Below are 144,179 nucleotides of genomic sequence, written 5' to 3'. Positions count from 1 at the left end.
CCTCTGATTGAGAACCACACCCTGCCAAACACACAGAAATAGAAAACATAGAACAAAACATAGAATGCCCACTCCAACTCACGCCCTGACCAAACCAAAATAGAGACATAAAAAGGATCTCTCAAGTCAGGACGTGACAGACAGGGAACCTAAAGTTGTTTCCAGGTCAGGATCTGGGTCAAACCAGTGATACATCTAACTAAGATCATATCTTATGTGCCAGCTAACAGCCATGAACTATCTTTATTTATTCAAACTTATTCATTTGAATAACCTCTTTTTCTTATTATGTGACTTCACAATTTAGAAAGGGATTATTTTATAACTGATTTACACTTTATCGCTTCTGACAACAATTCAACTCAAGCAGGATAAAAACCTCCACCACCCCCTCCTTGCATGCAGGGAGAACCCCATATCCCCCATACATCTATACGCCAAGCTCAAAGCAACACTTTTGTGGGAATGAACAGTGTGCACCAACCTTAAAGTGGGTGGATGTGGAAGGAAAGGAGGGAAGGAGCGTGTGGCGTCGCTGTGAATGGCAGTAGTACAGGGTTCAGGGGGTTCATGTGTGTCTGTGTGTGAGGGGGTGGGAAGGGGTTAGGGGGTTTAGTCATTGAGACTGTCATCAAGATCAGAATGTGGACAGAGCAATAGGAGAAAGAGCAGAGAAGCGGTCATAACACAGGCACCTTGGCTACAGAGTGAGAGAAAGAGGGAAGCCAAAAGAGAGGATAAATGGACAGAGAAAACGGGGGAAATTATGGAGAAAAGGTGGAGAGGGAAGAAACTGGTAGAGAAGCAGAAAAAAAGAGCCACATTTTAATTGATCAGAAATTGAGTCTAGACACAGATGCACAGAGAGAATTTCATAGACTGAGACAGCGTGTGTATTGGTTTCTCCAGATGAAAGTGATCGTCTCCAGAAGAGACCACACACACAAACACAGACAACATCAGTCAGTCAGTTCTGTACCTGAGGGCTGGAATGTGTTTGTCAGAGTGCGTGAAAGAGGAGGATTGGGGCTTTGTAGAGGGTTAATTGGTGCACAAGCCCCCCTTAGTCATTAGCAGAGGAAAAACAATACTCATATGGTCATTGTTGATTATGTGTGTGTGTGTGTGTGTGTGTGTGTGTGTGTGTGTGTGTGTGTGTGTGTGTGTGTGTGTGTGTGTGTGTGTGTGTGTGTGTGTGTGTGTGCGTGCTTGCGTGCATGCGTGTGTGCGTGTGTATATGGGAGACGAGTTTGTGAGTAGTGTCTCAATAACAGAACACAATATCTTGTTGCTCATTTAGGCACCAAAGATATGTTTTCGAGGACCAAAAAAAATGGTTGTTCTCAGAAGACATGATAGTGATTTATATGTCGAATGAAGACAAAGATGGCATTATGTCTGCACCAGCACTGGGAAATCACTCTAAACACAACCAACCAGTCTTGACTGGGACCACCAGTCTTCCACAAGCAGTGTTTCACAGCTTTAAGAATGCTTTGTGTATGGTGTGGAAGGAACTACAGTTGAAGTCAGAAGTTTACATGCACTTAGGATGGAGTCATTAAAACTTGTTTTTCAACCACTCCACAAATTTCTTGTTAACGAACTATAGTTTTGGCAAGTTGGTTAGGACATCTACTTAGTGCATGGCACAAGTCATTTTTCCAACAATTGTTTGCAGACTGATTATTTCACTTATAATTCACTGTATCACAATTACAGTGGGTCAGAAGATTACATACACTAAGTTGACTGTGCCTTTAAACAGCTTGAAAAATTCCAGAAAATTAAGTAATGTCTTTAGAAACTTCTGATAGGCTAATTGACATAATTTGAGTCAATTGGAGGGGTACCTGTGGATGTATTTCAAGGCCTACTTTCAAACTCAGTGCCTCTTTGCTTGACATCATGGGAAAATCAAAAGAAATCAGCCAAGACCTCAGAAGAAAACTGTAGACCTCCACAAGTCTGGTTCATCCTTGGGAGCAATTTTCAAATGCCTGAAGGTACCACGTGCATCTGTACAAACTATAGTACGCAAGTATAAGCACCATGGGACAACGAGGTCGTCATACTGCTCAGGAAGGAGACGCATTCTGTCTCCTAGTGTCACCCGTCCTACTAGCCACCACCGATCCCTTTTTCGTTTGTCTGTTGGTTTTGTCTTATTAGTTTCACCTGTGTGTATTTTAGTTTAATTAACGTCCTTATATGTAGTAGGTTGTCCCGCCCTTGTTTTGTGCGGGATTGTTTGTATTCATGTATTTGGTGTAATACGTGTGTGTTATTTCTCCGGTCTATTTTTGATACTGTGTTGGATTATTTCACCCTGTCTGTTGGGTTGACCGTGTTTTTGTGCGCCGGAGAATAAACTGTCGAATCACTGAAACCTGCTCTCTGCGCCTGATTCCACCCACCTTGATGATACGTGACACCTAGAGATGACTGTACTTTGGTGCGAAAAGTGCAAATCAATCCAAGAGCAACAGCAAAGGACCTTGTGAAGATGCTGGAAGAAACAGGTACAAAAGTATCTGTATCCACAGTAAAACGAGTCCTATATCGAGATAACCTGAAAGGCTGCTCAGCAAGGAAGAAGCCACTGCTCCAAGAACGGCATAAAAAAGCCAGACTACGGTTTGCATCTGCACAAGGGGACAAAGATTGTACTTTTTGGAGAAATGTCCTCTGGTCTGATGAAACAAAAATAGAACTGTTTGGCCATAATGACCATCGTTATGTTTGGTGGAAAAAGGGGGAGGCTTGCAAGCCGAAGAACACCATCCCAACCGTGAAGCACGGGGGTGGTAGCATCATGTTGTGGGGGTGCTTTGCTGCAGGAGGGACTGGTGCACTTCACAAAATAGATGGCATTGTGAAGCAGAAAAGTTATGTGGATATATTGAAGCAACATCTCAAGACATCAGTCAGGAAGTTAAAGCTTGGCGCAAATGGGACTTCCAAATGAACAATGACCCCAAGCATACTTCAAAAGTTATGGCAAAATGGCTTAAGGACAACAAAGTCAAGCTATTGGAATGGCCATCACAAAGCCCTGACCTCAATCCCATAGAAAAGTTGTGGGCAGAACTGAAAAAGTGTGCCTTTAAACAATTTAAAGGCAATACTACCAAATACTAATTGAGTGTACGTAAACTTCTGACCCACTGTGAATGTGATGAAAGAAAAACATCTGAAATAAGTCATTCTCTCTGTCACGCCCTGGCCATAGAGAGGCTTTTTTATTCTCTATTTTGGTTAGGCCAAGGTGTGACTAGGGTGGGCATTCTATGTTCTTTTTTCTATGTTTTTGTATTTCTTTGTTTTTGGCCGGGTATGGTCCTCAATCAGGGACAGCTGTCTGTCGTTGTCTCTGATTGAGAACCATACTTAGGTAGCTCTTGCCCACATGGGTTTTCTGGGTAGTTGCTTTCTGTTTTTGTGTCTGCACCAGACAGAACTGTTTCGGTTGTTCCCTTTGTTGTTTTGTCATTCAGAGTTCTGTTCTATTAAATAATGATGAACACGTACTACGCGGCACCTTGGTCCTCAACTTCTTCCACCAACAGCCATTACACTCTCTACTATTATTCTGACATTTCACATTCTTAAAATAATGTTGTGATCCTAAATGACCTAAAACAGGGCATTCCTACTAGTATTAAATGTCAGGAATTGTGAAAAACTGAGTTTAAATGTGTTTGGCTAAGGTGTATGTAAACGTCCGACTTCAACTGTATTTGCCCTGTAGCTGTTCATTCAAATGTTTCATTTTAATGTGTTGTAAATGCACACTCCATGTATTATATTATCATAATGAAAATGTAAGAGAGGAACATAAGCAAATAGTGAGAGTGTTACATCAATAACTTGCCTTTTGCACCATGGTAACCTTCTCTCCTCTGGATACCCCCTTCCATTGGCTGAATTAAAAATGCACCCTATCTTTAGAGGCAACAGTTGTATAAAGCCCGTCCTGTCATTTAGGTAGGTACAGCCAACCACACCTCTTTATGTATGCTCAGTGGGAATGTTGTTGTTTTCATCTGAGCAGGTGTGTTTGTTTTTGAAATGGCTAGTCACAACATTCACATACTATATTTCAGTCCAATTTAAATTAACATATAATTTATAAAGGGTTTATAAAAGGTTTGTAAGTAGTTAATAAACAGTTAATTACTGGTTCATAGACTATTACTAGTTTGTGGAATAATGTAGACATCCATATTACTTTTTTCTGAAGAGATTTTCTGTGTTGAAATGGGTGTGACGATAGACTTGTTGTGGTCCCATAATGTTAATCATCACTGTCTAGAATGCACCTGCTGTCAAATGAACACCCTGTTTACGTTTTTGGTAATACTTTCTTGAAACAACTTCTTATGAAGTAAAGTGAGAGAGGCGAGAGATGCCATGAAATATTGTGAATGTATTACATTACAGCTGACAATATCACAGCTTTCATGCCTTAATGTCCTGTTATACAGTTTGTTGATGCATTATGACTGTCTGTAAGGTGTTGTACATGTTGTTAAGGCAATGCAACGCTTCATAAAAAGCCACATTAAGTAAAGTGTTACCCAAGTAGGTTGTTTGTTGTTCCTTCAATTAAGTAATTAGATAAGTCATTATGTGACAATTACAGTGCCTTCAGAAAATATTAATACCACTTGATTTATTCCACATTTTGTTGTTCTACGGCCTGAATTCAAAAGGAATAAAATAAAAAAATATATCACACAATACCCCATAATTGGTGAAAACAGATTTTTATAGATTTTAGCAAATTCACAAAAATGAAATACACAAATATCTCATTTACATAAGTAGTCACACCCCTAAGAGAATACATTTTAGAATCACCTTTGGCAGTGATTACAGCTGTGAATATTTCTTGGTAAGTCTCTAAGAGCTTTGCAGACCTGAATTGTAGAATATTTGCACTTTATTATTAAAAAAATTCTTCAAGTACTGTCGAGTTGGTTGTTTATCATTATTAGACAGCCATTTTCAAGTCTTGCCATAGATTTTAAGAGTCCAGCCTAGTGAGAGTCAAGCCTAGTGATCTTGGGGACCAGTATCTTCAGACTGTCTACTCTCCTTCTCTTCACACAAGTTCCCAGACTGCAGAAGATTTTCCTGAAGAGTCCGGTGGGTTAAAATCACCCAGCATTTGGGAGCGCTTAACTGTACACGCAGTGTTCTAGACTTACGACACTCTGTTTTCTTTCTCCTTTTTCTTTACTGGAGTCCAGAATCACCAAAGCTAAGTATTTACTCCACTCTCCAGATGGAAGTCATTTGAGAAACAGATTTCTGAGACTGAAGAGAGGGAGAAAGAGAAAGCGAGGGAAAGGGAGAGGAGGGCTGGGGGAAGGAAGGAGAAGGGAGGATAGGGAAGGGCGGGAAGGAGGGATATGGAGTAGAGCATATGGGGGAAGGGCTGTTTGTGCATGCTTGGCATTCCTTATGTGTTATCAGCATAGCCAGCTCTGTAAAACACACAGAAACTCTGCTACATGCTAATGCTCTTGCCAACTCGAGTATAGTAGAGCGAGAGTTTGTTGGTTAAGTCCTTAAGAGTCTATTGACGCACTAATAAACATAATAAAAACATTCCCATCAAAATCTGTCAGTTTAAGCTAGAGATAGCAGTTTCTTTACATGGGCTGCATCTCAAGCCACAGCATCCGCCTGAGGAAGAACTACAGCTGTTTGTTAGACCAGGAGACATCCCTAAAATCGGTATTATCACAAAAACGTCTGTAGCATCTGAACGGTTTGGCCTACTAACTAATATGTCTGAAGGTAGCCCGGTACCTGTTAAAAAACATATGGAGGTAGTTTTGTGCCAACAAAAAAGGCTATGTTAGTAAAGCCCAAATTCAATATTTTATCAAATACACTACCGGTCAAAAGTTTTAGAACATTTACTCATTCAAGGGTTTTTGTGTCGGCATCGAGTAATTGTCTCTGGCCCCCTCCCAGTTAGGGGGAGTGATGAGCTCTACAGCAGTCTCACAACTCAATCCCTGGTTGAAAACTGTTTTCTGCCCCTCCCAAAAGATAGAATTTGTAGATAATTGAACTCTTTCTGGGACTCACCCACAAACAGGACCAAGCCTGACCTGCTGAGGAGTGACGGACTACATCCTAGCTGGAGGGGTGCTCTCATCTTATCTACCAACATAGACAGGGCTCTAACTCCTCTAGCTCCACAATGAAATAGGGTGCAGGCCAGGCAGCAGGCTGTTAGCCAGCCTGCCAGCATAGTGGAGTCTGCCACTAGCACAGTCAGTGTAGTCCGCTCAGCTATCCCCATTGAGACCGTGTCTGTGCCTCGACCTAGGTTGGGCAAAACTAAACATGGCGGTGTTCGCCTTAGCAATCTCACTAGGATAAAGACCTCCTCCATTCCTGTCATTATTGAAAGAGATCATGATATCTCACATCTCAAAACAGGGCTACTTAATGTTAGATCCCTTACTTCAAAGGCAATTATAGTCAATGAACTAATCACTGATCATAATCTTGATGTGATTGGCCTGACTGAAACATGGCTTAAGCCTGATGAATTTACTGTGTTAAATGAGGCCTCACCTCCTGGCTACACTAGTGACCATATCCCCCGTGCATCCCGCAAAGGAGGTGTTGCCAACATTTACGATAGCAAATTTCAATTTACAAAAAAAAAATATATGTTTTCGTCTTTTGAGCTTCTAGTCATGAAATCTATGCAGCCTACTCAATCACTTTTTATAGCTACTGTTTACAGGCCTCCTGGGCCATATACAGCGTTCCTCATTGAGTTCCCTGAATTCCTATCAGACCTTGTAGTCATAGCAGATAATATTCAAATCTTTGGTGACTTTAATATTCACATGGAAAAGTCCACAGACCCACTCCAAAAGGCTTTCGGAGCCATCATCGACTCAGTGGGTTTTGTCCAACATGTCTCTGGACCCACTCACTGTCACAGTCATACTCTGGACCTAGTTTTGTCCCATGGAATGAATGTTGTGGTTCTTAATGTTTTTCCTCATAATCCTGGACTATCGGACCACCATTTTATTACGTTTGCAATTGCAACAAATAATCTGCTCAGACCCCAACCAAGGAACATCAAAAGTCGTGCTATAAATTCACAGACAACACAAAGATTCCTTGATGTCCTTCCAGATTCCCTCTGTCTACCCAAGGACGCCAGAGGACAAAAATCAGTTAACCACCTAACTGAGGAACTCAATTTAACCTTGTGCAATACCCTAGATGCAGTTGCACCCCTAAAAACTAAAAACATTTCTCATAAGAAACTAGCTCCCTGGTACACAGAAAATACCCGAGCTCTGAAGCAAGCTTCCAGAAAATTGGAACGGAAATGGCTCCACACCAAACTGGAAGTCTTCCGACTAGCTTGGAAAGACAGTACCGTGCAGTACCGAAGAGCCCTTACTGCTGCTCGATCATCCTATTTTTCTAACTTAATTGAGGAAAATAAGAACAATCCGAAATTCCTTTTTGATACTGTCGCAAAGCTAACTAAAAAGCAGCATTCCCCAAGAGAGGATGGCTTTCACTTCAGCAGTGATAAATTCATGAACTTCTTTGAGGAAAAGATCATGATTATTAGAAAGCAAATTACGGACTCCTCTTTAAATCTGGGGATTCCTTCAAAGCTCAGTTGTCCTGAGTCTGCACAACTCTGCCAGGACGTAGGATCAAGAGAGACGCTCAAGTGTTTTAGTACTATGTCTCTTGACACAATGATGAAAATAATCATGGCCTCTAAACCTTCAAGCTGCATACTGGACCCTATTCCAACTAAACTACTGAAAGAGCTGCTTCCTGTGCTTGGCCCTCCTATGTTGAACATAATAAACGGCTCTCTATCCACCAGATGTGTACCAAACTCACTAAAAGTGGCAGTAATAAAGCCTCTCTTGAAAAAGCCAAACCTTGACCCAGAAAATATAAAAAAACTATCGGCCTATATCGAATCTTCAATTCCTCTCAAACATTTTAGAAAAGGCTGTTGCACAGCAACTCACTGCCTTCCTGAAGACAAACAATGTATACAAAATGCTTCAGTCTGGTTTTAGACCCCATCATAGCACTGAGACTGCACTTGTGAAGTTTCGGTGTTCCTCAAGGTTCCATTTTAGAACCACTATTGTTTTCACTATATATTTTACCTCTTGGGGATGTCATTCGAAAACATAATGTTAACTTTCACTGCTATGCGGATGACACACAGCTGTACATTTCAATGAAACATGGTGAAGCCCCAAAATTGCCCTCGCTAGAAGCATGTATTTCAGACATAAGGAAGTGGATGGCTGCAAACTTTTCCTGTCCTATTCGGTGTCCTGTGTGAATTTAAGTGTGCTCTCTGTAATTCTCTCTTTCTCTCTTTCTTTCTCTCTCTCGGAGGACCTGAGCCCTAGGATCATGTCTCAGGACTACCTGACATGATGACTCCTTGCTGTCCCCAGTCCACCTGGCCGTGCTGCTGCTCCAGTTTCAACTGTTCTGCCTTATTATTATTGGACCATGCTGGTCATTTATGAACATTTGAACATCTTGGCCATGTTCTGTTGTAATCTCCACCCGGCACAGCCAGAAGAGGACTGGCCACCCCACATAGCCTGGTTCCTCTCTAGGTTTCTTCCTAGGTTTTGGCCTTTCTAGGGAGTTTTTCCTAGCCACCGTGCTTCTACACCTGCATTGCTTGCTGTTTGGGGTTTTAGGCTGGGTTTCTGTACAGCACTTTGAGATATCAGCTGATGTACGAAGGGCTATATAAATACATTTGATTTGATTTGATTTTCTTCATTTTTACTATTTTCTACATTGTAGATTAATAGTGAAGACATCAAAACTATGAAATAACACATATGGAATCATGTAGTAACCAAAGAAGTATTTTATATTTGAGATTCTTCAAATAGCCAACCTTTGCCTTGATGACAGCTTTGCACACTCTTGGCATTCTCTCAACCAGCTTTATGAGGTAGACACCTGGAATGCATTTCAATTAACAGGTGTGCCTTCTTAAAAGTTTGATTTGTGGATTATTTTTCCTTCTTAATGCGTTTGAGCCAATCAGTTGTGTTGTGACAAAGTAGGGGTAAAATACCAAGTCCATATTATGGCAAGAACAGCTCAAATTAACAAAGAGAAATGACAGTCCATCATTACTTTAAGATATGAAGGTCAGTCAATATGGAACATTTCAAGAACTTTGAAAGTTTCTTCAAGTGCAGTCGCAAAAACCATCAAGCGCTATGATGAGACTGGCTCTCATGACGACTGCCACAGGAATGTAAGATCCAGAGTTACCTCTGCTGCAGAGAAAAAGTTAATTAGAGTTACCAGCCTCAGAAAATGCAGCCCAAATAAATGCTTCACAGAGCTCATGTAACAGACACATCTCAACATCAACTGTTCATAGGAGACTCTGTGTGTCAGGCCTTCATGGTCGAATTGCTGCAAAGAAACCACTACTAAAAGACACCAATAATAAGAAGAGACTTGGTTGGGCCAAGAACATTAGACCGGTGGAAATCTGTCCTTTGGTCTGATGAGTCCAAATTGGAGATTTTTGGTTCACAACGCTGTGTCTTTCTGTTTATGTGTACTCCCCACCGTAAAGCAAGCAGGAGAAGGTGTTATGGTGTGGGGGTGGTTTGCTGGTGACACTGTCTGTGATCTATTTAGATTTAAAGGCACACTGAACCAGCATGGCTACCACAGCATTCTGCAGCGACACACCATCCCATCTGGTTTGGGCTTAGTGGGACTATCATTTGTTTTTCAACAGGACAATGACCCAACACACCTCCAGGCTGTGTAAGGGCTATTTGACCAAGAAGGAGAGTGATAGAGTGCTGCATCAGATGATCTGGCCTCCACAATCCCCCGACCTCAACCAAATTGAGATGGTTTGGGATGATTCGGACCGCAGAGTGAAGGAAAAGCAGCCAACAAGTGCTCAGTATATGTGGGAACTCCATCAAGACTGTTGGAAAAGCATTCCAGGTGAAGCTGGTTGAGAGAATGCCAAGAGTGTGCAAAGCTGTCATTAAGGTAAAGGGTAGCTATTTGAAGAATCTCAAATATAAAATGTATTTTGATTTGTTTTTAACACTTTTTTTGGTTACTACATGATTCCATATGTGTTATTTCATAGTGTTGATGTCTTCACTATTATTCTACAATGTAGAAAATAGTAAAAAAAATAAGGAAAAACCCTTTAATGAGTCAGTGTCCTAAAACTTTTGATAGATAGTATATATAGAGAGATTTTTTTCCTACGGAGGTCCTAAAATTAAAAATCAATCTGAAAACAATTCCATACAGTGCCTTCTCTCACACCCTGATCTGTTTCACCTGTCTTTATGCCTGTCTCCACCCCCCTCCAGGTGTCGCACATCTTCCTCATTATCCCCTGTGTATTTATACCTGTGTTCTCTGTTTGTCTGTTGCCAGTTCATTTTGTTTAGTGAAACCTACCAGTGTTTGTTCCCTGCTCCTGTTTTCTAGTCCTTCCCAGTTCTGACCGTTCTGCCTGCCCTGACCCTGAGTCTCTTTACCTTGCCCCACTTCACTGGATTATTGACGCCTGCGCTGACCCTGAGACTGCCTGCCGTTCTGGACCTTTTGCACCCTGTTTGGATTACTGACCTCTACCTGCTTTTGACCTGTCTTTTGCCTGCCCCTGTACTAGAAATAAACTTTTGTTTCTTTGATACTGTCTTCATCTGGGTCATACCTGACACCTTCGTGAAGTATACCGAACCCTTGACTTTTTCCACATTTTGTTACGTTAAATCCTCAGCAATCTACACACAATACCCCATAATGAAGAAGCGAAAACAGGTTTAGACATTTTTGTTGATTTATTAAAAATAAAAAACAGAAATAGTTTAGATTAAGATTAATACAAAGGCAGTGTCACGATCGTTTGAAGCATACTCGGACCAACGTGCAGCATGATCTGGGTTCCACATCTTTATTTAGTGAAACGCACAAACAATAAAGCAAGAACGAAACATGACGACAACGGAGGGCTGACATATAACTACCCATAAACAATATCCCACAAAACACAGGTGGAAAATATGCTACTTAAATACGATCCTCAATTAGAGACAACAATTACCAGCTGCCTCTTATTGGGAATCATACAAAATCACCAACATAGAAAAACAAAACTAGAACCCCACAGATAAATAATAAACTAGACTAAACCCCCAGTCACGCCCTGACCTACTCCACCATAGAAAATAACGTCTCTCTATGGTCAATACGTGACAGGCAGATTATGTTTCTGCTGTTCTTGGTTAAAATCAGATTAGTGGGCATCACCCTTGAATTGAGGTAATCTTGATTCTGAAAATTATATTTCCCTAGGGACTGCCTCTCCCAGACTTGATCTCAACTCAGTCTTCCTGTGAATGAATTCATCTCAGGTTTGTGACAGTATCCAGCAACCCCATAGTGTCTTTTGAATGTTGTTCCCTTGGTAACCCAGGTTGATTATGCTGTCCATATTACTGCTAAATTCTGACAGGGAAGCCCTGACCTCCCAAGATCAACCAATCACATAACAGTTTGCAAATCAAGGTTGGTGGCACCATAATTCACAACACACACTACTATGGAGGGTGGAACACTTAAATTGATAAGCCCTTTGCAGTATTGCATCTTTCTATCTGCCATGTCCTATCTGCCATGACAACTTATCTTCTATCATTTCAATAATGGTCATTGCATAATCCATTGCCAGCATAGTTTACATGAACGAACACACAGGAAGAACACACAGGAGAATCACACAGGAAGAACACAGAGGAGGATCACACAGGAAGAACATACAGGAGAAACACACAGGAGGAACACATGCAACCCTCTGAGATATCCCCTGAGATAAAGTGAATAGTGTCCCACCCTACTAAAGGGGGAGATCAACCATGTCCATGCCCAGGGACATGTACTAATCTGTGGCGACCTAAATGCCAGAACTGGACAAGAACCTGACACTGTCAGCACACAGGGGGCAAACACCTACACGGAGGTGACAGCATTCCCTCCCCAATATCCACCCCTAGATACAACTGCGTCAAAACAACCAAAATGGCGGGTCACAACTCCTGCAGCTCTGTCGCAAGCTGGATCTGTACATAGTCAATAGCAGGCTGTAACGTAACAATATATGGAAAAGGTCAAGGGGTCTGAAAACATCAGTTTCAACGTCAACAGTGAAGAGGCGATTCCGGGATGCTGGCCTTCTAGACAGTTCCTCTGTCCAGTGTCTGTGTTCTTTTGCCCATCTTAATCTTTTTAATCTTGGCCAGTCTGAGATATTGCCTTTTCTTTGCAACTCTGCCTAGAAGGACAGCATCATGGAGTTGCCGCTTCACTGTTGACATTGAGACTGGTGGTTTTGCCGGATTTATTTAATGAAGCTGCCAGTTGAGGACTTGTGAGGTATCTGTTTCTCAAACTAGACACTCTAATGTAGTTGTCTTCTTTCTCAGCTGTGCACCGGGGCCTCCCACTCCTCTTTCTATTCTGGTTAGAAACAGTTTGAGCTGTTCTGTGGAGTAGTACACAGCGTTGTACGAGATCTTCAGTTTCTTGGCAATTTCTCGCATGGAATAGTCTTCATTTCTCAGAACAAGAATAGACTGACGAGTTTCAGAAGAACGTTATTTGTTTCTAGCCATTTGAGCCTGTAATCAAACCCACAAATGCTGATGTTCCAGATACTCAACTAGTCTAAAGAAGGCCAGTTTTATTGCTACTTTAATCAGCACAACAGTTTTCAGCTGTGCTAACATAATTGCAAAAGGGTTTTCTAATGATCTTTTAGCTTTTAAAATGATAAACTTGGATTGGCTAACCCAATGTGCCATTGGAACACAGGAGTGTTGCTGATTATGGGCCTCTGTATACCTATGTAGATATTCCATTCAAAATCAGTTGTTACCAGCTACAATAGTCATTTACAACATTAACAATGTCTACACTGTATTTCTGATCAATTTGATGCTTTTCTTTCAAAAACAAGGACATTTCTAAGTGACCCCAAACTTTTGAATGGTAGTGTATATCAATGAATTGGTGAGGGTACTAGAACAGTCTGCAGCTCTTTCTGTCCCCAACCAAGGAGGGCCTATAGCAGCACCTAGATCTTCTGCATGAATTCTGTCAGACTTGGGGCCTGACAGTGAAAATAATGATGTTCCAAAAAAGGTCCAGTTGCCAGGAAAACAAATACAAATTCTACCTAGACACTGCTGCCCTAGAGCACACAAAGAATAATACCTACCTCGGCCTAAACATCAACACCACAAGTAACTTCCACAAGGCTGTAAACGATCTAAGAGACAAGGCAAGAAGGGCCTTTTATGCCATCAAAAGGAACATAAAACTCAACATCCCAATTAGGATCTGGCTAAAAAAGACTTCAATCCATTATAGAACCCATTGCCCTCGATGTTTGTGAGGTCTGGGGTTCACTCACCACCAAGAATTCACAAAATGGGACAAACAAATTGAGATTGCATGCAGAAATCTGTAAAAATATACTTTGTGTACAACACAAATATCCAAACAATGCATGCAGTGCAGAATTATGACTATACCCGTTAGTTATCAAAATCCAGAAAATAGCTATTAATTTCTACAAGCACCTAAAAGTAAGCGATGCCCACACATTCCACTACAACAGCCAGCTGGTTCTGGGACTCAAAGACTCCACGGAGCCCCAGGCCCCAGACACAATTAGACCCAAGAAAATTATGAGAAAGCAAAAAGATAACTATTCGACACACTGGAAAAAAATCTACCAAGAAACAGAGCAAATTGGAACGCTATCTGGTCCTCAACAGAGAGTACACAGTGGCAGAATACCTGACCACTGTGACTGATCCAAAATTAAGAAAATGTACAGACTCGGTGAGAATAGCCTTGCTATTGAGAGAGGTCACCACAGGCAGACCTGGCTCTCAAGGAAAGACAGGATATGTGCCCACTGTCCACAAAATGAGGTGGAAACTGAGTTGCACTTCCTAACCTCAAGCAAAATGTCTGACCACATTCAAGACACATATTTCCCACAGATCACACAGACCCACAACGAATTTGAAAACAAATCCAACATTGATAAACTCACATATCTGTAAGGCAAAATACCACAACGTGCAATTGCAGCAGCAAGATGTGTGGCCCGTTGCCATGAGAAAAGGGCAACTAGTGGAGCAGAAACACTGTAAATACCGCCAACACTTATCTGTTTATTTATCTTCCCTACTATTCCTACTACAACTATTTGTACATTGCTAAAACACTGAACATAGTTGATAATATTACACTTAAAATGTCTTTATCATTTTGAAACCTTTGTGAGTGCAATGTTTGCTGTTAATTTCTAATATTTTTTTGTTTATGTTGTTAAATTAGTTTCTTTTCACTTTTGTTTATTGTTTAATTCACTAGCTTTGGCAATGTAAACATAATTCAAATCAAATTTATTTATATAGCCCTTCGTACATCAGCTGATTGTAACGGCTTTCATATAGTGAAGGAGAGTCGGACCAAACTGCAGCGTGTCGATTGCGATCCATGTTTATTTAAACAAACGTAAACACGACTAAACACGAACACTACAAAACAATAAACGAAACGAAAACAGCCTATACTTGTGTCAACTAACATCAACCAAGGACATCAAGACACTCAGGACAATCACCCACGACAAACTCAAAGAATATGGCTGCCTAAATATGGTTCCCAATCAGAGACAACGATAAACACCTGCCTCTGATTGAGAACCACTCCAGACAGCCATAGACTTCGCTAGATAACCCCACTAGCTACAATCCCAATAAATACACACCAAAACCCCAGGACAAAACACACCACAATACAAAAAACCCGATGCCACACCCTGGCCTGACCCAATACATGAAGAAAAACACAAAATACTTAGACCAGGGCGTGACACTGATATCTCAAAGTGCTGTACAGAAACCCGGCCTAAAACCCTAAACAGCAAGCAATGCAGGTGTAGATGCACGGTGGCTAGGAAAAACTCCCTAGAAAGGCCAAAACCTAGGAAGAAACCTAGAGAGGAACCAGGCTATGTGGGGTGGCCAGTCCTCTTCTGGCTGTGCCGGGTGGAGATTATAACAGAACATGGCCAAGATGTTCAAATGTTCATAAATGACCAGCATGGTCGAATAATAATAAGGCAGAACAGTTGAAACTGGAGCAGCAGCACAGTCAGGTGGACTGGGGACAGCAAGGAGTCATCATGTCAGGTATTCCTGGGGCATGGTCCTAGGGCTCAGGTCCTCCGAGAGAGAGAAAGAAAGAGAGAATTAGAGAGAGCATATGTGGGATGGCCAGTCCTCTTCTGGCTGTGCCGGGTGGAGATTATAACAGAACATGGCCAAGATGTTCAAATGTTCATAAATGACCAGCATGGTCGAATTATAATAAGGCAGAACAGTTGAAACTGGAGCAGCAGCACGGTCAGGTGGACTGGGGACAGCAAGGAGTCATCATGTCAGGTATTCCTGGGGCATGGTCCTAGGGCTCAGGTCCCCCGAGAGAGAGAAAGAAAGAGAGAATTAGAGAGAGCATATGTGGGATGGCCAGTCCTCTTCTGGCTGTGCCGGGTGGAGATTATAACAGAACATGGCCAAGATGTTCAAATGTTCATAAATGACCAGCATGGTCGAATAATAATAAGGCAGAACAGTTTAAACTGGAGCAGCAGCACGGTCAGGTGGACTGGGGGCAGCAAGGAGTCATCATGTCAGGTAGTCCTAGGGCATGGTCCTAGGGCTCAGGTCCTCCGAGAGAGAGAAAGAAAGAGAGAAGGAGAGAATTAGAGAACGCACACTTAGATTCACACAGGACACCGAATAGGACAGGAGAAGTACTCCAGATGTAACAAACTGACCCCAGCCCCCCGACACATAAACTACTGCAGCATAAATACCGGAGGCTGAGACAGGAGGGGTCAGGAGACACTGTGGCCCCATCCGAGGACACCCAAACAGGAAGGATATAACCCCACCCACTTTGCCAAAGCACAGCCCCCACACCACAAGAGGGATATCTTCAACCACCAACTCACCATCCTGAGACAAGGCTGAGTATAGCCCACAAAGACCTCCGCCACGGAGTGAATTGAGAATGTGAGAGAAAGAGAGGGAGGGAGAGATAGATAGAGAGGGTTCTCTATGTTTTGCTGGGCTTGAAAAGGGATGCTCTCCTCTCTATATAGAAAACTCAGCTGGACTGTGTTGGGTTGGGAGAGCTGCTGTCTGATTGCCAGGAATCACTGTGTTCCTCTGTGGATAAGAGGACTGTGACAACCCCGCACTGATAAGAAGATCTTGTTCCTGTCTCTGGATTCTCTCTCAATTCAATTTAAGGACTTCTCTCTCTCTCTCTCCCCATAGTTTCTCTCCCCCTAGTCTCCCCCTGTCACACACCTCTCTCTCTCCGTCGCCCCTGTCGTGCCTTTACTATCATTAAATTGAAGACTTAGTTTTTATCAAAGATTCTCTGTAATAAGTATTACGCAATCAAACTGATTAATCATGTAACTGTAATTAACTAGGAAGTCGGGGCACCAAGGAAAATATTCAGATTACAAAGTTATAATTTCCTAAAATAACTTTTCAGATATTTTCATATATGATCCATAGTCTTCTGATCAATGAATTATTTACTTTACCTCACGTTAGTCTCATTCCAAAAGTCGTAAATTGTTGGTTATCTGCACGAACCCAGTCTTCACTATGAGTCATCCATACATCAATTGTCTTAAATCATTTATTTATTACTAACTAAGAAATTCACAGAAATGCATAAACAAACAGTAAATATGGTTACAAGAAATGATAGGAGAATGTGCCCTAGTGGGCTAAACCGGCATCGCTAAACCGGTGGACAAAATGGGGAGTGGGGGTCAGCTAAGAAGTCACTACAGAGTTGACAATTATAACAATTGAAATGCTAATCCTTTATACATGAATGCTCACTCATTCGGGAACAATTGCAATCAATATATATATTTACGCTCAGTGTGTCGTCTTGATCACTGTTGAAAAGTGTGTTTCTTTTGTAGAATTGTCCTTCTCTCTCTCTCTCAGTCGTGGTTATAGTGGATAGTTCAGTGACAGTTATTCATGTTGTTGTAGAATGGATGTTTCGGTGGTTGTCGTTCTTCGCGTTCAATGATACCGAATTCCTAGCTGCAGTCTAGTAATTAATATCAAAGACTTGTTCTTATTCTGTTGGGTATCGATAGTCTAAGAGTTTAACCATTTGGTATGGTTAAAAGATTCAGCAATGGTCTGCAACCTTTGTCCCCTCCTAATGAAGAAAAACATGGTCTCGTGATCATTTCTCAAAGTTGGGTTTTATTCGGAATTGCAGAAAAGGGGCTGTCCCAGGATGCCTGACCCTAACTGGGCTCAGGGGCGGTCCTCTGATTTATTTCAACTCAAAAGGGAATTGGAGTTTCCTTCATTAAACAGTCCAAATTCACATTGTAAAATTGTGTTAACAGTGTCATACTCACTCATTCATCTTATACAACAATTACATGTAAACCTCATATCTGAGGCTATTATATAAACAGCGTTATGGTAATGTGGCCACACCGTCTCCCATGAGCTTCCCCAAGTTGTAACAAATGGACTAGTTCGTAGCTGGATTCTTCACCGATCTTTCATACCTTATCCGGAAAATGAAATTTGTTCGGACCTCAAGTTCTGTGAGGTGGAAGAAATTCCTTTGTTCTCTATGAAAATGTACTCTGTCTCTTATACTGTGTGGCCATGAGGCAGGGTCTTCTCCTCAGGAATTTACGACCTCTCTCTGACCACAGCAGCCTAGTTGAAGGAGGCAGGGAGAGGGGTATGGGGCTTGCTGTACCCAAAGAGGACAACGTCATGACACCCCCACTCCGTCTCGATCTCCGTCGCACCCTCTCCATCTCTCTCTCCGTCGTCCCCTCTCCATCTCTCGATCTCCGTCGCACCCTCTCCATCTCTCTCTCCGTCGTCCCCTCTCCATCTCTCGATCTCCGTCGCACCCTCTCCGTCTCTCTATCTATCTCTATTGTTATGGATTACATTCCCAAACTCCTGCCAAACCCTTATGCAATGTATTTCTTTGAAGCACTGTTTTAAGAGGTTTTTGTGCCTGGGCTAGATTTGCTGTTTCCTGTTTGAGTCCTTTGCAAAGTGTAGATAAATAGAGAGTGGGGCTGATGAGGTCATTAACTTTTTTTCAGTGAAGAATTCTGACTGCTTTCGCATTGGCTGGGGATAAAGTATTGGTGGGATACACAGAGCAGGCATAGAGCTCTGGGAGATGTGACTGATGAGATAATCCATCTGGCTCTGAGGCTAGTGGAGGTAGGGAGGGGAGGGAGGGAATGAGGGAGAAATGGGAGGGGGAGCACAAACTAAGGAGGGGCTGATTATAGTTCCAAATAATGATGTAACTCATTATCTTATTTAGGAGTTAGGGAATGTTAGAAATGTACATAATTGTTACTCAGAGGAAAATGGAGGAGGGTCATGCTTTTTAAATTTTGTCAGGGGAAGGGTTTAGTATTTTTAATTTAGTCCAGGGGAGGATCATGCAGTTCATTTGTAATCGATTCAATATCATATTGCTCAGGGTTTGAGAATGAGTTGCTTATTATAGTATCTCGATGTGTGCCCTATGATGCCCCACACTAGGGCAATATCAATTGTGCCTAGTGTGGTCTCAATAATATTATCCATTGCCTATACTATAGGCTATAGGCCTAGGCTATATGAAGAGCATGCTCAGAGAAGCACAGGGCAAAGTTATATTTTTAAGAACATGTACTTCCTTCCCAGGTTTTTGCTCTGCTGGGATGGTGTATATAAAACTAGGCTACACTGCGTTATACACTGCAATGGATAGGTGTTCTCAATCATGAGCCCCGGCCTGCCCTGCTCTTGCTGATGTAACTCCTTTTGTACTGCCTAATCAATGACTGTGCTGTGTACAGTGGCTGATGTAAGTCCTTTTGTACTGCCTAATCAATGACTGTGCTGTGTACAGTGGCTGATGTAAGTCCTTTTGTACTGCCTAATCAATGACTGTGCTGTGTACAGTGGCTGATGTAAGTCCTTTTGTACTGCCTAATCAATGACTGTGCTGTGTACAGTGGCTGATGTAAGTCCTTTTGTACTGCCTAATCAATGACTGTGCTGTGTACAATGGCTGATGTAAGTCCTTTTGTACTGCCTAATCAATGACTGTGCTGTGTACAGTAGCACTTCAGGAGGTGAGTTAAAAGCTTCTTCCGAAATTAGTTTATTTGTTTAAAAAAAATCTATATCTGTGCGCACAGACTAGGCCTAATGATGTCCTGTTCAGTTTGAGAGGGAGAGCGTAAAGATAAGGAGGACCGGAGGTAAGCTTGCTACTTCTATAATTGATTTGAATAAAAACAAAGTTTCGTTGCCCATAATGAAGCTATTTATCAGAGTTATTGACCTCAAAATAAGCCATATTCGAGTCATTTACATAACTTAGATTACCATGAAGCAGCAGCCGCGGAGATGGACAACGCACGGGTGCTGAAAGAAAGCTAATCGAGAAGGCCTAATTCATTTAAACAGTCTTCATTTTAATTTGACTTTAGGCAACTAACAACAAGAGAGCTTTGTGTTGGAGCCTATTTCTTCCTATTCCAGAAATAAGAGGTAGACCTATCTGTTTGACAGAGGGAATTATAGTGTACTATCCATAGGTTTTGTCAGCCAGGTTCTTCAGTCACTGTGCACTCCTTAAATATCTCAGTGTCAGTGAAGAGCTTGGTGTGTTAAGTTAAAACCAGGGCTCGAATTGAGGAGGTATGCTTAGTGCTGCTTAGTGCTAGAAACAAGCTGTAAAAAGTTGTGACTCCGATGCATATGGGTTATCTTTGGTTTGTCTCTATGATATTCTATAGCCGAGGAGATGGGATTCTGTCATTGTCAACTGACGTTGGACATTTCAACTGGCTATTAAACAACATACTAACTCTAAATCAGTCAGGAGTAAGCCAGGTAGCCTAAGAAGAAACGAAAATGAATTATGTAGGCTATGTTATTATTATTTTAAAGGCTCTAACCTGCCATTTCAGAAATCAATTGTAAAGCTTTTGTGACATGCTACAGGCTGGCAGGAGCACTCAGCATTTCAACACATCAACAACAGCACTTCAACAACATTTCACATTTAGGCTGTTTAAAATGAAAAAATAATAATAATAATAATTACTTAGAATTAAATAATAATGAAACAAAAAAAATCCTTATTATTCTATTTAGTCATTCTACAGTGCCTTCGAATAAACTATTAGAAACACGAGTTTGACCAGTCTTTGGTTTGAGGATCATGCGGTGAGCTATGCATGCCTAGTTTGTGAATTTAGCCTAGCAGATGCTAAATTAGAAAATTATAGTTTTTCAAAAGAAAAGAAAGTGCATATAGACCTACCTGATGATATGCGGCTGATATGTTAAACAATAAACGTCATTTTCTCTAATTCATTGATCATATTCTTCTGCTGTAACTGAAACAGTTTTTACAGTCGATAGACAACTTTAGCACTGTTTCAAACCTAGACTATGCTCTTTATTAACAACAGCCTGTGTGGAAATCAAAACAACAACATTCATTGTCATGCTCTATCGAGGTATTAATAAAGATTCTGCTTGTCTCCAGTCATGTAAAATGATGTAGAATTGCATGAAATGTGTTTATAAAATGTAAAAAAGACATAAGATGATAGAATCATGCAGTGCTTTTATTTTAATGGATATCTTTTCACCCCCCTTGTCCACGGTGGTCTGCGAATCCACAGCCTCCTGGCTACTTTGCCATGTAATACTTACAAAACAAATACTTATAAAACTGCATATCTAAGGCTCTGGTCTGTCCTGGGAGTGAGGGTAAATGGTAGACATGTTATCTCTGTTATCCACTTTATGCTTTAATTGTCACGACTCCCACCGAAGGTGTTCGGGCGGTGCTCGGCGGTCGTGAGTTGCACTACTAGCCGCCACCGATCACTTTTTCCTTTTCTGTTAGTTTAGTCTTATTAGTTGCACCTGTTCCTTTTTGTGTTTCTTGATTTTTGGTCTATGTAAGCCTGTTAGCCCCGCTTAGGTTTGTGCGGGATTCATTTTGTTCTCTGTCGGTTGTTGATGTGTTCTCGTTTTCTCCGGACCGTTTGTCATGTGTTTGGGCTGGTCAGTGTTATGTACCCTGTATTTGGCGTGACCGTTTTGTGCCGGAGAATAAATACTACAAATCACCGAACCCTCTACTCTCTGCGCCTGACTCCTACCCACCACTCCCAGTAACCTGTGACTAATTATTATTTTGGGTATGGGGAGGGTCCCTTGTTTTTTTTTTCAAGCATTCAGGGATTCAGGGAAGGTCGGGTTTCCATTTCCATTTCAGAGAGGTCCGATTTTCTCCAGGTATCCCTCGTTATAAATAACGTACAGTCCCTTAATGGTGAGCAAAATCAGCGTAAAGTCAAGTTCACTGTCATCTATGGCTAACTACAAATCTGCACACACAACCAAGAGGTATTGAAATACCAGAAACCTATTTGGGTCTGAACTATTATTAGTAAAAGTTTAACCAGAATATCACTTCAATGCGTACACTGAGAAAGGTCCCCATGGAAATAGCATGTAGATGCTGATGTGTTCCGTCTGGTCTGATTGTCTCTGCTGTGGGGCTCAAATCTGGCTTCCATCAACAGTAGAATGAGCTGGGTGGAGGCTCCTCTCATTGCTGGCCTCAATTAGGTATGAAAGTACAGTATGATGAGGGAAAACAATGCACGCCCCGATTGTGACAAAAATCAGATTAACTATATTGACACTTTTATGCTAACAGTGTCAATGAAGATCAGGCCCAATCGCTACTTTTACACTGCAGAGGACTTTACTGAGTGGAGAGGATATGAAGAGTAAGCATGCCAGAGAGGGTATCTTTATTATTTTGGTGCAGGTCAATTGGCTGGCTAATGCCCACTTGTCACCATTGTTTCCTCATTGTCTTTTCTGGTCTCCCTGCGTCTCTCTAATGGTGGCTACATCAAGCTTGTGACTACATCAAGTTTGACTTAACACATTTGTTGGATACATTTGCAGTTTGTTTTGGTTGTGTTTCAGATGATGTTGTTCCCAATAGAAATGAATGGTAAATAATGTATTGTGTCATTTTGGAGTGACTTTTATTAAGAATATAATATGTTTCTAAACACTTCTACACTACCATGATCACAGATAATCCTGAATGAATCGTGAATAATGAGGGTCACAGAGGGTCAAAGATCATACCCCCAAGACATGCTATCCTCTCTACATCCTAACACCCCCTGTTATTAATAAGGGTGAGAGGTTAGCATACCTTGGGGGTATGATCGTTAATACCAATAGTATTAAATAATATAATTTCCCCATGTTTTTAGCATGCAATATAGCAACACAACCCCCGCACCAATGTGTCGGAGGCTACACCGTGCAACCTTGGTTAGCGCGCACTGCGCCCAGCCCGCCACAGGAGTCGCTGGTGCGCGATGAGACAAGGACATCCAAGGACATCCCTACCGACCAAGCCCTCCCTAACCCGGATGACGCTAGGCCAATTGTGCGTCGCCCGACGGACCTCCCGGTCGCGGCCGGTTACAACAGAGCCTGCGTGCGAACCCAGGGACTCTGATGGCACAGCTGGCGCTGCAGTACAGCGCCCTTAACCACTGCGCCACCCGGGAGGCCTGGTCCAACACTCTTAACCGCTAGTCTACCTGCCACCTTCAACAGGGAACACTCACATTATTGAATTAATGATTTTATATGAATATATTTGCAGTTTAAAATGTGGCATGTCTGTCATTCATTTGCCTGTGTTGCTTGCTTACCAAAGAGGCATTTGAATCGTTTTTGACATCCCCTGATTGTAGTTGCAACACCTTTACTGTAACTCAAAACGCTATGTGTGAGGCATCTAATGTCAGAACTTATCATTTGATACAGCTCTGTAGAGGTGGAAGAGGAAATTAATACAGTTTTGGAGTGAAACTGTGATGACGTACTGTATGTGTCTGGTGTTGTAGCCCCAGAAAAGTCTGTCATTGAATTTAACATTTATCATCACAGTATTATAGCTTCATAATCAGCCTGGTGCCTTGAAATGCCTCCCCTTACAACATTCTCTCAAACTAATTTCTAGTTCACTTTTTTCCCTTGAATGTTCTATTCTATGCTGTTCTATTTTATGCTGTTCTTTTCCCCTCCTCTCTGCTCCTCTTCTCTCCCCTCGTCTCCTCTCTTCTCCTTAGTCTTATCTTCACCTCCCTGCACTCCACAGCTGGTCCTGCTAAGCCTGCTCTGCTCTGAAGTTGGATTGTCTACAGATGTGCCTGCCTCAGTCTTGAGAGTGGCCAGCCTCTCAGCCCCAGCACAAATACAAAATGGTCTGCCTCCCATGTTGCATGGCTGCCTGTCCTTGCACCTGTCACTGACTGCAACAGCTCAGGAACATCACAATACTAAACAATGACACACTCTCTTCCGTTGTGTTTGGTTGAATAACCTCCAATGAATATAGACATGGCATTTTTAACATCATCATGGGACACCATTACTCATTAGCGGCTGCGTCAACTGATGCCATTAGACTAGACCGATGTTAAAAACACACTCACACCCACCAACTCACACACTGTGGGAGAGAATAAGGGGTGGTGTTGCAGAGTACACTCTTAGAAGAAGAAAAAAGGGTTCCAAAACGCTTCTTCGGCTGTCCCATAGGAGAACCCTTTTTGCTTCCAAGTAGAAACCTTTTTAGTTCCAGGTAGAACTCTTTTGGGTTCCATTTATAAAGGACCCTCTGGGGAAAGGGTTCTACCTGGAACCAAAAGGGGTTCTTCCTGGAACCAAAAAGGGTTCTTTAAAGGATTCTCCTATCGGGACAGCCAGATAACCTTTTTAGGTTCTAGATAGCACCTTTTTTCTAAAAGTGTAATGAAGGCCTGCATGTCTTGTCCCGGTTCCACCCATATGGCCCTACGTCGCAGGACTGAGTCTTCGCCACTCACACTGAGCCCTGTACCCATGGAGATGGTGTCAACAAACAACAGAGCAAGCAGCGAGCACTGATCCAACCGTACAACACCAGATCACCCAATGAGCTACATCCCCACCATGGCAGACGGCTACCACTACTACCACTATTACTACAACCACTCCTACTATTATCAAATCAAATCAGATTTATTTATATAGCCCTTCGTACATCAGCTGATATCTCAAAGTGCTGTACAGAAACCCAGCCTAAAACCCTAAACAGCAAGCAATGCAGGTGTAGAAGCACGGTGGCTAGGAAAAGCTCCCTTGAAAGGCCAGAACCTAGGAAGAAACCTAGAGAGGAACCAGGCTATGTGGGGTGGCCAGTCCTCTTCTGGCTGTGCCGGGTGGAGATTATAACAGAACATGGCCAAGATGTTCAAATGTTCATAAATGTTCATAAATGTTCATAAATGATAATCATTTAATAATCACAGGCAGAACAGTTGAAACTGGAGCAGCAGGGAGTCATCATGCCAGGTAGTCCTGAGACATGGTCCTAGGGCTCAGGTCCTCCGTTATCACTACTACCACTACTACTATTACCACCACTACTACTACTACCACTACTATTACCACCACTACCACTACTACCACTCCTACTACTACCATTACTACCCCTACTATTACCACCACTACTACTACTACTACCACTCCTATTACCACTACTACCACTACCATTACTACCCTACTATTACCACCACTACTACTACTGCCATTACTACCACCACTACCACTGCCACTACTACCACTATTACTACTACCACTCCTCCTCCTACTACTACTACCACCACTACTATTACCACTACTACCACTACTACCACTCCTACTACTATCATTACTACCCCTACTATTACCACCACTACTACCATTACTATTACCACCACTACTACTACTACTATCACTCCTACTACTACCATTACTACCCCTACAATTACCACCACTACTACTACTACTGCCATTACTACCACCACTACCACTGCCACTACTACCACCACTGCCACCACTCAAATTAAATTAAGTAACATTTTTTGGTCACATACACATGGATAGCGGATGTTATTGTGAGTGTAGCGAAATTCTTATGCTTCTAGATCCGAAAGTGCAGCAGTATCAAACAGGTAATATCTAACAATTCCACAACAAAACCTAATATTTAACAAATTCCACAACAAAACTAATACACACAATCATTAAAGGAAATGGATGAGAATATATAAGTATAAAATATATGGTTGAGCAGTGACAGAGCGGCTGAGACGCAGTAGATAGTAAAGAATAGATACCACCAATACTACTACCATTACTTCTACTACCACTACTACTACCACTACCACTACGACCACTACGACTACTACCACTACTAACACTACTACCACTACTACCATCACTAATACCACTACTACTACTACCACTACTACTACCACTACCACTACCACTACGACCACTACGACTACTACCACTACTAACACTACTACCACTACCACTACTACTACCACTACGACTACTACCATCACTAATACCACTACTACTACTACCACCACTACTACTCCCACTACGACTACTACCACTACGACTACTACCACTACTAACACTACTACCATCACTAATACCACTACTACTACTACTACTACTACCACCACTACTACTATCACTACCACTTCTACTACCACTACCAATACCACTACTACTACCACTACGACTATTACCACTACTAACACTACTACCACTACCATCACCACTACCATCACTAATACCACTACCACCACTACCACTACTACTACCACTACTATCACTACTACTACTACTACTACTACTACCACTTTTTATTTAGTATTTTTTAAATTTAACTAGGCAAGTCAGTTAAGAACAAATTCGTACTTACAATGACGGCCTACCAAATAGCAAAAGGCCTCCTGCGTGGACGGGGGCTGGAATTAAAAATAAAAATACATTCAATAAAATTATAGGATTTTAGGTAGCACACATCACAACAAGAGAGACAACACAACACTACATAAAGAGAGACCTAAGACAACAACATAGCATGGCAGCAACACATGACAACACAGCATGGTAGCAACACAACATGACAACAACATGGTAGCAACACAACATGGCAGCAGCACAAAACAGGGTACAAACATTATTGGGCACAGACAACAGCACAAAGGGCAAGAAGGTAGAGACAACACTACTTCACACAAAACAACCACAACTTTCAGTAAGAGTGTCCATGATTGAGTCTTTGAATGACGAGATTGAGATAAAACTGTCCAGTTTGAGAGTTTGTTGCAGCTCGTTCCAGTCGCTAGCTGTAGTGAACTGAAAAGACAAGCGACCCAGGGATGTGTGTGCTTTGGGAACCTTTAACAGAATGTGACTGGCAGAACGGGTTTTGTACGTGGAGGATGAGGGCTGCAGTAGATATCTCCTACAGGAGGGAGTGAAGCCTAAGAGGGTTTTATAAATAAGCATCAACCAGTGGGTCTTGCGACGGGTATACAGAGATGGCCAGTTTACCGAAGAGTATAGAGTGCAGTGATGTGTCCTATTGTCACATTCTGACCTTAGTTCTGTGATATTATCTTTGTTTAAGTATGGTCAGGGAATGAGTTGGGTGGGATGTCTATGTTCGTTTTTCTATCATTTGGGATTTCTATGTTCGGCCTAGTATGGTTCTCAATCAGAGGCAGCTGTCAATGGTTGTCCCTGATTGAGAATCATACTTAGGTAGCCTGGTTTCACTTTTGAGTTGTGGGTGTTTATTTTCTGTCTTTGTGTATGTCGCCAGACAGGACTGTTTCGGTTTTCGTTCGTTCACTTTATTGTTTTTGTATTTCAGTGTTCAGTTTTGATTCAATAAATATTACATCATGAACACTTACCACACTGCAAATTGGTCCTCCGATCCTTCTCGCTTCTCCTCCTCAGAAGAGGAGGACGAGATCCGTTACAGAAACACCCACCACAAAAGGACCAAGCAGCATGGGAACGGGCAGCAGCAGCAGCGACAGCGATACTTGGAGAACTGGACTTGGGAGGAGATTCTGGACGGCAAGGGACCATGGGCACAGGCTGGAGAATATCGCCACCCCAAGGCTGAGCTGGAGGCGAAAGCGGAGAGGCGGCGGTATGAGGAGGTAGCACGGCAGCGCGGCTGGAAGCCCGAGAGGCAGCCCCAAAAATGTCTTGGGGGGAGGCACACGGGGAGTGTGGCGAAGTCAGGTTGGAGACCTGCACCAACTTCCCGTGGTTTCCGGAGAGAGAGAGGGACCGGGCAGGCACCGTGTTATGGACAGACTGGCGGCTCTGACGGCTCAGGACAGACTGGCGGCTCAGGACAGACGGGAGACTCTAGCAGCTCAGGACAGACGGGAGACTCTAGCAGCTCAGGACAGACGGGAGACTCTAGCAGCTCAGGACAGACGGGAGACTCTAGCAGCTCAGGACAGACGGGAGACTCTAGCAGCTCAGGACAGACGGGAGACTCTAGCAGCTCAGGACAGACTGGAGACTCTAGCAGCTCAGGACAGACTGGAGACTCTAGCAGCTCAGGACAGACTGGAGACTCTAGCAGCTCAGGACAGACTGGAGACTCTAGCAGCTCAGGACAGACGGGAGACTCTAGCAGCTCAGGACAGACGGGAGACTAGCAACTCAGGACAGACGGGAGACTCTAGCAGCTCAGGACAGACGGGAGACTCTAGCAGCTCAGGACAGACGGGAGACTCTAGCAGCGCTGGGCAGGAGGAAGGCTCTGGCAGCGCTGGACAGGCGGGAGCACCTGTAGGAATGAGACGGAGAGACAGCCTGGTGCGGGGGGCTGCCACCGGAGGGCTGGTGCGTGGAGGTGGCACTGGATAGACCGGACCGTGCAGGCGCACTGGAGCTCTTGAGCACCGAGCCTGCCCAACCTTACCTGGTTGAATGCTCCCGGTAGCCAGGCCAGTGCGGCGAGGTGGAATAGCCTGCACTGGGCTGTGCTGGTGCCATGTACGCCGTCCCGAGGAGACGCACTGGAGACCAGATGCGTAAAGCCGGCTTCACGGCACCTGGCTCGATGCCCACTCTAGCCCGGCTGATAGGAGGAGCTGGAATGTACCGCACCGGGCTATGCACACGCACTGGGGAGACTGTGTGCTACACCGCATAACACGGTGCCTGCCCGATCCCTCTCGCTCTCCGGTAAGCACGGGGAGTTGGCGCAGGTCTCTTACCTGACTTCACCACACTCCCCCCTCTGCTCCCCCCAATATTTTTTTGGGGCTGCCTCTCGTGCCAACAGCGGCGCTGCCGTGCTGCCTCCTCATTACAGCGCTTCTCTGCCTTCGCTGCCACCAGCTCTGCCTTGGGACGGCGATATTCCCCTAGCTGTGCCCAGGGTCCTTTACCGTCCTTAATCTCCTCCCAAGTCCAGGAGTCTTGTGTTCGCTGCTGCTGATGCTGGCCATTACCACGCTGCTTTGTCCATGGTTGGTGGGTTATTCTGTCACGATCGTCGTGAAGGGGAGACCAAAGCACAGCGTGGTGTGAATGCATATTTTAATGGATGACGAAAAACACAAAGTACACTGAACAAACTATACAAAATAAAAAGACTAACGTGACCGATATCAATACTCTGTGCAAACATGCAACATCACATAGACAATAACCCACAAACCACAATACAAAACAGGCTACCTAAATATGGTTCCCAATCAGAGACAACTGACAAACACCTGCCACTGATTGAGAACCATATCAGGCCAAAACACATAGAAACAGACTAACTAGACATGCAACATAGAATGCCCACTCATATCACACCCTGACCAAACAAAACATAGAAACAAACAACTCAAATAATGGTCAGAGTGTGACATGTGTTTTTTCTATCCAATACTAATAATAATATGCATATATTAGCAATTGAGACTAAGGAGCTGGCCATTTACAATGGGCACCTTTTTATCCAAGCTATTCAATACTGCCCCTGCAGCCATAAAAAGTTAACAATATCACTGAAAAAAAAAAAAAAGAAGGTCCAAGCGTCTTTCGACAGAGGGGATCAAGCTGGTTCTATACCAATTTACAGAGACCAGGTCATGAAGGAATGCTTGCTCTATAAAGTTTTTTAGCAAGCATCTATGACAAATCAGTACAGGTCATTTCACTGAGCAGCTATTGCGAACACAGGCTGTACAACAGTGATCACTAAGGTCATTACAGAAAACACCAGACTGATACGTATCAGAATTATTTGTGAGGATAACATCGAGGAGAGTAGCCTTTTCTGGGTGTTTGGAGTCATTCATACCTTGTGGGATTGGTAATAATCTGAGAAAGTTTTTGTCCCATTACTTTAGGACTTGGACAGGTGCTTGTAAAGGAGTGTGTAACTGGCTGCAGGGAAGTCAGGCTCAGGAGAGCAGAAATGGGTAGCAAACGGAGCCCTTTATTGAGGCGAACAAAACACGTTACTCAGAAAACTAAACACACACGGATTAACATAACCTGGCGCAAACCAGCCTGGAGTACACATACATTTACATATAACAATTCCACACAAAGACATGGGGGGAAACAGAGGGTTATACGCAAGATGAGTAATGAGGGGATGCAAACCAGGTGTGCGGGAAAACAAGACAAAACAAATGGAAAATGAAAGGTGGATCGGCGATGGCTAGAAGACCGGTGACGTGACCGGAGGCGAAGAATCCTGGACAAATACGGATTGAGATAGAACGGGAGCCCCATGCAGAAAGGCACGTACCATCCCTTCACTCTCATGGGAGCTGTGAGCTTGACAGTGGTTTAAGTAGGTCCAGTTTAGGTAACCTAGCAGGACAAATTCAGACTTAGTGTAAAGGGCCAGGAGAGAGCTTATGGTACAGGCCGGTGCAAATGGAGGACCATAACACCCAGCAACAGTCATCGAAGAGCTATTTGAAAGTTTAAAGCCTAAAACCAGAAAATAAAATTGTTTGGGGACAAACTTGGTGGAGACAACCGAGCACTGAAGGTGATCCTTGGTAAATCCTTTCCATGCCCCACCTTTTGAAGATCTGTCTTGCCGAAAAAGGTTATAACCAGAAAAGTTTACATCAGTATTCAAAACACTCTTTCTTAACCACGTCTCAGTAATGACCAACACACTACTACCACTATTATCACTACTACTACTACTACTACTACTACTACTACTACCACTACTACCACTACTACCACTTCTACCACTACTACATCCTGCGATGTCCATTGCTTTATATCAGTGCAAACTAGTATGGCTGCAAAAACAACACAAGGTTCTCATTGACATGTGAATTCTAGCAGTATCTGCAGTGCAGGTCAGTATGCTGGTCTGGGATGCAGTTCTACAGGATGTGTTTAAACAAACTTAGCATCCAAAATTCCAACTGTCTGACATCAGAATCAGGTGTTAAGCAGGCAGAAGGATGAAATGGGTTTTTCCACTTCCTTTGATGTTAATAATAGGGGCTCGATGCCCTGTAATACAACATTGTATCCGTAAGTACGGTCCTTTCTGAAACTTAAATAAGACCAACAGTCGCCTGATCTTCCCAAAAATCAACCTGTGTCTTCTTCAGGGGGGAATGTCAGATTATTATTTTTCCTCTAGAGAAAAAAGGATGATTGTAATTGGACATAATGACCAGCTGCAACATGACCCCTGTGTGTGTGTGTGTGTGTGTGTGTGTGTGTGTGTGTGTGTGTGTGTGTGTGTGTGTGTGTGTGTGTGTGTGTGTGTGTGTCTTACACCACATGCCTGCCAGACTTGAGCGTTCAGAGTTTTGAGTAAAGCACCCTTTCAAGATCACAGCGCCCATGAGAGTGAAGGGATGGTGCGTGCCTTTCACTGAGTCCTCTGTAAAAAAAAGTTGGGAAAAGCAACTGTAAGGTGCCTTGTCAGAGGGGAGAAAACAAAATAGCTTGATTTTGTTGATTGTTTTAATCACTTTTCTGTTGACTGTTGGTTTGTGGAGCGAGTGTGACAAATGCCAGGAAGATGGCGCCATCTTGAGGTCAGTAGATGGACTGTGTGTGTGTATGTGTGTGTGTGTGTGTGTGTGTGTGTACGTGAGAGTGTGCCCATTAATACACATAGTGTATCTTCTTGTAACTCCTTACTTTTCCTCATTCTCCCTCAAATGATGTCTCTGTGTCTGTTTTGATTTCATTTTAGGAAGTTGATCCAAAGTTCCTAGTAGGAAGAGCCTGCTTGGACCAGGCTGCTACATTTGATAGGTTAACACGTCCCCGTCGTCAGTTACTGCTGCTATGTGGGCTATCAGACACTCAACTCTTGGAAACCAAGTAACAACAGCAGAATACGCCCTCAAGTTCCTGCTAAAGCACTCCAATATAGCAACTAGCTATGATGCCCAAGGTATCAGGCCCAGAAAAGCAGAAGGAAGAACAGAGTGATATTCTGTGTGGAAGTGACTCTGAACAAAGGCTGTGTTTGAAGTGGTTACAATCTAGGAAGCCTTCACAGACGGAGACAGGAAGAGGAGGAAGTGGTAGTCCAGAGGGGTACAGGGAAGGTCAGGGTGACCTTATTCTGCATGGGGCTCCCGTTCTATCTCAATCCGTATTCGTCCAGGATTCTTCGCCTCCGGTCTCCACGTCTACTCACCTCCCTCTCAACCATATTAGGAGTTTCAAGGTCCTTCCCCTCTGATGTACTTCTTCAATGTCTTTTGAGCAGAAGGCGTGGAGAGAGGATGCTAGGAATCAAGGAAAGATGCATAGAGATAGAGCCAAGAACACAGATGAAATAGGATAAAGCCAGTAACAGACAGCTACAGCAACATTAAGATAGGAAAAGTATCATAACATTAACAAACACAACAATGATGATACAGCTATGGCCCGAGTTACAATCCCCAGGTCACCTTGGCCTCTAGACCTATTGTGCTGAACCTGGACAAAAAAACACCCTGTGTTCCCTCAGAACCGCCAGGAGACTGTGAGCGGGATAAATACGGTGGTGAGGAAAGGGAAAGGGAGGACAGATGACATTCTATTGAGGTTTCGTGGTGACCTTGTGTTCCTCCAGCGATGTCCTCATGGGAGAATAGAATGCTGTGGTAGCCTTCAATGACAAGGATGATTTCGTCTCCCCTCGGTTTAATTGCAGTTGTTCCATGACCTTCCTCTTGTCATTCCTCTCCCTATCACTCTCATTGTTTGGAAAGAGACGAAGAAAAGTGTTTTGAACAAAGCTGAGGCATCACCAAGAAAGTTACCCCATAATGACAAAGTGGAATTATGTTTTCAACATTTTTGCAAATTAATTACAGTGAAAAGAAGAAATGTCTTGAGTCAATAAGTATTCAACCCCTTTGTCATGACAAGCCTAAATTAGTTCAGGAGTAAAGGTGTGACAGCATGATGCTGCCACCACGATACTTCCCTGTGGAGATGGTGTTCTCGGGGTGATGAGAGATGTTGGGTTTACATAGCATTTTCCTTGATGGCCAAAAAGTTACATTTTAGTCTCATCTGACCAGAGTACCTTCTTCTATATGTTTGAAGAGTCTCCCACATGCCTTTTTGTGAACACCAAACATGTTTGCTTATATTTTTTCTGGCCACTCTTCCGTGAAGCCCAGCTCTGTGGAGTGTACGGCTTAAAGTGGTCCTATGGACAGATACTCCAATCTCCACTGTGGAGCTTTGCAGCTCCTTCAGGGTTATCTTTGGTCTCTTTGTTGCCTCTCTGATTAATTCCCTCATTTCCTGGTTCATTTCCTGCTCCGTGGGATGTTCAAAGTTATGGATATTTTTTTATAACACAAACCCTGATCTGTACTTCTCTATAACTTTGTCACTGACCAGTTTGGAGCGCTTATGATTAACGAGACGTGGTGTTATCATAACAACATACAGGAACTCAAGTCCTTCTGTTCACCTGACATAGAATTCCTCACAATCATATGTCGACCGCATCATCTACCAAGGGAATTCTCTTCGATTATAATCACAGCCCTATATATTCCCCCTCAAGCAGACACATTGATGGCCCTGAACTAACTTTATTTGACTCTATGTAAACTGGAAACCACATATCCTGAGGCTGCATTCATTTCAGGCTAATCTGAAAACAAGACTCCCTCAATTCTATCAGCATATCGATTGTGCAACCAGGGTTGGTAAAAACCCTGGATAATTCTTATTCTAACTTCTGCGACGCATATAAGGCCCTCCCCTGCCCTCTTTTCAGAAAAGCTGACCACGACTCCATTTTGTTGCTTCCAGCCTACAGACAGAAACTAAAACAAGAAGCTCCCGCGCTCAGGTCTGTTCAACGCTGATCCGACCAATCTGATTCCACGCTTCAAGACTGCTTTGATCACGTGGATTGGGATATGTTCTGCATTTTGTCCAACAACAACATTGGCGAATACGCTGATTCGGTGAGCGAGTTCGTACCCACAGCAACAATTAAAACATTACCAAACCAGAAACCGTGGATTGATGGCAGCATTCGCACGAAACTGAAAGTGCAAACCACTGCTTTTAACCAGGGCAAGGTGACCGGAAATATGACCGAATACAAACAGTGTAGCTATTCCCTCCGCAAGGCAATCAAACAAGCTAAGCATCAGTATAGAGACAAAGTTGCAATTCAACGGCGGTATGTGGCAGGGTCTACAGTCAATCACGGATTACAAAAAGAAAACCAGCCCCGTCGCGGACCAGGATATCTTGCTCCCAGACAGACTAAATAACTTCTTTGCTCGCTTTGAGGACTATACAGTGTACAGACAATCCAGTGTTCTGTGTGAATTATGCTCTCTCTAATTCTCTCTTTCTCTCAGAGGACCTGAGCCCTAGGACCACGCCTCAGGACTACCTGGCATGATGACTCCTTGCTGTCCCCAGTCCACCTGGCCGTGCTGCTGCTCCAGTTTCAACTGTTCTGCCTGCAGCTATGGAATCCTGACCTGTTCACCGGACGTGCTACTTGTCCCAGACCTGCTGTTTTCAACTCTCTAGAGACAGCAGGAGTGGTAGAGACTCTTAATGATCCACTATGAAAAGCCAACTGACATTTACTCCTGAGGTGCTGACTTGCTGCACCCTCGACAACTACTGACAACAACTATTATTATTATTTGACCATGCTGGTCATTTATGAACATTTGAACATCTTGGCCATGTTCTGTTATAATCTCCACCTGGCACAGCCAGAAGAGGACTGGTCACCCTTCATAGCCTGGTTCCTCTCTAGGTTTCTTCCTAGGTTTTGGCCTTTCTTGTGACAAGGTAATGGTGGTATACAGAAGATAGCCCTATTTGGTAAAATACCAAGTCCATATTATAGCAAGAACAGCTCAAATAAGCAAAGAGAAATGACAGTCCATCATTACCTTAGACAGGAAGGTCAATTAATTCGGAAAATTTCAAGAACTTTGAAAGTTTCGTCAAGTGCAGTCATAAAAACCATCAAGTGCTATGATGAAACTGGCTCTCAGGAGGACCGCCACAGGAAAGGTAGACCCAGTGTTACCTCTGCTGCAGAGGATAAGTTCATAAGTTCACCAGCCTCAGAAATTGCAGCCCAAATAAGTGCTTCAGAGAGTTCAAGTAACAGACAGATCTCAAAATCAAATTTTCAGAGGAGACTGGGTGAATCAGACCTTCATGGTCGAATTGCTGCAAATAAATAACTATAAAGGACACCAATAAGAAGAAGAGATGCTTGGGCCAAGAAACACGAGCAATGGATATTAGACATTAGACTTTGTACCCATTAGACATTAACATGTACACATTACCTCAACTAACCGGTGCCCCCGCACATTGACTCTGTACTGGTAGCCCCCTTTATATAGTCTCCCTATTGTTATTTTACTGCTGCTCTTTAATTACTTGTTCATTTTATTCCCTATTCTTACCCATATTTTTTACAACTGCATTGTCGGTTAGGGGCTCGTAAGTAAGCATTTCACTGTTCTATTCGGCACATGTGACTAATAACATTTGATTTGATTTGATTCGACTGGTGATATCAGTCCAAATGTGAGATTTTGGGTTCCAACCATCGTGTCTTTGTTAGACACAGAATTGGTGAACGGAGGATCTCTGCATGTGTGGTTCCCACCTTGAAGCATGGAGGAGGAGGTGTGATGGTGTGGGGTTGCTTTGCTGGTGACACTGTCATGATTTATTTAGAATTCAAGGCACACTTAATCAGCATGGCTACCATAGCATTCTGCAGCAATATGCCATTTCATCTGGTTTGCGCATAGTGGGACTATCATTTGTTTTTCAACAGGACAATGACCCAACACACCTCCAGGCTGTGTAAGGGCTATTTGCCCAAGAAGGAGAGTGATGGAGGGCTACATCAGATGACCTGGCCAGCACAAGTGCTCAGCATATGTGGGAACTCCTTCAAGACTGTTGCAACAGCATTTCAGGTGAAGCTGGTTCAGAGAATGCCGAGAGTGTGCAATGCTGTCATCATGGCAAAGGGTGGTTACTTTGAAGAATCTAAAATCTAAAATATATTTTGATTTGTTTAACACGGTTTTTGGTTACTACATGATTCCATATGTGTTATTTCATAGTTGTGGATGTCTTCACCATTATTCTACAATGTAAAACATTTGTAAAAAAATATATTTTTTAAATTGAATGAGTAGTTGTGTCCAAACTTTTGACTGGTTTTATACGTAAATTAGATTTCTGAATTTCATTTTCAATAAATGTGCTAATATTTCTGAACATGTTTTCACTTTATCATTATGGGATGTTGTGTGTAGATTGGTGAGAGAAAAAAATCAGTTTAATCCATTTTTAATTCAGGCTGTAACACAACAAAACGTGTAATGAGTCAAGGGGTATGAATACTTTCTGAAGGCCCTGTATCTGTGGGCTACAATAGTGTAGGATATCTTCATCTTTAAATTAATGATCTAAGCTTCATATCCTACCATAGCCAATTCCTGAATCCTAAAATCTCAAAGAAAGTTGTTCATCATTCATGGAAATGTTCTATAAACATCTGGTTGGATATGTTGCTCATTTGAAAATAAATGAAAAAAAACGGTGTATTATGTTTCAAGTTTCACATTTTATTAATTGCATGTATATGATCCACATGTTCCTTCTCAACTATGCAACACCAATAAGAAATAATAAAATAAAATATATATAGGGCGGACATGTGGCTGTTGACCAAGAACATTGGAAGCTTTATAAATAGATATACATGAATACAAACAATTTATCAACAGTGTGCTGACATATTTCCTGTAAATAGCTGTGTTACGTTGTAAAAGTATTTTCTTTCTCAAAAACACAAAGGACCACTGTTCTACCGCTCGTTAGTGTATGCTATTTCATCATAGCCACAAGAGGTCAGACTTGTGCCAGATGTTACTGTTAATGCATGCACTGAAGCTTTGGGCTCAACCTATCAGTCGCGGTCGGTGCTGTTTTAGATGAGGGAGTACGATTATTTTTTTATGAGCATGGCCTTATTTCTATTACAGCATATTGGATGACTGTCATTCATTTTCCATTCACCCAGCTCAATGTAACATCGATAGGTTTAGGCTACTGCATGATACTCAAATTTTCCCTATACCCTTCACGAGGTTGCTGCAAACTCGCATATGAATTAAAGTTTACAACATACATTAGGTGCTCAGGTCGAGAGAAATTTCAGTCATCAAGGTGACAGACATTGACACATTCAATACTGCCTTGCACACTCTTGCCTGGATCTAGCTAATCTAGGGTGTAATCATTTATCCAAAGAGAGATTCTACTGGGCAAATATAGGTATGTTTATCCCCATTTAGATCCGTTTGCTTCCGTTTAAGAACGGACGAAGAGTCGGCGGATTGAATATACCCCTGATCACACGCAAACACAGTTCACTTTCATAGCAGCCACATACAGTACATACAGCATGATCTCTTTGATCATTGGATAATTTCTTCTCGCACCTACATGCTCTCCTCCTCTCACCTTTTCTATTTGCTTATGGACATCAGTGCACAACACATCAGCTGTCTGTGACCAGTCGAAAAAACCTTTCCAAGTTAAACTTTCATATCATAACCGCTACACACAGCCTACATCATTGTCACCAAATCATAACGTCATAGTCAACATTGCTACTAGAACTAACGCCTTAGAAAACCTCCTAAAATCATGCAGTATAGTGTACAGTGTACAGTCAGCAAGGAATTTAGCAGTTACACCGGCGAGCAACGGGGGCAATAAATTAATAAAACCAAAAGCTTACCTTGACTTGGAAGAGTTCCAGTGTTGGATAGCCATAGCCAGCTAGCTAACATAGTATCCCTCTTTGTTTGAGCTGAGTGTTTGATTGGGTTTAACAAGCTAACGTTATCTGCATTCAATAGCTAAGTAAGTGAAAGTGAAAGTTAAAAAAATAGGAAATATAGATAGCTCCCTCTCTCTCCCTCTTGCTCTTTCCCTTTGAGTCAACTATACACCACATGTTATGCACTGCACTGCACTGCACTGCAAGCTGTAGCTTATGCTTTCAGTACTAGATTCATTATCTGATCCTTTGATTGGGTGAACAACATGTCAGTTCATTCTGCAAGAGCTCTGATAGATTGGAGGATGTCCTCCGGAAGTTGTCATAATTACTGTGTAAGTCTATGAAAGGGGGTGAGAACCACGTGCCTCCTAGGTTTTGTATTGAAGTGAATGTACCCAGATGAGGACGGAAACTAGCTGTTCTCCGGCTACACTACAGTGCTACCGTACAGAGTGCTGTTGATGCTCTATAGACCTTCATTGCAAAACAGTGAAAAAACAGTAAAAATCTAGTTGGAGTGGAAATATCTCCTTCCTCTTAAGCTGATCTGGGCAGTCAGTGTATACTAGCTCAAGCCAACAGATGTCAGAAAGTAGAACACAGCTGAACTCTCCTGTTGCGTTCTGGTGATTTATACATCTTGGGGAGGGACCTGGGCCTTGTGTGGATTATAAAACCCTCTCTTAGAGATGGGCAGAGGACTAGGGGGAAGGCTTTTTTCCGAAAATGGGACTGAGCTTTTAAAATATACCTCTGGTGAGTAGCCATCTTAGGCTATTAATCTTCCTCCGTGTACATACATACACATTGTGTTAGGGTATGCAGTTTTTAGCATGTACTGCTCAACACTGTTCACAGTTCATTTTTAATGTATTATGGGATGTTTTAGCCCCCATCCCAGAAACAAAGTTTTCTACTGTTTAGATAGAGTCCTGAAAACAGTGCCAATAAATTATACATCTGGAAATATGACTATGTTAACACTTCTGAAATATGCACTTTTACCCAAACATAAATAGATCAAAATTATGTAATGTTTTCACAAATGTGTTTCTCTGCTATGACACAAACAAATCAAGGTTGCCGTGCCACTGTAGGCCTATCTATACTGAAAATATATATAAATGCAACATGTAAAGTGTTGGTCCCATGTTTCATGAGCTGAAATAAAAAAATCCCAGAAATATTCCATACACTCAAAAAGCTTATTTCTTCAAAATGTTGTGCACACATTTGTTTACTTCCCTGTTAGTGAGCATTTCTCCTTAAACAAAGTATTTAATCCATCTGACAGGTGTGGCATATCAAGAAGCTGATTAAACAGCATGGTCATTACACAGGTGCACCTTGTGCTGGGGGACAAAAAAGCCCCTTTAAACTGCAGTTCTGTCACACAACACAATGCCACAGATGTCTCAAGTATTTATGTCTGTAATGAAGCCCCTTTCTGGGGAGAATGGCTGGGCCTGGCTCCCAAGTGAGTGGGCCTAAGGCCCTCCCATGGCTACACCCCTACCCAGTCATGTGAAATCCTTAGATTAGGGCCTAATTAATGTATTTCAATTGAATGATTTCCCTTATATTTCAGGGGATTCTGTGGAAAAACTTGGCATCGGGAACAGCTTTTGGATGAGGAGTTGATTATGCCACTAGCATTTTAATGAAAACATATTATATTCATTTGAGACATCTAAAACTCGATGCCACTATGATAAACATACACTCATCGCCCTCTAGTTTGATTCGTGGAAATTGTCACCGAAAAGTATTTGGCCAATGTTCGCCTAGCACGCTGAATGCTCGTGGACAGAGATGTGGCCAGCTATTGGTATACCGACGTCACAAACATCAGCCCGTTTAACGGGTTGAGGCTCACTCGCGACTCATTCTGTGTTACCACCAGCAACAAAGGTGGTGGTGTTGGGGAACGACAAATTGCTATTACTGGTTTTTCCTGCAGTTGCTGTCAGAACTGTATCGCCGGCTATCACGGAGAACAAAGAAAATGACACCCCCTTATGGTTTGGGCACATAGACGCTGTCTCTCCCTTGCCTTCATGTGCAGCAAAACTAACAGATAATTCCAACTAGCTAGGTGACATGGTATCCATGTATTACATGAATCCGTAGCATTCCAGGGGCTTGAGAAGCCTTGGCTTTAGCTCTGAGAGAATACGCCGTTTTTATTCTCGTTGCGGGCACAAAGCCCTTGCAGCTCCGTTGCGCATCAGAAAGCGCACATCAGAAGAGCATCGCAAGAGCACGGCAACATTTCGTGGACTGCCTGCGAACTCCCGCTTGATGGGACTTAAAAGCTGTGGTGTACGAGTTTTATTTAGTTTGAAATATTACAAACAAGATCATGTTGCGCGCCGCAGCAAACACCCTGTGGCTTGGGTTGCTTTTTTTTGGATTCTTGCACAGTTTGGAAGTAATCGTTCCAGCCAGAGCCATCGACGGTAAGCAGCACTGGTTTGCAAGTATCACCTTAACTAATTGTCTTTTACGCGCCTGTCCTTACTGCCTCTTCTTGAACCACTTTCAAGAAAAGACCGTTTGAATCGCTTAGGCAGAAATGATCGCAAATAGCCTTATGTTTGCCCGGTACATTGCTACATGGAATACACATTTGCGCTCAAGTGGTTAGGCTGTGGCAATTTAGTTTATCAATCAACACAGACACGCTGTGGAGGTGTGACATGAGCAGCAAGGAAAGTTACTTATTTGTGTAGACTACCAGCCATTGGAATGAACATCTGTTATCAATTGCTACAACTCCGTTGAATAATCCAGTTATTTTGTTGCGAATGTTACATTGTGATATTCCTCACAGAAAACGATGCGATACATTGTCACATCTGCATTCATGTAGCTTGGTCTTTGGTTACAGACAAAATGTAATCCGTCATTAAGTAGCCATTCATTTTGACATATGACATGAAGATGAGGGTTGAGGCTACTATGTTGCAACTGCGTCCACTTTCAGCTCCTTATCAATATCTAATTAGTACTGCATTGGTTATCGTTAAATCGGCTACTTCTCGTGAAATACCTGTAGCCTACCAGTTTTCTTTACTTAATTTCATATAGCCTGTGTTGTGTAATTCTTTAAACGGCAAGGCCTGCTTATTTCATGAGCTTGCTCAGTTTATTTTCATCAGAAACACCAACGCAGCTGCGTTCCTAAAGAAAGCGTTCAGGCTTAAAGCCTCTGTATTCCAAGTGACAACTCCTCACCCTGTCTCTTTTTATTCAATGCAACGTGCTGATGAGGGTGATAAGCATGAGGCCTTCTGGAAGGCTAACCAACTTTAAAACAATATATAAGCCGAAGGAGTTTGCAATTGCCCGACGTCTGAGTGGCTCCAGAGGAGCCTTCTGTGCTGCCCATAACTTTGTTTTATACATTAAAGCAACACCCAACCTTGATTGGACACCCCGAATTACTAGCGTACACTTCATACAGGAAAAGGGCGTGTTCAACGAGGTGTCAGACTTTAAGAATGATTCTTGAGTTAGCCAGTTGCAGTTTTTGTCCCAGCACTGCTAAACATACGTTATTTCTGTTCAGGGTAATGCATTGTTGGTACCATAGAATGTTTGTATGCCCTAAAGCCCTCCTTCATAATTTAGGTACTCATTATCTATTCTAAAGAACTGCTAATCACAGATTTTGGGTATGTCTGGAAAACATTTAGGAATTATCATCTGGGACTCATAATTGCAATGTAAGTAATTTAGTTAGTGATTGGATAATAAATTGACCATACTGGGGATATAGGTCTACATGCCTCTTCAAATCATGCTTTTCTCTTCATGAAGCCTTTGCCCCATCCTTGTTCAGATACTGTATTGAAGACCAAGGTCCTGAACCATCAACATACCCTGTGTTTAATTGGACCCAAATGCACTTTCTTCTCAAGGAAATCTCATCTAATAGTCTGAAATCGTCCATTGAGAGCTGTTAATTTGGGGGCACTACTTCCTGCAGCTATGGACCTTGACACAGAAAAATGTAATGTCATGCTGTTTTTTACCCTGTTTGTAAAACATAATAGGCAGCACTTGGGCTGTGTCTCCTCCTATGTCAGTGATGTACTGTAGTCACCTGCCTTGGCCAATGCGCTGTGTTACAGGGAGCCCTGTTAAGAAAATGGACATTCAATTGAAGCCCCAATTTGGGGCATTTCTTCACTGCAGAGGTGTTAAATTTACATCACAAGCTTGTTGACATCCCAGAGCCAAAAGGGGTTTGAAAGGGAAGGGGACGAGAGACCATATGAAACGGTGGGCCATTCCCCCTCACCCCACCCCTTCCAGGAACATCTGGATAGAGAAAGATCATTCATCTGGGAAGTATGTGGAGTGTTGGGGATGGGATGTGTGGGGTGAGCGGGATGGTTACCACTCACTCACTCCAGATGGAATTCTCAGTTCTTCTTGGTGTTGACAGTCAAGATGAGGAAGGAGGAATGATTTGCATAGACTGATGTGAGGAGCCATGAACGTGAAAAATAGGTGAAAATCTTAATTCTTAATGTTGACTGTACTGGGCAAAGGAGAGTTCTGCATTCTCCCATTCTTGCCTCAACTCTCTTTCTCCACTCCCTAGTCCTGCCTCTCTGCTCCAATACCATGCTCTTGTCCAAGTTGACTCAATGCACTCAACCCTCAGTTAACATGGTGCTCCATTTATACAGCTGCCTGGCTATTTACCTAAGTCAGCCAGGTTAGGCACACTAGCTCAGGACTTGTATTGCAGCATGCCAGCCGCCTAGGTGGACTGGAATAGGGTGGGCCTGGTGCTCGCGGGATGTGGGACATATTCATTTTATTGAATAAACTTTCATACACATGTGGCACCACTTACAAGGGATGGGTGACATCACCCCATAATGGAAATAACTATCAGGATTACGGTATAAAGCATATGAGCACTCCTATTATACTGAACAAAAATAAATGCAACATGCAACAATTTTACTGAGTTAGAGTTCATATGGAAAACAAATACAAATCATTAATGATGCATAATCTGTGAATGTCACATGACTGGGAATACAGATGAGCATCTGTTGGCCATAGATACCATTAAAAAAAGGTAGGGGTGTTAGTCAGAACCAGTCAGTATCTGGTGAGACCATTTGCCTCATGCAGCGCGACACATTTCCTTCACATAAAGTTGATCAGGTTGTTGATTGTGGCCTGTGTAATGTTGTCCCACTCTTCAATAGCTGTGCGAAGTTGCTGGATGTGAAGGTCATGAAAAAAATGGGAAATTTTCAGCTTCCAGGAATTATGTACAGATCATTGCGACATTGGACCGTGCATTATCATGCTGAAACATGAGGTGATGGCAGCAGATGAAGTGCACGACAATGCGCCTCAGGATCTTGTCACGGTATGTCAAATCAAAATCAAATCAAATGTTATTAGTCACGTGCCGAATACAACCGGTGTCGACCTTACAGTGAAATCCTTACTTACGAGCCCCTAACCAACAATGCTTCTTTTTTTTTTTTATACGGAAGAATAAGAAATAAATGTAACAAGTAATTAAAGAGCAGCTGTAAAGTAACCATAGTGAGACTATACACAGGGGGATACCGGACAGAGACGGGGATACCGGACAGTGTCAGTGTTTTCGGGGACACCGGTTAGTTGAGGTATTTTGTACATGTAGGTAGGGTTATTCAAGTGACTATGCATAAATGATAACAGAGTAGCAATGTGATGTACTGGGCCATTCACACTACCCTCTGTATTGCAGTTTCCATACCAGGCAGTGATGCAACCAGTCAGGATGGTGCAGCTGTAGAACCTTTTGAGGATCTGAGGACCCACAAATCTTTTCAGTCTCCTGAGGGGGAATAGATTTTTGTCGTGGTGTGCTTGGACCATGTTGGTGATGTGAACACCAAGGAACTTGAAGCTCTCAACCTGCTCCACTGCAGCCCCGTCGATGAGAATGGGGGCATGCTTGGTCCTACTTTTCCTGTAGTCCACAATTATCTCCTTTATTTTGATCACGTTGAGGGAGAGGCTGCTGCCTTGGCACCACATGGCCAGGTCTCTGACCTCCCTATAGGCTGTCTCGTCGTTATCGGTGATCAGGCCTACCAACGTTGCATCATCGGCAAACTTAATGAAGGTTTTGGAGTCGTGCCTGGCCGTGCAGTCATGAGTGTACAGGGAGTACAAGAGGGGACTGAGCACGCACTGCTGAGGGTCCCCTGTGTTGAGGATCAGTGTGGAGGATGTTGTTACCTACACTTACCACCTGGGGGCGGCCCGTCAGGAAGTCCAGGATCCAGTTGGAGAGGGAGGTGTTTAATCCCAGGGTCCTTAGCTTATTGATGAGGTCTGAGGGAACTATGGTGTTGAACGCTGAGCTGTAGTCAATGAATAGCATTCTCACATAGGTGTTCCTTTTGTCCAGGTGAGAAAGGGCATTGTGGAGTGCAATAGAGATGGCATCATCTGTCGATCTGTTGGGGCGGTGTGCAAATTGGAGTGGGTCTATGGTTTCTGGGATAATGGTGTTGATGTGAGCCATGACCAGCCTTTCAAAGCATTTCATGGCTACAGGCGTGAGCGCTATGGGTCGGTAGTCATTTACCTTAGTGTTCTTGTGCACGGGCACTATGGTGGTCAGCTTAAAACATGTTGGTATTACAGACTCGGAGAGGTTGAAAATGTCAGTGAAGACACTTGCTAGTTGGTCAGCGCATGCTCACATTACACGTCCTGGTAATGCGCCTGGCTCTGCGGCCTTGTGAATGTTGACCTGTTTAAAGGTCTTACTCACATCGGCTGTGGAGAGCATGATCACACAGTCGTCCGGAACAGCTGATGCTCTCATGCATCTTTCATTGTTATTTGCCTCAAAGCAAGCATGAAATAGTTTAGCTCGTCTGGTAGGCTTGTGTCACTGGGCAGCTCTCGGCTGTGCTTCCCTTTGTAGTCTGTAATGGTTTGCAAGCCTTGCCACATCCGACGAGAGTCAGTGCCGGTGTAGTACGATTCGATCTTAGTTCTGTATCGACGCTTGGCCTGTTTGATGGTTCGTCGGAGGGCATAGCAGGATTTCTTATAAGCTTCCAGGTTAGAGTCCTGCTCTTTGAAAGCCGCAGCTCTAGCCTTTAGCTCAGTGCAGATGTTGCCTGTAATCTATGACTTCTGGTTGGGTTATGTACTAGAGGTCGACCGATTTTTTTTTTTTTTTTTTTTTTTATGTAAAATTTTTTTTTTATATATATTTTTTTTTAATGTAAAATATATATTTTTTTATATATATATTTTTTTTAAATGTATTTTTAATGCATTATTAAAAAAAAAATATATATATATATATATATATATACACACACATACACACACACAGAGGCAAAAAAGTATTTAGTCAGCCACCAATTGTGCAAGTTCTCCCACTTAAGATGAGAGAGGCCTGTAATTTTCATCATAGGTACACTTCAACTATGACTGACAGACATGAGAGAAAAAAATCCAGAAAATCACATTGTAAGATTTTTAATGAATTTATTTTCTAATTATGGTGGAAAATAAGTATTTGGTCAATAACAACAGTTTATCTTAATACTTTATATACCCTTTGTTGGCAATGACAGAGGTCAAACGTTTTCTGTAAGTCTTCACAAGGTTTTCACACACTGTTGCTGGTATTTTGGCCCATTCCTCCATGCAGATCTCCTCTAGAGCAGTGATGTTTTGGGGCTGTTGCTGGGCAACACGGACTTTCAACTCCCTCCAAAGATTTTCTATGGGGTTGAGATCTGGAGACGGGCTAGGCCACTCCAGGACCTTGAAATGCTTCTTACGAAGCCACTCCTTCGTTGCCCGGGCGGTGTGTTTTGGATCATTGTAATGCTGAAAGACCCAGCCACGTTTCATCTTCAATGCCCTTGCTGATAGGAGGTTTTCACTCAATCTCACGATACATGGCCCGATTCATTCTTTCCTTTACACGGATCAGTCGTTCCTGGTCCCTTTGCAGAAAAACAGCCCCAAAGCATGATGTTTCCACCCCCATGCTTCACAGTAGGTATGGTGTTCTTTGGATGCAACTCGGCATTCTTTGTCCTCCAAACACAACGAGTTGAGTTTTTACCAAAAAGTTATATTTTGGTTTCATTTGACCATATGGCATTTTCCCAATCTTCTTCTGGATCATCCAAATGCTCTCTAGCAAACTTCAGACGGGCCTGGACATGTACTGGCTTAAGCAGGGGGACACGTCTGGCACTGCAGGATTTGAGTCCCTGGCGGCGTAGTGTGTTACTGATGGTAGGCTTTGTTACTTTGGTCCCAGCTCTCTGCAGGTCATTCACTAGGTCCCCCCGTGTGGTTCTGGGATTTTTGCTCACCGTTCTTGTGATCATTTTGACCCCACTGGATGAGATCTTGCGTGGAGCCTCAGATCGAGGGAGATTATCAGTGGTCTTGTATGTCTTCCATTTCCTAATAATTGCTCCCACAGTTGATTTCTTCAAACCAAGCTGCTTACCTATTGCAGATTCAGTCTTCCCAGCCTAGTGCAGGTCTACAATTTTGTTTCTGGTGTTTTTTGACAGCTCTTTGGTCTTGGCCATAATGGAGTTTGGAGTGTGACTGTTTGAGGTTGTGGACAGGTGTCTTTTATACTGATAACAAGTTCAAACAGGTGCCATTAATACAGGTAACGAGTGGAGGACAGAGGAGCCTCTTAAAGAAGAAGTTACAGGTCTCTGAGAGCCAGAAATCTTGCTTGTTTGTAGGTGACCAAATACTTATTTTCCACCATAATATGCAAATAAATTCATAAATCCTACAATGTGATTTTCTAGATTTTTTTTTTTCTCGTAGTTTTGTCTGTCGTAGTTGAAGTGTACCTATGATGAAAATTACAGGCCTCTCATCTTTTTAAGTGGGAGAACTTGCACAATTGGTGGCTGACTAAATACTTTTTTGCCCCACTGTGTGTGTATTTTTTAAATAAATGTAAAATATTATTTAATTTATTTAGATTTATTATAAAAATATATATATATTTTTTTAAATTATTTAATGTAAATTTGTAATAATTACAAGAATACTGAATGAACACCTATTTTAACTTAATATAATCATCAATCAAGTCAATTTAGCCTCAAATAAATAATGAAACATGTTCAATTTGGTTTAAATAATGCAAAAACAAAGTGTTGGAGAAGAAAGGAAAAGTGCAATATGTGCCATGTAAAAAATGCTAACGTTTAAGTTCCTTGCTCAGAACAAGAGAACATATGAAAGCTGGTGGTTCCTTTTAACATTAGTCTTCAATATTCCCAGGTAATTAGTTTTAGGTTGAGATTATAGGACTATTTCTCTCTCTACCACTTGTATTTCATATACCTTTGACTATTGGATGTTCATATAGGCACTTTAGTATTGCCAGTGTAAGAGTATAGCTTTCGTCCCTCTCCAAGTTCTCTGTCACTGCAACGGATTTCCGTCATATGGATTCTGGAGAGGTTGTTTTCTCATTTTTAGGGGGTAGATCAGTTTTAATATTGCGGATTGTAGCTTCCATCAATGTAATTATTCCCCCCATATATATTTTATTTTTGTATGTATGCTGACAGGGGTATAAATGGAGCACATAGCCATGCAATCCTGATAGACAAATATTGGCAGTAGAACGACCTTACTGAAGAGCTCAGTGACTGTCAACGTGGCACTGTCATAGGATGCAACCTTTCCAACAAATTAGTTTGTAACATTTTTGCCCTGCTACAGCTGCCTCAGTCAATTGTAAGTGCTGTTATTGTAAAGTGGAAACATCTAGGAGCAACAATGTCTCAGCCACAAAGTTGTAGGCCACACAAGCTCACAGAATGGGACTGCTCTTGCTCTCACTAATGCTGTTGTGGTTGAATGGAAGCAAGACTCCGCAGCAATGTTCCAACATCTAATGGAAAGACTTCCCAGAAGAGTGAAGGCTGTTATAGCAGCAAAGGGGTCCAACTCCATATTAAGCCCATGATTTTGGAATTAGATGTTTGACGAGCAGGTGTCAACATATGTTTGGTCATGTAGTGTACTTTAACTGAGCTTCTCAGTCCTTCTTCATAAAACATATCATGGGGAGGACCCTGAGCAAGGGATTGGAATTAGTCAAACTCGCAATTTAATACATGTACAAAATGATATCTCTAAAAGCATGATGAATTCCCTCTTTCCTTAAAAGAATGATGACTTTCTTACATGAAAGGGGAGGTTAACGTAGCCCCAGACAATCCATCTGAGATCCACTTCAGGTTCAGTCATGGGGTTTGTTTTGCTTTAACCCTGAATAAGGAGGATATCCAAGCTATAGTGTACTGCATCAACTTCTAGTCTATTTACATCCGGGTTTCGTGTTCATTTCAAACTATATGTTCTACGCACATTGAAATTAAATGTATAATTATTTAAAATCTATGTTTACAAAGACTTTGAGACTAGGAGAAAAAGCCATGCATCATGTACGGATATTGGTAAGTGACTGTCTCTTCTCTTCTCTCCCCCGTAGCGGATGTGACGTGTGCTCCTAACCAGTTCCAGTGTGCCATCACCAAGCGCTGTATCCCTCGTGTCTGGGTGTGTGACAGGGACAATGACTGTGTGGATGGATCTGATGAGCCTGCCAACTGCAGTAAGGGCCCAGTCTACTGTGACATCTAACATCGCTCTCTTTCTCCCTTCTCCTTGATTCCTCTTCCTTATTTTTTTTTTTATAGCAGGTGAATTTGAGTACTATTTAACAAGGTCCGGTCATGCAAATGTGGCAAAGGTCCGGATGGACTTACTGTTGAGAGTTAGAATAGTACAATTTTGAAATTTGGTTGTGCAGTTTTTCTCTTATATCAGTCACTGACAGTCACTCAATTAGCCCTTGCCAGCTATATATATATTTTTTAGTAGTAAATTAGTCTAGCAAGCTATCTAAACTTGTAGTTTACGGTTGAATCCGATATCTTATTAAAAGATACAATCAGTTCTCTCTACACTATGGAAAAATGTGTACAATTGCAGGAAATTTGTTGTAAATTTGCAACATCTTCTCTACAGTTTTTGACCACTGTCCCTCCCTCTTTCTACCTCCCTGCTTTTATTCTATGATATCTAACACCCCCCGATATCTCTCGCTCCCCCTCCCTCCCCAGCCCAGATGACGTGTGGAGTGGATGAGTTCCGCTGTAAGGACTCTGGTCGCTGCATCCCGGCCCGATGGAAGTGTGACGGAGAGGATGACTGTGGAGACGGATCAGACGAACCCAAGGAGGAGTGTGGTGAGTGATGGAGAGAGGGATGGGGTAGAGACATTAAGACGCAGGAGGGATGGGGGGGCCCGAAATGAATGGAGAGATTCCCAAGCATCTTTTGTGTGCTGTGTTTTACATAATTGTCTATTATTACAATGTCTGATATAATTCCTTCCTACTCTGACGGTATTTGTTGTGTCCTCAGAAGAGAGGACGTGTGAGCCGTACCAGTTCCGCTGTAAGAACAACCGTTGTGTCGCTGGCAGTGTGACTATGACAACGACTGTGGAGACCACTCTGATGAGGACAAATGTGGTAGGTCCCCTCTATCCTGCCTTTAGGCTCCCCTTCATGTATTTGATGCCAGGGCTATCGCTAGTGTTCCTGCCTCATGTCCCTTATCATTATGGGTAGATAAGAGCTACAGAATAGGTGTATAGTACATCTGCCTTCATCTGGAAAGACTTTCTTTCACTGAATGGTTTCAGCCACATAGGTTCCCATTAACAGATAATTTAATAGTTTGTAAAGGATAAATAGTTGATTGTGTATGTGTGTTCTCTCAACTGCACTGCACGGTCAAGATTAGCTTTGCTTTGATTTACTTTGTGACCATTTGCACACCTCATCTCATGTTTATTCTGCATTTCACACTGGCCTGTTGACGTGGGTTAGTGGTAGGTCTCTTCACTATCAGCACGAACACCCCAAAACCCCCAACCTACCTCTGACCTCCCCCCAATCTACCCAAACATCTTCCTACAGTAACTATCCCTCCTATACCCATCAGGAAAAATAGATATACAAAACATTTAAAAGTAACTATCCCTCCTATACCCATCAGGAAAAATAGATATACAAAACATTTAAAAGTAACTATCCCTCCTATACCCATTAGGAAAAATAGATATACAAAACATTTAAAAAGTAACTATCCTCCCTGCCTCGTATCTTAAAAAGTGGACTTACTCTATCCAGATTCCAAGATCCTGCCCAATCCTACTAGCCTTCTAGACCCCTGCTGTACCATGTGACCCATTGTACTCCCATCCCCATTCCCCAATCCTTCATTTGTCCCTTTACCAGTCTTTTCCCCCATCGTTACAGCCATTTACCCTCATGACTTTCTGTGATATGTCTGTGTCTGGAAGTTCTTATTCTTTCCCACAACCCTTCATCTCCCCTCCTCCTTCTCTCCTCACATCTCCTCTCTCCCTCCAGTGCCGAGGCAGTGTTCAGAGAGTGAGTTTTCCTGTACAAACGGTCGCTGCATCGCCGGGAGGTGGACGTGTGATGGAGACCATGACTGTGCTGATGGATCAGACGAGGTACAGTGACACAAACCATTATTGAAAATAGTGGAAAATTACACACATCAAATGAATGGAAGGGGAAAAGTCCCTCACTGCTCCATGCTCTCTTGTTAAAGCTTAGTGATGTGAATAATCACTGCCATCCTACAAGTCCTAGCTCATTGTCACAATGAATACATTAATGGACTATAGAGGTTTGTTCCTTTACACATGAATGGCATTGTCATTAGAGTAACATATTAAGGGAAAGGGGAAAACCTAGTCAGTTGCACAACTGACTGCATTCAACCAAAATTAGTCCTCTGCATTTAACCTAACCCTTCTGAATCAGAGTGATATGATGATGATAATAATAATGATGTCCTGTTGCAGAATGGCTGTGATGTGAAGTGTGACAGTGATCAGTTCCAGTGTAAGAACAGCCACTGTATCCCCATCCGCTGGCGCTGTGACGCAGACCCTGAAGTGTGACATCGGAGGTGAGTTTCAGACACAAACACTTACACTGGAGAATTATCACTGAATTATTGTCCATCCATACAGTCTGGGGTGGCAGGGTAGCCTAGTGGTTAGAGCATTGGACTAGTAATCGAAAGGTTGCAAGTTCAAATCCCCGAGCTGACAAGGTACAAATATGTTGTTCTGCCCCTGAACAAGGCAGTTAACCCACTGTTCCTAGGCTGCCATTGAGAAAAAGAATGTGTTCTTAACCGACCTGCCTAGTAAAATAAAAAATAAAAAATTGTAATGTTTGTTTGTGTCAGTTAATCCTATGGGTTGCTAACTGGAGGTTTTACATGAAAATACAACAATTCATTCATTATACACAAACATTATTGTACTGTACTTATGATGTTCATTAAGTACAAGATGTGGGTATGTATTTCATAGAGAAAAGTAACTCTTTCTCTTCTCTGTCTCAGTGGGTAGACACTGCCCCCTGGATGAGTTCCAGTGTAACAACACTCTGTGTAAACCCCTGGCCTGGAAGTGTGACGGAGAAGACGACTGTGGAGACAACTCTGATGAGAACCCAGATGATTGCAGTGAGCCCACCATTACCCCTGACATCAATAACAGAACACGGTCCCTGAGGATCTTTCAACTCCTACCTAACATCTGTCATCTCTGCTCTCCTCCTCTAACTCGCTTTCTATCCCTCAGCGAAATTCCAGTGCCCTCCCACAAGGCAGTTCCGCTGCCACAACGACCGTGTCTGCCTGCCATTAGCCAGGCGCTGTGACAGTGTTGACAACTGCGGGGACAACAGTGATGAGATCAACTGTCGTGAGTTTGTTTCTAGTGGTAGAGAGTTATGGAGTTGACTTTTACAATAGTTACGGAGTTGACTGGATGGTTATGGACTTAACATAATGTCCCCTGTACCTCCAGAGACTCCTCCTACCACGCCAGTCTGTCAGAAGGATGAGTTCCAGTGCTCCAACGGCCGCTGCATCAGCTCCAACCTGCGCTGTGACTACTTCAACAACTGTGAGGACTACGGCTCTGACGAGATCGGCTGCAACAAGAAAGGTGTGTGTCATCTCGGCACACAAGAGAAGTGTGCGTGTGGTGTCGGTCCTGTTTGTCTCTGTCTCTGTGTGTACATGCAATTGTCTGTAAGTCTAACTCTTTATCCTGTCTCGTCCTATTCAGACTCTGCCCTGAATGACTGCCGCAGTAACAGGACAGTGTGTGGCGATGGTGATGAGGCCCATTGTGTGGTGAACGGCTCTGAAGCCTTCTGCGCCTGCAAACTTGGCTTCCAGACCACAGGCAACAACAGATGTGAAGGTACATTATAGCACCACAGCACTGGTCCAAATACACTCTGTTACTGGACGTCTGGTGTAGTCTAGTGATCTGTAACCTGAATTATTTTGCTGGGTGTTTGTTCTCAGATAAGAATGAGTGTAAGCAGTTTGGAGTGTGTTCCCACACCTGCAACAACACCAAGGGCTCCCACAAGTGCAGCTGCCACAAGTACTTCACCAGGATCAACGACAGCTGCAAGGCTGACAGTGAGTACTGCTCGGATCAGTAAGATCCTCTCAAGCTCTATCAGGTTGGATGGGGAGCATCGCTGCACAGCTATTTTCAGGTCTCTCCAGAGATGTTTGATTGGGTTCAAGTCTGCGCTGTGGCTGGACCACTCAAAGACTTGTCCCTAGCCACTCCTGCGTTGTCTTGGCTGTGTGCTTAGGGTCGTTGTCCTGTTGGAAGGTGAACCTTCGCCCCAGTCTGTAGCAGGTGTTCATTAAGGATCTCTGTACTTTGCTCAGTTAAGGTTTGCCTCCATCCTGACTAGTCTTCCAGTGGTGACAGCATGATGTGAATCAAGTGAATCAACCACAAAGACAAGGGAGATTTTCCAAAAACGCAGACATGGATATCCCTTTGAGCATGGTGAAGTCATTAATTACACTTTGGATGGTGTATCAATACACCAAGTCACTACAAAGGTACAGGCATCCTTCCCAACTCAGTAGCCGGAGAGGAAGGAAACTGCTCAAGGTTTCACCATGAGGCCAATTGTGACTTTAAAACAGTTAGCGTTTAACGGCTGTTATAGGAGAAAACTGAGGATGGATCAACAACATTGTAGTTACTCCACAATACTAACCTAATTGACATTGTGAAAAGAAAGATGCCTGTACAGAATAACAAATATTCCAAAACAAGCATCCTAATTGCAACAAGGCACTAAAGTAATACTGCAAAAATGTGGCAAAGCAATTAACATTTTGTCCAGAATACAAAATGTTTTACAGTATGTTTGGGGCAAATCCAATACAACACATTACTGAGTATCACTCTCCATGTTTTCAAGCATAGCGGTGGCTGCATCATGTTATGTAAAGGCCTGTAATCGTTAAGAACTGGAGTTTCTCAGAATAAAAAAGTAACCGAATGGAAGATGAATTCATCTTTCAGCAAGACAATAACCTAAAACACAAGGTCAAATATACACTGGAGTTGCTTACCAAGATGACATTGAATGTTGCTGAGAGGCCAAGTTAGTTTTGACTAAAATCGCCTTGAAATTCTATGGCAAGACCTGAAAATGGCTGTCTAGCAATTATCAACAACCAACTTGACAGACCTTGAATATATTTAAGAGTAATGTGAAAATATTGTACAATCCAGGTGTACAAAGCTCTTAGACTTACCCAGAGACTCACAGCTGTAATCGCTGCCAAAGGTGATTCTAACATGTATTGACCCAAGGGTGTGAATAATTGTGTAAATTTGATATTTCTGTAATTAATTTAATACACTTGCTAAAATTTCTAAAAACACGTTTTCACTTTGTCATTATGGGGTATTGTTTGTAAATGGGTAAAACAAATCCATTTTGAATTTGGACTTTAACAAAACAAAATGTGGAATAAGTCCAGGGGTATGAATACTTCCTGAATGAACTTCACCGCACAGTCACCTATACTATAGCTAGCTAGCAAGCCAAACTTGTATATAGTTAGTGACCCATAGGCCAACTCTTGCTGCTACTTTAGCGCTGCCGTGCATAACGTCTCCAGAAACTACGATGTATCGCAGCCGTGTTGTCATTTCACGTCTTCATCCACTTTTGATGTCACTAATGTTAGCTAGGTGATGCGCCTATTATACATTGTTCAGTTCACGTGTGCCTTGCCGGGCTGCTTACTATAGCCAAGTGAACAAAATTAGCTCATAATAATATTAGCTATTTCCTTACTCACCATTTCACCGTCAGCTCATTCAACAGCTCCAGATCGAACTAAGTGCATTTGCAGACGGCAGTAAGCGGTAGTAACTACCAGGTTGTAAACAGGAAGTAATGAGCCCGCACATGTACATGTTTTGCAGGTGGTTCCAAATGAACTAAAACCATCCCTCGTCAGATATAAATATAATTAATCTTATAATGAAACACACGGCATGAAACACACGATCCAATATATTACACATAGACTAAAACAATGATTTATTGACCTAAATCGTTGTGCAATATCAGGGGTAAACTATGGGCATCATCTTTCAGCTGAAAAAGTGGATGATTTCAGCTGGTGTGGGTATTTAATCCTACATTAGGATTAGGGGTAGGTGAGCATTTTAATCCTACTTTAGGATTAGGGGTAGGTGAGCATTTTAATCCTACTTTAGGATTAGGGGTAGGTGCGCATTTAATCCTACATTAGGATTAGGGGTAGGTGAGCATTTTAATCCTACTTTAGGATTAGGGGTAGGTGAGCATTTTAATCCTACTTTAGGATTAGGCGTAGGTGAGCATTTTAATCCTACTTCAGGATTAGGGATAGGTGAGCATTTTAATCCAACTTTAGGATTAGGGGTAGGTGAGCATTTTAATCCTACTTTAGGATTAGGGGTAGGTGAGCATTTAATCCTATTTTAGGATTAGGGGTAGGTAGGCATTTAATCCTACTTTAGGATTAGGGGTAGGTGAGCATTTAATCCTACTTTAGGATTAGGGGTAGGTGAGCATTTAAATTCTACTTTAGGATTAGGGGTAGGTGAGCATTTTAATCATACTTTAGGATTAGGGGTAGGTGCGCATTTAATCCTACTTTAGGATTAGGGGTAGGTGAGCATTTAATCCTATTTTAGGATTAGGGGTAGGTGAGCATTTTAATCCTACTTTAGGATTAGGGGTAGGTTAGCATTTTAATCCTACTTTAGGATTAGGGGTAGGTGAGCATTTAAATTCTACTTTAGGATTAGGGGTAGGTGAGCATTTTAATCATACTTTAGGATTAGGGGTAGGTGCGCATTTAATCCTACTTTAGGATTAGGGGTAGGTGAGCATTTAATCCTATTTTAGGATTAGGGGTAGGTGAGCATTTTAATCCTACTTTAGGATTAGGGGTAGGTTAGCATTTTAATCCTACTTTAGGATTAGGGGTAGGTGAGCATTTTAATCCTACTTTAGGATTAGGGGTAGGTGAGCATTTTAATCCTACTTTAGGATTAGGGGTAGGTGAGCATTTAATCCTATTTTAGGATTAGGGGTAGGTGAGCATTTAATCCTACTTTAGGATTAGGGGTAGGTGAGCATTTAATCCTACTTTAGGATTAGGGGTAGGTGAGCATTTAAATTCTACTTTAGGATTAGGGGTAGGTGAGCATTTAATCCTATTTTAGGATTAGGGGTAGGTGAGCATTTAATCCTACTTTAGGATTAGGGGTAGGTGAGCATTTAAATTCTACTTTAGGATTAGGGGTAGGTGAGCATTTTAATCATACTTTAGGATTAGGGGTAGGTTAGCATTTTAATCCTACTTTAGGATTAGGGGTAGGTGAGCATTTTAATCCTACTTTAGGATTAGGGGTAGGTGAGCATTTTAATCCTACTTTAGGATTAGGGGTAGGTGAGCATTTAATCCTATTTTAGGATTAGGGGTAGGTGAGCATTTAATCCTACTTTAGGATTAGGGGTAGGTGAGCATTTAATCCTACTTTAGGATTAGGGGTAGGTGAGCATTTAAATTCTACTTTAGGATTAGGGGTAGGTGAGCATTTTAATCATACTTTAGGATTAGGGGTAGGTGCGCATTTAATCATACTTTAGGATTAGGGGTAGGTGTGCATTTAATCCTATTTTAGGATTAGGGGTAGGTGAGCATTTAATCCTACTTTAGGATTAGGGGTAGGTGAGCATTTAATCCTACTTTAGGATTAGGGGTAGGTGAGCATTTAAATTCTACTTTAGGATTAGGGGTAGGTGAGCATTTTAATCATACTTTAGGATTAGGGGTAGGTGCGCATTTAATCATACTTTAGGATTAGGGGTAGGTGTGCATTTAATCCTACTTTAGGATTAGGGGTAGGTGAGCATTTTAATCCTACTTTAGGATTAGGGTTAGGTGAGCATTTTAATCCTATTTTAGGATTAGGGGTAGGTGAGCATTTTAATCCTACTTTAGGATTAGGGGTAGGTTAGCATTTTAATCCTACTTTAGGATTAGGGGTAGGTGAGCATTTTAATCCTACTTTAGGATTAGGGGTAGGTGAGCATTTAATCCTACTTTAGGATTAGGGGTAGGTGAGCATTTAATCCTACTTTAGGATTAGGGGTAGGTGAGCATTTTAATCCTACTTTAGGATTAGGGGTAGGTGAGCATTTAATCCTACTTTAGGATTAGGGGTAGGTGAGCATTTTTTAGGACTTTTAACCACATATGGAAATGCTCCATTTTCACACATGTAGACACACACAGGTGTGGTGCTGTGGAGGTAAGGAATATGCGGTTGAAAAGTGGCCGAATTGCCCTTTAAGATGAATGCACTAACTGTACTTTGCTCTGGACAAGAGCATCTGCTAAATGACTGAAATGTATTTTAGGTTTTGTATGGACCCCACAAAGAATAGCTGCTGCATGTGCAACAGCTAATTTGGGCTCCTAATAAACAAAACATTTAAAACTCTCTCTACTGCCACCAGCTGGCAGTATAATACTCTAACACTACTGAGTTAGAGAAGTGGAGGACTACAAAATGTTAACTGCCTGGCACTCTTTTGATATCCATCTCAAGACTCCTTGCTCTCACTATACTCAGACGGATAGTTGTCTCTCATGTATGTGTGTGTGTGAGTAGGTAGCTGCGAGGGCCACTGTCTGAACAGAGGCACTTGTCTGCAGAGTGCCAGCGGGGCGCGCCAGTGTCGCTGTCTATCCCAGTACAGCGGCAGCACCTGCGAGGTGGACAAGTGTCACTACTGCCGTGACGGCAAGTGTATCCCCACCAACTCCTTCCAGCCCACAGGAGAGGTCACCTGCATGTAAGTGTCTCACACACACACACACACACACACACACACACACACGTCCTCCTAACCTATTGTTGCCTGTGTGTGTCCTGTAGCTGCACAAATGGCAGAGTCCAGCTCAGCTGCTACACATGTGATGAATACTGTGCTAATGGACAGTGCTCTGTCAACCCACACACACACCTACCAAAGTGCAAGTAAGTTCTCTCTCTTTCTATCTCGCACTCTCTCACATACATATATTATAGTAACCCTGGTTACTGTGCGGTTACATCTGTCTGTGTCTATCTCTCTCCCCCAGGTGTTCTGCAGGCTGGGTGGGGCATCGCTGTGAGGTGGTGGCCTCTAGTGTAGACTCCTCAGAGTCTGGTGGACGTAAGTAAACTGTCCTCAACTTTTCTGAAGGTTTGCAAAAAGAAGATCAGCTGCTCTACATTTTACACATATTATTGTGGCTGCACATCGACTTGACGTTACCTGAAGTCTCCTGCCCAAGTGTGTATGTATACTGTTTCTGTGTATCTATGTGCAGGTGCTGCCTCCATAGTGATCCCACTGTTGATGCTGCTGTTGTTGGTTATGTTGGTGGGAGGAGCTGTGTTCTGGTACAGGAGGAGGATGAGTGGGTGAGGAACGTTACACTAGACAATACAACACCGGGGCACTAGCGGAACACTGGGACAATATCTACCTTAACCCCCTATCAAGCTCTCTCTACTTCTCAGGCTGTTTTTAATGCTGCGTCCTATTGTCTCTGCACTTTCTCTCTCATCCCTCCCTCGCTCTCTCCTAAGGTGACCACATGTCCCGGATTGTGCATCAAACAATCATGTCCCATATTTTATTAACAATTTAAAGCACCACTTTACACAAAAAGTTAGATTTGTCCTGTAAGTCAGACTTCCTATTAATTTCAGAATTGACATTCCAATCTGTATCTTTTGCAGTCACATTGCGCTTATGACAAGATATATATATATATATACAGTGCCTTGCGAAAGTATTCGGCCCCCTTGAACTTTGCGACCTTTTGCCACATTTCAGGCTTCAAACATAAAGATATAAAACTGTATTTTGGCTTTTTTCTTGCCACTCTTCCATAAAGGCCAGATTTGTGCAATATACGACTGATTGTTGTCCTATGGACAGAGTCTCCCACCTCAGCTGTAGATCTCTGCAGTTCATCCAGAGTGATCATGGGCCTCTTGGCTGCATCTCTGATCAGTCTTCTCCTTGTATGAGCTGAAAGTTTAGGGGGACGGCCAGGTCTTGGTAGATTTGCAGTGGTCTGATACTCCTTCCATTTCAATATTATCGCTTGCACAGTGCTCATTGGGATGTTTAAAGCTTGGGAAATCTTTTTGTATCCAGATCCGGCTTTAAACTTCTTCACAACAGTATCTCGGACCTGCCTGGTGTGTTCCTTGTTCTTCATGATGCTCTCTGCGCTTTTGACGGACCTCTGAGACTTCACAGTGCAGGTGCATTTATACGGAGACTTGATTACACACAAGTGGATTGTATTTATCATCATTAGTCATTTAGGTCAACATTGGATCATTCAGAGATCCTCACTGAACTTCTGGAGAGAGTTTGATGCACTGAAAGTAAAGGGGCTGAATAATTTTGCACGCCCAATTTTTCAGTTTTTGATTTGTTAAAAAAGTTTGAAATATCCAATAAATGTCGTTCCACTTCATGATTGTGTCCCACTTGTTGTTGATTCTTCACAAAAAAATACAGTTTTATATCTTTATGTTTGAAGCCTGAAATGTGGCAAAAGGTCGCAAAGTTCAAGGGGGCCGAATACTTTCGCAAGGCACTGTGTATATATATCATAAGTATGTGGTACTGGTGATGTTAAACACTTCTCCAATCGTTGATGAGATTGAATATTCTGACTGCACAGATGTAAATAGCCGTATTAGACTGAAAGATAAGGTCATTTCATCAAACTTGTAAAGCTCATTAGTTGCTCATTCAACATATTTGCTGGTACTTCACTCAATCCCGTTTTTAAAAGTCTCCCTTCCGAACTGTTTTACATTCCCTGAGACCAACCACAAATGTTTACTTGGCCAAATATTCCCAGATTCGTATAAAACAGCCACATGTGGTCTCTCGTTTCTGCATCACCAAATAAGGTGCTCACTCGGCAAAAGAGTAGGCTTTGTGCGCTTCAGTTATCTCGCTTGGAGTGCTGCCAAGAACATGTATTCATGTAGGCTACACTGTACCTCAAACTCATCCCCTTGTCCCGCATTTTAGTATTTTAAATGTGGTTACCCACCCCCCACCCCTCTCTGCTGTGAGTAACTGCATCTCTTCTGTTCCTCAGGTCTGGCAGGCCGGGCAAGTCCTTCTCCAGACCCTCGCGGTAACGGTTGCCACGTTACGCTTTCCATCCTCTCTCACTCAATATGGCATCCCATCTCTCTCTTCATCATTCTCTTTTGCTGTGCAGTGTATAGTCCTGTGGTCAATGTCGTTCTCTGTTGTGCCTAAGGGGTCATGGCCCTCTCGTTCAGCTTGCCCCTCCCTCTCCTGATCTAAATACCTGTTCAGGACTGGTCTACCCTCTCCAAAACACCTACTATACTTCTAGGGGTGTAACAGGAATTATCTATTGAAGAGGAATGGATCAGTTTATGGCCCCAGGATGTCTTAATGGACCCCATGCTGTGTTCCATCATGCTGTACTGTATTGGGTTGTGTAGAATGCTACTGTATTTCTCATAATGAGAGAGAGGACGCTCTGACTGCGTTGTTCCAAGCCACGATTTGGAAAATGCAACATGAAAAATCCAGCATTTACAATGGTTGTTGGTTGATTTGTTACTTCTCTTCATTCTTCAAGTCCATGGTTTGAACCAATATGGTAATGCTCCAAACAGACAACAACGTGGATTTCTGTCCAAGACATCGATAGATTTGACCTTGCTTGTGTCTTTGAAGTAGGCATTCAGTAGTACCACTTACAGGGTGTGTGTAATGTTGGCTTACTTGATACTGTTACATACCCCTCTCCAGGACCAGTGTGTCCTGTAGTATATACTAGCTAGGTGAATGTTGGATTTGCTTCCTGGGTTACCGTGACAGTGATGTGAGCCCTGACCCTCGTGATGTGGCCATGTCGCTGCCCGCGCTGTGTGGACTCAGGACCCGTCCGTGTCTAAGTGATCATGTCCTTTCACCTCTGTATCTGCAGGGCCAAGGGCTTCCAGCACCAGAGGATGATTAACGGGGCCATGAACGTAGAGATAGGAAACCCAGCGTACAAGATCTACGAGGGTGAGCCAGACGAGGATGCCGGGGATCTTCTAGACTCAGACTTCACACTGGACCCAGACAAGGTAAACAAGGTAATACAAGCAAGCACACAGACACTTGCACCATGTCACACATACCTGCACAAGCAAACGGACACAAATGAGGCAACATACAAACACAGACCTACTACCATGTATTTAGTTGATCTAATGGTCCTCCCTGGTCTCTTCCCAGCCCACCAACTTCACCAACCCAGTGTACGCCACCCTGTACATGGGAGCCCACAACAGCCGCAACTCCCTGGCCAGCACAGATGAGAAGAAGGAGCTTCTGTCACGGGGGGGATGAGGAGCCCCTGGTGGACCCGCTAACATAAACTGTCTATTAGCCTGGGGCGTAACATTCCAAACACACCCCTCTTTTTGCCTTTGAAAGAAAAACAGAAAGAAAATAAACAGAAAAGGCGTGCACACTGTATAAATTGTACAAAAATCGACCTTTTTGTATGTGATTGCAGTATTATATTTTGTCCTTTTACGATTCCTCTGGTCAAAAATGAACAAAAACATTTTATAGAATACATTTTTTATTTACTATTTTTGTCCCTTTACCTAAATAGCCACTACCGCTGTGCACAAGAAAATGGAAGAAGAAAAACATAATTGGAGCAATTTGTTTTGTATGAATTGTATAGAGAAAAAAACATTGTTCTATTTAATTTTGTTTGTGTTAATTTTGAGCAGGGGAAGGCGAACTCAGTTTTGTAAGTCAGTACCAATGTTGTCTTGATGACAGTTTTGTCTGCAGGGTGTAAGACAGGAATAATACAGTACGATTTGTGTACAACACGTGTAAAATGTCAATACCGGATGGCAACTTATTTCCATATTATTTTCTCAGAAAACTATGTTCATGAAATGGTTTTCTTTCTTGCACAGACAATGTTTTATGGTGTATATACCGTAAGATGTAACGCAGGTCAATATATGTTTGTTTCTATCCTGAAAGGTGTGTAGGGCTCATGTGATGTTAAAATAGCGTAATCAAAGTGTTGTTGAAGCGACTGAGAATGAGTGACTGACTGATTACTGGTGAGATGTGATGATTATGACGATGTTGAAGATTCCAGGCTTGGGAATGCGTCCATATAGTGGGCTGTGGGTGTGCCCAGTTCCCATGTCACGGCAGGTCAGAGGATGCTAACGATGGGACGGACCAGGTATACTGTGAGAAGATGTGTGACACCTTCGCTGAGAAGGTCACCAATCTGCACCCTTTCAGTGGACTGTGGTGTCAGAGGACAAGTGTCTTAGTTACAGCTGTGTGGATGGACATAGAAAGGAGATGGGATAACTAATGGTCTAAGGTATGTTTGTTTTTCGCAGCATTTCCTCATGTGGTTTATGTAAGGGCTTGACTGTCCTCCTGGCCCTGTCAGACGTCAGTACAGATGAATCCTTCTAACCTGAGAAAATGAGTTTTGTGCTTTAATGGTTTTGTAACAGCTCTCTCTGAAGGGCATTAATTTCTTTCTTTATTTTGGACTGTTACGTAGCGTTTCCCTCCACTGTTCTTCCTTTAGCCGTTTCTGATCATCTGTCTTTTTGTACCCTGCTGCTAACGCTGCCGTTTTGGTTGCCCTGACGTGTCGGTTACCTTGACGTGTCTAAGCTCAGCCAATGTCCCAAAATGCTGCTTCTGTCAGGTGATCAGACATATTTTAATGCATGTGAGAAAAGGCAAACAAATGTTCAAGTAACTAGAATAACAAATCCGAATTTTGCTTACTTGTCAGCAAGTGTTATTTTTGATTTATGCGGCCGCATTTTATTTCATTTTTTAAATTGAAATCTATTTAATTTACCTTTATTTAACTAGGCAAGTCAGTTAAGAACAAATTCTTATTGTCAATGACGGCCTAGGAACAGAAAGTACAATCATTTTACTTTAAAGAACATTTTTGCAAAATCATACATGCATTCTTGGATTTAAGTTGTTTTTGATTAGTCCTTGTTTTATGAGAAATTACACAGCTTTTATAGTACAAAATGCATGGAGGCTCAAACTTTATTCTGGAAAGAGAATGTTTGTTTTTGGTACTTTCAAGCTAAATAACAGATTGTTATAAATACAATTTTAAAAACTGTACAGAAAACAATCAACTGGATTTGTGTTCTTTTAGTGCCTTTTATTTCGAGTTCGTTGTTACATCGTTTGGTCACTTCTGTGGTTGTGTTTTCATATCTAGCTGGACTGGACTAGAGTGTGCATATTGTGGAGGATACAACAATTAATACCAAATTCACCACATCAGTCTTAAATTTACTTTTTATTTTCATTACCAATCATCAAACAAACTTGAGTTAATCACACAAGAACACATTTATTGGGCCTTAAGTGAGCAAGTGGATCTGTTTATCTAATAATGAGATCACCAACTGATAATTATAATATGTTGAGGTTGATTTTAAATCTGAATGTTACCATTCTATTTAAAAGCACTGACATAATAATTAAACAAGATGAATGTTCCATATTTCGTCATAGCTCACACGTTAGCCTAGATCCAAGCATCTAAAATAATACCAGTATACCAATCAAAACTAAATCCCTCGAAAGTTGACATTTAGACAAATGGCTTCATAAAACAAAGATTCTTAACCAAAAAGGTCCCTGACAGCAAAACATTTTCCAAGAGACTCTTGTACTGTAGTATTGTCAGAACCCAGAGAGGGAACAGTGATATGGCAAACAATCAACAAACATCGTGATTCCGTAGTATAGCTTTCCCCTCTCTGTATAATTTTAAAGTATGCAGCTTCGAATCTCAACTGAACTAGTCTTCTGTTCTATTTCCAAAAATGTCTTCATTTGATGCCTTTGGCTTTCAGCTCATCTTTCACTCTGCTCAGGTAGTCATGGTCAGGATAGCCGAAACTGGGCAAACACAAAGCACACACAACTTTGAATTAAACAAATTCTCCAATTATTTCTGAGCTTGCTTCTGGTTTTAATCTCATGAGGGATCAATGTTGTTCCCCCAGACAAGGTAGTAGTAGACACTTGACCTGAATTAAGTCAATGCAAAATATACAAAAAACATTTATACATGACATAAGAAAATGTTAACTATGTTAGTCACTAGAGGCATACAGAAGTGTATTCATATCTATAGTCTTAGATGGTGTACCTTTGTGCCCCTCCTCCGATGTTGGTTTTGTGGTGAATGTCATTCCAGGTCACTACGTTTTCTGCCCCAGTGGTTCTGGAGATCCCAACTGTGAAAATCAGCCTCTGATTAAATGCTTTCTTCAGCAGCTTCAGGACCTCATTCCCCTCTATGTTATTGGGTAGATAAGCCCTTCTTTGGGTCCCATAGAAGTGCTTTCCAGGGTTGGGATGTTTTCTCTGAAAACAGACAATGTAAACAAAAACTAATAGCAAAGGCAACAAATGGCTGTGTAAATATAAAACACTGCAGTGGAAATTGGGAGCGAATGTATTGTCAACTTTTACATTTACAGAATAATGAAGAACCTGAGGCTTTTACCGTCTGTTTTCCATCTGGAATATCATAGTTGATAACTATCGTGTCACATTGAGTGAATCCAGGTAGGTTGGTGTAAGAAATAGTGTGTGTCATTGTTCCATCAGGCTGGTCTCCCTCCACCTTCCCGTACACATCCTTACACACAGGACAGCTGGGGCCCATGGATTCCACTGACCGCCTCAGACACTCTTTACAAAACTCATGGGTGCACGACAACTTCTCCTTGTTGGTAAATATATCCATGCATATGGGGCATGTCGCTTCTCCAGCTGCTCCCACCTCAGCTGCTCCAGTGTTGAAGTCTTCAGGATACACAATCCTCTGCTTGTCTTCCTCTTTAAACACAGGCCCACCCAGCTTCTCTTCAAGCTCTTTGACAGCAGGGCCTAAATGCTCCGGTAGGCCAATCAGCCTCCAGGGACCGTATTTTTCTCCTGCCCCAACACATTGGTGTCGAGAGCGGATCTTCTCCAGCATATCCCCCACGGTCCCTGCCTGGGTAGTGTCTAGCAGATAGCAGCTCATTGTTGACGTGGCAACCTTCTGGTAGAGGTGCATGAGAGCTCTGATGGCGTGGCTTTCCAGAGAGGCAGTGTGTTGGGACTTGATAGGTCTGGTTGTCACTCTGACCTTCCCCTGAGAGGGATTATTCATGAAAACTACTCCAAATTTATTTTGGATTGCTTTTATTTGTTCATCAAATATTTTTTGAATCATCTCCCAGTGGGCTGGGTCCATGGACAGCCCACTTGACACCAGTGGGTCTTTGATGTCAAGTACAATCTTCTGTGGAATCTCTGTAGATCTCCTTCCAGATCCAAAGGCCTCATCTGTGGAGCTGTGATCCATTCCGAAGGTCTTCACTGTGGAGCTGTGGCCCACCCCAAAAGCCTTCCTGACTGCTACCATGCTCTGCTTCGGCCCAAACACATTGCAACTGTTGGCGGACACATTCAGCACCAGCCTGGACTCCTCATTCTGGATGTTCTTCAGCGTATTCTGGAGGTCTTCTAGATTCATGTGTGGCAGATGTGCGGAGTTGCTGTGAAAATCACCTGCACACTTCTGGAAGAGGTCAATTAACTCCTGGTAGGCTTTGGGCAGCAGACAATCTCTGCCTGTTTTCTCTGAATCTTCTTTGATGGACACCTTCACATCTGCATTGATTTTGACTCCATTTCTTTTCTGTATGTCCTCCATCTCCTTCTGGTAGGCCTGGTTAATGTACCCAAAGAGGGTCAGTGGGACTGGAAAGCTCATTTCTGTTTGCCCAGGGGCTTCATGGGTGTTCATTCCCTTGTGAGTCATACTTGGTGTCGCTGCTAAACCATTCCAATCACCTGCTGGCCTAGCCTCAGCTTCCTTGATGACCTTGTTCACCTTTCTTTGGAACTTCTCCACTTCCTCAAAGTTCCCAGTAAAGGTCAGTGAGTGATAAGTGTGGTACTGACTGAACCTGGTCTGAAGGGCAACCTGTGCTTCATGTGGGATGCCACTGAGATCAATGATAGTCCTTACAGTCATTGGGAGTTTGACCTGGTGGGAAAATATAATATTAAAAATATTTACATATCTTACATCTATACTTTTTATATTATAGTTGATTTTGAAAATGCAATCAAATAATCAAACATTTACAAAAGCAAAGCCAATTACATCCTGTGGAGTGTGTGATGTTGGAGGAGAGCCATCCATTGAGCTAGGTTTAAAGTCTGATTGGTTCCAGGATGTAGATGGTGCAGTCTTGTGAAACTGCACAGTAGCGGTTGTCTTGGCCTGGTCTTTGAAAGTCATCTGTGTTGCCCTCTGATTCAGAAGTACTTTTAGATCTTCAATAGGGCAGATTAATATATTAAGATTAACATTAAGAATCAAAAAAGGATTTAAAATAACAGAATAACTGTAACCAAATCAAACATGCTGACATATCTAATAAAATATTAGTTCCCAGATAAAAGCATGCATTTAAAAATTCACTCTGCAACACAATGTACTGTTGATGTTAATATTTTCTTCTTAGCAGCACCACTATGGCTTTATCCTCAACATTTAAAATGGGTACTAGGTATTTTTGTAATGAACTTCACATTTTTGACTCCATCATTCTCACCTGTTGAGGGAGTTATCTTGGCCTCAGCCCATGACCCATTGTAATAAAGACCTTTCAAGGTACAATCTGTAGTCTTATCACCAAAGTCTTTATTGAGCCATGACTGGAGAGTTTTCTCTAGTGTAGATTCCCATTTTGGTGGAAGGTCTTTCCTAGGCCACTTCACAGTGACGTAGACTGTAGCCTCATCTGGAGATGCTGATGGCTGCTTTCTCTCTTCAACCTTAGCTTGATTCAGATCCTGAAAAAAATGTCTGAGGATAAATATGGTTGTTGACGCAACAGTTTATTCAGTCCTAGCTCTGATAGCTACTTCTGTCATCCAGAGCTTTAGAAAAAACATTTCATAAAAAATAATGATTATTCTTTAACATGTACTTTACATACTATATAACGTCCTACATGTCATTCAGATATTTAAAAATATATTGTCAACTTGTGGTGTTAACCTGGGGTGGTGTATCCAGTCCTTCTTCAGATTCATCATCTGTCAAATACAGGTTCTGAAAGAATAACTGAACATCAGTATGATGTTGATCTTACCCTAACTTTAATTGTGATTGGTTTTGGTAACTTCATGAAACAGCATTGGATAGTCTATGCAAACAGGTATGATAAAGATAAAATCGCCTGAGTCAGAGACTAGTTGACATGATCATAATTACACTGTTTACTCCTTACCTTATCAGTCAAAACAGTCCTTTGGGTGTGACTGCTAGGACATGAATGTGGCTGTGTTACTATCACTGGCTCCCCACTTGTTCCTGAAGAATAGGTCTAAAAGAGATAGGAGGGGTTAATATTTTCACTCATCCCAGAATAGCACATTTCATAATTGTGGTATTAAATTATTCCACGTAAGAAAAACAATACCTACCATATCACCTCTCCCATGGGGGCTAGGAGACGTCCATTGTGGATAGTGCGGTGCTCTACTGGCAGCCAAGGCTGGGTCAGACTGCAAGAGAAGAGCGAGATGTGTACGGGTTGTAGATTTTCACATAGTGCAATTTTCATTGTGCAGTTTCTCTTCCTGAAGAAATGTGGTTCTCATATAATCTAATTCGAACACAAGCAAACTACTGTTTGGTTCGTCTAGTTCCACATAAGTTACTTAGCCACCTTTTAGGTAAAACATTAAGTATACCCTCTCATGAATAGCTTTATATTTACATACATTTTTAAAGAATGCGGAGGGCTCCGTATAGACATGATTGGTTGACGGTAGGTGGGAGCGGGAGGTCCTGTATAAACACGAACTCACTTCCTTGACCACGACCTTTACAACAACTCTGCTATGAGCAGCACAAGAAGTATGAATGCCCTGACTTCTGTAGAGGCTGTATTGCGGTAAATGCTGTACGGCCACTGCAGACATCGGATTGACCATGCAGAGCCTTTAATAACAGTTCTTAGACATGGTATACTGAACAAAAATATAAAGACTAAATGTAATGTGTTGTTGGTCCCATGTTTCATGAGCTGAAATAAAACATGAAATGTTCCATATGAAAAAAAGCTTATTTCTCTCAAATGTTTTGCACAAATTTGTTTACATCTCTGTTAGTGTGCATTTCTCCTTTGCCAAGATACTCCATCCACCTGACAGCTGTGGCATATCAAGAAGCTTATTAAATAGCATGATCACAGGTGAACCTTGTGTTGGGGACAAAAGGCCAGTCTAAAATGTGCAGGTTTGTCACAACACAATGCCACAGATGTGTCAAGTTTTGAGGGAGCGTGGAATTGGTATGCTAACTGTGGGTATGCCCACCAGAGCTTTTGCCAGATAATTTAATGTTAATTTCTCTACCATAAGCCGCCTCTGTCGCCATCCCAGGATCTCCACATCTGTCGTCTTCACCTGCGGGATCGTCTGAGACCAGCCACCCAGACAGCTGATGAAACTGAGGAGTATTTCTGTCTCTAATAAAGCCCTTTTGTAGGGCTCCCTAGTGTGTGGACATGGCTCCGAAGTAGATAGGCGTATGCCTACCCATGGCTGCGCCCCTGCCCAGTCATGTGAAATCCATAGATTAGGGCCTAATTAATTTCAATTGACTGATTTCCTTATATGAACTGCAACTCAGTAAAATTATTGAATGCTGTGTTTATATTTTGTTCAGTATATAATGGCAATACACCACACCCCCTCGGGCCTTATTGCTTATTAAGAATATCCCTGGCTATCCCAGCTGCATCGTTTGATACAGTACTTATGCTATAAACCTGCCCTTGGGAATTGTCATGTGGCCATTGCTGTGATTGGTGCTCTCATGCAGATTCACTGCTACCAGTATCAGGAGAATTTACTGTTGAGTGTTGCAAGTGCACAATTATCTGTGAAGAAAGTAAGAGGTAGTTAGTTCCCTTTGTCCTTTAAGATTAAAAGGTGGAAGGTAGCCTAGTGGTTGAGAGCATTGGGACAGTAACAGATGGCTTGAATCCCTGAGCCGACTAGATGTAAAATCTGTCAATGTGCTTTTGAGCAAGGCACTTAATCCTAAATCGCTCTGGATAAGAATGTCTACTAAGATGATACGTTTAATTAAAAACTGTTAGAAATTGAGAATTTATGTCAAACAACTTATCTATTACTGCTGTTCAATATCCAAAATAATATACCCATTATATCAAACAAGCTGCTGTTTGGCTAAAAATAAGTTAATGTATAAATATTGTAGCGAATTCATATTCCAGGAACCCGGGTCCAGTGACTGTCAACCCAACGCAGTTACTCTCCAAGAGATCCAAACCTCTTGACCAGGTTGCTAGGTGTTTTTCTTTACTAAGTCCATCCCGCCCCACCCCACCCCACTCCACTTCTGACACCAATGTAATGAATTTGGAAGTAGCCCCGACCGGGACCATAACCCAATCCAACACATTACATACTGACCACACCGCACGCGTTGCAAAATAAATGTACACATACATGTTATTCAATCATTGCACCCTCACTGCTCGTGTGTGTCAATGAGCATCAGTGTAGCCAGGCGCTACAATAGAACTTGGTTTTACTTGTGAAGCTTGACATGCTGCAAGTTCCACCTCTCCCATCAGTTTTTAGGAGCATATACCTACGTGGGTGATTGATAGGTGAACTGAGGTCCACAGTCCAGTTGGTGGTGGTAATGCACCTTAAAGTTGGTTTCCAAACACCATATAAAGTTCAAAAGAAGAAGCTTGAAGGAGGAGATATTACTATAAACTAACTGTTACCATTTTATCTGTGGATTAATTGTTGGAGTAGAGGACCTTGTGCATTTCAGGTAAAATAACAACCCAATGTTTATATCCCAGGAAAAATTTGCAAGCTAGCTAGCATAAATGTTTAATGCTTTTCGACCTGTCTCCAAATGAATATAGTTGGTTCAGAGTTAGTTTTCATATGTCAACCTGCGTGTCCTGGTCACGTCTAGTAGGCGGACAAAATCAACATGGAGGAGAGATGCGGTCAGCATGTTAACAGTTACGCCATGAAATCTGAACCTCTTAACGAGGTTAGCTGGGTGTTGCTTTCGATCGCTGCAATATTAAAGGTACTCAAGTATTTGTCCTCAAACCAGCCTACTCACATTATCACACACATCCAGCATGTCAACGTCATTTTCTGCCATGTTGATTTAAGTCTTCTTGCTTCACCCGGTCAAATGCAGTGTGTCCTACACAGCAGGAAATAGGCCTTTGTTGGATGAATATCATCAATACGAAAATCTCATGGCCGTTTTGTGCCAACTCGCGACGCCACAGAAAATAGTATCACTTTCGTTTCACAAGTTGCAACACAGCCCAAGGTTGACGATAGCCTATCTCGATTTAGTAGCCTAAAAAACTTGAGGCTACTAAATCCGAATGAATAGTCCAAGTTAGAATATAACGCGCGTAGTTTTAGATTAAAACATAAATACACATCGAGAATAATACATTGTTCAATTTATTTAATTCACCGATTATTCAAATGATAAAAAAAGAACATTATGAACTTGTAATTTTCTATGCATATTTTCTATTTTAACTTTACGGCTATGCTATAGTTTATTAAATTGTTTTTGGTGCCAGGTGGGCCCGAAGTTTTGCTAAAATATTGTCTAAGTTACATACCAGGCGTGTACAACTGTCTCAGTTTCTAATGTCATCTAATTTGTAGACGTGGAAGCGAAAACGAAAGTAACGATGATTCAAGAATGCAACACTATAGCTGCCTAGCTAGACGCACTTTCCGTCAAAAGAGGGGTAGTATCACAGCTATGGCCCATTGTAGGGTTTAATTTGCTAAAATTATTACTCACTGTACTGCATCCGGGGGATGGACCAAATTAACCACAATCCACATAGACGGTACATGAAAATACGGTATAGCCTTTATTCTCACGATCCAACTTCCAAACAAAATACAATTATCGTTTTTTAAAGGTAAATATATTGATTAAATCGTTGACTCTTTCAATTAATGTGTTGTCGGCGGACTAGTCCAAATAGGCTACTCCTGCCAAAGAGATATTGCATCTAGTCGGGTCCGTGTACTTTCTGGCCAATAATATTTCCTAGTAGATGACAAGATAAAATACAAAAAAAACGAGCAAAGGGTCGTTGCTCATTTATTTGATTGAATCTGAACTCAAACAACACACGTTTATTTTGAAGGTTATATTAAATAACGAGAAACGAAATAATGATTTCATGGTTTTAATGATCCGTTCTGGTTCAACCCGTGCACCATAAATTTTGGCCAGTTAATATTCGTGGCATCCTGACAACACAGAAATTATAAATTATTTTTTTCTTAATTTTTTTAATCTTACATATGTCATCGAACAAACTTTTTATTTATTTATTTTTTATTTTAATTTCATTCCAATGATTTGATGATTGACAGTCACTGTAGTGGGTCACGTGTCCAGTCCAAATTGGCTTAGCTCTGTGAGGCAGCCACTTCCACAACTTTTACAACCTTAAGCACTTTAACCTGTAGTCTATATAATTGTGGATAGGCTCAATAACATACAACTGATCAACACAAGCGTGAGTACCTATGAGTTTCGACAACATAACCACTCGATTTTACAGGAAAGCATGAATGTCATTCGGTATTCCATTATTGAGGCATTTAATCATGGGGCAGGCAGCCACAGTCTGTTGAAAATCGCGTCATATGCTAGGATCTACACATGACCCATGGAGAGCAGTTTCTAGTTTGGCCTATTTCAGGATCTGGACGTTTCTGATGAGCCTATAAAATACATCAATAATTATGTATGACATAAAAACTGAGCTCTGTCCGCAGACCTATGAGCAAACACTGGTTTATTCCCAGTGCTGAGCTAGTAGTGTAACTGACATGTAACGTTAGTTAATGTTTCATCCTACTCGACTGATGTGATTGAATTAGCTAGCTAGTAGCAGCTGTTCAGTCCTATACTTACTATGTGGGCTAAGTTAAGATATTATACTGAATTGAATCAACCAGACTCGGGGGTAAAATTCAACATGTTTCTACTACATCACTGTCCATGTAAAAAGCCACACATTCCTTTTATTGACGTGGTGACGTCATATATCCGTACATCACATCAATACACAACATCCCCCTTTACTTGGATATGAACTTCAATGTCAACCTGACATACACAACCACACTCATTCTTTACCTGTATAGCAACCTTTGTTACCGAAATCTGAAATCTGTTTTATGTTGTTATTTCTGTTCTCCTAATTTTAGTTTTTTTATGCAACCTTTATAATAATTAGCCAAGTCAGTTAAGAACACATTCTTATTTACAATGACGGCCTACCCTGGCAAAACCCTAACCCGGACAACGCTGGGCCAATTGTGCGCCGCCCTATGGGATCTACAAATACTAGGTATCTGGTTAGACTGTAAACTCTCCTTCCAGACTCACATTAAACATCTCCAATCCAAAATGACTTACTACATTTGCACACTGTATATAGATTTTTCTATTGTGTTATTGACTGTACCTTTGTTTATCCCATGTGTAACTCTGTTGTTTTTGTCGCACTGCTTTGCTTTATCTTGGCCAGGTCGCAGTTGTAAATGAGAACTTGTTCTCAACTGGCCACCTGGTTAAATAAAGGTGAAATAAATAGAATAAAAAATCTAAACCAGAGTCTGTAGTGACGCCTCAAGCACTGAGATGCAGTGTCTTAGAACGCTGTGCTACTCAGGGGCCCAAATAGACTTTCCTTTTAAGCTTACTTCTAAGCAAAACAAAACAGTATTGTTTTTTTTCTTTCTTACTGCAGCAAACCATTCTGCACCTTTTTCACAACATAATTCAAACATTGAGTCTTTGCATTTGTCCTCCTTTTTCAGTTTATACTGGTTTTCTTTACCCCTTGCAGTGTTATGCAGTGTTAACTTCTGTGGCAGTTTAATTTATCTGTGACTGGCTTGGGAATCTGGTCTTTGTGGTGATCCCTAACAGGTAGTCTCTGGTTTGGATTCAATGTAATATCTCAGAGTAGGACTCTGTTCCACAGTCTCTTTCAGTTGTGAGGTGTACTTTAGTTGTGGATCTGGTTCCTCAATTGTATACCTCTTCCCAAATGCTTTATTCCTTGAGTACCTGGCTCGGGTTGAAGATTTAACAACTGCATTGTTTCCCTCTTTATTGATCACAGTGTGTGGTGTCTTGTTGAAGGTTGTTGTGAACTTGTCTGTTTTGTCCTGTTTTAGGAGAACCTAATTTCCAATGTCCACGTCAGAGTGTTTGGCTCTGCAAAGGTTGTCTGCATAGATCTTGGTTTTCCCTTTCTGCTCAGCATCATAGTCCTGTGTCTCCAGGTCACTCTGTGGTGTAGCTATATCTGGAATTTTCATTTTGAAAAGGAGTTCAGCTGGGCTCTTGCTCGTGGTAGAGTGATCAATGGACCTATAGACTGTCACGTACTTGCCTACCTCCCGCTTCCAGTCCAGCCCCTCAGCTAGTGCAATGCGAATCCATTTCATGAGGGAGACATTTTGCCGCTTCACCATTTGCCTATGCCCATTGTGGCATAATTTTTCCATGCTGAATCCCATTTTCCTGGCAGAAGTTCTGGAACTGGGATAACATGTACTGTGGGCCACAATCCGATCAGATTATTAATGGTAGACCATGACAACTGAAAATAGTCTCCAGACTATCAATCACCTTTTCTGCGGTAATAGATTGCATGAGATCATATTCATATTATCTGCTATAATAGTCTACAACTACTAATATTGAGTGTCCAGTTGGTAGTGGTAACAATAGGTCAGTGGCGTCGTCCTGCCACGGCCCATCAGGTAGCACTGTGGGTCTCTGCGGTTCTGGCACATCTGCTCGTACTACAGTCTGACAACCATGGCATGACTTGACGTGTCTCTCTGCAGCCTTGTCCATGCCCAGCCACCATACTTTACTCCTGAGATGTTGTTTTGTGCCTACAATGCCCAAATGTCCCTCGTGAGCTAAGGATAGAGACCTGGCATAAAGTGCATGTGGCAAAACAATGGGTGTTCCCCTTAGGACTAATTGTCCAATTACACACATTTAATTTGCAATCTGTGCATATGCCTGGCATGTCTCCAGGCATATGCACACCCACTCTGAATAGCATTTCTCACCTCTCTTAGCTCTTCATCTGTAGCTGATGCTTTCTCCACTTCCCTTGTGCTCATTGCATTTGGAGTTGCGTTCACAGCCACAAATCTCACATGCTCCATGTGTGACTTTCACCGTAGTCTTTCCAATTAGACGAGACAGAGGGTCAGCAATGTTGTTTTTCCCTGGTATGTGGACAACACGAAAGTCATACGGTTGTAGTCTCCGCACCCACTGTTCGATGCGAACTCATGGCTTTGAGCGAGGACTGTAAATAGCCTCCAACGCCTTATGATCAGTCACTAGATCAAATTCCCTGCCATATACATACGGGTGAAGCATGTCACAAGCCCAAACCAATGCAAGGGCCTCACGCTCAGTTTGTGAATATCTGTGTTCACTCTCTGACAGACTTGTTACCTGTATTAATGGCACCTGTTTGAACTTGTTATCAGTATAAAAGACACCTGTCCACAACCTCAAACAGTCACACTCCAAACTCCACTATGGCCAAGACCAAAGAGCTGTCAAAGGACACCAGAAACAAAATTGTAGACCTGCACCAGGCTGGGAAGACTGAATCTGCAATAGGTAAGCAGCTTGGTTTGAAGAAATCAACTGTGGGAGCAATTATTAGGAAATGGAAGACATACAAGACCACTGACAATCTCCCTCGATCTGGGGCTCCACGCAAGATCTCACCCCGTGGGGTCAGAATGATCACAAGAACGGTGAGCAAAAGACCCAGAACCACACGGGGGGACGTAGTGAATGACCTGCAGAGAGCTGGGACCAAAGTAACAAAGCATACCATCAGTAACACACTACGCCGCCAGGGACTCAAATCCTGCAGTGCCAGACGTGTCCCCCTGCTTAAGCCAGTACATGTCCAGGCCCGTCTGAAGTTTGCTAGAGAGCATTTGGATGATCCAGAAGAAGATTGGGAGAATGTCATATGGTCAGATGAAACCAAAATGTAACTTTTTGGTAAAAACTCAACTCGTCGTGTTTGGAGGACAAAGAATGCTGAGTTGCATCCAAAGAACACCATACCTACTGTGAAGCAAGGGGTTGAAAAAAATCATGCTCTGGGGCTGTTTTTCTGCAAAGGGACCAGGACGACTGATCCGTGTAAAGGAAAGTGAATGAATGGGGCCATGTATCGTGAGATTTTGGGTGAAAACCTCCTTCCATCAGCAAGGGCATTGAAGATGAAACGTGGCTTGGTCTTTCAGCATGACAATGATCCCAAACACACCGCCCAGGCAATGAAGGAGTGGCTTCGTAAGAAGCATTTCAAGGTCCTGGAGTGGCCTAGCCAGTCTCCAGATCTCAACCCCATAGAAAATCTTTGGAGGGAGTTGAAAGTCCGTGTTGCCCAGCAACAGCCCCAAAACATCACTGCTCTAGAGGAGATCTGCATGGAGGAATGGGCCAAAATACCAGCAACAGTGTGTGAAAACCTTGTGAAGACTTACAGAAAACGTTTGACCTCTGTCATTGCCAGCAAAGGGTATATAACAAAAGTATTGAGAAACTTTTGTTATTGACCAAATACTTATTTTCCACCATAATTTGCAAACAAGTTCATTAAATCCTACAATGTGATTTTCTGGATTTTTGTTTTAGATTCTCTCTCACAGTTGAAGTGTACCTATGATAAAAATGACAGACCTCTACATGCTTTGTAAGTAGAAAACACTGCCGATTTTGCAGGTTATCAAATTCTCCCCACTGAAATTGTATGTGTGGGGTACAGAGATGAGGTAGTCATTCAAAATCATGTTAAACACTTATTGCACACAGAGTGATTCCATACAACTTATTACGTGACTTGTTAACTAAATCTTTACTCTTGAACTTATTTAGGCTTGCCATAACAAAGGGGTTGAATATTTGTTGACTGAAGACATTTCAGCTTTTAATTTTAAATTAATTTGTAAACATTTCTAAAATCATATTCCACTTTGACATAAGGTGTAGGCCAGTGACACAAATTTTACATTCAGGCTGTAACACAACAAAATGTGGACAATGTCAAGATGTGTGTGAATACTTCCTGATGGTACTGTGACAATAATGCCCTTATTTGCTGTATACTTTGGAAGTAGGCCTATAGGAATTAGGTAAAGGCAGATTCTATAGTAAAAAACAATGGCAAACTTGATATAAAGTACTTGGAGGTGTTGGCAGAATGTTTAAAACTTTTTCAGTTTATGTGCTGTATTTGACATTTACTGAACAAAAAAAAATGCAAAATGTTGTGGACCTGTAAACAGATTCAATAATATTTTGTTTACTTTTTCCCTAAACTAAACACTGCCTGCGGATTCTGAAACATTGTCTTGTATGTCTACTCCAAAAATGAAAAAAGATCAGTAGGCATAGGTAGCCTAAACACTTCAAAGCAAAATATTAACTGTCTGTTCATCTGTTAAATTCTACTGAATAGAGCATCTGAAAGGGAGTGACGTTTAGAAGGTGTGCGCATCGCATGGTCTAAAGTGTGCAGGAAGCTAAGCACATTCTAAACTCAAGCAATTTTAAAAAATAAATGCCAACGTTTGCGTGAATACTGGCACTCACACATTTTGGGGTATGTTTTGTACTGACACACGGTTTATAAATTAGGCCCCTGAACAAGTCATCACACTGGAGTTATCATTTATGGTTCTAGCTCAGGGGTGTCAAAAAAATGTTTTCCCCCTGGGTCCACATTTAGTCTGCAACGAGGTCTGGAGGACCATAATGTGTTATTTCGTTTCCTTACAAATTTGCAAATAATTGTCCACTAATTTCCTATGCTCCTTAACTGTCTAGCTTTCATTTTGGGGATTATTAGCGAGCTGGACACAGTCAAACTGTATGCATGTAGGTCCATTATCATTTCTACTGTTTCGATCTGGCTTTCAGCATTTCAAAGTATATCGAGTTTGTCCCCCCCCAAAAATAAAGTATTGTGCTGTCAAACATACCTCATGTTTGACATAGCTAATTAGGGGGGTGGCTTATTCACTGCTATGCTAGCTAGCTAGTTTATATTTTAGTTAGCTAGGTTCCCACGCTTGCCATGCCAGGTGTGCCTAACTGTGGCATGCCTTTTTTTTGTTGCCTAGTGTCATGTGACTAACCCTGCATTTCCAGCTAGCTACTAGGTCAGAGAGGAGGGGGACACCTTGACAAAGGCAATTTTACAGAAAAGGTATTTGTGATACTGCAAGTTGACATCAGGTTGTTGCGGTCCAGGTTTTCACTTCTCAGGGCTACAGATTGGTTCTGTAGTTACCGCTGATCGTTATCATGATAGTAAGACTGCAACAGTTATAAAAAACTCATGTATGATAGATAAGACCACATCATTTTTTGGGTGCAAAAACTTTATTTGACTGCCACGATGCACACTGATTTTAGGATAATCTTTTTCAGATTTGAATTGAATTCAGTGCAATTGAAATACATTCTATTCAGTCATAAAACATACGTTGAAATTGAATTGAATCTGAAAGTCACACTTCAGGATACCAAAGAATATATCCCATTTACTACTTCAATTAAAATTCAGTAATTTTATTGGAATTTGAGGCATTCCTTTCATTCTGAATTGAGCACAACCCTGCTAGAAAGGATGAATATATGCACAATTGTAATGTGTTAAAAAAACAAAGATACACATCAAAACACAAAGCAGCATAGCAACACAAGGGCAAGTAAAAATATATGATGAATTAGTAAAATACAAATGGCAACAGATAAATACTTTTTTTGTATTAGTTAGAAATGAATAACACTCCATGACACTTTTGAACCTCACTGGTCAGTATCTGTAATATCAGAGTGCCTTGATAATTGGCTGAATTTCGCATGGATGGCAGTACTGTTTATATATATATACACCTTTAACTAGGCAAGTCAGTTAAGAACAAATTCTTATTTTCAATGACGGCCTAGGAACTGCCCGTTCAGGGGCAGAATGACAGATTTGTACCTAGTCAGCTTGGGGATTTGAACTTGCAACCTTTCTAGTCCAACGCTCTAACCACTAGGCTACCCTGCCGCCCCATTGGTACAGTATATACTATAGAAGTCTCTGTGATAACATACGGCAAAGTAAAATCAATGCTCTTTTAATAAGGGAGGTTCCTGACTAGACACTGAGTAAAGGATTTGGGTTAAAGTGTACTGTTCACCGGACGTGCTACCTTGTCCCGGACCTGATTTCTCTCTCAATCCGCAAGGACTCATACTATACTTACCATTTTACTTCCTCATTATCCTTCTATTAGTATTAACATACTTACCATTTTACTTCCTCATTATCCTTCTATTAGTATTAACATACTTAACAATTTTCCACAGCAAACATCATTCCATAATATAATGGAATTTGCTGATATCTTCAAATTATTGTTACTTTGCTTACAAGTTATTTGATAATACCAATCTGATACCGTATACTGACAACGCATGCTGGTCCCTATTCACTTCCTGGATCAGGCAAGAGTCTCTTTACCTTGATAATATTAACTCCTTCCTTACTGATATTACTTTAGCAAGATAAATGCATGTAGCTATCGTTCATTAGTACATTAACCTTTAACGTACATAACCTTCATATGATCTTCAAATATCCCTAACAAGTTATTAATGTAAACTTCAAAAGTAACCTTAATAAACGGGTATAACCCTCATCAGTTCTTAAAGTATGCAGGTATAACCTTCAACCTTTTCATAAGTATGTACACATTTTGAGCTTAACTATTAATACTAGGTATAAACTTCAGATGAAACTATATAATACAGACTTTCTCCTGGTTCAATCCAGGATCTGACCTATTGAGCCCTGTCTTTAGTGATAATATTGATATGTAGATATTTAGAGATAGACATTAACAGGTGATAGGACAGGGAAGGCTGCAGCAGTGGTAGGTGGGGGAAGGCATCGGCGTGAGTTAGGCTGTACAGGTGAACTTTAACCCTGTGGTATGACAGATCCATTATTCAGCTTCCTGTTTCAAGTCAAACCTGGGGGAGGGGAGGAGGATTAAATAGTTGATCTCCAATGAGAAGATGCAAACATAATAACAGTACAAATGTACAAATTTCGGCCAACCGACCTTTACACTCACAATCAATAAGGGCTAAATTAAATCCGGAGCGCGGAAGATCTGCGCAATAGCGTGATTGAGATTTAAAGGTATTTTCTGATTGAGCCGACATATGCAGTGTTTACCGTGACTGCAGTCTCCAAAAACGTGGGAACATTGCCTTTCAATTTCAGATCTTCCCCATTCCGGATTGAATCTAGGCACTAGTCACCCACTTTCTGTTTTATGGCTACTACTCACCATTCTGTGACCCCTGAGGCCAGGTCAATCTGAGCCAGCTCTATCTGCACCTGAAAAAGACAGTTTGGTGTTAATATGTATTAGTATACACCATTCTAAACAAGTGGTAATTACATAATACTGTTATGATTTTGCTTGAGTAGAACAGAAGCATGAATCATCATCTACACCAGGTGAGAAAGGTGCGCATTGCTTGTAAAAAAGTACAGACTCCCATGTTCACTCCGAAGTTACCCAGCTGATAGTACAGTATGATGAGTACAGTATAGCCATAATAGCAGAAGCAGTAATCCAAATCCTGGCTGACCTGTCCAATGAGATCGCTGCTCCTGAAGGAGGCTTTGCTGTTCTTCACTGACACACTCAGATGCCTGCGCCTGGCCTCCTCCACAGACAGCTCAAACTCAAACCTACACAGAGAGACAGGAGGAAAATACTGTTACATTCTGCTGCCACAGGTTCAAATGACTCTGTTGACTGGTGCACACACAATCATTGTGGGGACCTAAAATTGATTTGCATTCAAAATCCTGTTTAACCTAAACATGACCCCTAATCTTAAAATAGCCTTTGTCCTCGTGGGGACCTGAGAAATGTCCCCACGAGAGAGAATCTTCCTTGGTTAATATCCTTGTGGGGACTTCGAGTACCCACGAGGATCATAACTAACACACACACCAGGGTTTCTGTTAGCTGGTAATTGACGGCTTTTGGCAGATAAAATAAATGAAATGCCGATTAATAAAATTGTAGCGGGCTGCATTCTGTTGTGTTACAAAGTTAGATTAAAATGGATTCGTCATTTTTTTTGTCAACGATCTACACAAAAAACTAATGTCAAAGTGGATGAATTTTTTTTTTTACAAATGTTAGAATTGATGAAAAATAAAACACTATATCTTGATTAGATAAGTATTCAACCTCCTGAGTCAATACATGTTAGAATCACCATTGGCAGCGATTACAGGGTCATTTTAAAATTTATTTCACCTTTATTTAACCAGGTAGGCAAGTTGAGAACAAGTTCTCATTTACAATTGCGACCTGGCCAAGATAAAGCAAAGCAGTTCGAGACACACAGAGTTATGCTTTGCACATTATTATTTTAAAAATTCTTCAAGCTCTGTCAAGTTGGTTATTGATCATTGCTAGACAGCCATTTTCAAGTCTTGCCATAGAGTTTCAAGAAGATTTAAGTCAAAACTGTAACTAGACCCCTCAGGAACATTCAATGTCATCTTGGTAAGCAACTCCAGGGTATATTTGGCCTTGTTTTAGGTTATTGTCCTGCTGAAAGGTGAATTTGTCTCCCAGTGTCTGTTGGAAAGCAGAGTAAACCAGGTTTTCCTCTAGGATTTTGCCTGTGTTTATCTCTATTCCATGTTGTTTTATCATTAAAAAAATCCCTAGTCCTTGCCAATGGCAAGCGGGGCGGCAGGGTAGCCTAGTGGTTAAATCCCCGAGCTGACAAGGTACAAATCTGTCGTTCTGCACCTGACCAGGCAGTTAACCCACTGTTCCTTCATTGAAAATAATAAATTGTTCTTAACTGACTTTCATAGTTAAATAAAAAAATAAACACCCATAACATGATCCAGCCATGCTTGAAAATATGAAAAGTGGTACTCAGTGATGTTTTGTGTTTGCCCCAAACATACCACTTTTTATTCAGGACATAAACTTAATTTCTTTGCAGGTTACTTTAGTATCTTATTGCAAACAGGATGCATGTTTTTGAATATTTGTATTCTGTACAGGCTTCCTTCTTGTCACTGTCAATTAGGTTAGTATTGTGGAGTAACTACAATGTTTATCCATTCTCAGTTTTTTCCAATCACAGCCATTGTAACTATTTTAAAGTCACCATTGACCTTATTGTGAAATAATCTCCGGCAACTTAGTTAGAAAGGATGCAGGTATCCTTGTAGTGACTGAGTGTATTGATACACCATCCAAAGTGTTATCAATAACTTCACAATGCTCAAAGGGATTTTCAATGTTTTTTTTATAATCTACCAATAGGTGCCCTTCTTTGCGAGTCATTTGGAAAACCTCCCTTGTCTTTGTGTTTGAATCTGTGTTTGAAAATAACTGCTCAACAGAGGGACCTTACAGATAATTAATTATATGTGTGGGGTACAGAGATGAGGTAGTCATTAAAAAATCATGTTAAACACTTATTGTACAGAGTGAGTCCATGCAATTTATTATATGACTTGTTAAGCACATTTTTACTCCTGAACTTATTTAGGCTTGCCATAACAAAGGGGTTGAGTACTTATGGACTCAAGACATTTCAGCTTTTAATTTTCAATTAATTTCAAAAATTCCACTGACATTATGGGGTATTTTTCATATCTCAATTGGATCAATTTTCAACTCAGGCTGTAACACAATACTTTCTGAAGGCACTGTTCTCAGCACTATTCTCTCACTCCTTGCATGTTGCCTTACATGCGCGCTGCTGATGGGACAGAGAAGCCTTGGGTTACTGTTGATTGCGAAGATGGAGGCCTTTTTCATTGAAATAAAACAAAAGTTAGAGAGTATGCCTATAGTGAAAAGCCTACAAGGGGAAAGTCCTCCGTATGGACAAGTTTTCATGTTGTAGTGGATAAAAATGAGAATAATGTTGGTGTGTCCAAATGCAGGCTACTGTGCAATTCACTATGCAGGTAGGATGCAATTTTTTAAACTTTTTTAATTACATTTTTATTATTGTAGGCCTATTTACTATCTAAACCAGTTCTTTAAATATACAAAACATGTTTTGTTTCATTCAAATTAAGTTTGAATGAAACAAAATTGTGTGCTCTATATTTAGTTTAAGACGGTTATTAATAGGCCTGTTGTAAAATAGATATCATTAGGCACTAGCCTTTCTTGGTAATTGCTGTAATATAAACGGTTCAACATTTTTTAGAAGGTTTAAACCAGTTTGCAAGTGTTTTGCTTCATTCTGTTGAGCCATTTTCTTTGACCAAATTAAGTTCCAACTGTAATGTTTGCCGCAATATAATATCCTGCTCGTATTTTCCCTGTAAACAATTGCTTGACTTACTATTTATTTTACCCTAATAAAGTTTAGAAACTTTTGTTAAGGTTTGGTGTGGCTATTAGCCTGTTATACTGCAGACCTATGATATTAAGGCAGTGTGTACTGGCGCTCCAACTGACTTCGACAGTTGATCTTGAGGTGATGAATGTTTTAGGTCTACCAGTGTTACTCCTATAATCTAACAACATAATGTTTATCTTTATAGAACATTTACGAATTAGTGTCTTTCTGTACACCTATATCTGTATAGCAGAAGCCTATCTGACAAGGATAAAGAAAAGCATGTCGGTGTCGTAGCATGCCACCGGCATATTTATCTCTATATCATACAGCTGAACTGTGAGGTGGACAATTATTGTTTTAGGAAAGTAAAAACGAATAAGGCAATATAGATTGTATATGCTACACATCGAAACACAAGGAATTGTATTTTGGCAATTTGTTATAGGCTGATTTTAAGGACATGTAAATGTGGTTCACTTGGCCCTTGTTTATTTATGGTGCTGGCTGAGAGAGTGGACACCCTGGGATATGCACGCAATGCATATCGATGACCGGTCAATTTCTCAAAAGTCCAATAAATGAAAATCTTCCGTCGCTTGTCGAGCGCCGCATTTTCCTAACGGAAACCCTGACACACACACGCCAATGCTGATAACATCACACACCTTTCGTTATATTCTGGGTTGAGGTCTCTCTTCTTGATGCTTGTCTTCCTCTTGGTGGCCTTGTTTTTGTCGGGCAGCAGCATGAGGGAGACGTAGGTGTCTAGACCGTCTTTACTGGGCGACTCCAGATCCCTATACACAAACACATAACATGTGATCCATGGCCTTAAAAAGTATTGTCAATTGGTAAGGTAAGAGAAAGAGGTACACTATGAGGATATTTTTGAAAATGTATGATAGGGATATCATTACAGGAAGGGACCCCATCTTTAGTAATGAGTTTAAAGCTATGCTATATGTAAGGGGCAGTAGTTTTTGCTGACCATCATATCACCTAACCAACTCTGGGCTCTTGCTATATGACATGGTGGAGATATGAATGATGCAAACCTGCAGGCGTGGACTGTGATGGTCAGTTTCTTCTTCTTTGAGGCATAGGAGAGAGACAGCTTCACCTGCCCACAGTTTCCTGCAGCACATGGAAGAATTCCATGACCTATCAGGTCCACCATTTTAGATTCCAGAATCTGTTGAAAGATACATTTCGTAAGTAGTCATTTCAACAAAAACAATTGAGGATATAGAAGTGTGTGTCTGTGTGTAACCTTGAGTTCAGCCCTCAGTAGAATCTGACTGTCAGGTGAGGCTCCATCCAAACTCAGCCACTGATCCAGGACCAGATCTGGTTGTGACAGCAGCTCTCTGACTGGTACCACCAGAGAGCCCATCGCCTGATCCCAAGCACTAGAGAGCTGCATGTAGAGAGATGTGTCATTGACAATAGACATACTTTAGTTTCTCAATCTGTAATATGCTGCAGTGTTAATTTTGGCAGATATGATATGCTCACATTGTAGTCATTTCATCCTTTGTTAGTTTCAGTTATCAGTCAACTAAAACTGGAAAATGTTTGTCTCGTTTTAGACACAGCTATTTTAGTCACAATAGTCAGTGCATTTTTTTCCTATTACATAATGAATATTTAGCCTACCACTAACTTCCATCATGTGCACATTCAGATAGCCTTGTACAACTAGGCCTACTATCCCCATGTTTTAAGAAATGTTAGCAAATTTATTGAAAATGAAATACATAAGTATTCACACGCCTTTGCAATGACACTCCAAATTGAGCTCAGTTCAAATCAAATCAAATTTTATTTGTCACATACACATGGTTAGCAGATGTTAATGCGAGTGTAGCGAAATGCTTGTGCTTCTAGTTCCGACAATGCAGTAATAACCAACAAGTAATCTAGCTAACAATTCCAAAACTATTACCTTATAGACACAAGTGTAAGGGGATAAAGAATATGTACATAAAGATATATGAATGAGTGATGGTACAGAGCGGCATAGGCAAGATACAGTAGATGGTATTGAGTGCAGTATATACAGTGCCTTGCGAAGAATCAACAACAAGTGGGACACGATCATGAAGTGGAACGACATTTATTGGATATTTCAAACTTTTTTAACAAATCAAAAACTGAAAAATTGGGCGTGCAAAATTATTCAGCCCCTTTACTTTCAGTGCAGCAAACTCTCTCCAGAAGTTCAGTGAGGATCTCTGAATGATCCAATGTTGACCTAAATGACTAATGATGATAAATACAATCCACCTGTGTGTAATCAAGTCTCCGTATAATTGCACCTGCACTGTGATAGTCTCAGAGGTCCGTTAAAAGCGCAGAGAGCATCATGAAGAACAAGGAACACACCAGGCAGGTCCGAGATACTGTTGTGAAGAAGTTTAAAGCCGGATTTGGATACAAAAAGATTTCCCAAGCTTTAAACATCCCAAGGAGCACTGTGCAAGCGATAATATTGAAATGGAAGGAGTATCAGACCACTGCAAATCTACCAAGACCTGTCCGTCCCTCTAAACTTTCAGCTCATACAAGGAGAAGACTGATCAGAGATGCAGCCAAGAGGCCCATGATCACTCTGGATGAACTGCAGAGATCTACAGCTGAGGTGGGAGACTCTGTCCATAGGACAACAATCAGTCGTATATTGCACAAATCTGGCCTTTATGGAAGAGTGGCAAGAAGAAAGCCATTTCTTAAAGATATCCATAAAAAGTGTTGTTTAAAGTTTGCCACAAGCCACCTGGGAGACACACCAAACATGTGGAAGAAGGTGCTCTGGTCAGATGAAACCAAAATTGAACTTTTTTGGCAACAATGCAAAACGTTATGTTTGGCGTAAAAGCAACACAGCTGAACACACCATCCCCACTGTCAAACATGGTGGTGGCAGCATCATGGTTTGGGCCTGCTTTTCTTCAGCAGGGACAGGGAAGATGGTTAAAATTGATGGGAAGATGGATGGAGCCAAATACAGGACCATTCTGGAAGAAAACCTGATGGAGTCTGCAAAAGACCTGAGACTGGGACGGAGATTTGTCTTCCAACAAGACAATGATCCAAAACATAAAGCAAAATCTACAATGGAATGGTTCAAAAATAAACATATCCAGGTGTTAGAATGGCCAAGTCAAAGTCCAGACCTGAATCCAATCGAGAATCTGTGGAAAGAACTGAAAACTGCTGTTCACAAATGCTCTCTATCCAACCTCACTGAGCTCGAGCTGTTTTGCAAGGAGGAATGGGAAAAAATGTCAGTCTCTCGATGTGCAAAACTGATAGAGACATACCCCAAGCGACTTACAGCTGTAATCGCAGCAAAAGGTGGCGCTACAAAGTATTAACTTAAGGGGGCTGAATAATTTTGCACGCCCAATTTTTCAGTTTTTGATTTGTTAAAAAAGTTTTAAATATCCAATAAATGTCGTTCCACTTCATGATTGTGTCCCACTTGTTGTTGATTCTTCACGTTTGAAGCCTGAAATGTGGCAAAAGGTCGCAAAGTTCAAGGGGGCCGAATACTTTCGCAAGGCACTGTACATATGAGATGAGTATGTAAACAAAGTGGCATAGTTAAAGTGGCTAGTGATACATGTATTACATAAAGATGCAGTAGATGATATAGAGTACAGTATATACATATGAGATGAATAATGTAGGGTATGTAAACATATTAGGTAGCATTGTTTAAAGTGGCTAGTGATATATTTTACATTTCCCATCAATTCCCATTATTAAAGTGGCTGGAGTTGAGTCAGTGTGTTGGCAGCAGCCACTCAATGTTAGTGGTGGCTGTTAAACAGTCTGATGGCCTTGAGATAGAAGCTGTTTTTCAGTCTCTCGGTCCCAGCTTTGATGCACCTGTACTGACCTCGCCTTCTGGATGATAGCGGGATGAACAGGCAGTGGCTCGGGTGGTTGTTGTCCTTGATGATCTTTATGGCCTTCCTGTGACATCGGGTGGTGTAGGTGTCCTGGAGGGCAGGTAGTTTGCCCCCGGTGATGCGTTGTGCAGACCTCACTACCCTCTGGAGAGCCTTACGGTTGTGGGCGGAGTTGCCGTACCAGGCGGTGATACAGCCCGACAGGATGCTCTCGATTGTGCATCTGTAGAAGTTTGTGAGTGCTTTTGGTGACAAGCCAAATTTCTTCAGCCTCCTGAGGTTGAAGAGGCGCTGCTGCGCCTTCTTCACGATGCTGTCTGTGTGGGTGGACCAATTCAGTTTGTCTGTGATGTGTACGCCGAGGAACTTAAAACTTACTACCCTCTCCACTACTATTCAATCGATGTGGATAGGGGGGTGTTCCCTCTGCTGTTTCCTGAAGTCCACAATCATCTCCTTAGTTTTGTTGACGTTGAGTGTGAGGTTATTTTCCTGACACCACACTCCAGTTGCATCCATCATTGGGTAATGGAAAAAATATGGAACTACCCAGACTCTGCCTATGTCTAGAGCTGGCGGTTTGACCAAACTGAGCAACTGGGCAAGGGAGGTGACCAAGAACCCAATGACCACTCTGAAACTACAGAATTCCATGGCTGAGATGGGAGAACCTGCCAGAAGGACAAGTCTCAACAGCATTTCACCAATCTGAGCTTTATGGGAGTGTGGCCAGAAGGAAACCACTCCTGAGGAAAAGGCACATGACAGACTCTGAGCTATGGCAAAATACTATGTGGTTGAATGAGACACAAATCTGACTCCTAATATTATTTTTCCCATAGGACCGCGCAACTGAAAGATGTCAATTATGCCAATGAAAGGAAACTTGACTTGTAACTAACCAACTATACGGAATAAAACATGGAAAGTGTTGGTCCTATATTTCATGAGCTGAAATAAAAGATCCCAACAGTTTTCCATTCACACAAAAACCTTATTTCTCTCAAATGTGTGTACATCACTGTTAGTGAGCATTTATCCTTTGTCAAGATAATCCATCCACCAGACAGATGTGGCATATCAAGAAGCTGATTCAACAGCACGATCATTACACAGGTGCACCTTGTGCTGGGGACAATAAAAGGCCCCTCTAAAATGTGCAGTTTTGTCACACAACACAATGCCACAGATCTCAAGTTTTGAGGGAGCATGCAATTGTCATGCTGACAGCAGGATTGTCCACCTGAGCTGTTGCCAGAGAATGTAATGTTTACTCTCTCTCTTGCTCTCTCGTGTTGCGGTCCGAATGTCATGTCAAATAAAATGTCAGTCTCACGTGTAATTTTGATCGTCAACAAAAATTAAGAGTAATTTGTAATAGTTTTCCAGGGCATCTCGGCTTGTTATCGTCAAACTCAGCAAAAAAATGAAACGGCCCTTTTTCAGTCTTTCAAAGATAATTCGTAAAAATCCAAATGATTTAACAGATCTTCATTGTAAAGGGTTTAAACACTGTTTCCCATGCTTGTTCAATGAACCATAAACAATTAATGAACATGCACCTGTGGAACGGTTGTTAAGACACTAACAGCTTACAGACGGTAGGCAATTAAGGTCACAGTTATGAAAACTTAGCACACTAAAGAGGCTTTTCTACTGACTCTGAAAAACACAAAAATAAATATGCCCAGGGTCCCTGCTCATCTGTGTGAACGTGCCTTAGGCATGCTGCAAGGACGCATGAGGACTGCAGATGTGGCCAGGGCAATGAATTGCAATGTACGTACTATGAGACGCCTAAGACAGCGCTACAGGGAGACAGGACGGACAGCTGATCGTCCTCGCAGTGGCAGACCACGTGTAACAACACTTGCACAGGATCGGTACATCCGAACATCACACCTGCGGGACAGGTACAGGATGGCAACAACTGCCCGAGTTACACCAGGAACGCACAATCCCTCCATCAGTCCTCACACTGTCCACTATAGGCTGAGAGAGGCTGGACTGAAGGCTTGTAGGCCTGTTGTAAGGCAGGTCCTCACTAGACATCAATGGCAACAACGTCGCCTATGGGCACAAACCCACCGTCGCTGGACCAGACAGGACTGGCAAAAAGTGCTCTTCACTGACAAGTCGTGGTTTTGTCTCACCAGGGGTGATGGTCGGATTCGCGTTTATCATCGAAGGAATGAGCGTTACACCGAGGCCTGTACTCTGGAGCGGGATCGATTTGGAGGTGGAGGGTCCGTCATGGTCTGGGGCAGTGTGTCACAGCATCATCGGACTGAGCTTGTTGTCATTGCAGGCAATCTCAATGCTGTGCGTTACAGAGAAGACATCCTCCTCCCTCATGTGGTACCCTTCCTGCAGGCTCATCCTGACATGACCCTCCATCATGACAAGCCACCAGCCATACTGCTCGTTCTGTGAGTTCCTGCAAGACAGGAATGTCAGTGTTCTACCATGGCCAGCGAAGAGCCCGGATCTCAATCCCATTCAGCACGTCTGGGACCTGTTGGATCGAAGGGTGAGGGCTAGGGCCATTTCCCCCCAAAATGTCCAGAAACTTGCAGGTGCCTTGGTGGAAGAGTGGAGTAATATCTCACAGAAAGAACTGGCAAATCTGGTGCAGTCCATGAGGAGGAGATGCACTGCAGTACTTAATGCAGCTGGTGGCCACACCAGATACTGTCTGTTACTTTTTCATTTCTGTTAGTCACATGTCTGTGGAACTTGTTCAGTTTGTCTCAGTTGTTGAATCTTGTTATGTTCATACAAATATTTACACATGTTAAGTTTCCTTAAAATAAACACAGTTGACAGTGAGAGGACGTTTCTTTTTTTGCTGAGTTTAGTTTTAGTCAGGAAAAATAGGTTGTTTTTCGTCATAGTTATTGTTGACAAAATTAACACTGATGTGCTGACTTGAACAACATTTCCACATGGGTGGACAATAAAGAAATCTTATTGTGTGTTAAATCAGTAATAAAACAGGAGGCAAAGTGCTTGCAATCACAAATAAACAACCTCTCACCTTCACTATGAGCATCTCTTCTTTGGGATCACGAACCAGAAAGTAGAAAGCCTCATCCCACTGGGGGGAGTTGGTGCGATCACACACCTTCAGAGAGATCGAGGAGATAGGGAAAAAGAGATGTTATTTGGTCAATCTAAGACAAATTACAAGCATGATCTTGTAAGATGAGAACCTCACCTTTGTTCTGTAGGTGGTCTCCACCAGAACAAGCTCAGCTCCAGCCTTTGGCTCCTTCCCACTCTTCTTCATCTACAAACACATGTCACTATGGGTAACTCAGTGACATAATATGATACCATCAAATCTTGATCATAAGACAATTAAAGCCGCAATATGTAACTTTTTAGAGATGTGAGTTATATGGTTGTCATTGTCATTGAAAGCAAGTCTAAGAAGCAGTAGATCTGTTCTATGCACTATTTCTATACTTCCCAAACATAAGTTTCAGTCACCAGATTCAGACAACTGAAAATATATTTCACAGCAGTTTAGATGGTTCAATGATTCTCTACACTATACATTGCTTGTTTAGTCACAAACTGAAATTAGTCTAATTCTTTGAATTTTAGTAACCAGGATTTGCCAGAGCGATTTCTGCATATTGCATCAATAACACTGAGGTCATATCTCACCAATGAAATAAACTACACAACACAAGAGAACAAGTGTGCACAGACTTACAACTACCAAAGGAAACAACTACTTGAATCATCGCATCACAAACATCAGACAACAGTAGGCTAAAAAGATCATGACAACATCAGAGGTGAAAGGTGACTCACAGGCAGTGAGTGGGCTCTGTCCATGTAGACGAAGAGCAGAGCAGCAGAGGGAACAGCCTTGTTCTGGTAGGACTGGAGAGACTGTAGCTGCAGCACCTGGAGCATGGGGAGCCAGGAGTTAAAATGACACATCTTTCAACCTAATGCTGTGCTATTTATTTGTTAAGTGGGGTGGGGGTCCCTAATAAATACAAAAGCCTCATATGAGTTATGTAATATGAGTCAACTGCATTCTGGATGCAGGAAGACTTCCTTATGTAAACAGTATGAATATGTCATAGGATGATTGTATGAGAGAGAGTAATAGGGGGAGGCAAGAGAGGGTTAAATCAAACTCAGTGAAAGAAAAGATAACAGGGAAAGCGAGAGACGGGGCGACAGAAGAAACTGAAACAGGAAGAACTGACCTGATCCAGTCTGTCTGGTTGTGATACTGTTGGTACCCACTCCAGTACCAGGTGAAGGCGACCCGACTTCACATCATTCAGAGTGTACCACTGGAACACAGAAATATACCCAATAGGCTGTTAACAAATGAGGCACAATAAAAGAAAGATGGAAAATAAAGCAAAGCTGTGACAACAGTAATGACCTCACATGGAAGTCAGGCTAGAAAGAGAAGTAAATATCTCAATACACTGACTCACCTGGTCTGTGTACTGGGAACTGATGACATCACTCAGCCTCATCATAAACCTGCACACACACACACACACAAAGCAGATGCTTTGGCAACTCTCCAAAAAGGTATTGTATTATTTTGACCATTTATATATTTGATATGTGAAAGTAGAAAAGAAGAACGATGTCCTACATTTCAACCATTTCATCCACCATGACACCAAAGTGCATGAAACTGTAACTCTTTTATTGTGTGCATCCTAAATAGCACCCTATTCCATATTTAGTGCACCAATTTTGACTAGGGACCATAGGATTCTGGTCAAAAGTTGTGCATTATATAGGGAATAAGGTGCCCTTGGGGACATAGTCCTAAACTATCAATAGCAGGTTACTGATTAAGTGGTGTATAGTTGGGCCAGTCACAACACACCTTCCCAGGAAGTCATCTGCATCCATGTCTTTATCATACAGCTCTACCTGGACCTCCTGACCAGCCTGGGGGTTCAGCACCGTCTGGGGAAACACACATATGTCAGGGAAGATCAATAACAACAAAACTACACACACTTCTAGATGTCTCAGATATATTTTTACATGAGAGAAGCCCTCCTAATACAGTAATTGTAAAAAAGATCAAAAGTCTGTCCTAACACGCATTGCTTTTACTTTCTTCAGTACAGCACAATCCCTTTTAACGCTCATCTAAATGGGCACACAGTTCAACAGCCGACAGAGATTAATTGAATAAACTACAAGTCCCTCCATACCTCAAACATCTCGTTCCAGGTGGGGTTGAGGTTCTCCTTGATCACACGACTCTTAAACTTGACCACTCCGATGTTGATCTTGACATAGGGGTCACTCTTGCCCTTCTTCAGGCCCCCCATCAGCTTATCCATGGCAACCAGATCCTGGGCCTCCAGTACATGGATTCTCAGCACCCCCTACAGGACAAACAACAGAACTGCAGTGGCACACTATAACCTTTTTGAAGGCATCCTAGCATTCTCAAAATACAAACAATATAAGGTCTTGAGATATTTATTTTTCAATTTGAACTTTTGTTCTTGGTAGTATAAATCATTTTTATAGTCCCTTCAGTAAAGCACCCACCTCAGTGCCAAAACTTGGGTGAGGGGTAGTGTGAGGAGGGCGTGTTTCAGGGATGACATCAGGCATGACCTCAGCTTCCTCAGGTACAGACACAGAAGGAAGGCTAGACACTGTAGCTCTGGCAATGTCCTCTGTAACAGATCTGAATATTCATAAAGGAACACACACACACACAGCATGTTGATAGCTGCTTCCCACACTGAAGATTATCAATGCAAAGTCAGTGTACATGCAAAGCTCTGTGGATCTGTTGTTGAATGGAGCTCACCCTGCCGTTGGTCCCTGCCAGGGTTGGAGCTCCTCAGTGTCTGCTGTGACTGACAGTTGGGTGATAGGTTCCTCAGTTTCTTCTGGCTCCTCTATCTGTTGGTCAAAAACACATTCCAATGCTTACACCTGCAGTCAATCCTTTTCCCCTGCCATGCAATTCCTATCAAAACCAATTATAACATGTCTTATGAATACATACATTATTGTTTTTTGTTATTTAGCAGATGCTCTTATCCAGAGCGACTTACAAGAGCAATTAGGGTTAAGTGCCTTGCTTAAGGGCACATCAACAAATATTTCACCTGGTCATTTCAGGGGTTCGAACCAGCGACCTATCGGTTACTGACCCAACGCTCTTAATTGCTAGGTTACCTGCCGCTAGGCTAACTGTTAACACAGAAATAAAATCTTGCATAATTTGGTAATCAGCGTGATTAACTACTGGGTCTATATGTGTTAGAAATGGAGTGATCTGGCAGTTTTCTAAGTCCACACCCTTACAAAAGGAAACTGTCAGCCAAGGCACCAGCCCCCTTCCAATTCCATGTGGGTAAACGCATGAAGCACTCGAAGTAAAGCTGTTTAAGCACTGCCTTCGCCAAATCCTGATATGTCCAAATAACCAGTGACAAAAACCCAAAGACTGGAACTACTGCTGCTCGTTATCTCACATATACCATTATGGCTAAACTGATTTTTCAGTCTACATGCAGAATCTGCCCACGAGGGATTACGCATACAGAGACACCCATATACTGTATCCCACCTCAGTATCAAAGCTGGGGTCAGGGGTGGTGTGTGGTGGGAGTGTCTCAGGAGGGCTGGGGTCTTCTTTGGGGACCTCAAAGACCACCTCTGCTTCCTCAGGTTCAGAGATAGAGGGTTGGCTGGAGACTGCAACAGATCTGAAAACACACAGAGAGACATATACTTAAGGGTTTTATCATTTGCATACAATTTGCAATAAATGTATAACTGCAATTGAACTATTTTAATATTGGGAAGGGCCAAAAACTCACTCCTCAGAGGGCACCTCACTGTGTTGCTTCTCCCCAATTGTTGCAGTAACTGGCTGCTCAATGGTAATTTGTTCCTTCTCCTCACTGTAACTCCCACTCATAATAATTTCTGGACCTGAGACAGAGCCTTGTGGTACTCCAACACCCTCAGTCATCTTCGAGTTCAGGATCTGTGAACAAAAACATGGAGAGTGCAGTTAAAGTACATAATGCGGCGCTTTGTATAGGCTGTGCACATTTTGTCCCACACTCCAAAACGTTGATTGTTGGTACATGTTTGTGAATGTGTCTCACCTTAAGCTCAGCCCTCAGTAGAATCTGACTGTCAGGTGAGGCTCCATCCAGACTCAGCCACTGATCCAGGACCAGATCTGGTTCTGACAGCAGCTCTCTGACTGGTACCACCAGAGAACCCATCGCCTGATCCCAAGCACTGGAGAGCTAGAGAAAGATAAATAAAGAGGGAATTACACTGAACATAAACATAAAGGCAACATGTAAAGTGTTGGTTCCATGTTTCAAGAGCTAAAATAAAAGAGCCCCAAAAATGTCCATACGCACAAAAAGCTTACTTTTCTCAAATTTTGTGTACAAATTGGTTTATATCCCTGTTGGGGGGTTTGTGTGGATGTTTAGTGACTCCATCCTGAAGCAGACTGAACTCTCACCTTCACTATGAAAATCTCCTCTCTGGGGTCTCGAACCAGGAAGTAGAAAGCCTCTTCCCATTGGGGGGAGTTGGTACGATCACATACCTTCAGAGAGACAGAGAAGTTGACTTTCACGGCAGATCCAATAACAAGTCATGCATTTCAGCTCTAAGGATACTGCCTCACCTTGGTTCTATATGTTGTCTCTCCCAGAACAAGCTCAGCTCCAGCCTTTGGCTCCTTCCCACTCTTCTTCAACTAGGAGCACACAGAGACCACACGATACAACAGTCAAAATCAAACACTGATTGTGAGCAACTAGACAAAATAAACCATCAACATCTGTGCATAACCCATATCACAGCTGCAAAACTAGACAACAATGCATAGCCAGAGTTCAAATGTTCAAAGTGGCAGTGTGTGAGGTGAAGTGGTGAAAGGTCAGAGGTGACTCACAGGCAGTGAGTGGGCTCTGTCCATGTATACGAAAAGCAGAGCAGCAGAGGGAACAGCCTTGTTCTGGTAGGACTGGAGAGACTGCAGCTGCAGCACCTGGAACATGGGGAGAAAATAGTTAATTTGAAACAACATCTTGCAATAATAATGTTGTGCTCTGTTATGGGCGTCAGGTAGCCTAGCGGTTAAGATCATTGGGCCAGTAACCGAAAGGTCTCTGGTTCAAAGTCACTCTGGATAAATGACTAACATGTAAAATGTTATGCCTCATGGGTTATGGAATGTGAGTCTTTTGCATAAAGAGTTCTAGGAATACGTCATTGTATGATAGGGAGGGAGGAGAGAAATTGTTGAACTAAACGCATAGTGAAAGAAAATGAGATTGAGAAATGAGAGACGAAGAAACTGAAAAAAGGAGGAGTGGAACTAACCTTATTCAGTCTGTCTGGTTGTGATACTGTTGGTACCCACTCCAGTACCAGGTGAAGACGACCTGACTTCACATCATTCAGAGTGTACCACTGGAACACATAAATATACCCAATAGCCTGTTTACACATGTAGCACAATAAAATAAAGGGGGGAAATAAAGCTAAGCTTAGCCTCTCAATCAAAAGCTATATTGAAGCAACATGATGGCCTTGACCTGATATTAGGCCTGCAAGTAATAAAAGGGAGTTTGACCTGACATTAGGCCTGCAAGTAATAAAAGGGAGTTTGACCTGACATTAGGCCTGCAAGTAATAAAAGGGAGTTTGACCTGACATTAGGCCTGCAAGTAATAAAAGGGAGTTTGACCTGACATTAGGCCTGCAAGTAATAAAAGGGAGTTTGACCTGACATTAGGCCTGCAAGTAATAAAAGTAAGGGAACACCCCCCTGAAATGGACAAAAATGAATGGGAAGTCATTGGCACTGGACAAACCATGTACACGGTGTCCAATACCACTCAATTTGGCGTCGTTTCGTTCAAAGTTGATTGCAAATGCCATATGGCAAATGCCAGGTGTAACACTTTAAAAATCCAACAGGTGGCGAGTGCTCTCCACTGTGGTTTTTCATATTGCAAATGTAACACAAGTCAACATCCAAAAGTAAAATTTTGAAAAAGTGCTAAAAAAAATCAAAAACTTATCACCCCATTAAAAAAGTGCTTTCTGGCCTGTTTTTCGAAATTCTTTCATTTTTTTTTGTCAATTACACACTTATAAGAACTGTATCAACATACTTTAGTCATATATCTATATTTTTTTACTTGTGCATAAGGCATATGTTTTGTCCATTTGCAATATGATTTCATAGGAAGTCAAAAGTCAAAAATAGCAAAAAACTTCACACACCCTTAAAAAAAGTGTTTTCAGGACCGTTTTTTGAAATTCTTTTCGATTTTTGTGTCAATTACACACTTATAAGAACTGTATCAACATACTTTAGTCGTATTTTATTAGCATCATTTTAAAAAAAAATGTTTTACTTGTGCATAAGGCATATGTTTTGTCCATTTGCAATATGATTTCATAGGAAGTCAAGTTGAAAATGTTAACTTTTTTTCCAAAAATGATCACCCCCTTAAAAAAGTGCTTTCTGGATCGTTTTTCGAAAATCTTTCAATTTGTTGTCAATGAATCATGTGTAAGAACTGTAGAATATACAGAATATATAGCTCAAACAAAGGTAACTATTACAGGCACTGTCTGTCTCTACGCACCCCAATACGTCCTTCCTTCCAAGCTGCGTGTATGTGTTATTTAGTTTTTCTTTGGAATTGTATGGGAGAAATGACTGATTTACAGTTCATGGGGGTTGCGTAATCACACATATCAAGTTTTGGAAAGATCTGACTTTTTTAACCCTTCGAAACAGGCCTTGTGACACCAATTATGGAACTTCCGGTTGGCACAGGAAGCTATAAGTAAACACATATCCTCATTGGGGTATGCCTTTACAGAATCCTGAGTTTTAAGTGTTTACGTTAAGAACTGACGGATTTACACAGGGTTGAATGCACTATTTATCGCAAACTGCTGGTTGGGTATGGAAAAACACATTTAGGGTGATTTTAACCACTTCCGGTTGCTTCAGGAAGCTTAGAATCGACACAGATAGACCTCATAGTGTCCTGATGGACTGTCATTGAAGACAGGTTCATAAGGCATTCATAACCCACATAGGCTTCAGGTTGACTTTAGAGGAGCAGGCAATGTATTCCTATGGGGAGAGATGTCATTGTAATCTGTGAGATCAAAAAACCCAGTTTTACTGTTAAGGGTTAATGCCACACGGTCAAGGTTAGGCTTTCACGGATCGGGAGGACCTCAGCTTCTCACCCTAACGGTTCTCTCACTGTCACCCAAAAGCAAATGACGTTGAGGGGCAGGCTTCATTTTGGGCCAACTTTTCTCATGGTCGCTGCGCTTAGACCGAGCGAGCTACGGTCAAGCGGGATATCTCGTTGAACTCGGCACGGCCTAGAGAATATGGAAATGCCATTGCAGGCTTTGTGTGTCTTTAAGCACCGCACTTTGTCACTCCATCCTTGCTGTGTGTGTGTGAGAGAGAGAGCTTTTCTTTGACATCTGTTGGGAGAAATGACTGACTTACAGTTCATAGGGGTTGCCTAATCACACATATGACGTTTTAAAAAGATCTGACCTTTTTAACCCTTGGAAACAGCACCTGTGATACCATTTTAAGGCACTTCCGGTTTACACAGGAAGCTGAAAGTGAACACATATCCTCCTTGGGGTAGGCAATTATAGAATTTTGAGTTTTAAGTCTTTATGTTAAGAACTGACTTATTTACGGAGGGTTTAGTGAGTGTGTGTTATTTCAGAAAATCACAGAAATCTCGCAGAGCTCTGAAGCACACTTTGAAAAGATTTGTATGAATACGCTGCAACTGGATCTGTAATTGTTTAAAAAATAAAACACCTATTTTTGAACATCACTAATTTTACATTGTACGATATCTCTTAAATGACGATAGATAAATGGCTGGTTCTTTTTTTATTGACACCGGAGGTTCCTTGACGTTGACGTGAAGCGGAAAAATAATTGCTCTATTTTCATTTTGGACCTTTAATCCCAGAAAAATGGCCATAACTAAAAAACTGTTGAGGCCTAGACGCCATCTTGTTCGGGGCCAACGGCCCATTATGCCAAACCTATGCTCACCAAGTTTCGGCTTCAAAATATTTTCCGTTTAGGAGATAAGGCCACTTCGTGATTCGTGATGTTTTGTACATTTGCAATATGATTGCATTCGCCCTCTTGTGGGATTTACCGGGACAGCGGAAAAATGACCAAAATTTGATTATTTTATAAAACGGAAACCGAATGTCCGAGAGAGTTCGTTTGATGACTTCCCGGAAGATCCCGGCCCGACGCAAATTCCCGGCCCGACGCAAATTTTACAAACGTTTTCAGACGTCTAGTAAGGGACTGTACATTTGCAATGTGGTCGGTCTCACTAACCATATGGCGAATGTCAAAATGTTCCCTTAACCTGTTGATGCCAGGCAGATTTACGCCCCCTTTGGAGAAATTGGGTACCCCTAGTAAACTGAAAAAAAAATATATTAAAAATTGCTAATATATGCATATAATAATTATTATTGGATAGAAAACACTCTAAAGCTTCTAAAACCGTTGGAATTATGTCTGTAAGTATAGCAGAACTCACAGGGCATGCATTCTTCCAAACTAGTTTTTGTGGCCATGAAAGTTGGAGCAACTTTGACGTCATGCCCCCACCCTTCCCGACCACTTATGGATCTGGGGACACTTTCCATCTCTTCCACTAGATGTCCTCTTTCTTTGGAGCGTTCAATCGTTCAAATCGCGCGAGAATTGGCCCTATAGGAGTGGTTGGAGTAAGTGTCGCGATAAAAAAACCTGTGCGTTAGGGCGCGAATTGGTCACAGCCATTCCTTTGTGCCAGCACTCCTGGGAAGAGCAAACGATGCCCGGTTGAATTGAAGTTTGTTTTGCACGTCTAAAACATCATAAAGCTTGCTTCTGCACTTAGTTTGACCTGTTTAGTCGACATATAATGTGTAATTTTGAAGTTTTGATGCGCAACTTATCCGGACCGGAGGACGTTTTGGGTGCATTTCAGCTGATGTTATTAGCAGTAGCTAATACAAAGACGCAAGACTTGAAACCAAACGATGTATTGGGTAAGTATGAACCCTTCCAGAACATTCTGAACGAAGACCATCGAAGGTAAGGGAATATTTATGCTTAAATCTGTGTTTCTGTTGACTCCAACATTACGTGGAAATGTAGCTTGGAACTGAGCGCTGCCTCAGCATATGAAATAGTGTGCGATTTCTGTAACGTTAAAAATAAATCTAACACAGCGGTTGCATAAAGAAGCAGTGTATCTTTCTAACTATATGTAGAACATGTATATTTAGCCAAAGTTTATGATGTCTATTTACGTTATCTTGCCGAGCTACCTAGGTTTCCTGCGGGCATTTTTGAGTAATTTCTGAACATGAGTACACTGTAAATGGACATTTATGGATATATATGGCATATTATTGAAAAAAAAAAAATGTACTGTGTAACATGTCCTATCACTGTCATCTGATGAAGATTTTCAAAAGGTTAGTGAGCGATTTATTTTTTAATCCTGCTTTTATAATTTTATATTTTCTGGGACAAAATGGCTGCCGCTTGTCTTTGTTTCGGTGGTGGTCTAATATAAATGTGTGGTGTGTTTTCGCCGTAAAACATTTTAAAAATCTGACATGCTGGGTAGATGAACAAGGTGTTTATCTTTCAGTTGAGCTATTGGACTTAATAATGTGTGGAGGTTAAATATTTTTAAGAATATTTTTGCGTTCCATGCGCCACCGTTTGAGCTGAACGGGGGGGAGGGTGTTCCTCCAGAGGAACTCCTGGCATCAACAGGTTTTAAGGTATGGGAGTACCCCATGGAAGTCAGGCTAGAAAGAGAAGTAAATATCTCAATACACTGACTCACCTGGTCTGTGTACTGGGAACTGATGACATCACTCAGCCTCATCATAAACCTACAAAAACACACACACACACACACACAAAACAGATGCTTTGGCAACATTTCAAAAAGGAATTGCATTCTTGTGAACATTTTATAGATATATATCTTTGATATGTAAAAGTAGAAAAGTAGAACCATGTCTTATATTTCAAACATTTCAACCACCATGAGACCAAAGTGCATGAAAATGTAAGTCTTATTTTGTGCGCGTCCCAAACATCACCTTATTCCCTATTTAGTGCACTACTTTTGACCAGGGCCCATATAACTCATTTACTGACAATTTTGATACCTTCTGGAAACAAAGCTTGCATTACAAGGAGGATAGGATACACCCAAATAATTTGAAGCACTGGATCCTTTCACAGCATTATAAGGCTGTGTTGAGACAGTGACTTATCAATGACCCAAGCCCAGCTCATTTAATCTCTACCATTGTGTCGCTGAGTTGTCATAATGCTTCAGCAAATGTATATTATCCCAGGGGCGTTGGAAGATACAATGTAAGTAACCTAATTTATGTCCTCTTACTGCCCTGAATGCCTCTGTTGATCCTACAGCTATTGTATGCAGTAATCATATGCCTATGAACTAGAGTAATACTGTACTGTTAGCACTGAGGCTGTGCTAGTAGGAAGACCTCTGTGTGCTGCTCACCCTGCACTAATACAAATAACCCAAGCATGTCTACCTCTGCTAAGCATCCCAGAAAAGTGCTAAAAATAGCCCACGTTAACACATGTAGCTTAAGAAACAAGGTTCATGAAATCAATAATTTGCTAGTAACAAATGACATTCATATTGACAATCTCTGAAACTCATTTAGATAATACCTTTTATGATACAGTGGTAGCAATACATGGTTATAACATCTACAGAAAAGATAGAAATGCCAAAGGTGGAGGTGTGGCTGTTTATATTCAGAACCACATTCATGTAAAGCTTAGAGAGGATCTCATGTTAAATAGTGTTGAAGTAATATGGCTACAGGTTCACCTACCTCACCTAAAGCCCATTCTGGTAGGAGTGCTAACAGTCAGTATCTGGATAACAAGTGTGAAATGCTTGATAATGTATGTGATATCAATAGAGAGGTATATTTTCTGGGTGATTTAAATATTGACTGGCTTTCATCAGGCTGCCCACTCAAGAGAAAGCTTAAAACTGTAACTATTGCTTGCAACCTGGTTCGGGTTATCAACCAACCTACCAGGGTAGTTACAAACAGTACATGAATGAAATCATCAACATGTTTTGATCATATCTTTACTAATGCTGCAGAAATTTGCTTTAAAGCAGCATCCAAATGTAGTGATCACAATATAGTAGGCATATCTAGGAAATCCAAAGTTCCAAAGGCTGGGCCTAATATTGTGTATAAGAGGTCATACAATAAGTTTTGTAGTGATTCCTATGTTGTTGATGTGAAGAATATTTGTTGGTCCGTGGTGTGTAATGATGAGCAACCAGACACTGCATTTGAAACATTTATGAAATTGCTTATTCCAGTTACTAATAAGCACGCACCCATTAAGAACATAACTGTTAAATCCCTCTGGACTGATGAGGAATTAAAAAATGGTATGGTTGAGAGGGATGAGGCAAAATAGATGGCAAATAGGTCTGGCTGTACAACCATACTGCAAATTGAGAATACTGCAAATTGAGAAATCATGTGACTAAACTGAATAAAAAGAAGAAACTACACTATGAAACAAAGATTACATAAACAATGATAGTAAAAAGCTTTGGAGCACCTTAAATGATACTTTGGGCAAAAATGTAAACTCTACTCCATCATTCATTGAATCAGATGGTTCATTCATCACAAAACCCACTGATATTGCCAACTACTTTAATTACTTTTTCATTGGCAAGATAAGCAAACTTAGGTATGACATGCCAGCAACAAATGCTGACACAACACATCCAGGTATATCTGACCAAATTATGAAAGACAAGCATTGTACTTTTGAATTCCATACAGTAAGTGTGGAAGAGGTGAAAAAACTATTATTGTCTATCAACAATGACAAGCCACTGGGGTCTGACAACTTGGATGGAAAATTACTGAGGATAATGTTGCCACTCCTATTTGCCATATCTTCAATTTAAGCCTACTAGAAAGTGTGTGCCCTCAGGCCTGGAGGGAAGCAAAAGTTATTCCCCTACATAAGAATAGTAAAGCCCCCTTAACTGGGGTAAACAGCCGACCAATCAGCCTGTTACCAACCCTTAGTAAACATTTGGAAAAAATGGTGTTTGACCAGATACAATGCTATTTTACAGTAAACAAATTGACAACAAACTTTCAGCACGCTTATAGGGAAGGACATTCAATAAGCACAGCACTTACACAAATGACTGATGATTGACTGAGAGAAATTGATGACAAAAATATTGTGGGGGCTGCCTTGTTAGACTTCAGTGCGACTTTTGACATTATATATTTTTATTTTTATATACATTTTCTATTTAACCTTTAATTTAACTTGGCAAGTCAGTTAAGAACAAATTCTTATTGACAATGATGGCCTACTCTGGCCAAACCCCGATGACGCTGGGCCAATTGTGCGCCGCCCTATAGGACTCCCAATCACGACCGAATGTAATAAAGCCTGGATTCGAACCAGGTACTATAGTGATGCCTCTTGCACTGAGATGCAGTGCCTTAGACCGCTGTGCCACTCAGGAGCCTATAGATCATAGTCTGCTGCTGGAAAAACGTATGTGTTATGGCTTTACACACCCTGCTATATTGTGGATACAGAGTTACCTGTCTAACAGAACAGAGGGTGTTCTTTAATGGAAGTCTCTCCAACATAATCCAGGTAGAATCAGGAATTCCCCAGGGCAGCTGTCTATGCGCCTTACTTTTTTCAACGCCACTGGCTTTGAGTAAAGCCAGTTTGTCCATGTCTGCAGATGACTCAACAGTAATTCACTAAACCTCAATTCAATTTGTAATGAATAAGGTGGAAATTGAGCAAGTTGCGATGACTAAACTGCTTGGAGTAACCCCAGATAGTAAACTGTCATGGTAAAAACAAAACATATTGATTCAACAGTAGCTAAGATGGGGAGAAGTCTGTCTGAATTCTTAACAGCCCTATCAACAAGGCAGGTCCTACGGGCTCTAGTTTTGTCGCACCTGGACTACTGTTCAGTCATGTGGTCAGGTGCCATAAAGAGGGATTTAGGAAAATTGCAATTGGCTCAGAACAGGGCAGCATGGCTGGCCCTTGGATGAACACAGAGAGCTAACATTAATGTCAATCTCTCCTAGCTCAAAGTGGAGGAGAGATTGACTAAATCACTACTTGTATTTGTGAGAGGTATTGACATCAATCAATCAAATGTATTTATAAAGCCCTTTTTACATCATGTCACAAAGTGCTATACAGAAACCCAGCCTAAAACCTCAAACAGCAAGCAATACAGATGTAGAAGTACAGTGGCTAGGAAAAACTCCTTAGAAAGGCAGGAACCTAGGAAGACACCTAGAGAGGAACCAGGCTCTGAGGGGTGGTTGAATGCACCGAGCTGTCTCTGAACTACTGGCACACAGCTTGGACACCCATGCATACCTCACAAGACATTCCACCTGAGGTCTCTTCACAGTCCCCAAGTCCAGAACAGACTATGGGTGGCGCACAGTACTACATAGAGCCATGACTACATGGAATTATATTCCACATCAAGTAACTCATGCCAGCAGTAAAATTAGATTTAAAAAACAGATAAAAATATACCTTACGGAACTGTGGGGACTGTGAAGAAACACAAACAGACACATGCATAAAAACACACAATAACATACGCACTATACACACATGTACACATGGATTTTGTGTTATAGATAAGTTGTAGTAGAGTAGAGGCCTGAGGGCGCACAGTTAATATGTTGTAAAATCTGTTATGAATGTAATGTAAAGTTTTTAAAATGTATGACTGCCTTAATTTTGCTGGACCCCAGGAAGAGGGGGGATTCTTAATAAATACAAAATACAACTCTGGTCAAACGTTGTGCACTATACAGGTAATAGGGTGCCCTTTGGGATGTATTCCTTAACTATCAATAGCAGGTTACTGTTATATAGTTGGGCCAGTCACAACACACCTTCCCAGGAAGTCATCTGCATCCATGTCTTTATCATACAGCTCTACCTGGACCTCCTGACCAGCCTGGGGGTTCAGCACAGTCTGGGGAAACACACATATGTCAGGGAAGATCAATAACAACAAAACTACATATAAATAATACTATTACATGTTATTAAGGCAGAAAGCTAGCAAAGGTCCTCCCAGGTGGCACAGTGGTCTAGGGCACTGCATCGCAGCGCTAGCTGTGCCACCAGAGACTCTGGGTTCGCGCCCAGGCTCTGTCGCAGCCGGCCGCGACCAGGAGGTCGGTGGGGCGACACACAATTGGCCTAGCGTCGTTCGGGTTAGGGAGGGTTTGGCCGGTAGGGATATCCTTGTCTCATCGCGCACCAGCAACTCCTGTGACGGGCCGGGCGCAGTGCGCGCTTACCAAGGTCGCCAGGTGCACAGTGTTTCCTCTGACACATTGGTGCGGCTGGCTTCCGGGTTGGAGGCGCGCTGTGTTAAGAAGTAGTGCGGCTTAGTTGGGTTGTGTTTCGGAGGACGCATGGCTTTCGATCTTCATCTCTCCTGAGCCCGTACGGGAGTTGTAGCGATGAAACAAGATAGTAATTACTAACAATTGGATACCACGAAATTGGGGAGAAAAGGGGGTAAAATTTATTACATTTTTTTATTTTTTATTTAAAGGTAGCAAAGGCACACACTTCTAGATGTCTCAGATATATTCTTACATGAGAGAAGCCCTCCAAATACAGTAATTGTAAAAAAGATCAAAAGTCTGTCCTAACACGCATTGCTTTTACTTTCTTCAGTACAGCACAATCCCTTTTACCGCTCATCTAAATGGGCACACAGTTCAACAGCCGACAGAGATTAATTGAATAAACTACAAGTCCCTCCATACCTCAAACATCTCGTTCCAGGTGGGGTTGAGGTTCTCCTTGATCACACGACTCTTAAACTTGACCACTCCGATGTTGATCTTGACATAGGGGTCACTCTTGCCCTTCTTCAGGCCCCCCATCAGCTTATCCATGGCAACCAGATCCTGGGCCTCCAGTACATGGATTCTCAGCACCCCCTACAGGACAAACAACAGAACTGCAGTGGCACACTATAACCTTTTTGAAGGCATCCTAGCATTCTCAAAATACAAACAATATAAGGTCTTGAGATATTTATTTTTCAATTTGAACTTGGTAGTATAAATCATTTTTATAGTCCCTTCAGTAAAGCACCCACCTCAGTGCCAAAACTTGGGTGAGGGGTAGTGTGAGGAGGGCGTGTTTCAGGGATGACATCAGGCATGACCTCAGCTTCCTCAGGTACAGACACAGAAGGAAGGCTAGACACTGTAGCTCTGGCAATGTCCTCTGTAACAGATCTGAATATTCATAAAGGAACACACAAACACACACACACACACACACACACACACACACACACACACACACACACACACACACACACACACAGCATGTTGATAGCTGCTTCCCACACTGAAGATTATCAATGCAAAGTCAGTGTACATGCAAAGCTCTGTGGATCTGTTGTTGAATGGAGCTCACCCTGCCGTTGGTCCCTGCCAGGTTTGGAGCTCCTCAGTGTCTGCTGTGACTGACAGTTGGGTGATAGGTTCCTCAGTTTCTTCTGGCTCCTCTATCTGTTGGTCAAAAACACATTCCAATGCTTACACCTGCAGTCAATACTTTTCCCCTGCCATGCAATTCCTATCAAAACCAATTATAACATGTCTTATGAATACATCAATTATTGTTTTTTGTTGTTGTTATTTAGCAGATGCTCTTATCCAGAGCGACTTACAGGAGCAATTAGGGTTAAGTGCCTTGCTTAAGGGCACATCAACAAATATTTCACCTAGTCATTTCAGGGGTTCGAACCAGCGACCTATCGGTTACTGACCCAACGCTCTTAACTGCTAGGTTACCTGCCGCTAGGCTAACTGTTAACACAGAAATAAAATCTTGCATAATTTGGTAATCAGCGTGATTAACTACTGGGTCTATATGTGTTAGAAATGGAGTGATCTGGCAGTTTTCTAAGTCCACACCCTTACAAAAGGAAACTGTCAGCCAAGGCACCTCCCCCCCCTTCCAATTCCATGTGGGTAAACGCATGAAGCACACGAAGTAAAGCTGTTTAAGCACTGTCTTCGCCAAATCCTGATATGTCCAAATAACCAGTGACAAAATCCCAAAGACTGGAACTACTGCTGCTCGTTATCTCACATATACCATTATGGCTAAACTGATTTTCCGGTCTACATGCATAATCTGCCCACGAGGGATTACGCATACAGAGACACCCATACACTGTTTCCCACCTCAGTATCAAAGCTGGGGTCAGGGGTGGTGTGTGGTGGGAGTATCTCAGGAGGGCTGGGGTCTTCTTTGGGGACCTCAAAGACCACCTCTGCTTCCTCAGGTTCAGAGATAGAGGGTTGGCTGGAGACTGCAACAGATCTGAAAACACACAGAGAGACATATACTTAAGGGTTTTATCATTTGCATACAATTTGCAATAAATGTATAACTGCAATTGAACTATTTTAATATTGGGAAGGGCCAAAAACTCACTCCTCAGAGGGCACCTCACTGTGTTGCTTCTCCCCAATTGTTGCAGTAACTGGCTGCTCAATGGTAATTTGTTCCTTCTCCTCACTATAACTCCCACTCATAATAATTTCTGGACCTGAGACAGAGCCTTGTGGTACTCCAACACCCTCAGTCATCTTCGAGTTCAGGATCTGTGAACAAAAACATGGAGAGTGCAGTTAAAGTACATAATGCGGCGCTTTGTATAGGCTGTGCACATTTTGTCCCACACTCCAAAACGTTGATTGTTGGTACATGTTTGTGAATGTGTCTCACCTTAAGCTCAGCCCTCAGTAGAATCTGACTGTCAGGTGAGGCTCCATCCAGACTCAGCCACTGATCCAGGACCAGATCTGGTTCTGACAGCAGCTCTCTGATTGGTACAACAAGAGAACCCATCGCCTGATCCCAAGCACTGGAGAGCTAGAGAAAGATAAATAAAGAGTGATTCGAAAGGAAAAGATAAAAAGGTAGATTTGTGTGGATGAATTGCATTTAACAGAGACTGTGCAAGATGTTTACAGTGAGTGACATTATGTTTTAATGATACATTATCCATGTTTAGTGACTCCATCCTGAAGCAGACTGAACTCTCACCTTCACTATGAGAATCTCCTCTCTGGGGTCACGAACCAGGAAGTAGAAAGCCTCTTCCCATTGGGGGGAGTTGGTACGATCACACACCTTCAGAGAGACAGAGAAATTGACTTTCACGGCAGATCCTGTTACGAGTCATGCATTTGAGATCTACATGTACGGTTTCTCACCTTGGTTCTGTAGGTTGTCTCTCCCAGAACAAGCTCAGCTCCAGCATTTGGCTCCTTCCCACTTTTCTTCAACTACAAACACACAGGGATCACACAATACAACAGTCAAAATCAAACACTGACTGAGCAATTCAAAAAGATCGAACATATAAACATTTATGCATAACACATATAACAGCTGCCAAAACTAGACATCAACCTGAAGCCAGAGTTCAAAAGTTCAAAATAGCTCAGTGACAGAGGTGAAAGGTCAGAGGTGACTCACAGGCAGTGAGTGGGCTCTGTCCATGTAGACGAAGAGCAGAGCAGCAGAGGGAACAGCCTTGTTCTGGTAGGACTGGATAGACTGCAGCTGCAACACCTGGAGCATGGAGAGAAAAGAGTTCAATCACTTTGAAATAACATCAAAACAGGTGGTTAAAAGGTTAAAAACGAGTAATAGAATGAGAGAGACATGGGGAGAAAGGGTACTGAGATAGGGAGAGGTGAGGACAGGGCAAAAGTAACACTGGAAAACTACAGAGAGGGGCGCGGAGGTGTGAAAAATATATAAATTGACGAGACAGAACGGAGGGAAGTAGAACTGACCTGATCCAGTCTGTCTGGTTGTGATACTGTTGGTACCCACTCCAGTACCAGGTGAACACGACCTGACTTCACATCATTCAGAATGTACCACTGAAAAAGAGACAAGAAACCACACATCAGACGGTGTACTAAAACTAAAACACACATTATACAGATGAGTGTACCGACTACCGATGTAAGCGAGTACAGACATCATTTAGTACACGAGCAGAGAGAGATGTAAGCATTACCTGGTCGGTATACTGGGAGTGTATGATGTCTCTCATACTGATGTTACACCTGTACACAGGAGGGAAAAATACAGTCAGAAATCAAACACTTTGACAGGGAACAACATGGCTAACAAAAAGTACAGGACCCAACCTGGATGTATACCAAATGGAATCCTATTCTCTACATAGTGCACTAATTAGTGTCAAAATCAGTGCACTTTATTTACGGCATAGGGTTCCATTTGGAACGCAGAGCAGCTCCTCTCACCTGCCCAGGAAGTCATCCTTGTCCATGTCTTTATCATACAGCTCTACCTGGACCTCCTGATCTGACTGTGGGGTCATCACCGTCTGGGGAAACACATCATATTGACGGTAACACTTAGAGAGGAAACTATAAGTAAACCTATAGAGCAGGAGTTATGACAGTCGTTGACAGACAACATGTCATAAATACTTCATATGAATATTCTTAAGTGTAGAAAGTTCACATTTCTACTCCTATTCATCAGAAAGCAATAGATTGCATGAAACATAATTCCACAAAGAACAGTTTCCAGACTTTCCACAGACAAAGCCCCCAGTTAGAAAAAAGAGAGACTACAGCGGATGCAGAGAGCTAACGTTGAATCAGGTGAGAAATGGCAGACATAACAAGGTTGACTCACGTCAGAATACAATGTTGCGTAGACTTATGGCCAGAGCTGGGGTCAATTCTAAAGTTGGTATACTAGGTTACTTAGGAGTTACCTGAAATAAATGTCTGTTTTGTTTAGAGAAGTAAAACAAATATATTCAGAGAAGTTTAAAACTTGTTAGGGTCTTTTTTTTCAGAATTTCTGCCTGACTGACGTGCCCAAAGTAAACTTTGGGCCTGTTACTCAGGCCCAGAAGCCAGGATATGCATATAATTGGTAGCATTGGATCATGCATAAGACTATAAAATAATCCATAAGACTATAACACAATTGCTATGGTAGGAGAAAATCCAAATAAAAAATATTTTTTGAGATCCCAGGCTCTTATAATGGAAAGCTATGGGTCCTATGCAATTCCAGCTCCCAGATTGCAATTTCTATGGCTTCCACTAGATGTCAACAGTCTTTGTTCAAGGTTTCAGGCTTGTTTCTTCCCAAACGAGGAAGAATTTGGAGTTTTGGCACTGGGAGTCACAATTGGAAATCAGTCTGTGGGTGCGTGACGAAGAGGACGATCACTTGCTAATTTGACTTTTCTATTGAACATACTTCTTTCCGTATGAAATATTATAGTTTCTTTACATTTTAGGGTACCTGAGGATTAGATAGAAACGTGACTTGGTTTAACAAAGTTTAGTGGTAGCTTTTTGGATTAATTTGTCTGCAGGTAGAACGAGTGGATTACCAAAATCGACGACACCAACTAAACTTACTTTTTGGAGGACTGGCTGAGGAGGACCGGCTGAGAAAGCTGGATGCAATCACAAACGAATAATAGGCAGACGTGGTCTAAACTATTAGAGTGTTAGCAACCAGGAAATGGCAGAGATATTTCTGCATAGTGCAACTTTAAGGAGAAAAACAGAAGAAAATGTTACACATCTACTACAATAGGTACACAAAGGAGACAAGGAGGTCAACAACTGGTGTTTGGGAAACTACATTGGTGAGACCCGCACAGAGAAGGAAGAAAAGAAGAGGACCAAGCTCCTGAAGACCGAAGCAAATCAACAGAAGGTCGAAGGGCAATGGCTCGAGTGGGAGAAATCCAAAGCCAAAAAGAAACAGATAAAGAAAATGCAGGAGAGGACCAAATACAATTGACTATAGAAAAATATCAAGGTAAATGTTAAAGCTGCATTATGGAACTTTTTGGGCGACTCAACTAAAATCACATAGAAATGTGTGTCACTATTTCTATGCTTCCTGTTCTTAAGTTTTGTTTTTGCGTCTTTTACTTTCGCTTTTGTACACCAGCTTCAAAGACCTAAAACAAGGAAGTCATATTGAGACTTAACTCTCTTCTACAAATGAGCCCTGCACGATACAAAAACAAGCACATACAACAGGCAAGTATCGAAAAAAACAAAGCCCATAAGATACAAAACACAGTCAATTAAAACCAACACATTCTTCATTATAAAAATCCTCTGTCAGATGTCTGAATTGACCTTGGGCCTTCCAAGTATCCAATCCAAATGTCTTTTGGAGATTATTCCAAACAGGGTGCAAGGCAATTAGAGGCAGATTTACCTAACTTTGTAGACACCAAATGTCTATCCAAACTTAACCAACTCTGTGAACGAGTTTGGTAACTTGTCATTTGAAATCTTAACAGTAATGTTAGGTAAGTCTGAAGCTTATGGAGCAGGGCTTTGTAAAAAAAAAAGAGCGTAATGATGTGATCTACGTGACTTTAAAGAGGTCCAGCCAACCTTTTGGTAAAGAATGCAGTGATGAGAATTAAAACAGTCTCCTGTGATAAAAGGAAGAGTGCTATGACAAACGGCATCCAGGGGTTTAAGAGTAGTGGCAGCAGCACATTGATAAATAGTATCACCATAATCAAGAACAGATAGAAAGAATGACTGCACAATCTGCTTCCTGCTGACGTGAGAGAGGCAAGATCTGTTTCTATAAAATAAAATAAAAACACTTTAAATGTTAGATCTTAACAAGCTCAAAATACAATATTTTTGGTTACGTGAAATATATTTCACAGCGGTTTAGATGGTACAGTGATTCTTTACACTATACTTGCTTGTTTTGTCACAAACTGAAATTAGACAAACTGCTAGAATTTTTGCACGCAGGAAATGGCAGAGCGACTTCTGCATAGTGCATATTTGAATTTAAGATTGGGTTTTGTGTCAACAGTCACTTGTGGACTCTACTAATGAGTTAAGTGAATGTATCAACTGTAATCAGGCTAGTTGTTGTACCTCAGCTATGTGAAAACACACTGTATTCATACTAATTTACCCTTAACACTTCTCCCCTTTCGTTGTTCTATTTCTCAGCTCTGGTGTGTTAGAAGACTGATATCTTCTTTTTACTCTTCATCGTATTCTTTATCTTTTGCTATTCAGGACTATCAGCATTATTAATAACAAATAAATTGCAATATTGTCACTTTGGCTTTGTTCCATATTCTGTTAGACAGGATGGATGGTTCACTTAATGACATGCCAAATATTGCTACTTTTTTATTTTATTTCACCTTTATTTAACCAGATAGGCTAGTTGAGAACAAGTTCTCATTTACAACTGCGACCTGGCCAAGATAAAGCATAGCAGTGTGAACAGACAGCAACACAGAGTTACACATGGAGTAAACAATAAACAAGTCAATAACACAGTACAAAAAAATGTAATAAATTAAAAAAGAGTCTATATACATTGTGTGCAAAAGGCATGAAGAGGTAGGCGAATAATTACAATTTAGCAGATTAACACTGGAGTGATACATGATCAGATGGTCATGTGCAGGTAGAGATACTGGTGTGCAAAAGAGCAGAAAAGTAAAGTACTGAATATCTCCATACCTCATACATCTCGTTCCAGGTGGGGTTGAGGTTCTCCTTGATCACATGACTCTTAAACTTGACCCCTCCGATGTTGATCTTGACGTACGGGTCACTCTTGCCCTTCTTTAGGCCCCCCATCAGATTGTCCTTGGCGATTAAATTCTGGGCCTCCAGTAGGTGGATTCTCAGCACCCCCTAAAAACAAACACTAGTAACAAGACTGTACAAAAAACAGCAGTGTAGCATGAAATACCTGATTCACACAGCACTGTACATAGTATTAAATAACTTATTCACACAGTAAATGGTACTGCTCGGCTATGAAAAGCCAACTGACATTTACTCCTGAGGTACTGACCTGTAGCACACGCTACAACCACTGTGATTATTATTTGAACCTGCTGGTCATCTATGAACATCTTTGAAGTACAATCTGGCCTTGACGGCCATGTACTCTTAGAATTTCCACCCGGCACAGCCAGAAAAGGACTGGACAACCTAAGCATCCTTCACTCATGCTGCCAAACATACCCTCGTAAAACTGACTATCCTACCGATCCTTGACTTCAGCGATGTCATTTACAAAATAGCCTCCAACACTTTACTCAGCAAATTGGATGCAGTCTATCACAGTGCCATCCGTTTTGTCACCAAAGTCCCATATACTACCCACCACTGCGACCTGAATGCTCTCGTTGGCTGGCCCTCGCTTCATATTCGTCGCCAAACCCACTGGCTCAAGGTCATCTATCAGTCTTTGCTAGGTAAAGTCCCGCCTTATCACAGCTCACTGGTCACCATAGCAGCACCCACCCTTAGCACGCGCTCCAGCAGGTATATCTCACTGGCCGCCTTTCCTTCCAGTTCTCTGCTGCCAATGACTGGAACGAATTGCAAAAATCACTGAAGCTGGAGACTCATATCTCCCTCACTAACTCGAAGCATCAGCTGACAGAGCAGCTTACAGATCATTGCACCTGTACATATCCCATCTGTAAATAGCCCACCCAACTACCTCATCCCAATGTTATATATTTTTTGTGCTCCTTTGCACCCCAGTATCTCTACCTGCACATTCACCTTCTGCACATCTATCACTCCAGTGTTTAATTGCTAAATTGTAATTATTTCGCCACTATGGCCTATTTATTGCCTTACCTCCCTAATCTTACTTCATTTGCACACACTGTATGTAGACTTTTCTATTGTCATTGACTGTACGTTTGTTTATTCCATGTGTAACTCTGTGTTGTTTGTGTCGCACTGCTTTGCTTTATCTTGGCCTGGTTGCAGTTGTAAATTAGAACTTGTTCTTAACTGGCCTACCTGGTTAAATAAAGGTGACATAAATTAAATCAAATAAAACACTGGCACACTGCTTCTCACCTCAGAGCCAAAGCTGGGCTCAGGGTTGGTGTGTGTTGGGAGTGTTCCAGGAAGACAGGGTTCCTCAGTGACCTCCTCAGGTATCATCTCAGTAACTGTTACCCTCTTAGCCTCCTCTGGCTCTGGTACTGGTGCTGGGATAGAGGAAGGGCTGGAGGATGGAGCACTGGGAGTGTCCACTGAAATACATCTGAGCAGACATGGTGGAAGAACAGAGAAATTGGTTCATCTTGTGTGTGTGTGTGTGTGTGTGTGTATGTTAGTATACCCTCATTTGTTCAACCTCTGCTGCACTGTGTCTCTCTCCAGTCTCTGTTCAGCAGTAGAGGCGGCTCGAGCTCTGGGTTGATCTGCCCTCTCCACATCAATCTCACACTTCTTGGGACACAGCACCTGTAGAAGAAAAACACATTTAATAACTCCACCATACAACCATATTACAAAACATCATGTATTGAATCAATACACATCTATAGTGCCTCCTACTGGTTAAGATAGTGTTTCTAAAGTACTGTAACTGCAAGAGTGTGTTTCACCTTCAGTTCAGCCCTCAGTAGAATCTGACTGTCAGGTGAGGCTCCATCCAGACTCAGCCACTGATCCAGGACCAGATCTGGTTCTGACAGCAGCTCTCTGACTGGTACCACCAGAGAACCCATCGCCTGATCCCAAGCACTGGAGAGCTAGAGAAAGATAAATAAAGAGTGATTAGAAAGGAAAATATAAAAAGGTAGATTTGTGTGGATGAATTGCATTTAACAGAGACTGTGCTAGATGTTTACAGTGAGTGACATTATGTTTTAATTAAACATTATCCATGTTTAGTGACTCCATCCTGAAGCAGACTGAACTCTCACCTTCACTATGAGAATCTCCTCTCTGGGGTCACGAACCAGGAAGTAGAAAGCCTCTTCCCATTGGGGGGAATTGGTACGATCACACACCTTCAGAGAGACAGAGAAATGTACTTTCACGGCAGATCCTGTTACGAGTCATGCATTTGAGATCTACATGTACGGTTTTTCACCTTGGTTCTGTAGGTTGTCTCTCCCAGAACAAGCTCAGCTCCAGCATTTGGCTCCTTCCCACTTTTCTTCAACTACAAACACACAGGGATCACACAATACAACAGTCAAAATCAAACACTGACTGAGCAATTCAAAAAGATTGAACATATAAACATTTATGCATAACACTTATAACAGCTGCCAAAACTAGACATCAACCTGAAGCCAGAGTTCAAAAGTTCAAAATAGCTCAGTGACAGAGGTGAAGTGGTGAAAGGTCAGAGGTGACTCACAGGCAGTGAGTGGGCTCTGTCCATGTAGACGAAGAGCAGAGCAGCAGAGGGAACAGCCTTGTTCTGGTAGGACTGGATAGACTGCAGCTGCAACACCTGGAGCATGGGGAGAAAAGAGTTCAATCACTTTGAAATAACATCAAAACAGGTGGTTAAAAGGTTAAAAACGAGTAATAGAATGAGAGAGACATGGGGAGAAGGGGTACTGAGATAGGGAGAGGTGAGGACAGGGCAAAAGTAACACTGGAAAACTACAGAGAGGGGCGCGGAGGTGTGAAAAATATATAAATTGACGAGACAGAACGGAGGGAAGTAGAACTGACCTGATCCAGTCTGTCTGGTTGTGATACTGTTGGTACCCACTCCAGTACCAGGTGAACACGACCTGACTTCACATCATTCAGAATGTACCACTGAAAAAGAGACAAGAAACCACACATCAGACGGTGTACTAAAACCAATACACACATTATACAGATGAGTGTACCGACTACCGATGTAAGCGAGTACAGACATCATTTAGTACACGAGCAGAGAGAGATGTAAGCATTACCTGGTCGGTATACTGGGAGTGTATGATGTCTCTCATACTGATGTTACACCTGTACACAGGAGGGAAAAATACAGTCAGAAATCAAACAACACTTTGACAGGGAACAACATGGCTAACAAAAAGTACAGGACCCAACCTGGATGTATACCAAATGGAATCCTATTCTCTACATAGTGCACTAATTAGTGTCAAAATCAGTGCACTTTATATACGGCATAGGGTTCCATTTGGAACGCAGAGCAGCTCCTCTCACCTGCCCAGGAAGTCATCCTTGTCCATGTCTTTATCATACAGCTCTACCTGGACCTCCTGATCTGACTGTGGGGTCATCACCGTCTGGGGAAACACATCATATTGACGGTAACACTTAGAGAGGAAACTATAAGTAAACCTATAGAGCAGGAGTCATGACAGTCGTTGACAGACAACATGTCATAAATACTTCATATGAATATTCTTAAGTGTAGAAAGTTCACATTTCTACTCCTATTCATCAGAAAGCAATAGATTGCATAAAACATAATTCCACAAAGAACAGTTTCCAGACTTTCCACAGACAAAGCCCCCAGTTAGAAAAAAGAGAGACTACAGTGGATGCAGAGAGCTAACGTTGAATCAGGTGAGAAATGGCAGACATAACAAGGTTGACTCACGTCAGAATACAATGTTGCGTAGACTTATGGCCAGAGCTGGGGTCAATTCTAAAGTTGGTATACTAGGTTACTTAGGAGTTACCTGAAATAAATGTCTGTTTTGTTTAGAGAAGTAAAACAAATATATTCAGAGAAGTTTAAAACTTGTTAGGGTCTTTTTTTTCAGAATTTCTGCCTGACTGACGTGCCCAAAGTAAACTTTGGGCCTGTTACTCAGGCCCAGAAGCCAGGATATGCATATAATTGGTAGCATTGGATCATGCATAAGACTATAAAATAATCCATAAGACTATAACACAATTGCTATGGTAGGAGAAAATCCAAATAAAAAATATTTTTTGAGATCCCAGGCTCTTATAATGGAAAGCTATGGGTCCTATGCAATTCCAGCTCCCAGATTGCAATTTCTATGGCTTCCACTAGATGTCAACAGTCTTTGTTCAAGGTTTCAGGCTTGTTTCTTCCCAAACGAGGAAGAATTTGGAGTTTTGGCACTGGGAGTCACAATTGGAAATCAGTCTGTGGGTGCGTGACGAAGAGGACGATCACTTGCTAATTTGACTTTTCTATTGAACATACTTCTTTCCGTATGAAATATTATAGTTTCTTTACATTTTAGGGTACCTGAGGATTAGATAGAAACGTGACTTGGTTTAACAAAGTTTAGTGGTAGCGTTTTGGATTAATTTGTCTGCAGGTAGAACGAGTGGATTACCAAAATCGATGACACCAACTAAACTTACTTTTTGGAGGACCGGCTGAGGAGGACCGGCTGAGAAAGCTGGATGCAATCACAAACGAATAATAGGCAGACGTGGTCTAAACTATTAGAGTGTTAGCAACCAGGAAATGGCAGAGATATTTCTGCATAGTGCAACTTTAAGGAGAAAAACAGAAGAAAATGTTACACATCTACTACAATAGGTACACAAAGGAGACAAGGAGGTCAACAACTGGTGTTTGGGAAACTACATTGGTGAGACCCGCGCAGAGAAGGAAGAAAAGAAGAGGACCAAGCTCCTGAAGACCGAAGCAAATCAACAGAAGGTCGAAGGGCAATGGCTCGAGTGGGAGAAATCCAAAGCCAAAAAGAAACAGATAAAGAAAATGCAGGAGAGGACCAAATACAATTGACTATGGAAAAATATCAAGGTAAATGTTAAAGCTGCATTATGGAACTTTTTGGGCGACCCAACTAAAATCACATAGAAATGTGTGTCACTATTTCTATGCTTCCTGTTCTTAAGTTTTGTTTTTGCGTCTTTTACTTTCGCTTTTGTACACCAGCTTCAAAGACCTAAAACAAGGAAGTCATATTGAGACTTAACTCTCTTCTACAAATGAGCCCTGCACGATACAAAAACAAGCACATACAACAGGCAAGTATCGAAAAAAACAAAGCCCATAAGATACAAAACACAGTCAATTAAAACCAACACATTCTTCATTATAAAAATCCTCTGTCAGCTGTCTGAATTGACCTAGGGCCTTCCAAGTATCCAATCCAAATGTCTTTTGGCGATTATTCCAAACAGGGTGCAAGGCAATTAGAGGCAGATTTACCTAACTTTGTAGACACCAAATGAGTATCCAAACTTAACCAACTCTGTGAAGGAGTTTGGTAACTTGTCATTTGAAATCTTAACAGTAATGTTAGGTAAGTCTGAAGCTTATGGAGCAGGGCTTTGTAAAAAAAAAAAGAGCGTAATGATGTGATCTACGTGACTTTAAAGAGGTCCAGCCAACCTTTTGGTAAAGAATGCAGTGATGAGAATTAAAACAGTCTCCTGTGATAAAAGGAAGAGTGCTATGACAAACGGCATCCAGGGGTTTAAGAGTAGTGGCAGCAGCACATTGATAAATAGTATCACCATAATCAAGAACAGATAGAAAGAATGACTGCACAATCTGCTTCCTGCTGACGTGAGAGAGGCAAGATCTGTTTCTATAAAATAAAATAAAAACACTTTAAATGTTAGATCTTAACAAGCTCAAAATACAATATTTTTGGTTACGTGAAATATATTTCACAGCGGTTTAGATGGTACAGTGATTCTTTACACTATACTTGCTTGTTTTGTCACAAACTGAAATTAGACAAACTGCTAGAATTTTTGCACGCAGGAAATGGCAGAGCGACTTCTGCATAGTGCATATTTGAATTTAAGATTGGGTTTTGTGTCAACAGTCACTTGTGGACTCTACTAATGAGTTAAGTGAATGTATCAACTGTAATCAGGCTAGTTGTTGTACCTCAGCTATGTGAAAACACACTGTATTCATACTAATTTACCCTTAACACTTCTCCCCTTTCGTTGTTCTATTTCTCAGCTCTGGTGTGTTAGAAGACTGATATCTTCTTCTTACTCTTCATCGTATTCTTTATCTTTTGCTATTCAGGACTATCAGCATTATTAATAACAAATAAATTGCAATATTGTCACTTTGGCTTTGTTCCATATTCTGTTAGACAGGATGGATGGTTCACTTAATGACATGCCAAATATTGCTACTTTTTTATTTTATTTATTTATTTCACCTTTATTTAACCAGATAGGCTAGTTGAGAACAAGTTCTCATTTACAACTGCGACCTGGCCAAGATAAAGCATAGCAGTGTGAACAGACAGCAACACAGAGTTACACATGGAGTAAACAATAAACAAGTCAATAACACAGTAGAAAAAAAGAAAAAAAGAGTCTATATACATTGTGTGCAAAAGGCATGAGGAGGTAGGCGAATAATTACAATTTAGCAGATTAACACTGGAGTGATAAATGATCAGATGGTCATGTGCAGGTAGAGATACTGGTGTGCAAAAGAGCAGAAAAGTAAAGTACTGAATACCTCCATACCTCATACATCTTGTTCCAGGTGGGGTTGAGGTTCTCCTTGATCACATGACTCTTAAACTTGACCCCTCCGATGTTGATCTTGACGTACGGGTCACTCTTGCCCTTCTTCAGGCCCCCCATCAGATTGTCCTTGGCGATTAGATTCTGGGCCTCCAGTAGGTGGATTCTCAGCACCCCCTAAAAACAAACACTAGTAACAAGACTGTACAAAAAACAGCAGTGTAGCATGAAATACCTGATTCACACAGCACTGTACATAGTATTAAATAACTTATTCACACAGAAAATGGTACTGCTCGGCTATGAAAAGCCAACTGACATTTACTCCTGAGGTACTGACCTGTAGCACCCTCTACAACCACTGTGATTAATATTTGAACCTGCTGGTCATCTATGAACATCTTGAAGAACAATCTGGCCTTGACGGCCATGTACTCTTAGAATTTCCACCCGGCACAGCCAGAAAAGGACTGGCCAACCAAAGCATCCTTCACTCATGCTGCCAAACATACCCTCGTAAAACTGACTATCCTACCGATCCTTGACTTCAGCGATGTCATTTACAAAATAGCCTCCAACACTTTACTCAGCAAATTGGATGCAGTCTATCAGAGTGCCATCCATTTTGTCACCAAAGTCCCATACACTACCCATGACTGCGACCTGTATGCTCTCGTTGGCTGGCCCTCGCTTCTTATTCGTCGCCAAACCCATTGGCTCAAGGTCATCTTTAAGTCTTTGCTAGGTAAAGCCCCGCCTTATCTCAGCTCACTGGTCACCATAGCAGCACCAACCCGTAGCACGCGCTCCAGCAGGTATATCTCACTGGTCATCCACAAAGCCAACTCCTCCTTTGGCCGCCTTTCCTTCCAGTTCTCTGCTGCCAATGACTGGAACGAATTGCAAAAATCACTGAAGCTGGAGACTCATATCTCCCTCACTAACTCGAAGCATCAGCTGACAGAGCAGCTTACAGATCATTGCACCTGTACATAGCCCATCTGTAAATAGCCCACCCAACTACCTCATCCCAATGTTATATTTATTTTTTGCTCCTTTGCACCCCAGTATCTCTACCTGCACATTCACCTTCTGCACATCTATCACTCAGTGTTTAATTGCTAAATTGTAATTATTTCGCCACTATTGCCTATTTATTGCCTTACCTCCCTAATCTTACTTCATTTGCACACACTCTATGTAGACTTTTCTATTGTCATTGACTGTACGTTTGTTTATTCCATGTGTAACTCTGTGTTGTTTGTGTCGCACTGCTTTGCTTTATCTTGGCCTGGTTGCAGTTGTAAATTAGAACTTGTTTTTAACTGGCCTACCTGGTTAAATAAAGGTGACATAAATTAAATCAAATAAAACACTGGCACACTGCTTCTCACCTCAGAGCCAAAGCTGGGCTCAGGGTTGGTGTGTGTTGGGAGTGTTCCAGGATGACTGGGTTCCTCAGTGACCTCCTCAGGTACCATCTCAGTAACTGTTACCCTCTTAGCCTCCTCTGGCTCTGGTACTGGTGCTGGGATAGAGGAAGGGCTGGGGGATGGAGCACTGGGAGTGTCCACTGAAATACACCTGAGCAGGCATGATGGAAGAACAGAGAAATTGGTTAATCTTGTGTGTGTGTGTGTGTGTGTGTGTCTGTATTAGTACACCCTCATTTGTTTTACCTCTGCTGCACTGTGTCTCTCTCCAGTGTCTGTTCAGCAGTAGAGGCGGCTCGAGCTCTGGGTTGATCTGCCCTCTCCACATCAATCTCACACTTCTTGGGACACAGCACCTGTAGAAGAACAACACATTTAATAACTCCACCATACAACCTTATTACAAAACATCATGTATTGAATCAATACACATCTATAGTGCCTCCTACTGAGTAAAATAGTGTTTCTAAAGTACTGTAAGTGCCAGAGTGTGTCTCACCTTCAGTTCAGCCCTCAGTAGAATCTGACTGTCAGGTGAGGCTCCATCCAGACTCAGCCACTGATCCAGGACCAGATCTGGTTCTGACAGCAGCTCTCTGACTGGTACTACCAGAGAACCAATAGGCAAGGTCCAACTGTGAGACAACTAGTATAAGAGAAAATGGAAGAAGGATAGATGACAGCGTAAAACTTTTATAAAAGCACACATCTTTAAGCTCTTATCTAAAAAGTAACATACACACTCACCTTCACTATGAGGATCTCCTCTCTGGGGTCATGAACCAGGAAGTAAAAAGCCTCGTCCCACTGGGGTGAGATGGTGCGATCACACACCTTAAGAGACATAGAAAGGAGGCATGAGCTGTAATTCACTGACATAATCCTGCTCCTTTCCAATAAATATCTCTATAAGTCTTATTCTGGTGACATAATCATTGAATCTTGGCTGCCGTTTGACAAACACAAATAATCTAATCAAGTAGACTAGCCTACCCGCACTGTATCTGCAAGCTGTTGGCTACAGCACACTTGCCAAAACCAGAGTGGGTACACTAGCTATATAACGGCAAAAACTTGGGTGAGAAAACCATCAGTAGAGTTGAAAATTAACCTTTTTTGGTACATGGGATTTTAACTGCAAAAGGTATTTTGTGTAATTGATGATTACTTGGGTGCTGCCAGCTTTGGGCAGGATTAAAATAAATAATCCCAACCCAATGAAAACTGTTACGGTATCCTTCATTCCGTGACATACCATTTTTTCCCTATCATCTCACAAATCTCTTTTTCGGACGAGACTGACTTCATGAACAAAACGTTTTTATTTACACTTTGTAGTCAAAAAAATTACTTGCTTTTTAGGGGTTTTACAGTGTCATATGTCAATTTTAAACGGGACATATTGCATGAGTTATCTGTCTCACCGTCGTTTTATGGGAGGTCCCCCCCACAACAAGTTCAGCTCCCACTTTTGGCTCCTTCCCACTTTTCTTCAGCTAGAAACACACCACAATAAACAAACACACACACACACACTAATGTTCACAAAAATAAACACCGTATTCATATGCAAAATAGATTGAGTCTTCTAAACATAACAAACGTAACATCATTATCATAAGCCCTGCACACAAAGTCATAAGATCCCTTCCAAACTGAGAAAGAGGTAGATTAGACGCACGGGTAGGCCGTCAGCCCTCTCCACAAACACAAACAGTAGAGCCATGGATGGAAAGGCTTTGTTGTGGTAAGACTGCCTGGACTGAAACTGGAACACCTGAGGGAAATGTAAACAGGTCAGTGGGACTGTATGGCACTGTGTTTCAGGATGCATTACTCTACTGTTTTCTACTGCCTATTATATTGAACAAAAACACAACATGCAACAATTTCAAAAATTGTACTGAGTTACAGTTCATATAAGGAAATCATTCAATTGAAATTAATTCATTAGGCCCTAATCTATCGATTGCACGTGACTTGGCAGGGGTGCAGTGATGGGAGGGCATGGGAAGGCATAGGATGGATGGATTATCTTGACAAAGGAGAAATGCTCACTAACAGGGATGGATCTTTTATTTCAGCTCATGAAACATGAGACCAATACTTTACATGTTGCGTTCATATTTTTGTTCAGTGTATATTGTTATGTTTTGTACTCAGGTATCATTTGCACAACAGATTCTATGATCTCAACATGATCTCCTTAATAACTCCTAAATTACAGTGCATTTGGAAAGTATTCAGACCCCTTGACTTTTTCCACATTTTGTTACGTTACAGCCTTATTCTAAAATTGATTAAATAGTTTTTTTCTCCCCTCATCAATCTACACACATTATTTAGCAAAAATGTCTAAAAACCTGTTTTCCCTTTGTCATTATGGGGTAGTGTGTGTAGATTGATGAAAACAAAAACAAATATTAAATCAATTTTACAAAAAGGCTGTAACAAAGAAAAAAACTGAACAAGGGAAAGGGTCTGAATACTTTCCGAATGCACTGTATGTGTATAAGGATATATTACTCTACTGTTTAATACTGAAAATATTTGGGGGATGAATTTAAAACTGGAAGAATAGGACTGACCTGATCCAGTCTGTCTGGTTGTGATACTGTTGGTACCCACTCCAGTACCAGGTGAAGGCGACCTGACTTCACATCATTCAGAGTGTACCACTAGAAAAGAGAGACAACAACTCACAGTGTAGCCTACCATTGAAACAGGGTAACTAAAAAGCTTTCACATAGGATGGTAAAGTTCAACATTCAGTGCAGTGACTGGTTTGTTTAAATTCGAGTATGTAGCCATGTCAACTCCCATGCAGGCAGGTAGATCTCACCTGGTCAGTGTATTGAGAGGTGATGATATCCTTCAGACTGATCTTCAACCTGTAACAGCACATCACTATCAGAGAACAAACTACTTAGAGAACCAGCTACTGTACAAATACATGTAATATGGAGCAAAAATAAATCTATGGGAGTAGTTACATGTCCCTGCCATAGAAATCTATCTAATTCCCAGAGACTGTTTGAGACTGTTTGCATCCCAAATGGCACCCTAAAGTAGTGCACTATATATAGACTAGGATGCCATTGGGTCACAGCCTGCATACCTTCCCATGAAGTCATCCTTCATGTCCATGTCCTTATCAAACAGCTCTACATGCAGCTCCTGGCCAGGCAGTGTGGTCAGAACCACCTGGGAGACAACACAACAACAGCTTCAGTAAGGGCAGTATTCTACATACTAACACTGGAAACACACAGGGAAACCCTGACATTTTTAGGTCACCTAATATTTTACTCAAACTAATAGACAAGTCCTCAGTTTAAGCCTGCTGTCCTGGTTGTTGAGCACTCATTCTATGGTTCTACTGTTTACTGAAGTGCAGAGACCTCATTGGACTCATTATTACCCTACAGTGGCATGAGTGTCCGTTTGGAACAATGGCTTTATTTGTTTTGTTAAAAATATCTGATTTGAAATTAAGATTATATTTCACAAGATTTGATTTATTGGCTCGACCAAATAAAATCATGGCCACTATGTAATATCCTACCTCATACATCTCGTTCCAGGTGGGGTTGAGGTTCCTATTGATGACCCGGCTTTCAAAGGTCTCACCCCCAATGTTGATCTTGACATAGGGGTCACTCTTGCCCTTCACCATGCCCCCCACCATGTTGTCCTTGGGGACCAGATTTTGGCCCTCTAGAAGGTGGATTCTCAGCACCCCCTAAAACAACAAAACACTTTACTTCATCACAGACTCACATTCTTCAACATTGCTATCTCATAAACATGGCATTATTTACCTCTGTGGCAAAGCTGGGGTCTGGGGAGGTCTGTTGGGGGCGTATCTTTGAGAGACCTGCTGCTAGGTTGGCTGCTTCTGTAGAGGAAGTGGGGATGTTTTCCTCATCTAACCATAACACCTGAAAAGAAAGAAAGAAAGAAAGAAAGAGAGAAAGAGAGAGAAAAAAAAGAAAGAAAAATAATGAGATAGATAGAATAATACAATAAACAGGCCAAACTGAGCAATTTGTTTTTAGATGTGCATCAACCTGTAGGTTGGGATTGAGAGGAGGCACCAGTCCTTACCCTGAGTACAGTGTTGATGTATATGCGGCTGGCAGGGCCAGATTTGTCTAGCTGGAACCATTGGTCCAGAGACAGGTTGGGGCCCGACAGCAGGCGGGACAGAGGGATGGACAGACTACCTAGAGTCTGTATCCGGTCATTGTCCTTCACCTGAGACAAACATGGGAGGATAGTGAGAATGTTGAGTGAAGAATACACACAGAGAAAAGAGACTGTGGTCATTGAACAGAATGCTATGTGGAAAAAAACAGACAAATGCAGTATTCATTAAATGAACAAGATGACAAATGGGTGCAGAACATGTTATCCAATGGAGTTAGAATGTCAAGATACCTGAATGTCTATTGACTGCTTGTGTGGATCTGGGATAAAGAAGGTGAAGGCATCCTCCCATTTTGGGTTGATGGTCGTCCAACAGGTCTAAAAGCAGCGTGAAGGAAAATTGAGAGAGTGAAATAGGAGGGAGTTTGACTTCAAAGCAAAGATAGTCTACTACTGTGGTAGCACTGTTTGGTCATTTTCTCCACTATAGGAGCTGAATGGAATAAGTCAAGTAAGTCACTGCTCTGGTAGTCTTACCCTGCTCTCTCGAGTGATGTCCTGTACAGACAACTGCACCATGGGACTAGGTTCTTTATTGCCCTTCTTCATCTAAAACACAAACATAGAAACACACGTTGAAATATAAGGCAAACACAAACAACCAACATTGACAACACTACACTTGTTCCGGCCCAGCGCTAACACAACCAATTAGTGTGGCACGATTAACCAACATTTCATTTTTTTTCCAGTTATTAAAAAAAATGACTTGACTGACTTCGGTTCAATTACTTCAATTCCCTTATATAAACACAGCATTTTATTTTATTTTTTATTTAACCTTTATTTAACCAGGTAAGCTAGTTGAGAACATTTACAACAGCGACCTGGCCAAGATAAAGCAAAGCAGTGCGACAGAAACAACAACACAGAGTTACACATGGAATAAACAAGCGTACAGTCAATAACACAATAGAAAAAAAGAAAGTCTATATACAGTGTGTGCAAATGGCGTGAGGAGGTATGGCAATAAATAGGCCATAGTAGCAAAGTAATTACAATTTAGCAGATAACACTGGAGTGATAGAGGAGCAGATGATGATGAGCAGATGATGGTGTGTAAGTAGTGATACTGGTGTGCAAAAGAGCAGCAAAGTAAATAAAAACAATATGGGGATGAGGTAGGTAGATTGGGTGGGCTATTTACAGATGGACTATGTACAGCTGCAGCGATTGGTTAGCTGCTCAGATAGCTGATGTTTAAAGTTAGAGAGGGAAATGTAAGTCTCTAGCTTCAGCAATTTTTGCAGTTCGTTCCAGTCACTGGCAGCAGAGAACTGGAAGGAAAGGCGGCCAAAGGCGGTGTTGGCTTTGGGATGACCAGTGAGATATACCTGCTGGAGCGTGTGCTACGGGTGAGTGTTGTTATCGTGACCAGTGAGCTGAGATAAGGCGGAGCTTTACCTAGCAAAGACTTATAGATGACCTGGAGCCAGTGGGTCTGGCGAAGAATATGTAGCGAGGGCCAGCCGACTAGAGCATACAGGTCGCAGTGGTGGGTGGTATAAGGCACTTTGGTAACAAAACGGATGGCACTGTGATTGACTACATCCAATTTGCTGAGTAGAGTATTGGAAGCTATTTTGTAGATGACATCGTCGAAGTCGAGGATCGGTAGGATAGTCAGTTTTTGTTTCAAATATTTTTTATTAAACACACACAAGAATGGTGTATAGGTATACAAGACAGGTATACAATTCTTATCTAAACATAAAAGAGCATACAGGAACAACAAGACCCAGAGTTCTGGTTGCAGAACAAATAATACAACACACAACATACAAAACAAGGACACGTAGAAAGAAAGAGGGAAGATGTCCCCCCTATCCCCCCCCCCCCCCCCCCCCCCCCCCTTATTCCCCCATGAGGGGAATAAGAAATTCTTATGAGAAATTCTGCTATGCCCTCAGACGAACCATCAAACAAGCAAAGCGTCAATACAGGATTAAGATTGTAACATACTACACCGGCACTGACGCTCGTCGGATGTGGCATGGCTTGAAAACTATTACGGACTATACAGGGAATCCCAGACGCGAGTTGCCCAGTGACGCGATCATACAAGACGAGCTAAATGCCTTTTATGCTCGCTTCGAGGCAAATAACACTGAAGCATGCACAAGAGCAACGGCTGTTCTGGATAACTGTGTGATAACGCTCTCGGTAGCCGATGTGAACAAAACCTTTAAACAGGTCAACATTCACAAAGCCGCTGGGCCAGATGGATTACCAGGACGTGTACTCAAAGCATGCACGGACCAACTGTCAAGTGTCTTCACTGACATTTTCAACCTCTCCCTGACCGAGTCTTTTTTTTTAAATGTATTACAAAAAAACACAAGGAAGGTGTAACAAAGAATTAGAACATGAAGGACAAACAATACTGCATCAAGACACTATCATACATGTATCAGTCTTTCCGCAACAGAGCCATCCTTATGTGTGCGTGTGCGTGTGCATGATAGTGATATAAAATATATGTCATAGTTTCCTTTTTCATGATCACAATTTTGTGAAACCAGAACCCTCCAAGATCCCCCCAATAGCTGTCCCTCAACCATTCGAGACCCCTCCCACAGTTCCCTCCCAGAATGATTTTTTTTTTAAACAATGAATTCCATTCCCCACCCCCAAGAACCCCCCAATGCACCAACAACCAAGAGAATGAACTAAAGATTTAAAAAAAGGAAAAGACAGAAGAACAAACAACAATGCAAAAAAATAACAAAATAAATAATACATTTAAAACAAAGGACATCAAGAACAACTGAAATCATAACAGCAATGCCTACTTTATATATTTGTATGCATGTCTGGCACTACTACATGTATGTGTGTGTTCTTGTATATTTTTATTTGAATGAGAGTGTGTGTATATGCATGTGTACAAACACCTGCACGGCATCAGCCTCAGGCAAACCCGGCATTAGTTGTAAAAACACCATGACTTAGTGTCATTCAAATGTACTTCCATTATGTTTTATTTTGACTTCTTTCCCCTTTATCTTTTGACCATCATTCTCTCTCACACACAGCAACTCCACCCAACCCTCAGCTTCCCTCAGCCCATCCCATCTATCTCTGCTGGCCACCCACTTCGTGTTTCTACGCAACACATATCTTTCAACTATGCTATGATGTTTAATGTACAATTTCAATCTATCTAATCAAATCTACAGATTGCATGTTGAAGTTAAATACTTTTACTGAGAGTATTAGTATATTAGTAATTGACTGACCCGGTCTCTCCAGATCTCCTAACAGTACTATTTCTAGGGTCAATTTTAAATCAATGCTATGCATTTTCAGCCATTTCTGAATCTGAGACCAGAAACAGGCTACCTGAGGGCAATACCAAAATAAATAGTATATTGATTCTGTATCCTCACATCAAAATCTGCAGAGCTTCGATGATTTTATGCCCCAAATATTCAAAATTTTCTTGGTGGCAAGAATTCTATATAATAATTTTAGTTGAAAAGCACGAAGTCTTGAATCTTGCGTTGTTTTATACAGTGGGGCAAAAAAGTATTTAGTCAGCCACCAATTGTGCAAGTTCTCCCACTTAAAAAGATGAGAGAGGCCAGTAATTTTCATCATAGGTACACTTCAACTATGACAGACAAAATGAGGGAAAAAAAATCCAGAAAATCACATTGTAGGATTTTTTATGAATTTATTTGCAAATTATGGTGGAAAATAAGTATTTGGTCACCTACAAACAAGCAAGATTTCTGGCTCTCACAGACCTGTAACTTCTTCTTTAAGAGGCTCCTCTGTCCTCCACTCGTTTGTTTTTCAGCCTTGGATTTCTAATCCTCTAATGTTGTTATTGGATCTGATTTTAATAGCTAGCATTTCGATGGCCATAACGAATATACGATATGGTGACAGTGGACACCCTTATTTAACTCCTCTTGACAATTCAAAACTCTCTGAGAAGTAGCCGTTATTTACTATTTTACACCTAGGGTTGCTATACATTATTTTTACCCATTTTTATAAGAGAATTACCAAAATTGAAAAAATCCAGGCATTTTTTTTTAAATCCAGTCTTACTTTATCAAATGACTTTTCAAAATCGGCTATAAATACCATTCCTGGCTTCTTAGATGTTTCATGATGTTCTATTATTTCTAGTACTTGTCGTATATTGTCTCCAATGTATCGTCCATGTAAAAAACCTGTCTGATCCAGATGAACAATACCTGGTAAAACCCTTTTAATTCTGAGTGCTATACATTTTGCCAGTATTTTTGCATCACAGCATTGAAGTGTAAGGGGCCTCCTGTTTTTTAGATAGACTGGGTCTTTATATTTGCCATCTGGGTCTTGTTTTAATAATAGAGAAATCAGACCTTCCTGCTGAGTACCTGACAGACTCCCATTTCTATAGGAGATGTTATAACAATCTAACAATGGAGCTTTTAGTATATAAAAAAAAACTACCAGTAAATCTGTTCAGACTGAACAGATTTAATAGCCTCAAAGTTATTCCTCTGTAATTTGGCCTTCGCACTGATCTTTCTGTACATTTGTTAATTTTCAATTTTTTTTTATTATTTGGAAAGAATTCCTTGCCTGATATACAGTGCCTTGCGAAAGTATTCGGCCCCCTTGAACTTTGCGACCTTTTGCCACATTTCAGGCTTCCAACATAAAGATATAAAACTGTATTTTTTTGTGAAGAATCAACAACAAGTGGGACACAATCATGAAGTGGAACAACATTTATTGGATATTTCAAACCTTTTTAACAAATCAAAAACTGAAAAATTGGGCGTGCAAAATTATTCAGCCCCCTTAAGTTAATACTTTGTAGCGCCACCTTTTGCTGCGATTACAGCTGTAAGTCGCTTGGTGTATGTCTCTATCAGTTTTGCACATCGAGAGACTGAAATTTTTTCCCATTCCTCCTTGCAAAACAGCTCGAGCTCAGTGAGGTTGGATGGAGAGCATTTGTGAACAGCAGTTTTCAGTTCTTTCCACAGATTCTCGATTGGATTCAGGTCTGGACTTTGACTTGGCCATTCTAACACCTGGATATGTTTATTTTTGAACCATTCCATTGTAGATTTTGCTTTATGTTTTGGATCATTGTCTTGTTGGAAGACAAATCTCTGTCCCAGTCTCAGGTCTTTTGCAGACTCCATCAGGTTTTCTTCCAGAATGGTCCTGTATTTGGCTCCTTCCATCTTCCCATAAATTTTAACCATCTTCCCTGTCCCTGCTGAAGAAAAGCAGGCCCAAACCATGATGCTGCCACCACCATGTTTGACAGTGGGGATGGTGTGTTCAGCTGTGTTGCTTTTACGCCAAACATAACGTTTTGCATTGTTGCCAAAAAGTTCAATTTTGGTTTCATCTGACCAGAGCACCTTCTTCCACATGTTTGGTGTGTCTCCCAGGTGGCTTGTGGCAAACTTTAAACAACACTTTTTATGGATATCTTTAAGAAATGGCTTTCTTCTTGCCACTCTTCCATAAAGGCCAGATTTGTGCAATATACAACTGATTGTTGTCCTATGGACAGAGTCTCCCACCTCAGCTGTAGATCTCTGCAGTTCATCCAGAGTGATCATGGGCCTCTTGGCTGCATCTCTGATCAGTCTTCTCCTTGTATGAGCTGAAAGTTTAGAGGGACGGACAGGTCTTGGTAGATTTGCAGTGGTCTGATACTCCTTCCATTTCAATATTATCGCTTGCACAGTGCTCCTTGGGATGTTTAAAGCTTGGGAAATCTTTTTGTATCCAAATCCGGCTTTAAACTTCTTCACAACAGTATCTCGGACCTGCCTGGTGTGTTCCTTGTTCTTCATGATGCTCTCTGCGCTTTTAACGGACCTCTGAGACTATCACAGTGCAGGTGCATTTATACGGAGACTTGATTACACACAGGTGGATTGTATTTATCATCATTAGTCATTTAGGTCAACATTGGATCATTCAGAGATCCTCACTGAACTTCTGGAGAGAGTTTGCTGCACTGAAAGTAAAGGGGCTGAATAATTTTGCACGCCCAATTTTTCAGTTTTTGATTTGTTAAAAAAGTTTGAAATATCCAATAAATGTCGTTCCACTTCATGATTGTGTCCCATTTGTTGTTGATTCTTCACAAAAAAATACAGTTTTATATCTTTATGTTTGAAGCCTGAAATGTGGCAAAAGGTCGCAAAGTTCAAGGGGGCCAAATACTTTCGCAAGGCACTGTAATTAGCTTCCTCTTTTAAAATATCATTCGGAGAATCATAGATGACTCCGTCTTCAGTAACGAGTTTCTGAACGAGTCTGTAATACCTACATGTTTCAAGCAGACCACCATAGTCCCTGTGCCCAAGGAAGTGAAGGTAACCTGCCTAAATGACTATGTGGCACTCACGTCGGTAGCCATGAAGTGCTATGAAAGGCTGGTCATGGTTCACATCAACAGCATCCTCCCGGACACCCTAGACCCACTCCAATTCGCATACCGCCCCAAAAGATCCACAGATGACGCAATCTCAATCGCACTCCACACCGCTATTTCTCACCTGGACAAAAGGAACACCTATGTGAGAATGCTGTTCATTGACTACAGCTCAGTGTTCAACACCATAGTGCCCACGAAGCTCATCACTAAGCTAAGGACTCTGGGACTAAACACCTCCCTCTGCAACTGGATCCTGGACTTCCTGACGGGCCGACCCCAGGTGGTAAGAGTAGGCAACAACATGTCTGCCATGCTGATCATTAACACTGGGGCCCCTCAGGGGAGTGTACTTAGTCCCCTCCTGTATTCCCTGTTCACCCACGACTGCGTGGCCAAACACGACTCCAACACCATCATTAAGTTTGCTGACGACACAACAGTGGTAGGGCTGATCACTGACAAAAATGAGAAGGCCTATAGGGAGGAGGTCAGAGAACTGGCAGTGTGGTGCCAGGACAACAACCTCTCTCTCCCTCAATGTGAGCAAGACAAAGGAGCTGATCATGGACTACAGGGAAAGGCGGGCCGAACATGCCCCCATTAACATCGACGGGGCTGAAGTGGAGCGGTCGAGAGTTTCAAGTTCCTTGGTGTCCACATCACCAACAAACTATCATGGTCCAAACATATTAAGACAGTTGTGAAGAGGGCATGACAAAACCTTTCCCCCCCTCAGGAGACTGAAAAGATTTGGCATGGCACCCCCAGATCCTCAAAAGGTTCTACAGCTGCACCATCAAGAACATACTGACCAGATGCATCACCACCTGGTATGGCAACTGCTCGGAATCTGACCATAAGGCGCTACAGAGGGTAGTGCGAACGGCCCAGTACCTCACTGGGGCCAAGCTTCCTGCCATCCAGGACCTATATAATAGGCGGTGTCAGAGGAAAGCCCATAAAATTGTCAGAGACTCCAGTCACCCAAGTTAGATTGTTTTCACTGCTACTGCACAGCAAGCTGTACCGGATGGCCAAGTCTAGTAGCAAAAGGCTCCTCAACAGCTTCCACCCCCAAGCCATAAGACTGCTGAACAATTCATAAAATCGCCACCGGAATATTTACATTGACCCCCCCCCCCCCCCTTTGTACACTGCTGCTACTCGCTGTTTGTTTGTTACCTATGCATTGTCACTTCGCCCCCACCTACAGATTACCTCAACTAGCCTGTACCCCTGCACACTGACTCGGTACCGGTGCCCCCTGTATATAGCCTCGTTATTGTTATTCTTATTGTGTTACTTTTTATTATTACTTTTAATTTAAGCCTACTTTCATCTTCTTGAAATGCACTGTTGGTTAAGGGCTTGTAAGTTAGCATTTCACGGTAAAGTCTGCACTTGTTGTATTCGGCACATATGGCAAATAAAGTTTGATATGATTTAATTTGGTTTGTAACAAAAGCCTGCACACTCTGTAGTGCTATAGAGCTAGGATTGGTAACCACTGCCATAGATGTTGCATGGCAACCCCCGAAAAACAGTATAGAAATCAAAACCGTCCTGACGCACAGAGGAAACAACAGAGCTGTGTGCAAACAGTTTCAGGAAGTCTAAAGCTGAACACACCACCACTATGGCTGTTGTTCTCGCCCCTCACCTGCCATTCACTCCCCTTAACAGATCAAATAGGACTGGGTACGTGAAAGCAACATGGCAGAAACTCCACCTAGCCTACCTGAAAGCTAGGTGGAGATATTCCTTACACCTATCCAATGATCTCAGCTCAGTGATGGGAAGTGAACAAGGGCAGATGGCAGGGAGCAACTCTGTAACAACAACCCTAACGACAGTTACAGCTGTACCCTAGCAAAGCCACAGACAGGAAGTAGCTTTGGGCTGAGAGAGGAGGGGGGAGAGGTTGATGAGGTGTGGTGACTCACAGGAAGGGCTTCAGCCTTGTCCAGATACACTGCCAAGATAGCTGCCGAGGGGGGGTCAGAAGTCTTACTGGACACCGTCATGCTCTCGTTCCTCTGAAGAACCTGGGGGAGGAGTGGAGAGGGGAGAAGGGAAGAGGCACTCAGCTCTAAGCAATGTTCAATCTGCACATTCCTTCACTACGGGCTCACTGCCAGTGTACACAGTCACCACAAAGTTGAACCATACAAGACAGCCTGAGCATCATATTCCTTTCACATTGACTGCGGGAGGAATTTTACGATAGGGAGGATATGGATGCAGACCTGTTCCAGTCGCTCCGTATTGGGCAACAAGACCAACCACTCCAGTCTGAAATGGACACGTCCTGACTTGGTTTCTTTCAGGGTGAACCACTGAGAAACAAAGCATAAATATACAGATTGTGGTGATAATGTAATGGGGAAAGCATAGACATTACTTCTAAATGGGTTGTGAGTCATCTTGTTAAATTGTTATCTTGTTAAATGTCTAACTTTATCAGACATTCAATAATACAAATAACTCACTTCATCAACAACTTTGGACTTCTTCACGATACCCAAATCTATCTTGGTTCTGGAGGAAAATGGAAAAAGAGGGAGAGAGACAAATAGAGAAATAAACAAAAACAGAGAGAAATCAAGACGATGGAGGAAAAAAAAGGAAAGGAGAACCAGTAGTTTTTAAGGACAAGAGGATAACACTACATTTAAAACACTAGGAGACTTTATATCCTTCTTCTTTTGACTCAGTGGTAGGACTATGAGAGGTGAAAGGTCAGGGGAGTCAGTAAAAAAGTGGCAGTGCGGCACACAGAAACCCATGGACAGGCAGGCAGGCAGAGAGATGTAGCTACCTCCCCAGAAAGTCATCATTGTCTGGGTCTTTGTCATAAACCTCCACCTCCAGCTCCTGACCTGGTACTTCATGGACTATGACCTGACACACACACACATGGACATACACAACACCATGAGGACCAAACACAGGACATGAATGAGGAGACAATGTGGCTGTGTACTGTATATGATTACTCAGTTGGCAGTGGATTTCCCTTAATAGACACACACATATAGGGGAATCCCAACTCCGTTACCGGACCAATGCATTCTCTACCAAGTAATGCATTATCTGCCTAAATAAAGGTATGGAAATCATGCTATTTTCCAACAGTAAATGCAACACTAATATGTGGCAGTGACATTCAATGAAAAAGGAATGAGTGATTTTACAATCCTCCGGTTCCTGGCCCCCTCACCTCATACATCTCTCCCCACTTGGGACAGACAGTGTTGTCCACAACGTGGGAGGTGAAAGTCTGAGGCCCCACCCTACACAGAGCATACGGGTCAGACAACCCCGCTATCACTCCCTTCATGTAGTTGTCCTTAGCTGGCAGGTCATCAGCCTCCAAGAGGTGGATACGTACCACACCCTAAGAGAGAGAGAGAAAGAGAGAGTGAGAGGGGATTCAGAGAGAGAGGGTGCAATGGAGTATTTCATGGGGAGGGAGTGAGTGAGTGAGTGAGTGAGTGAGTGAGTGAGTGAGTGAGTGAGTGAGTGAGTGAGTGAGTGAGTGAGGGAGGGAGGGACAGTGAGAGGATTGATACTGGTATAAGCTCTATTATGTGTAATGTCTGAATAACTCTGGGTCAGAGTTCATTTATCAAGGAGGTTGACAGTACGCTCAGATAAGATACATAGAGTCTGTGGTCTGAGTAAATGTGTGTGTTTAAGGAGTGTTTGTGGAGTGTTTTTGTGGAGAGTTTAAAAAATATGTAGATATATTTCTAGGGGGTAGATCAGCTTTAATATTGCAGATACTGTAGATTGTGGGTTCTATCAAAGTAATTGTTTGAATCATTGCACCAGATGTCGGGCATACAACGATACCTTTGTTTTTAAGCCTTGGATTTCTAGCCCCTTGATATTATTGTTGGACCTGATTTTAATAGCTAACATTTCGATGGCCACAATAAATAAAAATCAAATGTATTTGTCACATACACATGGTTAGCAGATGTTAATGCGAGTGTGGCGAAATGCTTGTGCTTCTAGTTGCGACCATGCAGTAATATCTAACAAGTAATATAATCTAACAATTCCACAACAACTACCTTATACACACAAGAGTAAAGGAATGAATATGAATATGTACATAAAAATATATGAATGAGTGATGCCCGAACGGCATAGGCAAGATGCAGTAGATGGTATAGAGTACAGTATATACATGAGATGAGTAATGTAGGGTATGAAAACATTATCTAAAGTGCCATTGTTTAAAGTGGCTAGTGCTAAATTGATTACATACATTTTTCCATTATTAACGTGGCTAGAGTTGAGTCAGTATGTTGGCAGCAGCCACTCAATGTTGGTGATGGCTGTTTAACATTCTGATGGCCTTGAGAAAGAAGCTGTTTTTCAGTCTCTCGGTCCCTGCTTTGATGCACCTGTACTGACCTCGCCTTCTGGATGATAGCGGGGTGAACAGGCAGTGGCTCGGGTGGTTGTTGTCCTTGATTATCTTTTTAGCCTTCCTGTGACATCAGGTGGTGTAGGTGTCCTGGAGGGCAGGTAGTTTGCACTCGGTGATGCGTTGTGCAGACCTCACTACCCTCTGGAGAGCCTTACGGTTGTGGGCGGAGAAGTTGCCGTGCATCTGTAAAAGTTTGTGAGTGTTTTTGGTGACAAGCCAAATTTCTTCAGCCTCCTGAGGTTGAAGAGGCGCTGCTGCGTCTTCTTCACCACGCTCTCTGTGTGGGTGGACCATTTCAGTTTGTCCGTGATGTGTACGCCGAGGAACTTAAAACTTACAACCCTCTCCACTACTGTCCCGTCAATGTAGATGTGGGGCTGCTCCCTCTGCTGTTTCTTGAAGTCCACGATCATCTCTTTTGTTTTGTTTACATTGAGTGTGAGGTTATTTTCCTGACACAACACTCCGAGGGCCCTCACCTCCTCCCTGTAGTTGTTGGTAATCAAGCCTACAACTGTAGTGTCGTCTGCAAACTTGATGATTGAGTTGGAGGCGTGCATGGCCACGCAGTCGTGGGTGAACAGTGAGTACAGGAGAGGGCTGAGAACGCACCCTTGTGGGGACCCAGTGTTGAGGATCAGCGGGGTGGAAATGTTGTTACCTACCCTCACCACCTGGGGGCGGCCCGTCAGGAAGTCCAGGACCCAGTTGCACAGGGTGCGGTCGAGACCCAGGGTCTCGAGCTTAATGACGAGTTTGAAGGGTACTATGGTGTTAAATGCTGAGCTGTAATCGATGAATAGCATTCTTACATAGGTATTCCTCTTGTCCAGATGGGTTAGGGCAGTGTGCAGTGTGATGGCGATTGCGTCGTCTGTGGACCTATTGGGGCGGTAAGCAAATAGGAGTGGGTCTAGGGTTTCAGGTAGGGTGGAGGTGATATGGTCCTTGACTAGTCTCTCAAAGCACTTCATGATGACGGAAGTGAGTGCTACAGGGAGGTAGTCATTTAGCTCAGTTACCTTAGCTTTCTTGGGAACAGGAACAATGGTGGCCCTCTTGAAGCATGTGGGAACAGCAGACTGGGATTGAATATGTCCGTAAACACATCTAGGGTTTTGCCAGCTCTGGTAGCACAATCGCTATGCTGATAGAATTTGGGGAGCCTCGTTTTCAGATTAGCCTTGTTAAAATCCCCAGCTACAATAAATGCAGCCTCAGGATATGTGGTTTCCAGTTTACATAGAGTCGAATGAAGTTCTTTCAGGGCTGCCGATGTGTCTGGTTGGGGGGGAATATACACGACTATGATCGAAGAGAATTCTCTTTGTAGATAATGCGGTCGGCATTTGATTGTGAGGAATTCTAAGTCAGGTTAACAAAAGGACTTGAGTTCCTGTATGTTGCTATGATCACACCACGTCTCGTTAATCATTAGGCATACACCCCCGCCCTTCTTCTTACCAGAGAGATGGTTGTTTCTGTCGGCGCGATGCGTGAAGAAACCAGGTGGCTGTACCGACTCAGATAGCGTGTCTCAAGTGAACCATGTTTTGTTGAAACAAAGAACGTTACAGTCTATGATGTCTCTCTGGAATGCTACCCTGGCTCGGATTTCGTCTACTTTGTTGTCAAGAGACTGGACATTGGTGAGTAGTATGCTCGGGAGCGGTGTGCCATGCGCCTGTCTACGGAGCCTGACCAGAAGACCGCTCCTTCTGCCCCTTCTACGGCGCCGTTGTTTTGGGTCGCTGGCTGGGATCCGATCCATTGTCCTGGGTGGTAGGCCAAACAGAGGATCCGCTTCGGGAAAGTCGTATTCCTGATCGTAATGTTCGTGAGTTGACGTTGCTCTTATATCCAATTGTTCTTCCCGACTGTATGTAATAAAACCTACGATTTTCTGGGGTAACATTGTAAGAAATAACACATAAAAAAACAAAATACTGCATAGTTTCCTAGGAACGCGAAGCGAGGCGGCCATCTCTGTCGGCGTCGGAAGTCGGAGGATATGCCGATAGTGAACAACCTTGCTTTACTTCTCTTGACAGTTTAATACTTTCTGAGTAGCCATTATTTACTATTTTACACCTGGGTTTACTATACCACTGTATAAGTGATTCTCCAAAATTAAAATAGTCAAGACATTTATATATACATTCTAGTCGTACTTTATTAAAAGCTTTTTAAAAAACAGCTATGAATAACCAGGCCTGGTTTCCTTGATTTTTCATAGTGTTCTATTGTTTCCAGTACTTGTCTTACATTATCTCCAATGTATCGTCCGTGTAAAAAAAACTGTCTGATTAGGATGATAATATCTGAAAAATACCTTTTTTATTCAATGCGCTTTGCATTTTGCTAGAATTTTTTCAGCACAACACTGAAGTGTAAGGGGACTCCAGTCTTAGGTGGACTGGATCTTTATATTTACCACCTGGGTCCTGTTTCAATAATAGTGAAATTAGACCTTCTTGCTGAGCATCTGATGATCAAACATTTTTATAAGAGTGTTTAAAACATGCTAAAAACGGACCTCTGAGTATATCAAAAAAGGTCTGATATACCTCAACTGGTATGCCATCCAGCCCTGGTGTTTAAGGCATTAATTGCATCAAAAAGTTCCTCTGTAATTTGGCCTTCACATTATGTCACACCCTGATCTGTTTCACCTGTCCTTGTGCTCGCCTCCACCCCCTGCAGGTGTCACACATCTTCTCCATTATCCCCTGGGTATTTATACCTGAGTTTTCTGTCTGTCTGTGCCAGTTTGTTTTGTTTTGTCAAGTCAACCAGCGTGTTAGTCCGTGCGCCTGCTTTGTCCTTTTCTCTGTTTTTTTGCTAGTCCTCACAGTTTTGACCCAAGCCTGCCTTGACTTTGAACCTGCCTGCCTGACCTCGAGGCTGCCTGCCACTCTGTACCTCCTGGACTCTGACCTTGTTATGATCTTTTGCCTGTCCACAACCATTCTCTTGCCTGCCCCATGAATACTAACAAATATCAGGGACTCGAACCATCTGCTTCCCGTGTCTGCATCTGGGTCTTGCCCTGTGCCCTTATACATTAGTCTTTCTGTAAAACTGTTAATTTTACACTATTAAATAAAAAAAGAACGTACAATTAACTTCAAATAGTGGAAATGGAGGACACTGAAATTAAAACATATGCTTAAAGTATTTTTCTTCCTTTTTGAAAATATAGTTTGGTGAATCATGGATGTAAGTTTCTGGAGAGTGTTTGTGGAGTGTGTGGTCTCACCCTGGGCAGAGGAGAGCGTAGCTGGGCAACGTGCAGGTCTGCTACCAGGGGAACAGTCAGGCGGTTGGGCAGAACCAGGAAGGAGGCGATGGCGTCCATTATCATAGTGTCAGACATGATGCTGAGAAACACAGAGAGCGAGCACACGACTTCATATATACAGTAGATACGGAAGTACACATACAGTAAATACAGTAGTACAGCATTATACAGCCTGGTCAGGTGGCATATCACATCATAGCACAGTGTTGATGGTATCATGTGATGTAGTGAAGTATAGTTTTGTGTTATGTGTTATATGAAGTGAATTATCATCACATTACATAGTGACTCCAATTACAGAACACTAACAACAGACAGAGTCAACCTCACTCACTTCAGGCCAGGGATGTCCAGTAAGTTGGTCAATCCAGTCCAGTTGATGTCCAGTTTCTGCAGGACAGGGGTGAAGGGATGAGGGAAAAACAGAGGAGCAAATGTTGGGGTTCAGGACTTTCAATACAAAGAGAAAGGGAAGTACGTAAACAAATGGAGGCATGGACAAGTAACCGGGAGTGGACGATAGTGGTGTTGGGGGGGAAGGGGATAGGAAGGGAGAGATGGACAGACTTATGGTAGGTGTGGAGGAAAGAGAGGGACTGTCCCAGGTACCCACCGGCCTGCGGATGAAGAACATGGTGACCGCGCCCACGATGGGGACATCTCCAATCAGAGGCTCTAGAATCACCCTCATCATCCCATGCAGCTGAAAGAGGCAGGAATATGGATACATTAATATAAAATGAATGGCAACAATAAAATGTTTATAATGGGTTTATAAAGGGTTTATATGTACTTTATAGACTGAATTATTTGTTTATATATAAAAAAGAGATGGCATTTGTAAATGACTAAAACCATGTTAATTATAGTCTTACGGGTATCTTACTGTAGAGTGGGAACAACATCCCTTCATGCCTCTCCCTTTTCATTGTCAATTAATTCTTTCTCTCCCTATTTTCGATAATCTCCCACAGCCACATCATAGACTAGAGAAGATAAAACATACCTGTATTCCCTTGACTCCTGCTTTGCAGAAATACCTCTTCACCTCCACATTAATCTCAACGTTTCCAACATAGCTGCATGGTAAAAGAGAAGGATACTGTAACACATTGCAATCAATAATGGGTCCTTGTATAACGGATATGATCTTCAATACCCAGTAGATCTCATTTTGAAGAGAGAGAGAATGGTGCTTTTGAGGCCTGGTGTCATGCCCTGACCTTAGTTATCTTTGTTTTCTTTATTATTTTGGTTAGGTCAGGGTGTGACGAGGGTGGTATGTGTGTTTTTGCTTGTCTAGGGTTTTTGTATATCTATTGGGTTTTGGTATGTCTAGGTAAATGTAGGTCTATGGTGGCCTGAATTGGTTCCCAATCAGAGGCAGCTGTTTATCGTTGTCTCTGATTGGGGATCCTATTTAGGTTGCCATTTCCATTTTGGTTTTGTGGGTTATTGTCTATGTGTAGTTGCCTATCAGCACTCGGTTTATATAGCATCATGTTCATTTTGTTTGTTTAGTGTTCTTTCTTTATTAAAAGAAGTATGTATTCATAACACCCTGCGCCTTGGTCTCATCAATACGACGAACATGACACCTGGAGGAAAGTCAAACATGGAAGGGTTGAAGGTCACCTGATGTACACGTCCAGCAGAACTTGTCCCCTCTCATTCTCTGTGTGTGCTTTCACACCCACAACCTTCATGGCCTACAACACACACACAGCATAGTTACATACATAACATAATATACACTAAATATAACAGTCGTTGTCAAATTATCATTTTAAAATTATAAGAGGTCATTGACCAATATGTCTGAAGTTCACTTCAGTGAGAGTGAAATAAAATCTTGTGCTGTGTTTAAACAGTGTCACAGCGTATCCGTATGATGAGACCTGTAAGCAGTGTGTTTAATGGTGAAATTTATCTTAGAAGTTACCTTGTCCCCAAAGTCCACCTTGGTGAAGGTGAGGGTCTGGAGGTGAGTGCTGGAGGAACGGATGGAGGGAGCGATAGTCTCCACCAGCAACTTTTCCAGATACTGACCCACAAACGGCCACACCTGCTGCAGAATCTGAGGTGGGGGACAGGGAGAGGAGCAGGGATGATGGTCATAGTTTGTGTAATGCACACCAAGCAATTGCTTTTCAGCAATACTAAATCAGGTTATTACAACATTCTGAGGGAAACACAGATAGACTTGTCCCACCACCTGCTACTTAGGAGTTAACATTTTAAGAACAAGCACAACTATCTCAAAGGGATACTCGTACACAATCTGAAAATAAGAACTAGGGCAACATGCATGTTTCAGCCTGCAATGCAGACATCTGTCTTTTCCATGATGGCACAGGCATAGATACACATATTCAGGATTCTGGGCCACTCATAGCTGTAGATGTTTTTGTTCCGCCTCCACTGTTTATAATATGGTTCCTATAGAAACCCATTCGATCTCTGTAAGATCGTCGTATGAGTGAAACCAAGGCACAGCGTGGTATGCGTATATTCTCTTTTAATGAATGAAAACACTTAACAAAACCAACAAATGAACCGTGAAGCTATACAACTTAGTGCAGACAGGCAACTAAACATAGTCAATAACCCACAACACAAATGAGGAAAATGGCTACCTAAATATGAACCCCAATCAGAGACAACGATAAACAGCTGTCTCTGATTGGGAACCATATCAGGCCAACATAGACATACAAAAACCCTAGACATACAAAAACTAGTACCCACCCTGACCTAACCAAAATATATAGAAAAACAGAGATATCTAAGGTCAGGGCGTGACAGTAAGATTCTAGGGGGGGTTTCATGTTTTATTAAAAGCAGCACAAGACTCCTTCCCTGGTGGACAGTGAGTATATACACTGAACAAAAATATAAACTCAACATTTCAAGTGTTGGTTCCATGTTTCATGAGCTAAAAAAAAAGATACCAGCAATTTTCCATATGCACAAAAAGCTTTTCTCTCTAAAATGTTGTGCACAAATTAGTTTACATTCCTGTTAGTGAGCGTTTCTCCTTTGCCAAGATAATCCACCCACCTGACACATTTTGAAGACATCTTGAGATACAGCCGGTCTCTCAAGACACTGAATTATGTCTTGAGACATTTTATCTGTGTCTTCAAGACATCTCTCAAGACAGTAATGGAAAATAGTTCTACGTCTTGAGACATTTTATGTTGGAGTGTCTTCGGGACAAGTCTCTGAATGTCCTCGAGTTGCCCAGCCAGAGCCCACACTTGAACCCGATCTAACATCTCTGGAGAGAGCTGAAAATAGCTGTGCAGCGACGCTCCCCATCCAACCTGACGGAGCTTGAGAGAAACTCCCCAAATACAGGTGTGCCGAGTTTGTAGAGTCATACCCAAGAGGACTCAAGGCTGTAATCGCTGCCAAAGGTATTAGGCTAGTTGAATGTACTGCCAAATTCTCTAAAGCGACGTTGGGGAAGGCTTGTGTTGTGGTATTGTGTTGTGTGACAAAACTTCACATTTTAGAGTGGCCTTTTGTCCCCAGCACAAGGTGCACCTGTGTAATGATCATGCTGTTTAATCAGCTTCTTGATATGCCACAGCTGTCAAGTGGGTGAATTATCTTGGCAAAGGAGAAATGCTTACTAACAGGATTGTAACCAAATTTGTGCACAACATTTTAGAGAAAAAAGCTTTTTGTGCATATGGAAAATTGCTGGTATCTTTTATTTCAGCTCATGAAACATGGGACCAACACTTTAAACGTTGAGTTTATATTTTTGTGGAAGTATATATTGCAAAACTCAAGCTTCAGTAATGAAATAGATCAGTTGGTGTAGCATTTGCGAGGCACAGCTGGGCATAAATTCCAATAATTTACAAATAGTTCGCCTTTTTATTTGACTGGATTGATGTACCTGCATATGCTGGTCATGGTGCTTTCAAGACAACTGGGAAATAGGGGCGGGGGGGTCAAACCATGACTTCAGCGTCAAAGTCGGATCTCGAGAAAGATGCCAGAGTTTCTGACTTGGAATTCCGAGTTGGATAACTGTTAAACTATTTTTCCCAGCCATAAAATGTCTCAAGACATAATTCAGTGTCTTGATTGACAGGCTGTGTCACAAGACGTCTTCAAAAGTGTCTCAAGACGTCTTGAGATGTCTCAATTGATTCAGAGGGGTTGGGTTAAATGCGGAAGACTCATTTCAGTTGAAGGCATTCAGTTATACAACTGACTAGGTATCCCCCTTTCCCTTTCCAATTGCATGTCACAAGACATCTCAACACAAAGGTGAAGGCTGCATATGTAAATCTAAAGAATGAGTCATCAACAACACTAACAGCAAGGGTTTCTGGTGTCTAGAGGCCAGTAGAGTCTGCTGATGTCCCTGTAGCAAACCCGACTCAAATCTCTGCTTTGTCCAAAAGATAGCGGCGCTCGGACCTCGTGTTCCCAATGTAGCGAACACAATCATTTCAGTCTTGGCTGAGGAGGTCTATTCTTAGCAACACAGCCTGGTTTTTCAGGGCTGGAAGAGAGGACAAATATTGCCATTTGATTGGATTTCCTGTGAGTCAACCAGCACTAATGTGGAAAGGTTGACAGAGTAGCCTGGCTCTGGGCCTGCTGCCTGCTCTCTGCTGCAGGAGAGGATAGATTGCTGCGGGTGCCTAGACACAGTGGCGAGGCTACTGGAGTGGGTGTCCATGTTGTAACATGGTAGTGTAACAGCAGCAGCGCTAGTCTCTCAGACAGCTACCATGCCCCACCAACCATCTATCAACACAGCACCTGGCTCACAGAGACAGAGATAGGCATGTGTGTTTACTGTGTGTTTAATGGGAGAAGTATGCATAGGGTTTCTCTTTATCCTCTCTAAAGGGCAGCCATCTGTGAGCAGAGGGAGCCAGATGGAAAGTACAGTAGGGGGTGATATAGTAGTACCTTATTGAGCCACTCCACCTTCTCCACATCTGGGAAGTTGACCTGTAAGGAATTAGAATATAAATCATTCACATATAGAACAGATTTAGGAATTCAGCAGTTGTCTAGTCATTTGCATATGCACTATAAAGTGTAATCTGATCTGACTAGCTTTTCCCAGTGTGTTTGTCTGATGTTGTGTGTTGTAAATTGTGCTACAGCGAAAAAGGAACTGTCAACATCCAAAGGGCAGGAAGTAGGGGTGAGAAAGAAGTACACCACCATCTCAATGGCTTATTTTGTCACTAAACAAAACTATCTTATAGTGTAAATCATTCAAACACCATTCTTCACCCATAGCAGACTAGACTCTCTGCCAAAGGTTATGTTGTGACCAGTAGTTGGGATATCTCGTTTCTTCCCCTTATCTGTTATTTGGAAATAGAGGCATTCTCTCTGACTCACTCGCTCCTTAGTCCCAAGAGAAGATATATCGAGAATGGCCTAATATAGAAGCAGCTGAGGAAGCGGTGGAATCATACATAGCGAGAGAGAGTGAGAGAGAAAAAGAGAGAACGCATCAAAAGACCACACCTCAATCAATGCATCTCAAATGGCCTTTCTAATCTATACCTCGGCATCAATATGGTCTGCAAGCTTCAGAGCATTACTTTACTGGGTCCTTTTGGGAAGAAAGATCAATTATCCACTCAGCTTAGCTGCATGGGGGGATGATGGCCTCGGCTACTGTAGCTTGGATACAGTATACCAGCCCCACAAATATTAATTGCAGTTTGAGCCAGAGATTTTGTCATGTACATGTAGTAACTGTATAATAATATTATCATTTACATCCTTTCTGCACGTTAAACGGGTGTCTTGACTCTCTGTGATCACTAAAGATCCCGTGGCACTTATCGTAAGAGTAGGGGTGTTAACCCCGGTGTCCTGGCTAAATTACCAAACTGTCCCTCATACCATCACGGTCCCCTAATCCTCCCCAGTTTACAATTGGCTCATTCATCCCCCTCCTCTCCCCTGTAACTATTCCCCAGGTTGTTGCTGTAAATGAGAATGTTGCTGTAAATGAGAATGTGTTCTCAGTCAACTTACCTGGTAAAATAACGGTAAAATAAATATCAAACAATGGTTTAGGATACATTTTAGACGATCTCTTTGGTCCAGCGATAGGCTATTTTCTGTAACCATGCATGTGCATACCCTAGTGTGGCATTGTGTGTGAAGATTTTGGAAGACTGGCTGGTTAGGACCATACTAGCCTAACCGGATAGAATCGAGGACGTCGTGTTGTGGCATCTGATAGGGGGCTTTAAATCCAGAAACACTTGGTGAACCAAGTTAACGTATTGAAGTGAGTGACAGACCGTTATCACACATTTCTTACCCAAGCAGGGAGATCCTTTTTACTTCTGAAAATGTTCATGGATGTATATTGTTTCTCGTTGTCATAGTGGTGAATGGCGGACCGCAGACGAGCTTCTTTTGCCTCGCGCGAGTGCCTCCATCCCGTGTAGACCATAAGCCCGAAAACCAAAAAACTGGCGCTAACCCGGTAGTATCCTGCAAGGTACACGGGCAGCAAGGCACCTAGGCACTTGCCAAATGTCCAAAGAACCGATACAGCGTCAAAACCCGGTGGCTTCATTTCTCCGCTATTCGGTGCTTTATTATCGGAATGGACCGACCCAGATGCATTCTTGGTGGATTCTCCCTGTCCCGAGTCCGGATTTTGCATCGTGGTTTTTTTATATCAATATTCTCACAGAAAAAGTAGTCTAGCTAGTGCAAGTTCTTCATTACTTCCTTTCCAACAGAGACTATCTATTGTACAACTCTGTATGTACAACTGTTCTAGAATCTAGCCAATACCGTTAGCAGAAGCGAAACACGCCCAGCCCATGAAGAGAAAATCCGCAGTCGAAATATGTGTACTCATTCGTGAATGCGCGTGTCTGCCTTTCTTCTTTGCAACCTGGTCTCAAAGCATGTCGTATTATTCTGTACGTAAATGACTCACACTCCATTTACAATGCTAAATTTCATTTCGTATGGTATGTAGTAATGTGTGGATGTCTATCAATCATTTTGAATGATATGTTACGATTTGTATGATATGTTACAAATTGCTTAACAATTCGTGCAATATGTTATGAATTCACAAACTGTGTTGTTGAAAACGTTAGCTAGGTGGCTA

The 144,179-nt window shown here is 41.9% G+C and overlaps 3 protein-coding genes and 1 pseudogene across 8 annotated transcripts; 2 read left to right on the top strand and 2 right to left on the bottom strand.

The window, feature by feature from the left end:
• Positions 1-39,753: 39,753 nt before the first annotated feature.
• Positions 39,754-61,937, top strand: LOC110528994 (uncharacterized; annotated as a pseudogene). Its single transcript, XR_016497340.1, has 13 exons — positions 39,754-39,980; positions 48,071-48,193; positions 48,705-48,830; positions 49,009-49,118; positions 50,025-50,131; positions 50,489-50,583; positions 51,008-51,162; positions 51,281-51,411; positions 51,511-51,649; positions 51,773-51,910; positions 52,018-52,137; positions 60,094-60,247; positions 60,390-61,937. The product of XR_016497340.1 is annotated as an uncharacterized LOC110528994 (transcript).
• LOC149982611 (uncharacterized) lies at positions 53,105-57,722 on the top strand. Its single transcript, XM_090242178.1, has 5 exons — positions 53,105-53,132; positions 56,714-56,897; positions 56,981-57,082; positions 57,187-57,260; positions 57,418-57,722. Exons 1-5 carry the CDS (start codon positions 53,105-53,107, stop codon positions 57,513-57,515), a joined length of 486 nt encoding a protein of 161 aa, XP_090098304.1. The 3' UTR covers positions 57,516-57,722.
• A 534-nt stretch (positions 61,938-62,471) lies between the features above and the next one.
• Positions 62,472-70,539, bottom strand: LOC110528193 (E3 ubiquitin-protein ligase DTX3L). 3 transcript variants are annotated; one of them, XM_021610052.3, is made up of 10 exons: positions 70,108-70,539; positions 69,394-69,480; positions 66,693-66,773; positions 66,497-66,592; positions 66,265-66,318; positions 65,816-66,056; positions 65,362-65,534; positions 63,706-65,241; positions 63,346-63,563; positions 62,472-63,092 (listed from the first exon to the last, which is right to left on the bottom strand). In XM_021610052.3, exons 2-10 carry the CDS (start codon positions 69,433-69,435, stop codon positions 63,023-63,025), a joined length of 2,511 nt encoding a protein of 836 aa, XP_021465727.3. In that variant the 5' UTR covers positions 69,436-69,480; positions 70,108-70,539; the 3' UTR covers positions 62,472-63,022. The 3 variants fall into 3 exon arrangements, with proteins under 3 accessions (XP_021465727.3, XP_021465726.3, XP_036839631.2); XM_021610051.3 differs by having other exon boundaries at positions 69,920-70,354; XM_036983736.2 differs by lacking the exon at positions 70,108-70,539 and adding an exon at positions 69,920-70,098 and having other exon boundaries at positions 69,394-69,500.
• A 6,224-nt stretch (positions 70,540-76,763) lies between these two features.
• On the bottom strand, positions 76,764-143,965 carry LOC110528191 (uncharacterized). Of its 3 annotated transcripts, XM_090241417.1 has the most exons (74): positions 143,370-143,965; positions 141,986-142,027; positions 138,987-139,121; positions 138,680-138,753; positions 138,051-138,123; positions 137,658-137,747; positions 137,379-137,434; positions 137,003-137,123; positions 132,523-132,699; positions 132,121-132,203; positions 131,792-131,840; positions 131,549-131,638; positions 131,246-131,347; positions 123,371-123,442; positions 123,125-123,211; positions 122,792-122,941; positions 122,506-122,625; positions 122,250-122,426; positions 121,803-121,888; positions 121,527-121,575; positions 121,273-121,362; positions 120,366-120,461; positions 120,109-120,180; positions 119,432-119,518; positions 119,184-119,330; positions 118,931-119,040; positions 118,646-118,835; positions 117,252-117,428; positions 113,997-114,079; positions 113,744-113,792; positions 113,514-113,603; positions 113,191-113,286; positions 112,918-112,989; positions 112,748-112,834; positions 112,427-112,573; positions 112,174-112,283; positions 111,891-112,080; positions 110,523-110,699; positions 107,268-107,350; positions 107,018-107,066; positions 106,788-106,877; positions 106,465-106,560; positions 106,200-106,271; positions 106,030-106,116; positions 105,709-105,855; positions 105,415-105,584; positions 105,162-105,300; positions 104,386-104,480; positions 104,060-104,201; positions 103,722-103,898; positions 102,831-102,913; positions 98,672-98,720; positions 94,113-94,202; positions 93,682-93,777; positions 93,412-93,483; positions 93,244-93,330; positions 92,870-93,016; positions 92,576-92,745; positions 92,323-92,461; positions 91,555-91,649; positions 91,287-91,428; positions 90,941-91,117; positions 90,604-90,686; positions 90,197-90,245; positions 89,957-90,046; positions 89,550-89,645; positions 88,945-89,016; positions 88,765-88,851; positions 83,081-83,227; positions 82,866-83,002; positions 82,476-82,607; positions 79,057-79,159; positions 78,750-78,799; positions 76,764-78,426 (listed from the first exon to the last, which is right to left on the bottom strand). In XM_090241417.1, exons 1-74 carry the CDS (start codon positions 143,718-143,720, stop codon positions 78,399-78,401), a joined length of 8,022 nt encoding a protein of 2,673 aa, XP_090097543.1. In that variant the 5' UTR covers positions 143,721-143,965; the 3' UTR covers positions 76,764-78,398. The 3 variants fall into 3 exon arrangements, with proteins under 3 accessions (XP_090097543.1, XP_090097544.1, XP_090097545.1); XM_090241418.1 differs by lacking the exons at positions 117,252-117,428; positions 118,646-118,835; positions 118,931-119,040; ... (5 more) ...; positions 121,527-121,575; positions 121,803-121,888; XM_090241419.1 differs by lacking the exons at positions 76,764-78,426; positions 78,750-78,799; positions 79,057-79,159; ... (19 more) ...; positions 98,672-98,720; positions 102,831-102,913 and adding an exon at positions 103,361-103,384.
• Between the last annotated feature and the right edge of the window lie 214 nt (positions 143,966-144,179).

The sequence above is a fragment of the Oncorhynchus mykiss genome, chromosome 7 (genome assembly GCF_057628025.1).
Source record: "Oncorhynchus mykiss isolate SJ-2025 chromosome 7, ASM5762802v1, whole genome shotgun sequence".
Taxonomy (NCBI): Eukaryota; Metazoa; Chordata; class Actinopteri; order Salmoniformes; family Salmonidae; genus Oncorhynchus; species Oncorhynchus mykiss.
This window is presented reverse-complemented; position numbering and strand designations above follow the sequence as displayed.

Bases quoted from the DNA above. Each gene is read 5' to 3' on its own strand.
- LOC149982611 (XM_090242178.1), top strand. From the start codon at position 53,105: ATGACATTGAATGTTGCTGAGAGGCCAA. The intron at 56,898-56,980 runs GTAAGTGTCTCA...TGTGTCCTGTAG, and splicing joins ACAGGAGAGGTCACCTGCAT to CTGCACAAATGGCAGAGTCC. The intron at 57,261-57,417 runs GTAAGTAAACTG...ATCTATGTGCAG, and splicing joins CTCCTCAGAGTCTGGTGGAC to GTGCTGCCTCCATAGTGATC.
- LOC110528191 (XM_090241417.1), bottom strand. From the start codon at position 143,720: ATGCAAAATCCGGACTCGGGACAGGGAGAATCCACCAAGAATGCATCT. The intron at 137,748-138,050 runs GTATGTTTTATC...TGCCTCTTTCAG, and splicing joins CAGGAGTCAAGGGAATACAG to CTGCATGGGATGATGAGGGT. The intron at 91,650-92,322 runs GTGGGATACAGT...TTTGACCAACAG, and splicing joins ACCCCAGCTTTGATACTGAG to ATAGAGGAGCCAGAAGAAAC.
- LOC110528193 (XM_021610052.3), bottom strand. From the start codon at position 69,435: ATGGCAGAAAATGACGTTGACATGCTGGATGTGTGTGATAAT. The intron at 66,319-66,496 runs GTAAGGAGTAAA...TTATTCTTTCAG, and splicing joins GGACTGTTTTGACTGATAAG to AACCTGTATTTGACAGATGA. The intron at 66,057-66,264 runs GTTAACACCACA...CATTTTTTTCAG, and splicing joins GACTGGATACACCACCCCAG to GATCTGAATCAAGCTAAGGT.